General features: G+C 40.8%; 9 protein-coding genes and 1 pseudogene across 14 annotated transcripts in view; 4 read left to right on the top strand and 6 right to left on the bottom strand.

Moving 5' to 3' along the window:
• Window positions 1-19,632: 19,632 nt before the first annotated feature.
• On the bottom strand, window positions 19,633-20,736 carry LOC6035592 (vacuolar protein sorting-associated protein 28 homolog). Its single transcript, XM_001845691.2, has 2 exons — window positions 20,588-20,736; window positions 19,633-20,517 (listed from the first exon to the last, which is right to left on the bottom strand). Exon 2 carries the CDS (start codon window positions 20,468-20,470, stop codon window positions 19,838-19,840), a length of 633 nt encoding a protein of 210 aa, XP_001845743.1. The 5' UTR covers window positions 20,471-20,517; window positions 20,588-20,736; the 3' UTR covers window positions 19,633-19,837.
• A 13,845-nt stretch (window positions 20,737-34,581) lies between these two features.
• LOC6035591 lies at window positions 34,582-37,011 on the top strand. The gene is given in 4 exon segments (XM_001845690.2): window positions 34,582-34,847; window positions 34,912-35,244; window positions 35,247-35,481; window positions 35,545-37,011. Coding segments are annotated over 4 exon segments (2,139 nt in total). The 5' UTR covers window positions 34,582-34,715; the 3' UTR covers window positions 36,984-37,011.
• A 37-nt stretch (window positions 37,012-37,048) lies between these two features.
• On the bottom strand, window positions 37,049-52,736 carry LOC6035588 (UPF0389 protein CG9231). 4 transcript variants are annotated; one of them, XM_038260193.1, is made up of 4 exons: window positions 52,652-52,736; window positions 52,454-52,535; window positions 37,537-37,820; window positions 37,049-37,472 (listed from the first exon to the last, which is right to left on the bottom strand). In XM_038260193.1, exons 3-4 carry the CDS (start codon window positions 37,794-37,796, stop codon window positions 37,253-37,255), a joined length of 480 nt encoding a protein of 159 aa, XP_038116121.1. In that variant the 5' UTR covers window positions 37,797-37,820; window positions 52,454-52,535; window positions 52,652-52,736; the 3' UTR covers window positions 37,049-37,252. The 4 variants fall into 4 exon arrangements, with proteins under 4 accessions (XP_038116121.1, XP_038116118.1, XP_038116117.1 ...); XM_038260190.1 differs by having other exon boundaries at window positions 52,454-52,726; XM_038260189.1 differs by lacking the exons at window positions 52,454-52,535; window positions 52,652-52,736 and adding an exon at window positions 51,873-52,414.
• Window positions 52,737-59,833: 7,097 nt separating this feature from the next.
• LOC6035587 (E3 ubiquitin-protein ligase listerin) lies at window positions 59,834-84,878 on the top strand. 2 transcript variants are annotated; one of them, XM_038259878.1, is made up of 13 exons: window positions 59,834-60,068; window positions 60,362-60,957; window positions 61,023-62,358; window positions 68,265-69,347; window positions 69,409-69,678; window positions 69,736-69,962; window positions 70,022-70,205; window positions 70,261-70,444; window positions 70,504-70,586; window positions 70,647-71,117; window positions 71,185-71,299; window positions 83,990-84,393; window positions 84,456-84,878. In XM_038259878.1, exons 1-13 carry the CDS (start codon window positions 60,036-60,038, stop codon window positions 84,681-84,683), a joined length of 5,214 nt encoding a protein of 1,737 aa, XP_038115806.1. In that variant the 5' UTR covers window positions 59,834-60,035; the 3' UTR covers window positions 84,684-84,878. The 2 variants fall into 2 exon arrangements, with proteins under 2 accessions (XP_038115806.1, XP_038115807.1); XM_038259879.1 differs by lacking the exons at window positions 83,990-84,393; window positions 84,456-84,878 and adding an exon at window positions 72,192-72,574 and having other exon boundaries at window positions 71,185-71,382.
• A 2,316-nt stretch (window positions 84,879-87,194) lies between these two features.
• LOC119770327 (chymotrypsin-1-like) lies at window positions 87,195-89,095 on the bottom strand. The gene is made up of 2 exons (XM_038264995.1): window positions 88,331-89,095; window positions 87,195-87,594 (listed from the first exon to the last, which is right to left on the bottom strand). The coding sequence occupies exons 1-2, from the start codon at window positions 89,072-89,074 to the stop codon at window positions 87,442-87,444; spliced, it is 897 nt and encodes a 298-aa protein (XP_038120923.1). The 5' UTR covers window positions 89,075-89,095; the 3' UTR covers window positions 87,195-87,441.
• A 306-nt stretch (window positions 89,096-89,401) lies between these two features.
• Window positions 89,402-90,209, top strand: LOC6035589 (annotated as a pseudogene).
• Window positions 90,210-90,255: 46 nt separating this feature from the next.
• Window positions 90,256-91,379, bottom strand: LOC6035585 (transmembrane protein 177). The gene is made up of 2 exons (XM_001845685.2): window positions 91,141-91,379; window positions 90,256-91,080 (listed from the first exon to the last, which is right to left on the bottom strand). Exons 1-2 carry the CDS (start codon window positions 91,296-91,298, stop codon window positions 90,297-90,299), a joined length of 942 nt encoding a protein of 313 aa, XP_001845737.2. The 5' UTR covers window positions 91,299-91,379; the 3' UTR covers window positions 90,256-90,296.
• Window positions 91,380-97,091: 5,712 nt separating this feature from the next.
• On the top strand, window positions 97,092-98,928 carry LOC119769809. The gene is made up of 5 exons (XM_038263472.1): window positions 97,092-97,233; window positions 97,285-98,268; window positions 98,328-98,393; window positions 98,455-98,544; window positions 98,759-98,928. The coding sequence occupies exons 1-5, from the start codon at window positions 97,231-97,233 to the stop codon at window positions 98,822-98,824; spliced, it is 1,209 nt and encodes a 402-aa protein (XP_038119400.1). The 5' UTR covers window positions 97,092-97,230; the 3' UTR covers window positions 98,825-98,928.
• A 24,534-nt stretch (window positions 98,929-123,462) lies between these two features.
• LOC6035584 (sodium channel protein Nach) overlaps window positions 123,463-144,179 on the bottom strand; it is a 22,513-nt gene continuing 1,796 nt past the window's right edge. The window contains exons 2-10 of the mRNA XM_038261137.1: window positions 140,394-140,594; window positions 130,736-131,044; window positions 130,577-130,673; window positions 130,412-130,515; window positions 130,244-130,322; window positions 130,079-130,169; window positions 123,887-124,031; window positions 123,701-123,813; window positions 123,463-123,626 (exon numbers count right to left, since the gene is read on the bottom strand). Of these exons, the coding sequence (XP_038117065.1) occupies window positions 123,502-123,626; window positions 123,701-123,813; window positions 123,887-124,031; window positions 130,079-130,169; window positions 130,244-130,322; window positions 130,412-130,515; window positions 130,577-130,673; window positions 130,736-131,044; window positions 140,394-140,594 (1,264 nt within the window). The 3' untranslated portion in view covers window positions 123,463-123,501. The remainder of the gene's footprint in view (window positions 123,627-123,700; window positions 123,814-123,886; window positions 124,032-130,078; window positions 130,170-130,243; window positions 130,323-130,411; window positions 130,516-130,576; window positions 130,674-130,735; window positions 131,045-140,393; window positions 140,595-144,179) is intronic.
• Window positions 131,008-139,305, bottom strand: LOC119770794. Of its 2 annotated transcripts, XM_038266302.1 has the most exons (4): window positions 138,356-139,305; window positions 138,243-138,299; window positions 138,099-138,188; window positions 131,008-131,264 (listed from the first exon to the last, which is right to left on the bottom strand). In XM_038266302.1, the coding sequence occupies exons 1-4, from the start codon at window positions 139,028-139,030 to the stop codon at window positions 131,184-131,186; spliced, it is 903 nt and encodes a 300-aa protein (XP_038122230.1). In that variant the 5' UTR covers window positions 139,031-139,305; the 3' UTR covers window positions 131,008-131,183. The 2 variants fall into 2 exon arrangements, with proteins under 2 accessions (XP_038122230.1, XP_038122231.1); XM_038266303.1 differs by lacking the exon at window positions 138,243-138,299.

Genomic DNA, 144,179 nt, shown 5'->3' with positions numbered 1-144,179 from the left:
AATCATAACTCAGAACCATGATAAAACAAAAACATTACCCATTTTTGGATATGTTATGTAAAACAAACCATAGAAGAATATGATTCTGAGGGCTTCCTAGAACAATAAGCCGAAGTCGCCAGCTCAAATGTTATCATCCGAAACCAAATACTTCCCGGGATTTGCACCCATGAGCCCACACACCGTCACTTGAAGCTTGTCACGACATCACCCGAATTTAAAATTCATTGTCATTAGATTGTCAAGAGCCACTTGGCTCCGACTCATATCCTTTTTATCTCAACCTTCGAACAAATCAGCACAGGATGATTCTCTACCTCTACCTCAAAACAATCGAACAATAAGCCTGCATGCAAATATGACCTAAAAATGATCACACACAGCTGAACTTAGGTGCTGAAGTCTAGCATGCCTGCACTTCGACACTTGCGTGAGCAGTCATTTGACTTCTCGATTGGCTGGAAGGACAAGGTACCTGCATCTTGCAAAAAAAAACGCAACTTTAAGTCAGTTCGTGCGCAAACCGAAACCAGGTGGGTGATGTCATACCCGGGTCAACAGCTCCCTGGTGGAATGGACCCTCGTTGAGCTAGTTCTGGACGAAACTTTTCAAAATCAGCCTTCAGCTTTAGAACAAATTAGAAATCTCTTTAAAAAACACCCGTCACAACATGTTGTTGAAAAATTTAATTAAATTTCTATGAGAATCTTAACATGTACAAATTTTTGCTTATTCTTGGTACTAGCTGATCGCTGACGTCCCAGGGTTTGTTGGTGACTTTATAAGTGAATGCTGCGTATCGACTTATTTATGATCCCATTTCGAGTAAGCCGTTTAACGGGGTCGCTTGAAGTACAAACGCAACTGAACGAAGGGAGCAACAGAGAACTAATCCACTGGATATAGGGGAGTGCTACCAGTTCATGTGTTCGACAGATGTACGTTGTTCCAACAGTTCCAACAACTGACTCTTTTCCCTTTTTATATTATAACACCCGTTCTAATGCGGCTATTCGAGAGGTCGGTCTCTCCATGTTACATAACCGCGACTGACAACAACGGTGACACGTCCCTGGATCGTTCTATTGGAGCAACGCCCTTCGCAGGTCAGAAAGCATTCTCGGTCGCAGTCCAGGTGGTGCGTGAAACTGAGCTACAAGGCTTTACTTGATACCCTGTTGTTACGGATCAACAAGTGCTCCCATAGGAGGACAGCTATTTCTCAACAACGGCAAAATAAAGTTCCGAAAAATATCCTACCCAACAAAAACGCCCCCCATTCGGAAGTATTATTACACGTAAGAACGACACTAAATACCGTTAATGGAATTATGTGTTGCATGTGGTCACCACCGTTGACGCAATTCGGGCTTGGCAATCCGTGGTACTTATGCTACCATATTACGTCAGTTGTTTTCTTTGTTCACACATTGGTCAATTTGCCACGGTCTGAGAGTGTTTGGTTTCTGGGCTAAGAATAGCGTGCGGCCTACCACAAGAACCTTCCAAAATCCAATTTTACAGTTTTGCGTAAATGCTCCATTCATTCATGGTTATGGTGGCGAAATTCATTGAGAAAGCTTCGGTAAATCAATCGAACTCAAACATGGTAGCATGGTTCTCCATCGAAATAAGTGATGGAGACGCATGGTGCTTAGGGTGGTCCAAATCCGAGCTTTCTCGGGGTTACTCCCTGAAATCAAAGATTGACCCATCACTTGGCTAAATTCCAAATTTGAGCTCATTCTGACCACGGGAACACCTCCCTCTAATCGCTTAAAGTTTGTATGGGAAAAATCGTCAAAATGTATGGAGAAAAGCAACTGTTTCAGTTTTACCTGTAGAGGGCACAATATTTTTTTATTCTCAGATGTAGGGCCTTAATTAAATTTAGAACAACTTTCCCGAAGACACCATATTTTTAGGATTTTTTGCTAAAAAGTTATTAGCTTCTGAAAATGACCTTTTGCCCAAACTAATGGTGCTTTATGTTCAATAAATGTTTTCCAATTTTTCATTCAAAAAAATCACACACTATTTTTTATAAATGTTACGTATAACATTCTGAATAATCATTGAAACATATGTTCAGCTATGAGCTCTTTGAACCCGAGACCTACAAACCAGAAAAAAAGTTTTAAAATTTATTAAACTTCAAAAAATATTTGCAACGGCCTTAGCGATAAAAAGTCAAAGTAGTTTTTTCCTTAAATTCCTAATCACAACTTACAAATCTGAATCATCTGTATTATTCGTTTGAATAAAAAAAAGTTGTTTATGCAACATGTTGCAAAAAGAAGACTCGTCGTAGTTATCCAACTCGGTATACCTCGTTGGATAAATGTACGACTCGTGCTGAAAAAATCAAGTTTTGCAACGAGTTCCATACATCATTTTTTGCAATTCCAAAATGCACCCTTTGAGTGGAATTATAAGTAAAATGTGCATGTATTTCGTCAATTAACCGTTTAAATAAAAAAAAAATGTTGAAAAGTATAATTTTTAAAACAAGTGCCGGAAGGTTCAACTTTTCAGCATCCATTTTAGTGCTGAAAAGTAGGACTTTTCAGCATTTATTCTGAAAAGTGTTACTATTCGATTGTGTTATTTTTGGTTCAGAAAAGTAGGCTTTTTATCGTTCAAGAATGACATGAAAAATAAACAGTTTCTCGACGGAATTGCAAAATAGTAGTTTATGCAACAAGTTGCAAAAAGAGGATTTTTTCAGCACGAGTCGTACATTTATCCAACGAGGTTCACCGAGTTGGATAAATACGAAGAGTGCTGAAAAAATCAAGTTTTGCAACGAGTTCCATACAACATTTTTTGCAATTCCAAAAAACACACACTGAGTAAAATTTTTTTGTCAATAAATCGTTTAAATCAAAAAAATGTTGAAAAGTGTTACTTTTCGAAACAAGTGCTGAAAAATTCAACTTTTCAGCACCCATTTGAGTGCTGAAAAGTAGAACTTTTCAGCATTTATTTTGAAAAGTGTTGCTATTCGATTCTTTTATTTTTGGTACAGAAAAGTAGGCTATTTCGTCGTTCAAGAATGACAGGAAAAGTAAGTAGTTTCACGACGGAATTGCAAAAAAAATGTTTCGCCTCTCCTCTTATTCGCGGGCGTAGAAAGTTTGCAACACTACATTTTGAACTTTCAAAATTAAGGCTCGCCTGGGCGCCCGGTTTTATTATTTTATCCTGAACTTCAACTCCAAGAAGAAAAATAATAACAGTTTCTGATAAAAACAAGATTTGGTATTAAAGTTATATTATACTGAAAATGTTTAATAACACGCTAATAAGAGGAAATGTTATACATTTCAAAAACTCTCCTAATAACAAGATTTGTTATTCGTCTGTTATTCTGACTTAGAAATAAAATTACCATTAATCGCACAAATGGAAAAGTTTTTAAGTGTTCATAACAAAATCTGTTATTATTTTTTCTTTTGTTAAATATGTTTAGGTCTTTGATATAATCTTGTCCAATTTAGTCGGGGTCATTATTTTGGCCATGAAATGGGGTCCTTAAGCTAAAATTATTCGAAAAAGTTGAAAATTTGAAAGTTAATTTTTTTAGCATTTGATATACCCGCTGGGACTTTATTAAAATTACTAGAACTATAGAATAATTTTGACCAATTTAATCGTGGTCATTATTTTGGCCATGAAATGGGGACCTTGAACTGAAATTATTCTTAAAAGTTGAAATTTTGTAAGCTGATTTTTTTAATTATTTGATATATCCCTTAGGGGGTATACCAAATAATTAAAAAAAATCAACTAAAATTGGCTAGAACTATGGAATAATTTTGACCAATTGAATCGTGGTCATTTATTGAACCATAAAATGGGATCCTTAAGCTTAAATTAATCTGATAAAATAAACTTTTGAAAGTTGTTTTTTTTTTAAGTTTAGTTATATTCTCTAAGGGAATTGATTTATTTATTGAGAATTTTTGAAATGTGAATAACAAAAACTGTTATTATTTTCACAGAGCGAGGAAGTCGGAGCTGACATTGAAGTTCGAGCTGGAGTGAGACCTCAACTTTTAAGAATTTTAAGTTCACCGAGAAAGTACAGTAAAGCAAAATAATGTCAACTGTTATTTACATAATGGAGCAATTCTCTACGAAATCGGTATTTTTTCTTGAATTTTAATTTTTGTATTTTTTAATCCGACAGAAACTTTTTTGGTGCCTTCGGTATGCCCAAAGAAGCCATTTTACATCATTAGTTTGTCCATAAATTTTCCATACAAATTTGGCAGCTGGTCATACAAAAATGATGTATGAAAATTCAAAAATCTGTATCTTTTGAAGGAATTTTTTGATCGGTTTGGTGTCTTCGGAAAGTTGTAGGTATGGATACGGACTACACTGGAAAAAAATGATACACAGTAAAAAAAATAATTGGTGATTTTTTATTTAACTTTTTGTCACTAAAACTTGATTTGCAAAAAAAACACTATTTTTAATTTTTTTCTATTTTTTGATATGCTTAAGAGGACATCAAATGCCAACTTTTCAGAAATTTCCAGGTCGTGCAAAAAATCTTTGAGCGAGTTATAAATTTTTGAAACAATACTGATTTTTTTTTAAATCAAAAATTTTTCAACTTTATTTTTCGATGTAAAATCAAATTTGCAATCAAAAAGTACTCTAGTGAAATTTTGATAAAGTGCACCGTTTTCAAGTTAAATCCATTTTTAGGTGACTTTTTTGAAAATAGTCGCAGTTTTTCATTTTTTTAAATTAGTGCACATATTTGCCCACTTTTGCAAAATATATTTTTGAAAAGCTGAGAAAATTCTCTAAATTTTGTTTTTAGAACTTTGTTGATACGACCCTTAGTTGCTGAGATATTGCCATGCAAAGGTTTAAAAACAGGAAAATTGGTGTTTTCTAAGTCTCACCCAAACAACACACCATTTTGTAATGTCGATATCTCAGCAACTAATGGTCAGATTTTCAACGTTAAAATATGAAACATTCGTGAAATTTTTCGATCTTTTCAAAAAAAATATGTATTTTCAAAATTTTTAAACCAAGACTAACATTTTAGAAGGGCGTAATATTGAATCGATCAAAAAATTCCTTCAAAAGATACAGATTTTGGATTTTCATACATCATTTTTGTATGATCAGCTGCCAAATTTGTATGGAAAATTGTATGGACAATCTAATGATGCAAAATTGCTTCTTTGTGCATACTGAAGGCACCAAAAAAGTTTCAGTCGGATTAAAAAATACAAAAAAAAAATCGAATGACCGAAATCTGGGAGAACTGCTCAATAGGGGGATGGCGTCGCTATTTTTAGACCACATTTTCCACTTTTGCTCATCGAAACCGACTACTTTATCGACTTCATTTTGCTGGGCGAGATAGGACGCCGTCTATTTTTAGACGATGACTCAGCACTTTTACAGTCTTGCGCTTAAAAAAACCAGGTGGCAGCACGATGTAACGCCACGTCCCTATGGTGACAAGAAAAATTTAAATTTTGGAGAATCTCAAGAGATACCCCCTGGCTTGATTCTTTTGGCAAAATTAAGTAACTGAGCAACTCTTTACGAAATCGGCCGATTTCAACCATTTTTATTTTTTTTTTATTTGGCTCAAACTTTGTGGGGGCCTTCGCTATGACCAAAGAAGCTTTGTTGTGTCATTGGTTCACCCATACAAGTCTCCATACAATTTTGGCTGCTGTCCATACAAAAATGGTACGTAAATATTTTCAATCCTCATCATTCCGGTACGAGAATCGAACTCACGACCTCTGGATTGGAAATCCAGCACGCCGTTAGTCGAAACCCATCCCCTACCGGTCAGTATTCCCAGTGAGCAGATTTACTCTTTGAAGGGATCTGACTTTGCCGAGCCAGACAGGAATCGAACCCATCACCTTCCGCTTACAAGGCGAAACCCATAACCTCACGGCCCCGGAAGTTCGGCTCGGCAAAGTTGTAGGTATTGTTGAGGACTATTGAGAAAAAAATAGGTACACGGAAAAAAATTTCGGATTATTTTATCAACTTTTTTCACAAAAACTTAATTTCCCAAAATACATATTTTTTTTGATGTTCGAGATTGCCGAGCTCCCGTGGTCTAGTGGTACGGGTTTCGCTTTGTAAGCGGAAGGTCGATGGATTGAAACCCATCTGGCGAGACAAAAGGGGTAGGTGGCGGTCGAGAGGGGATTTCGGCTGCTGCGGGAATTGATTTGTCAAGTCCCAAGCCTCCCAAAACCCATCACATCCAATCTCTCGGACGATCTGTTGGCGACTGAGTCTGAGCGTTGAAGAACTCTGCAGCAATACACAGAGAAGAGCTTCAAATGCTACTTTCGACTCGGTCACATGCTCTCAGGCAAAATTCGAGCTGAAGATTGGACTATATGATCGGTAACGATCTCTAGATGGGTCAAAAATAAACGAGATTTCCCCTCAATCTAGCTCATCTCCACGTCTTCGGATCGGTCTCTCGTGCTCGTGTGGCATGGCATTGAGTGATTGGTTTGGGGAATGAGAGGGGGCAACTGCTCGAATAATTCGTCAAAAACTGTCTCGCTCAAACAATAGCGCTACGGAAGACGATCGTTCGGCAGGCTGTGTATAGCAGCAAAACAGAAAACCTGAGAACAGATCATACTACAATAGATACGCAAGTGTCGCAGTGGTCCGTGTCTGTTCACAGTAAAAAAAAATGTTCGAGATTTTTGATATGTTTTAGAGGACAAAACCCGCAACTTTTGAGCCATTGAGAAACATGGTCAAAAAATCTGCCGCCGAGTTATAATTTTTTGAAAAAATTGTGGTTTTTGGGAAAAATCGAAATTCGACGTGATTTTTTGAAGTAAAATTAAATTTCCAATCGAAAAGTACTGAACAGATTTTTTGATAAAGGACTCTGTTTTCAAGATTAAGCCACCGAAAGTTTGATGTTAGCGAAATATGTGTAGTTTTTTTATTTTTAAAAATAGTGACTATGAGTGACCATTTCTAAAAAAAAAAAATTTTTCAAAAAGTTCAGAAAATTTGCTATACAATTGTCTAAGAGACATTGAAGATTGGATCTCGGGTTGCTGAGATACAACCGCTTAAAGAAAAAGAAACACGAAAATTGAAGATTTCTGAGTCTCACCAAACCAACTTACCATTTTCTTATGTCGATATCTCAGCAACTAATAGTCCGATTTTCAATGTAACAACATGAAACATTCGTGAAATTTTGGAATCTCTTCGAAAAAAAACTAACATTTTAAAAGGGTCAAACATTGAATATTACGCCCATTTTAAATGCTAGTCTTGATTTAATTAGTTTGAGGCAAATAAAAAAATACAAATATATTCCACTTCCGGGTTTGGTAGAGAATTGCTCAACTGTAACGATTTTGAGCCAAATCGGTTAAGGTTTAGGGATCACTTTTGCTTGTTGAAGTTTGTATGGGAAAATTCGAAAAAATGTATGAGAAAATCATCGTTTCAGGCAGGTGGCGAAGTTCTCACCCGAAATTGTTCAAGTGTGAGATTCTTGTAGGAAATTCAATTTCATACAACTTTGTCGAAGGGTGCAAGAAGATTCGAGTTTATTATTCAACAATAGATAGCTTATATTTTTTGCTCACAGCTTAAATTCTTCCAATCTTAACCAATTTTTACTCAACCGATGTACAAAACTGGTTTGACATAGTTTTTTCTCGGTACCGGGGCCCCAAGACTGGTGTGCGTTTTGACTTTACTTTTGATTTTTGAATAACGTATGTTCGAACGCGTTGCAGCAACAACCTCACCAGCTGTGTAGCTCCTAGATAGCTGAGCGCGCGAAAAATGTCAATAACCGGATCTCCAAATGAAACATGTACGTTCTATCTACTAGAGGTTCAACTTTATAAGGTCCAACGCATGTTGTGACTTCGAAACACGCACCTATGTATGAAACGCCTATGGTTGGTATGTCAAAAGAGTAAAATGACAAATTTTTGATTACCTTTTGAAATACAAATATTTTGATTTTTTCTACTAAAAAAACAGAATTTTAAACTACCGGAAAATAAAATAATTTTGTTTACACAAATTAAACAGTAAATTTTATTATTTAAAATTACATCCCTTTACTTTACTAACATGCAATGCGGCAGAGAAGAGGAAAAAAAAGTACACATAAACTTGCACTGATTGACTCAGATGAGGAATTTCTCACAGTGAACCTTGTCACATTCCAAATTCAGCGCGCGCATGTATATGAATGAGCTTGTACTACCAGCAACGGTTCTCCTTGAGTCGACTCGTCTTTGTGAATTTGAGACAGAGACTGCGGGAGAGATGGATGCTGGGACCGACTGCAGTTAGGATGTATTTCGTGTCGTCGCAACCAGCTGCGTACTGCACTTGCACTTTTCCTCCTCTTGATGACGACGACGGTGGGGGGTTATTTTTGGAAGACGCGTATTAATTACATCTTACTCAAGGGTGGGACCTTGTCCCAATTTTGGGACGAGTTGCAAGTGAGATCTATGGATAGATATTTATTTGAAACAGCGAACTGATGTCACTTGACAATTTCACGCATAATAAGACTGAATTATGTACTAGTCAAATAGTTAATTTTTAAAAATCCATTTTAAATCCTGTACTCAGAGAAATAAGCTTTAGTCGATGATTTTATTTTTCATATGTTTTTATAACAAATATATTTTCAAAAGTAAACAACTGGTTTCACGGTTAACATTTTAAAAATATCGATTTAGAATGATACACCGCAGCAGCGCCTTCAACTAAATCCGGTGTCGTTTGCGGCCACAGGAACGAAACGGAAATTTCTGGCCCAACTCCAAGGATAACATAGACGTCTACGTGTCTACTCGGCAAGATCCCATCCGGCTGCCGTGAGAGTGCGCTTTTATTTATTTCCGCCCGACTGTCCTTAAATACAAATCAGTAGGTATTAAACCGGGTGGTCGCCGTCGGTGTCTCTGCTGCATAGCTGCATATATGCAAAACGATACTCATTGCGGTGCCTTCTTTGTAAATATATTGACGCGCTTTCTTATAAATGTGACAAAGTGGAAGTCGCGGGTTCAAATTGCAGTCGGTATAAAATGCCCACGCCAATCGAAGCGTAGATCGATTTCAATGCTAAAGGTGCGAATAAAGTCGCATCTTTTTTTATTGTAATGGGGATACCTGCCTCAACCAGAACCAAGTAGCTCGACGGATTGAAAGGTCTTTTAGATAATGTGATGGCATGGTTTGCCTTATAATTGATTGATTTACGCGTTTAATATATTCTTTTCGGATTTTTCTGGGCGACCAAAAAATCGTTGAAAATCGATTTTTCAATTAATTTTAGTTTTGAGCAATTCTTTAAGAAATTGATCGATCACATGAAATTTGGTGGTCAGCAAATGGCCACTATGGTGACAATAAAAACTCAACATTTTTGATAATCTCCAAAGATACCCTCTGGCTCGATTCTTTAGACAAAAATAAGTAACTGTGCCGGGTAATGGTTAGGGCCCCGATAGATCGTTGAAGTTTGTACGGGAATGTATGGGGGAAAACATCGCTTAAGGATTTTGGATGGGCTCTAGGGTGACAATAAAAAATAAATCAACATCTGGGATACCCTCTGGCTCGATTCCTTAGGCAAAAATAAGTATCTGTGTCAATTTTGAGCCAAATCGGTCAAAGTCGCTTATTCTAGTTGAAGTTTATATGGAGAAAATCGCAAAAATGTTAGCAGAAAAACATCGTTTCAGTATTTTTTTTTGCCAGGTGACGCGGGTCTCGCCCAAAATTGTCCAAGTGTGAGATTCTTGTAGGAAATTCAATTCCCTCCAACTTTGCCCAAGAGTACAAAACGATCCGAGTTGGTCCTGATTTTTTGGTGATTTTTTTTAGTAAAGTGTATTTTCTTATATATACTTTCTAAATACCTCTTATATACCTTCAAGTATATCAGCCGATTTATTTTCATTGCATTGCTAAAAACTCATCAGGATCAACTCGGATCTTCTCGCACCCTTTGAGAAAGTTGCAGGAAATTATATTTGAGCAATTCTCTGAGATTTCGGTCATTCGATTTTTTTTGTATTTTTTAATCCGGCTGAAACTTTTTTGGTGCCTTCGGTATGCCCAAAGAAGCCATTTTGCATCATTAGTTTGTCCATTTAATTTTCCATACAAATTTGGCAGCTGTCCATACAAAAATGATATGTGAAAATTCAAAAATCTGTATCTTTTGAAGGAATCTTTTGATCGATTTGGTGTCTTCGGCAAAGTTGTAGGTATGAATATGGACTACACTGAAAAAAATTATGCACGGTAAAAAAAATTGTTGATTTTTAATTTCACTTTTTGTCACTAAAACTTGATTTGCAAAAAAACACTATTTTTAATTTTTTTTTTATTTTTTGATATGTTTTAGAGAACATAAAATGCCAACTTTTCTGAAATTTCCAGAATGGGCAAAAAATCTTTGACCGAGTTATGATTTTTTGAATCAATACAGTCATCCCACATATTCGGAACACCCACAAATTCGGAACACTTTTGTCGTAATTTGTCAATAGAATGCAAAATGCAACTTTCCTGCCGACCCTGCTATTTTTAGGGCCTTTATTTGGACACTCTCTTGCTCTTTCACCAGTAAAAGTAATACTTTTTAAACAAAAACTGCATTTCCAGACTATTTTATCTAGAGCACCAAAACACTGCCTCCAAATTGCCTGTTCCATGATTGTGGGATGTTATTGTGTCTCCCACAATTATAGAACACCTGAATTCAACTGATATTTTCACAAAAATGTTAGTAGACCATTCATAAAACATAACTAAGCATGAGTTTTATTGGTTTCAGAGTGCAAAGTCATTATTTTGTAAAAAAATATGTACTCCTGGAGAGAAAAAAAGTTTGTTTACATCTTACGAAAAAAGTGTTCCGAATTTGTGGATTTCAAGGGTCAATGTTTTTCTTTGAAAACTTGATATAAAACGTAAAAATGTACAGCCGGTCTATACATCAATCGAAAGATCGCAAGAAAAGCTTTCAAATGAAGGTAAAAGCAAATCATTATGTTTAATTATCGATTTTATATGATTTGTTGAACATTGGCCGATCTATAAACTGTTCCGAATATGAGGGATGACTGTACTAATTGTTTCAAAAAATCGAAATATTGGTCGCAAAAATTTTTCAACTTCATTTTGCCTTCCTCACTGAGGTAAGGCTATAATCCTGCTCTAAAAATGAACTTTGTATAAAAACATCGTAGACCCACATGTACACATATCGACTCAAAATCGAAAACTGAACAAATGTCTGTGTGTATGTGTGTGTGTATGTGTGTGTGTATGTATGTATGTGACCAACAAACTAGCTCATGTTTCTCGGCACTGGCTGAACCGATTTGACCCGAACTTGTTGCATTCGACTTGGTTTAGGGTCCCATAGATCGAGTTTTATACAGATTGAAGTTTTAATAAGTAGTTCAAAAGTTGTGTATAAAAATGTGTTTTCACATATATCCGGATCTCACTAAAATGTATGTAAACTATGTCCGGATCCAATATCCGACCCATCGTTGGTTAGGTTATCAAAAGACCTTTCCAACGAGTCCAAAACATTGAAGATCTGGCAACCCTGTCTCGAGATATGGCCACTTGAGTGATATTTATGTACTTTTTTGAAGCCGGATCACACTTAAATGTATGTAAACTATGTCCGGATCCACCATCCGACCCATTGTTGGTTAGATTATCAAAAGACCTTTTCAACGAGTCCAAAACATTGAAGATCTGGCAACCCTGTCTCGAGATATGGCCACTAAAGTGATATTTATGTACTTTTTGAAGTCGGATCTCACTTAAATGTATGTAAACTATGTCCGGATCCACCATCCGACCCATTGTTGGTTAGGTTATCAAAAGACCTTTCCAACGAGTCCAAAATATTGAAGATCTGGCAACCCTGTCACGAGATATGGCCACTTAAGTGATATTTATGTACTTTTTTGAAGCCGGATCACACTTAAATGTATGTAAACTATGTCCGGATCCACCATCCGACCCATTGTTGGTTAGGTTATCAAAAGACCTTTCCAACGAGTCCAAAATATTGAAGATCTGGCAACCCTGTCACGAGATATGGCCACTTAAGTGATATTTATGTACTTTTTTGAAGCCGGATCACACTTAAATGTATGTAAACTATGTCCGGATCCACCATCCGACCCATTGTTGGTTAGGTTATCAAAAGACCTTTCCAACGAGCCCAAAACATTGAAGATCTGGCAACCCTGTCTCGAGATATGGCCACTTAAGTGATATTTATGTACTTTTTTGAAGTCGGATCTCACTTAAATGTATGTAAACTATGTCCGGATCCACCATCCGACCCATTGTTGGTTAGGTTATCAAAAGACCTTTCCAACGAGTCCAAAATATTGAAGATCTGGCAACCCTGTCACGAGATATGGCCACTTAAGTGACATTTATGTACTTTTTTTGTAGCCGGATCTCACTTAAATGTATGTAAACTATGTCCGGATCCACCATCCGACCCATTAGTGGTTAGGTTATCAAAAGACTTTTCCAACGAGTCCAAAACATTGAAGATCTGGCAACGCTGTCTCGAGATATGGCCACTTAAGTGACATTTATGTACTTTTTTTGTAGCCGGATCTCACTTAAATGTATGTAAACTATGTCCGGATCCACCATCCGACCCATTAGTGGTTAGGTTATCAAAAGACTTTTCCAACGAGTCCAAAACATTGAAAATCTGGCAACGCTGTCTCGAGATATGGCCACTTAAGTGATATTTATGTACTTTTTTGAAGTCGGATCTCACTTAAATGTATGTAAACTATGTCCGGATCCACCATCCGACCCATTGTTGGTTAGGTTATCAAAAGACCTTTCCAACGAGTCCAAAATATTGAAGATCTGGCAACCCTGTCACGAGATATGGCCACTTAAGTGATATTTATGTACTTTTTTGAAGTCGGATCTCACTTAAATGTATGTAAACTATGTCCGGATCCACCATCCGACCCATTGTTGGTTAGGTTATCAAAAGACCTTTCCAACGAGCCCAAAACATTGAAGATCTGGCAACCCTGTCTCGAGATATGGCCACTTAAGTGATATTTATGTACTTTTTTGAAGCCGGATCTCACTTAAATGTATGTAAACTATGTCCGGATCCACCATCCGACCCATTGTAGGTTAGGTTATCAAAAGACCTTTCCAACGAGTCCAAAATATTGAAGATCTGGCAACCCTGTCACGAGATATGGCCACTTAAGTGATATTTATGTACTTTTTTGAAGCCGGATCACACTTAAATGTATGTAAACTATGTCCGGATCCACCATCCGACCCATTGTTGGTTAGGTTATCAAAAGACCTTTCCAACGAGCCCAAAACATTGAAGATCTGGCAACCCTGTCTCGAGATATGGCCACTTAAGTGATATTTATGTACTTTTTTGAAGCCGGATCTCACTTAAATGTATGTAAACTATGTCCGGATCCACCATCCGACCCATTGTAGGTTAGGTTATCAAAAGACCTTTCCAACGAGCCCAAAACATTGAAGATCTGGCAACCCTGTCTCGAGATATGGCCACTTAAGTGATATTTATGTACTTTTTTGAAGTCGGATCTCACTTAAATGTATGTAAACTATGTCCGGATCCACCATCCGACCCATTAGTGGTTAGGTTATCAAAAGACTTTTCCAACGAGTCCAAAACATTGAAGATCTGGCAACGCTGTCTCGAGATATGGCCACTTAAGTGATATTTATGTACTTTTTTGAAGCCGGATCTCACTTAAATGTATGTAAACTATGTCCGGATCCACCATCCGACCCATTGTTGGTTAGGTTATCAAAAGACCTTTCCAACGAGTCCAAAACATTGAAGATCTGGCAACCCTGTCTCGAGATATGGCCACTTGAGTGATATTTATGTACTTTTTTGAAGCCGGATCTCACTTAAATGTATGTAAACTATGTCCGGATCCACCATCCGACCCATTGTTGGTTAGATTATCAAAAGACCTTTTCAACGAGTCCAAAACATTGAAGATCTGGCAACCCTGTCTCGAGATATGGCCACTAAAGTGATATTTATGTACTTTTTTGAAGTCGGATCTCACTTAAATGTATGTAAACTATGTCCGGATCCACCATCCGACCCATTGTTGGTTAGGTTATCAAAAGACCTTTCCAACGAGTCCAAAATATTGAAGATCTGGCAACCCTGTCACGAGATATGGCCACTTAAGTGATATTTATGTACTTTTTTGAAGCCGGATCACACTTAAATGTATGTAAACTATGTCCGGATCCACCATCCGACCCATTGTTGGTTAGGTTATCAAAAGACCTTTCCAACGAGTCCAAAATATTGAAGATCTGGCAACCCTGTCACGAGATATGGCCACTTAAGTGATATTTATGTACTTTTTTGAAGCCGGATCACACTTAAATGTATGTAAACTATGTCCGGATCCACCATCCGACCCATTGTTGGTTAGGTTATCAAAAGACCTTTCCAACGAGCCCAAAACATTGAAGATCTGGCAACCCTGTCTCGAGATATGGCCACTAAGTGATATTTATGTACTTTTTGAAGTCGGATCTCACTTAAATGTATGTAAACTATGTCCGGATCCACCATCCGACCCATTGTTGGTTAGGTTATCAAAGACCTTTCCAACGAGTCCAAAATATTGAAGATCTGGCAACCCTGTCACGAGATATGGCCACTTAAGTGACATTTATGTACTTTTTTTGTAGCCGGATCTCACTTAAATGTATGTAAACTATGTCCGGATCCACCATCCGACCCATTAGTGGTTAGGTTATCAAAAGACTTTTCCAACGAGTCCAAAACATTGAAGATCTGGCAACGCTGTCTCGAGATATGGCCACTTAAGTGACATTTATGTACTTTTTTTGTAGCCGGATCTCACTTAAATGTATGTAAACTATGTCCGGATCCACCATCCGACCCATTAGTGGTTAGGTTATCAAAAGACTTTTCCAACGAGCCCAAAACATTGAAGATCTGGCAACCCTGTCTCGAGATATGGCCACTTAAGTGATATTTATGTACTTTTTTGAAGTCGGATCTCACTTAAATGTATGTAAACTATGTCCGGATCCACCATCCGACCCATTAGTGGTTAGGTTATCAAAAGACTTTTCCAACGAGTCCAAAACATTGAAGATCTGGCAACGCTGTCTCGAGATATGGCCACTTAAGTGACATTTATGTACTTTTTTTGTAGCCGGATCTCACTTAAATGTATGTAAACTATGTCCGGATCCACCATCCGACCCATTGTTGGTTAGGTTATCAAAAGACCTTTCCAACGAGTCCAAAACATTGAAGATCTGGCAACCCTGTCTCGAGATATGGCCACTTGAGTGATATTTATGTACTTTTTTGAAGCCGGATCTCACTTAAATGTATGTAAACTATGTCCGGATCCACCATCCGACCCATTGTTGGTTAGATTATCAAAAGACCTTTTCAACGAGTCCAAAACATTGAAGATCTGGCAACCCTGTCTCGAGATATGGCCACTAAAGTGATATTTATGTACTTTTTTGAAGTCGGATCTCACTTAAATGTATGTAAACTATGTCCGGATCCACCATCCGACCCATTGTTGGTTAGGTTATCAAAAGACCTTTCCAACGAGTCCAAAATATTGAAGATCTGGCAACCCTGTCACGAGATATGGCCACTTAAGTGATATTTATGTACTTTTTTGAAGCCGGATCACACTTAAATGTATGTAAACTATGTCCGGATCCACCATCCGACCCATTGTTGGTTAGGTTATCAAAAGACCTTTCCAACGAGTCCAAAATATTGAAGATCTGGCAACCCTGTCACGAGATATGGCCACTTAAGTGATATTTATGTACTTTTTTGAAGCCGGATCACACTTAAATGTATGTAAACTATGTCCGGATCCACCATCCGACCCATTGTTGGTTAGGTTATCAAAAGACCTTTCCAACGAGCCCAAAACATTGAAGATCTGGCAACCCTGTCTCGAGATATGGCCACTTAAGTGATATTTATGTACTTTTTTGAAGTCGGATCTCACTTAAATGTATGTAAACTATGTCCGGATCCACCATCCGACCCATTGTTGGTTAGGTTATCAAAAGACCTTTCCAACGAGTCCAAAATATTGAAGATCTGGCAACCCTGTCACGAGATATGGCCACTTAAGTGACATTTATGTACTTTTTTTGTAGCCGGATCTCACTTAAATGTATGTAAACTATGTCCGGATCCACCATCCGACCCATTAGTGGTTAGGTTATCAAAAGACTTTTCCAACGAGTCCAAAACATTGAAGATCTGGCAACGCTGTCTCGAGATATGGCCACTTAAGTGACATTTATGTACTTTTTTTGTAGCCGGATCTCACTTAAATGTATGTAAACTATGTCCGGATCCACCATCCGACCCATTAGTGGTTAGGTTATCAAAAGACTTTTCCAACGAGTCCAAAACATTGAAGATCTGGCAACGCTGTCTCGAGATATGGCCACTTAAGTGATATTTATGAACTTTTTAGTTCCGGTTCAAAAAAAAATAGATGAAATTTTTGTACAATTCCATCATATCAGCCATTGTGGGTAATAAGTGAGGAAGGCTCCAACCACATAGGTGGATTAAGTTAGTTTTTCGATGTAAAATCGAATTTGCAATCAAAAAGTACTTTAGTGACTTTTTGATAAAGTGCTCCGTTTTCATGTTATAACCATTTTTTGGTAACTTTTTGAAAATAGTCGCAGTTTTTCATTTTTTTAAATTAGTGCCCATGTTTGCCCACATTTGAAAAAAATATTTTTGAAAAGCTGAGAAAATTCTCTATATTTTGCTTTATTGAACTTTGCTGATACGACCCATAGTTGCTGCAAAGGTTGAAAAACAGGAAAATTGATGTTTTCTAAGTCTCACCCCAACAAGCCACCATTTTCTAATGTCGATATCTCAGCAATTAATGGTCCAATTTACAATGTTAAAGTATGAAACATTTGTGAACTTTTCCGATCTTTTCGAAAAAAATATTTTCAAAAATTTTAAATCAAGACTAACATTTGAAACGGGCTTAATATTGAATGTTTGGCCCGTTTCAAATGTTAGGGGTGAGCAAATGAGCAAGGGGATATCTCTTGAAATTTTCCAAAATTATCATTTTTTCTTGTCACCCTAATGGGCCCCCAACGAAAAAAGAATGAAATTAGCCTTTTGATTAGCCCTTTTGTTTTTTGCTTGTAAAACTAAGTAATTCGAAATTTTGAGATGTTGGAGGGTGTTTTAGAATCATGAGGTCTGTTCGCTTTACATGATTCTGACGGAAACTCAGTTTGTTTACATTTTAGGGTTTCCCTCTTTTAATTAGTTGTTACTGAAATAATGCTGAAAAAACAACAGTGAGTCAAATTTTTGTCCGTACTTTTTCTTATGTAAAAGTACATAAAATTACACATTTATAGATCAATACATTGAAAAAAACTTATTCTTAAAAAACACAAAAATTGTTTACTGAAAAAAGGTGAAAAATTAGGTCAAATAATTGTCCGTACACCTAATAAAACTACGAAATCTAATCGATTTGAGTGAATGCTTTTAGTGAATTTTGTTGCTGTATCAGATCAGACAAGTACCTCCCAGTCACGACGTTCTAGCAGGACTCTAGCAGAGTTCTTACAGAGCTGGATATTCTTACAGCATTCTAGCAGAAATGTTCTACCGTTCTAGCAGGATTCTGACAGAATCAGCTCTGCTAGAATATTTCGTGACTGGGCTCAAGCTAGTTTGTTATTTTTTAACTTCTAAAAACTATTTAAGGGGACCATCCACAAACTACGTGGACACTCTGAGTCACTGTAATTCTAGGCAACCGCTACGTAGGTCATCCTTGTGGCCCTGTTGGTCATCACATCAAATCACAAATTTTGATCTTTTATAAACTATTGTTTTTTTAAGTTTTGAATCCCGAAACGCAGCGGAAAATGGAAATGGTCACTATTTTAAAAAAATAAAAAAAACTGCAAATATTTCGCTAAAATCAAACTTTCGGTAGCTATATCTTGAAAACGTAGCCCTTAATAAAAAAAATCTGTTAAGTACTTTTCGATAGCTAATTCAATTTTACACTTAAAAAATGAGTTCAATTTTTTTTTTGTGTGAAATTTCGATTTTTTTTCCAAAAATCACTGTTTTCAAAAAATCATAACTCGGCGGCAAATTTTTTGACCATACAGTAGTTGTTTGGTACGCGGTGTATGCACTTCGGAAGGAATCGGTCAAGGAAAATTTCAAATGGGCAGCAGCGGAAGCAAGCCAAAGAGGGTGAAGAAAAGCCCCTAGAAAACGATCTCTCTCCTTTGCTCTGCTGTTCGTAAAGCTGTTTCTTGACCCCTTTCCTTCCGATCTCCATACTAGCCTGTAACTGGGCTACTTTTTAACAGGGCGCTCGATAACTGGGCCGTAGCCCAGTTAAAAAGCAGACAAACGTCAAAAAACCAAAACAAAGCGAAATGACCGAGGGGTTAATGGATGCAAAAATGTTCAAAAAATGAAAAAAAAAATCAAAACTTTTATTTAATTTCAAGACACAATTTAAGGAATATGAAAAGTAAGCATTGTAAATAAGTTTGAGTAACTTTTATTTTTATATTTCATCTGGAAAATATTCTGCACCAGTGGTCCCTTCGTGATTTTTTGATCAGCCCAGTTAATGAGCAGTATTCGGTGACTGGGCTACGTTCTCAGCCCAGTTACCGAACAAGATCTGTACTTCTCTATGGCTCAAAAGTTGCGGTCTCGGTTGCGGTTCTGGTCCCCTAAAACAAATCAAAAAATCTCGAAAATCAAAAATACGTATTTTAGGAAATTAAGTTTTTGTAAAAAAAAAGTTAGCTTAAAAATCGGCATTTTTTCCGTAAACCTATTTTTTTCATAATAGTCCGCAACAATACCTACAACTTTGCCCAAGACACCAAATTGGGTACTAAAGCCCTATGTAAATTTTTATGTACAACTGTAAAAAACACGATTAAAAACCATTTCTGATCACTTTTTTTCATTTTAATGCAATTTTTTTTTTGACTAGACAACATTTTTTCGATGGATCAACTATGGTCCCCTTGGAACGAGCTGTCAAGTAGGAGCTTTTCTGTCAAGAAGGACCGCGAGGTTAATTTTTCGAAATTGATTTAAAAATCCATTTTAAACTCTTTGTGGTCGTACAAAGGGTCATTGTACTCAGAAAAATAAACTTTATAGGGGTAAGCAATAATATCAGCAATCTAAGCTTCATTTTAGGACCCAATTGATCAGAAAATTCCCTCAAAAGTTACAGCTGTTTGAATTTGTACGTACCATTTTTGTATGGCAGCTGCCAACATTGTATGGAGACTTGGATGGGTGAACCAATGACACAAAATAGCTTCTTTGGTCAGAGGGAAGGTCCCCACAAAGTTTGAGCCAAATCAGCCGATTTCGTAGAGAATTGCTCACCTTCTCTTAGGACAGTACAGGGCTAGGGATCGCTTTGCATTAAAAAAAAAACAACGGATACGACTTTCTTATCCGACAAACGATATATTTCTAGCACTGTAAAATATAATAGTTATAATATGTATCTATACGCGATTCCTTCAAAGTCCCAACTATAGTGTATCTCGATTTCCGTAAAACAATCTCTAGCATGGCAGCCCAGCGCAAAACAATTCCTCCAATCTCTCTATCTCTGTCTCTCGGTCCCGGTTCCGTTTCGCAATTTATGTCGAATGCAGCAAATTGTTAAACGCCGCGTACGACGATTCCAGATCAAACAGCAGCTGCCGCACCTGCGCCTCGGACAGCTCGTCCGAGACCTGCATCGAGTTGAGCGTTCCCAGCCACGTTCCGACCTTCTCCTTGCCCTCGAAGCTGTCCGGAATGAGCGACAGCCGGTTCATCGTGTCCAGCAGATCGCGCAACTCGGGCTGCAGCTCGTCCATCGCCCGAATGTCCAGCCGCAGTTTGTCCATCAGCGTGATGAACATGGACACGATGTCGGCGATGCACTTGCTCGTGTTGCCCTTGTCGTCCCGAATCGTGATGGGGCGATCTTCGCGAATTCGCTCCAGCGCGGCCGGGCAGTCCAGGCGGAACTTTTTGACGAACGTTTCGATCGACGGGTACTCGTCGCCCTGGACCAGCTTGAACGCGACCTTGTACTGGACGAGCAGCTTCGAGCAGGCGGCCGTGTACTCTTGCGGCGTCACGCAGTCCCGGATGTACGCCTTTTCCAGGTTCTGCAGCGTGGACATGAGCGCGAACAGATCCGCCATGTTGTCGTACTTTTCGCGCTCGCGGGCGTGCCGGTACAGCTTGACCTCCTCGTACAGCTCCGGGCGGTTTTCCTGCATTTTGGGGTGTCCCTTTGTGCTGGCGGGTCTCGTCTGGGAATTTGGTGCTGCGGGAGAGAGTTTTTGGGGTTTGATTGGATGAAAACACTTGCTTTTTGTTGATTTTCGAGTACTTACAGCTTATTATTCCAATGTATTTCGTAGGAAACCAAATCACTCTGTAATAACGATAAAAATCACAATTTTCAACAGAAATCCTAAAAATTCTCGTCTTGTTTACGATTTTCTTTCAGAGTGACTCATTCGCAATGTAATCCATTCTAAAGAGGTACGGCTATGTTGCTATAGCTGTATTAGTGAGAGCACGCATAGAAAAAAAATTTGCTCGGTTTTGTTACGAAATACAATTTTATACTGTATTTTCCTCCGTGCACTGGCAGAACAGAAAGGCTGTGACGTCATACCGTTTGTTTTGGTTGCCAAGTGCAAGGGAATTTTAGAAATTTTAGTTTTAAGCCGATTCAAAAGAACCTGTGCGGCGTAGAACCTGCCGGAACGTTTGGCCAGTTGGATGACAAGCTCAGCAAGAAGGTAAACACAATTGGTTGTTGATAGTAGGATAAATCAACTAAATACATCCAATTTATTTCAGCTGTGACAGCAAACTGGAATCCGGTCGTGTAGCTTGGACAAAAGCGTTTCGGTCCGGAAGAGCACGAAGCTGATAATTGATCAGATGGCGAAGGAAGTGGCCGTTGCCGTGAAGCAACCAGTTGCCAAACATTTGTGAGTTTTGTAGTTTTGAGCCGTTGAAGCCATTCGATATGATATGTCTGTCTGGGAACATTGATAGATGAAATGATGGTGAAACCGATCGTAGCTACTTCTTCCTGAACATTTCGATGCAACCCCAGCAGTAGCAACAGCAGCAGGTTCTACTATGTAATCAGCAGCACCTTCACGGCCGTGGTGCGCCCCTGCACGTGATGCACTTCGAGCAGTCGTAATACGGCGGCGTCTGGCCCATGAACAAGATGACCGGTGACGGCGGCCAGAAAATTCTGCTACCGCCGGAGGTGTTGTTCATTTATTGGTGGTGGTGGTGGACCCGTTTACCTGGCAACTGATGGCGTCGTCTTCGTCGGCGACGGTTCTGGGACTTGGGCTGTGAAAGTTAATGCTAATTCGAACATCCTACGCTACTACTCGTGTTACTACTGGCACTGCTTACGAGGTGTGGACTTTTTGCCCAAGGATTTGCGGCTGGACCACAACAGGGATGACTCGTAGAAGGCCGGCGAAGAGTTTAGTTCTTGTCGACCTGAAGTGCATCGACGAGGTGAAGGAAAGCATCCCGTTGCCAGTTTTGTTAGCCTCCGAGATCAATCGGGAGCGAACTCGTTGTAGGGCTACCGGCAGCAGTTGATGCCCTACTCGTTGCTTTCGAGGAATGGCCTCTGGCGATGGCTTGCGCGGTTCCGAGGCAGACTCGGTTCGCGTCAACTCGGTCTTGGTCATCGCTTTGAACTAAAAGTCCGCAACACAATACAAGTTCGTTTTCCGTGACATGGACAACATGCGCAAAGATTAGACTTTAAGCTGGAAGGCACAACAACAGCAGCAACAGAAACCAGCTCGGTGTTAAGCAGGATCCGCATCCTTTTCAATTTTACTACAAATGTTGGGAAAACGAAAATCGTTTTCAAACTAATCAACACAAAAAGAACCATCTTTTTTGTAATTGACTGCGTAACTAAACGTTTCACTTAAGTATCAGTTAAGATTCCCAATTCAAAAATAAATGAAATTATCGAATCTGATCTTTTAATCTTTTAAGTATTACAGAGAACCAGAGAATTAAATAAAATGTAAAATCTGAATCGTGGTTGATTATGTCGAAATCATTGCTTTTCGAAACTTACATCGTTTTGTAGAGATCTTCTCTCATCAGAACCTCTAGGACGTAGGTAGAATCATCCCTGAGGACACCAGTTCATTACAGATTATGAACACCTTGAATGAAAATCAATTTTCCTGTGCGGTATCGAAAACCATGAAAATCGATATCCACATTTCCCAAATTCGGAAGATTCCATAATGTGTTTCCCTGTCGGAACATCCCTGAGGGCTTCCGGTTATTCTGGATTATGGCCATTTTTGTTAAAATGTCATTTCTTGGTCTGTACTTTGTCAAATCTATACTAAAAACGCATTAATTATAAATAAAATATCATTTTTCATCAAATCCCCATACCGCCCTGTGGAAGCCAGAGCGGTATGACGTCATCACTAGAGGCATCGTGAATGTTGACACTTTTTCGCTTACTAACACTAGACCAATACGTTTTCAGCCGGACCTCTTAATATACGGACATTGCCGACGGCGAAGGTCAGTCAGCTGTCAAACTTTTTTGTTGTTTTCACGCAAAACGGACATTAGGTATAAATTCCTAATTTTTAGGTATAATCGAACCTGACTGCAATAAGTTATTTTATTACTAATCGGCTATTAGTAATAAAATTACTAATAGCGTTTTAGTACGAGAATTCCTATATTTTAGGTATAATTGTAGAACCAAAATACCTTAATTTTAGGTATTTTCTGGAAAAGTGAGGGGACCAAAATAACTTATATTTAGGTATAATCCAAGATGGCGGACCATTATTATTCCTAATTTCTAGGTATAAATACCTAAATTTGAGGTATTTTCTGGAAAAGTGAGAGATCCAAAATTACTGATATTCAGGTATAATCCAAGATGGCGGACCATTATTATTCCTAATTTCTAGGTATAAATACCTAAATTTGAGGTATTTTCTGGAAAAGTGAGGTATCCAAAATTACTGATATTTAGGTATAATCCAAGATGGCGGACCATTATTATTCCTAATTTTTAGGAATATATACCTAAATTTGAGGTATTTTCTGGAAAAGTGAGAGATCCAAAATTACTGATATTCAGGTATAATCCAAGATGGCGGACCATTATTATTCCTAATTTTAAGGAATATATACCTAAATTTGAGGTATTTTCAGAAAAAATGAGGGATCCAAAATTACTGATATTCAGGTATAATCAAAGATGGCGGACCATGATTATTCCAAATTTTTAGGTATAAAAATCTAAATTTGAGGTATTTTCTGGAAAAGTGAGGGATCAAAATTACTGATAATCAGGTATAATCAAAGATGGCGGACCATTTATTCCTTATTTCTAGGCATAAATACCTAAATTTGAGGTATTTTTTAAACGTGAGGATCGAAAATTACTTATACTTAAGAATAATCAAAGATCAAATTAGGTATTATCCAAGAGATATGCAGGCAGAAGAAAACAATGGTTTATATGATATTAATATTTTTATTTATATCAAACACAACTATTTCATAAATGTTCTCACCTAAAAATGAATATTAAAATTTAAATCATATTTTATTTTTTCAATGAATCTATATTTTTAATATTAAATTTATCTTTTTTATAAATATTTTGGTTTTTTATGTTTTAATTTTTTAATAGTAAAATATTTAAATAGTTAAATATTTTAATATTTAAATATTTAAATATTTAAATATTATAATATTTTAATATTTTAATATTTTAATATTTTAATATTTTAATATTTAAATATTTTAATATATTAATATTTTAATATTTTAATATTTTAATATTTTGATACTTTAATATTTTAATATGTCAATATTTTAATATTTTAATATTTTAATTTTTTTATATTTTAATATTTTAATATTTGAATATTTTAATATTTTAATATTTTAATATTTTAATATTGTAATATTTTAATATTTCAATATTTTAATATTTTAATATTTTAATATTTTAATATTTTAATATTTTAATATTTTAATATTTTAATATTTTAATATTTTAATATTTTAATATTTCAATATTTTAATATTTTAATATTTTAATATTTTAATATTTTAATATTTTAATATTTTAATATTTTAATATTTTAATATTTTAATATTTCAATATTTTAATATTTTAATATTTTAATATTTTAATATTTTAATATTTTAATATTTTAATATTTTAATATTTTAATATTTTAATATTTTAATATTTTAATATTTTAATATTTTAATATTTTAATATTTTAATATTTTAATATTTTAATATTTTAATATTTTAATATTTTAATATTTTAATATTTTAATATTTTAATATTTTAATATTTTAATATTTTAATATTTTAATATTTTAATATTTTAATATTTTAATAATTTAATATTTTAATATTTTAATATTTCAATATTTTAATATTTCAATATTTTAATATTTTAATATTTTAATATTTTAATATTTTAATATTTTAATATTTTAATACTTTAATATTTTAATATTTTAATATTTTAATATTTTAATATTTTAATATTTTAATATTTTAATATTTTAATATTTTAATATTTTAATATTTTAATATTTCAATATTTTGATATTTCAATATTTTAATTTTAAAATTAGGTATTTTCCAAGAGTTATGCAGGCAGAAGAAAAACAAAATTTTAAATGATATTAATATTTTTATTTACATAAAACACAACTTTTGCATAAATGTACGTACCTAAAATAAATATTTAATGATTTGAATATTTTAACATTATTATTTTGTATAATATTATATAATATATCTTTAATATTTCAATATTTATTTGTTTTAAATATCTTTTATTATTTTAATATTTTAATATTTTTACAACTTCAACATTTTAATCTTTAAATATTTGGAATTGTAGAATATAAGATTTTTTTGAGTTTTAAAATGTTTGAAATTAGAGATTTTAAAATTTTCTCTCTCTCCCTCTCTTTCTATTTTCTCGCTCTTCCTGTTCCCTGCTATCTCTCTCTCTTCCTTCCTCTCAATTCAACTTTTTCTCTTTCTCTCCTACCCTCTCTCCTTTCTTTCTCTCCCATATTTTCTCACCTCTCTCTTTCCCACCTTCTCTCTACCTCTCTACTCTCTCTCCTTCTCCTACTATCTCTCCCTCTCCTACTATCTCTCCCTCTCCTACTATCTCTCCTCTCCTACTATCTCTCCATCTCCTACTCTCTCTCCAACTATATCTCTTATCCCTCTCTTTCTTCATCTTTGCCCCTCTCACTCCCACTTTCTCTCTCTCTTACTTTCTATCTCTCTCTTCCTCTACCCTCATCCTATCTCTTTCCCATTTTCTTTCGCTCATCCCCAGCCTTCTCTCACAAACTCCCCTTTCTCTCCTTTTCTACTTTCTCTATCCCTTTCCCATTTTCGCTCTCTTTCATTCCCTCTTCTTCTTTCTTCTTTCCCATTTTTTCTCTCCCTCTCCTCTTCTCTCTCCCACTTTCTCTTTATTTCTCTCTTTCTCTTCGTCTACCCCCACCCATTTACTTTCAGTCTCTCATACACACGACACACACACATACACACACACACACACACACACACACACACACACACACACACACACGAACACTTTCACAAACGCATACATACACACACCCGCAACGTCCAACCAAATCACAAAAAGATAAAAATTGGTTCGTCAAACTCAAACTCGATACAATTTTTCATTCACACAATCGCCACGGTCGCACAATCCCCACGGTTGGGGTCCGTTTATACTTCCCCTTTCCAGCTCTTCCGCAAAAATCCGTGCCGAGATCCGTCCTCCAGAGCACGAGAGGGAAGTGGCGGCTTTTTTAATTCCGCCGGGAGTTGAAGGTTCCGTCCTCCTCCTCCTCCTCTTCCACAAGCACGCGAGCCACACTTCCTCTAATAAGGATGCTCCGGGTTCCGTTCTCCGTGCAGAACCGGAGAGCCACTTTTCTTCCTGCACAAAACTTACCTTGCCAAAGTTCCTAAGTTTTCAGCAGCACTGCGGAACACCAACTCACAGCCACGAAATTATTTTGTTTTGACTTGTCAAAACGTGAATCGCAATTTTAGAACTAAAAAAAATACTAAAATTTAGGAATTTTTAAGAAGTACTTCAGTGTTCTAAAAAAATCCTAAATTTTAGGAAGAAAAAAATACTAATTTTTAGGTATAATTTGACAAGCTAGAACATAAGTTCAAAAAATACTAAAAATTAGGAATTTATACCTAATGTCCGTTTTGCGTGTTGATGACGGCGAATGAGTCAATGTCCGTATATTAAGAGGTCCGGCTGAAAACGTATTGGTCTAGTGTTAGTAAGCGAAAAAGTGTCAACATTCACGATGCCTCTAGTGATGACGTCATACCGCTCTGGCTTCCACAGGGCGGTATGGGGATTTGATGAAAAATGATATTTTATTTATAATTAATGCGTTTTTAGTATAGATTTGACAAAGTACAGACCAAGAAATGACATTTTAACAAAAATGGCCATAATCCAGAATAACCGGAAGCCCTCAGGGATGTTCCGACAGAAACACATTATGGAATCTTCCGAATTTGGGAAATGTGGATATCGATTTTCATGGTTTTCGATACCGCACAGGAAAATTGATTTTCATTCAAGGTGTTCATAATCTGTAATGAACTGGTGTCCTCAGGGATGATTCTACCTACGTCCTAGAGGTTCTGATGAGAGAAGATCTCTACAAAACGATGTAAGTTTCGAAAAAGCAATGATTTCGACATAATCAACCACGATTCAGATTTTACATTTTATTTAATTCTCTGGTTCTCTGTAATACTTAAAAAGATTAAAAGATCAGATTCGATAATTTCATTTATTTTTGAATTGGGAATCTTAACTGATACTTAAGTGAAACGTTTAGTTACGCAGTCAATTACAAAAAAGATGGTTCTTTTTGTGTTGATTAGTTTGAAAACGATTTTCGTTTTCCCAACATTTGTAGTAAAATCACGGGTCCCCCACAGACCGTTATTATAAATAAAAAATTTCCACCCAAACCAATGATTGGACATGGTTCCTGGGACCATTCTACACCTCTGGGCCGAGTTTCAAAATATTTGCCGGCAGAAATTTCGAATACGGTCAGTTTTAGTGTTTCGAGTAGAAATTAAGGGGAAATCACATGTAAAATGCGTAGGAAAAGATCAAAGTTTCAATGTTTTAATTCCAAAACATTACTGGTCATGGTTTTAAATTCTATTAACATGTAGCAGAATGATATAAAAACGATTAACAGCACTGACTTGGCCGGATTAAGCCTAAGTTAAGTGACTTAAGTATATTATTTACAAGTTTACACCTTAATATTAAAAAAACCCCTACATTAAGGAATTTAAAGTCAAGGTTCACTAGATAGCACAAAAATAACTTAAAATGGGGTGACTTTGAGCCAAGGGGTGACATTGTGCCAAATTTTACGATTTTATAATAGCCAGATAGCTTAACACCAAGTTCGATAAGCTTGAATTGCAAAGTATAATCGTTGCAAATATTGTTCTTAGATTATGTCCTCTGACATAAAAAGTTCAATAAGTACGAAACACTAAAAAATAGATAAAATAGATAAAGCTTTAGTTTCATAAACCTTACCGTTTGACCCCGACAAGAGTTTTAGGACACAAGTCACATTGAAAACTTACATCGCCTATACATACTTGACTATATCGGGTTCGGTGTTAGAGTGTTAAACGTGGTTGCCTCTCACCCCAGTTTGGTTGGTAATGTTGTAGAGCGAACAATTTGATTTGATTTGATATTTAACTGTACTATTTTCATGTTTTCATAAGATATGCCAAGCTTGTTAAAAGATCGATTGTGTTTTTACATTGGGCAGAAGTAGGATTTGTTTTGATGAATACATTATTAGTGAACGTTCTTGATGATCAATAATATGTTTTATTGAATCCTAACTATGAGTGTATCAACATTATTTTATTCAATTATAAAAGTTATTTTATTTTATTTTTTTATTTTATGACGATAACTGCAATGTTGAAAAATAATTGGTTGGTTTGAAATATTAATCCTGTGGGAAGTTGTGCCATTAAACTTTTGCTAAGTATAGTCATTACTCAGGACCACAAAAATAGATGAGCTAAATGATAGCTGGAGTACTCTCCGGATTTCATTCGTAAGATTGAAATTTGTAAACGTTTTAAAACAAAAGAACAATTTTATTCTAATTGCTATGTCACAAACTAGCCACGTCACAAAATTTGTTTCCTAATATTTTGATTGATTTATTTAATTTCAGAAGGAATTGATTCAGAACTGAAAAACGTGAGCATAATTTTCAAATTTGGAGGATTCCAGGAGATTTTAAATTTATTTAATTAATTAAATTTTAAATCAACAGGCTTTATTCAAACAGAATAAGCAGATTTGCGTAGCAATATCATCAAATTGCTTTGTGGGAACATAAATAGACCAAATTAATCCGTCTACAAGTAAATAAATTAACACAAAATTCAAGCTTGTCAAAGAAATCTTTATGCATTTATTGGTACAATGTCACCCCTTGGCACAAAGTCACCCCATTTTAAGTTATTTTTGTGCTATCTAGTTTTCCTTGACTTTAAATTTCTTGATGTAGGAGTTTTTTTTAATATTAAGGTATAACCTTGTAAATAATATACTTAAGTCACTTAACTTCGGCTTAATCCGGCTAAGTCAGTGCTGTAAATCGTTTTTATATCATTCTGCTACATGTTAATAGAATTTAAAACCATGACCAGTAATGTTTTGGAGTTAAAATATTGAAACTTTGATCTTTTTCTACGCATTTTACATGTGATTTCCCCTTAATTTCTACACGAAACACTAAAACTGACCGTATTCAAAATTTCTGCCGGCAAATATTTTGAAACTCGGCCCAGAGGTGTAGAATGGTCCCAGGAACCATGTCCAATCATTGGTTTGGGTGGAAATTTTTTATTTATAATAACGGTCTGTGGGGGACCCGTGAAAATTGAAAAGGATGCGGATCCTGCTTAACACCGAGCTGGTTTCTGTTGCTGCTGTTGTTGTGCCTTCCAGCTTAAAGTCTAATCTTTGCGCATGTTGTCCATGTCACGGAAAACGAACTTGTATTGTGTTGCGGACTTTTAGTTCAAAGCGATGACCAAGACCGAGTTGACGCGAACCGAGTCTGCCTCGGAACCGCGCAAGCCATCGCCAGAGGCCATTCCTCGAAAGCAACGAGTAGGGCATCAACTGCTGCCGGTAGCCCTACAACGAGTTCGCTCCCGATTGATCTCGGAGGCTAACAAAACTGGCAACGGGATGCTTTCCTTCACCTCGTCGATGCACTTCAGGTCGACAAGAACTAAACTCTTCGCCGGCCTTCTACGAGTCATCCCTGTTGTGGTCCAGCCGCAAATCCTTGGGCAAAAGTCCACACCTCGTAAGCAGTGCCAGTAGTAACACGAGTAGTAGCGTAGGATGTTCGAATTAGCATTAACTTTCACAGCCCAAGTCCCAGAACCGTCGCCGACGAAGACGACGCCATCAGTTGCCAGGTAAACGGGTCCACCACCACCACCAATAAATGAACAACACCTCCGGCGGTAGCAGAATTTTCTGGCCGCCGTCACCGGTCATCTTGTTCATGGGCCAGACGCCGCCGTATTACGACTGCTCGAAGTGCATCACGTGCAGGGGCGCACCACGGCCGTGAAGGTGCTGCTGATTACATAGTAGAACCTGCTGCTGTTGCTACTGCTGGGGTTGCATCGAAATGTTCAGGAAGAAGTAGCTACGATCGGTTTCACCATCATTTCATCTATCAATGTTCCCAGACAGACATATCATATCGAATGGCTTCAACGGCTCAAAACTACAAAACTCACAAATGTTTGGCAACTGGTTGCTTCACGGCAACGGCCACTTCCTTCGCCATCTGATCAATTATCAGCTTCGTGCTCTTCCGGACCGAAACGCTTTTGTCCAAGCTACACGACCGGATTCCAGTTTGCTGTCACAGCTGAAATAAATTGGATGTATTTAGTTGATTTATCCTACTATCAACAACCAATTGTGTTTACCTTCTTGCTGAGCTTGTCATCCAACTGGCCAAACGTTCCGGCAGGTTCTACGCCGCACAGGTTCTTTTGAATCGGCTTAAAACTAAAAATTTCTAAAATTCCCTTGCACTTGGCAACCAAAACAAACGGTATGACGTCACAGCCTTTCTGTTCTGCCAGTGCACGGAGGAAAATACAGTATAAAATTGTATTTCGTAACAAAACCGAGCAAATTTTTTTTCTATGCGTGCTCTCACTAATACAGCTATAGCAACATAGCCGTACCTCTTTAGAATGGATTACATTGATTCGAACAATCATTCTAGTACACGCTTACCAAATAAAACCAAAAAAATGGTAATTATCATGATTTTTCGAGTTCAACTCGGATAACACTTTTTTTGGTAAAGTGGGTCGAACTGGCAAAATCATGATTTTCATGATTTGCCGAGTTCGAGCGTGGGGAAATATTTCACTGGATCAAATCTGTTCGGATGTTGCCTATTTTCGGGCCCTTTCTGGTTTTTCTTGAGGGATTGGAATTGAAATAATTTTAATTATAAACTAAAATAAAATCACAACGGTATAATTATTTATTAATGTGTAAAATAGTACAACAATAACAACAAAAACCTTTTTTTCATTAAATGGTGCTTCGAGAAAATTTAGGTCGCTTCAAATGTCCCCGGCATCGCAGTCAAGCCGAGAAGTCTCCCAGCAATCCTTCAAGTTCCTTCTCACGCAGGTGTCGGAGCGAGTGCCCTCGGCCAGCACTTGCTCGAGACGGTTCGAGCGTTCGATCCGCTCGCAATCCGTTACGACCTGGTTCACGATGACGGTGCGGCTCGTTCCGTTGAACATGTCCAGCTTGCAGCCGAGCTGTGGGGGGTTGAAAATTTTAGGTTTTGTTTTGTGAATGTTTATGTTTATGACTCACCCCAAAGCACGCTCCCGGCGGTCGCTTCAACCACTTGGGCGGTCGCTTCAGATCTTCAGATGGGCTGCGGCTGTCCTGCGAACGGGTGAACCGGCTCGTGCTCGATGCTGTCCACTCCGGGGAACGAATCGGCTATTTTGTTCACCGTCTGCACCTGGGCGTGCGCTCCGCCGTTGATCAAATAAACGGTTACGTTGCCGTCAAAGCTGGAACCAGCGATGAGCGCCGGGTTGCGCGGACACCAGGCCACGTCAAAGTTCCACTGGTTTTGATGGTCGCGAGCTCGGAAAGGATTTCCCCGTTTTGCTCTTCGGAGTGATGTTGTTGTCTTTGCCGCAGGAAGCGACCAGGGCGAAATCCTTCGGGCACCAGGTCAGACCGAGGACATCACGCTGGTGGATGTGGAAGGTTGTGTTGCAGTCGCGTAGCGGAGATCCCACAGTTGAACGGAGGGAGCTTGATCTTCCTCGCTAGCTACCCACAACTGGGTGGCCACTTCCGGGTGCCACTGGACGGCGCGCGCCAACGGATCCGCGATTGGGTGTCGGTCAGTTTGATGATGGTATTATTCTTGCGGAGATCCCAGATGACACAACGCGAGCTGAAGACGGAGGCCAGGATATGCTGGACCTGTCGGTTCCACGCGATACTCTGAACATCCTCAAACGGTTGCGCCTTCGTTCCTGAGCTCATCGGCGCCGCCGTGATGTTCAGATCCCAGATGAAGATTTTCGACTCCGACGCTCCCGAGGCCAACAGTTTATTGTGGTACGGATTGTAGTCCATACTGCGCACCGCTCCGTTGTGTTTGTCCCCCCGGCCAACAGCTTCAAAGCGCTGTAAACCTGGATGACGTCACCTTCGCAACTACCGACGATGACCCCGTTCGGGTTCGTGGCCGTACCAAAATCCAGCGGACTCCACACGACCTTAAGGAATCGGTGCGCACTCGTCTGACTTCCCACCAGCTTCAGATCTGAGCTCACCCTGGATGATCTTCGAGTTGAACTTGTTGCACGCGATGTTCTCATCTGGCCACAGCGATCCACGGTCTTCAGCGAAAAGCGAACGCGTTGCGTTGCGAGTGGGTGATCATCACGGAAGTTTTGGTTTGCAGGTGTGGCACCGAGTGGAAATAGATGATCGGGGTGCAGGAGGTTGTTTAGGGTGAGCCAGCGGTTCGTGTTGACTTGTTGAAGGTTGAGGTGTCGCCCAGGATGTTGTCGAGATTGTGTGCGGTAGCTAAATTAGCGTCCAGATGTTTTTTTCCGAGATTCCGGGATTGTCCGAGTTGGCCTAAAAAAAAGAAGATTAGTTACAGATAAGCTTAATCAAGAATAAGATTTACCAGTTCAAGGGTGGTCGAGTCCAGAACGCGTACTTGGTAGGGAGTCCGGAACCGGGAACGCGTACTTGGTAGGGACGAGGGATCCATCGCAGTTGGTGATAAAAATAATACGAAAGGACGGGCGGTTCAGCGTCGCACACCTGTGATGCTGCGATGTTGTCGTTTCGGCCAGTCCAGCCCAAGGCACATCCATGCTGGAATCGAAAAGATCTTCGGAAAGTGAGGTCTTGCAGAGTATTCGTATTTTTCTGAAAAATCCTATAAAAAAAAGTCAAACTTAGTTTAAACCATAAAATCCATCCAACGCCTATCCGATAGCTCTTCCCATCTTTGCCGAAACCTGTCCATCGGTGGAAAGAATTCTCTTGCTAAACCGGCGGACGGATTCCTCTTGCATCCTTATCCAGTAATCCGTCCACCGGTGGACCGAACCTTTCGCCAACATTGGAAGGCAATCCGTCCACCGGTGGACGGATTCCTCTTGCAAAACTTTGTGTCGTAATCCGTCCACCGGTGGACCCAACCTTTCGCCATTATTGGAAGGCAATCCGTCCACCGGCGGACAGATTCCTCTTGCGTCCTTGTCCAATAATCCGTCCACCGGTGGACCGAACTTTTTCGCCAACATTCGCCAACGTCGTTTCGGCCAGTCCAGCCCAAGGCACATCCATGCTGGAATCGAAAAGATCTTCGGAAAGTGAGGTCTTGCAGAGTATTCGTATTTTTCTGAAAAATCCTATAAAAAAAGTCAAACTTAGTTTAAACCATAAAAATCCATCCAACGCCTATCCGATAGCTCTTCCCATCTTTGCCGAAACCTGTCCATCGGTGGAAAGAATTCTCTTGCTAAACCGGCGGACAGATTCCTCTTGCGTCCTTGTCCAATAATCCGTCCACCGGTGGACCGAACTTTTCGCCATTATTGAAGGCAATCCGTCCACCGGTGGACGGATTCCTCTGCAAAACTTTGTGCCGTAATCCGTCCACCGGTGGACCGAACCTTTTCGCCAACATTGAAGGCAATCCGTCCACCGGTGGACGGATTCCTCTTGCAAAACTTTGTACCGTAATCCGTCCACCGGTGGACCGAACCTTTTCGCCATTATTGGCAGGCAATCCGTCCACCGGTGGACGGATTCCTCTTGCAAAACTTTGTGCCGTAATCCGTCCACCGGTGGACCCAACCTTTCGCCATTATTGGCAGGCAATCCGTTCCCCGAAGGACGGATTCCTTTGTAAAAGACTGACATCGCTTGACGACAATCCGTTCCCCGAGGACGGAACATTGTTAAGAAATCCGTCACCGGTGGACCGAATCTTTGCTGACTCTTGAGGCAATCCGTCTCCCGTCCTTTTGCAAAAGGCTGTCAAAAAATCCGTCCACTGGTAGAACGAGGCTTTTGCCAACTCATGCAGACAGTCCGTCCACCGGGGGACGGAACATTGGCACGAAATCCGGCAACCGGTGGACCGAATCTATTGCCAACTCTTGCAGAAAATCTGTCCACCGGGACGGACGAAATTGTTCAGAAAAAGGCCACCGCTGGACCTAATCCTTTTGCAAACGTTGGCAAGTAATCCATCCAACGGTGGACCATTTTTTTAATAACCTACTCCGTTCTTATTACCTAAATCCAATCCGGAACTCCGGAACACAACAACAACTGTCTGCAACAAATGACAACACTTCGAATGAAACGTTTCAATTTTTTTCCTAAAATATCGCTAAGTCCAAAATCACACTTTTGGGAGTTCGCTTAACTGAACTTGTTTTTTGGTGATTTTTACCATTTTACGAGTTCGCAAAATCGCACTTTTTTCAGTTCGCTTAAGCGAACTGTCAAAAGTGTGATTTCTGAACTCCCAAAAGTGCGATTTTCAGTAACCGTGTACTGCATCGCGACGCGATGATGTAAATCGAAAATTCCCGGGAGCCGATCCCCGTTTTCACGCTCACGCATTTTGACATGTTTACGTTTTTCACGCGTGTTTTCATTCGAGTTCAGCACGTTTTCTTCGCGACGAGTCGCTTGTTGGATGGATATTATCGTATTTTAGTGGTAATTCGGTGATAAATTAAGCCAAAAAGGATGGCGAAAATGCTAGCGTTCTACAGTTTGTGCCCGATCAACGATGTGGCCGAGTTTTTGGGTCTTTCGCGCGACGTGAACGCCGGCTGCGCCATCAACACCCTCGGCCGGAACATTGTCCAGGTGGTGAAGGTGGGAATTTGAGCGTTGGTAAAGGGTGGTGTGGGACGTCGCTTCATCGTTTGCTTTCTTCCAGTTGAGCAACCAGAAGCTGCAGCACAGCTGGACCTCGCTCGAGCGGCTCTCCAGCAAGGTGGTGTACGACTTCCGCTCTGGGCGGTACGTCGGTGTGTTTGGCGGCCGGTACGTGCGCTGCTGGCCCGCGGACCAGGCCGACATCAACAAGGTGAAGAAGGTCAAGTTTTACCGCACCATCGCGCAGCTGTACGCGGTCGCCACCGGGCAGGTGCTGGTGCTGTACGACGACGGGAGCTGCGAATCGCTGGAGAGTGCCGTGGACACGCGCAACGAGGACCGCAAGGCGCCGGAGCAGATCGAGCGCGGCGTGCCGGTCGTGGATGCGGCGCGGGAGAGAGCATCGTGGACGTGTGTACGGTGGCGCTGGACAGCGGCCGGCTGGTGCTGGGGTACTTTGTGCGGGACGGCGAGAGTGGGGCGATGACGTTGCACTATTGTCTGCTGGCGGAGGAGAGTTTGAAGCCGCTGCGTTTCCGGAAGGTTAGGCTGGAGAGGGCCGAGCAGAAGGTGCACCTGGTGGGGCAGAGCTTGGTGGAGGGCGGAGGGAGCGTTTCGTTGATTACGATTTGTGAGTATTGAATTAGGAAATGTTGTTTCAGCGATTGAGTAATTTTGGTTGTTCAACTTTCAGGGTCCGACAAGCGCATCTTCACCAAGACCCTAACCTTCGACTCGGACGGCTCGTCCGGCGACGACCACTCGATCGGCAACTTTATCTCGATCCTGAACATGATCAACACGTCGCAACCGCTCTCGATGGTGGGCATCAGCCGGGATTATATCGCGATCTACGCGAACAATCTGAACCAGGACGGCGCTTCGTTGCTGCTGTACAACGTGCAGTTCAAGGTGGTGCAGGCGAAGCAGTTCTTCAAGGTGTTCTTCAGCAATTCGCGCTTCTGGCTGGTGGAGAACCATCTGCTGTTGGCGTTCGGGCAGACGCTGGCCGTGGTGCCGTACAAGATCAGCAAGGAGCAGCTGTCGGATATGGTGGGGACGCAGAGGGGTGCGGAGGTGCGGAACTACGTGGACAACGAGAGCATCAACGAGGATTGCGACTTTAACGAGGGTTATGGCTTTGTTGGGGATTTGGAGGATGTTAGTGAGGGTGAGGAGAGTGAAGGGGAAGATGAGGGTCCGGAAGTAGTCTACAAGCTGTTTGAAAGTGTCGGGCGATTCGAGGAGACGCTGCAGGAGGCGTACAAGAGCGATTTGATGGTTGAGACGGTCCGGGATGAGGGTTTGCCGGAGGACGTGATCTCGATGCGGTTGATGTCGAACGTTGATTGTTCGGTTGGACCGTTGCTGTTCAGTGAGTCGTTTGAGTTGTTGGCCAGCGAGCTGGAGAAGCACGGCTTTTGTGAGATGGAGATAACGGAGAAGATTATTCCGTTGATGATCCAGGCTGGCGCCTCGCTTGACATTGGAAAGTGTCTCAAGCGGTACAGCACCGTGTCCGAGCGGAGCTTGGTGTCCGCGCTGAAGTACGCCCTTGGCTGTCAGAAGAAGAAGACGCCTCCGAAGGCGGCGATCCCGGATGTCGAGCAATTGTTAGAGAAGGTTTCCGGCAGCAAGCTTCCAAAAGTGTCTGAAGAGCAACCAACCTCGTTCATCCTGGAAGACCAATCCCCCCAGCCCGTCGTCGACCTGCTCAACATCATCCTTTCCTGCAGCGTCCACCGCACGCTGATCCTACCCCTGCTCCGCAAAGAAATCGACCTCAACTCAGTGCTCGCCCTGCTCGACCATCTGCTCTTCCTGCTAACCGACCCGGTCGCCATCCTCGCGGAAACTCCCGCCAACGCCGACACCTTCGACAGCGACGAACAGGTCATCGCGTGGGCCACCCTGCTCATCGACTCGCACTACCAGCAGATCGTTCTTTCGCGGGACGCCGAGGTGAAGCGCCGGCTGCTGGTTTGGGCCGCCGTGGTGAAACGCCACGCGGAAGCATTGGACGAGCTAAAGGCCCTTGCGCCGACGATTCAGCGACTGGTCGCGGGGAAGCACAACCAGGGCGGAAGTCAGCAGAATCGATGGTACAGCGTTGAAACGGTGCAGTTGTATTGAGGGTCTCGGAATAAAGATGCCATCTTTAGCTGTGAGATTACGTTACGATCCGAAAACTCCACTTTCATAAATTTCAGAATATATATTTTGAGTTCGACACAAACAGCTAAAATATCATCAATATCTATTACTCTTCCGTTTCGTTTCAACAGCCTTTGGCTTCGCTGCTCGCGCAGCTACGAGCTGTGAGAATTTCACGTTTCAAGTGATTAATTAAAGCCATCCTCAAAACAATGGCCACAAAAACAAAACTCCAAAAAACACAACCCCTAATTCTTCGCGGAAGCCGCGGCGGCCGCGTCCTCCTGCTTCGCCTTCTCGTTGTACTCCTTGTGCCAGTCCAGGTTCATCTTCTGCACCGTTTCGCCGCGCTCCTGGGCGCGCTTGCCGCTCATGATCATTATGACACACCCGATCGCGGTCGCCAGCATCATGTAGTTGGCGATCTTGATGCGCACCTGGTTGCGACACCGCTCCATCACGTCCTGGCTGAAAAACCGACAAAACTCGTTAGAATCATCAGACCAGCTCAACACTCAAACCGCAAACTCACTTGATCAGTGGCGGAATATCGTCGGTGGATTTGTACTTTTTCGTAAACACCAGCAGTCGCTTCTCAAAGTTGTTGGGGGCGTGCGTGCGCGCCCCAATGTTGGCCGCAGAACCGGAAGCCGCCGCCGGACTCTTTGGGGGTGCCTCCTTCGACGGTTCAACCGAGCTGCTGGCTCGGCTTTGGAGGAGTCCCGTGCCGCCGGCTCTCAGCTGACGACCGGCGACACGTGCCAAACTGCATGATGTGCTGATGAAACTCATTGCTTTCCGGGGAGCCGCCTTCGTCTACGTGACCCGCGAGAGATAGAGTGAAGGGGAAAAAAAGTGGAACAAGTTGAATTAGTTTAGTTTGTTTGGTAGAATGGCGACGCAAAGAGGAACATGCAACATAAATGAGCCGTACCGGCTGACCGGACTAGAGACACGATGATGATGCTCGGAAATGCACGTACGCATCAACGCTTGAATGACTGTGACGTCATGGTTGTTTACTATGAGAAAAGGTGGTGTTCATTAACATCTGGTTGGATCGAACATTAAAAGCATAAGAGCAATTCTCTGAGATTTCGGTCGTTCGATTTTTTTGTATTTTTTAATCCGGCTCAAACTTTGTTGGTGCCTTCGGTATGCCCAAAGAAGCCATTTTGCATTATTAGTTTGTCCATATAATTTTCCATACAAATTCGGCAGCTGTCCATACAAAAATGATACATGAAAATTCAAAAATCTGTATCTTTTGATGTAATTTTTTGATCGATTTGGTGTCTTGGGCAAAGTTGTAGGTATGGATAAGGACTACAACGAAAAAAAAAAAAAATACACGGTAAAAAAATGGTGATTTTTAATTTAACTTTTTGTTATAAAACATGATTTGCAAAAAACACAATTTTTATTGTTTTTATTTATTCATATGTTTAGGGACAAAAAATGCCAATTTTTCAGAAATGTCCAGGTTCGCAATTCGCAATTCGCAATTTTCAGTGTAAGAACGGGCCTTGACCGATCTTATGCACTTGGTTCCCGACGAACACGCACTGCCCTTACACCTACATCTCACCCTTGCTCTGAGTCAGTACGAGCAGCACGCTAGAACACGCTTTGAGTGTTCGTGCCAGGCATGCACACCTTCTTTTCCGGTTACGCATTTTAACTCGGCCGGGGGTGGTACATTAAGTAGGGTTTGATGTAAGTATAAGCGCCTAACCATTTATAGTGTGCCTATCTACTTTTATTAAAGCAAAAACTGTTTTATTTTAGTTTGAATTCAAAAACTAATTGTTATTTACTGTGTACTGTTTTCTCCTGAAATCTTCCCTATTGTTGAGTCGTGTTTATCTGTTGCTATTTCTTTTGTCGCGGTGTTTTGTTACAATATTTTGGTCCTAAGCATTTTATAAAAGTTTTTCAAAAGTACAATAGTAATATTTGCGTTAATCCTTTAATCATTTCATAAATTGAGTCAGGGCTCGAACCTCACTTGCTTAAGAAAAAGGTGATGTTTCAAAACAATGGACAGTGAAAGAAATATACTATGTAAAGAATCAATAGTAAAAGAAAGATAGTAATTTATGAAGAAGATAAAGAAATTAACAATAGTTAATGAAAAGAGATAACAAACAAGCTTAGATTATTGTTATGATGGGCAATTTACATGGAAGATGAGAAATTATTGAAATAGATAAATAAAGAAAAGGCACATGATAAACAAAATTGACATCGCTGCCAAATTAAGGGAAAGCAGACAGTTTGTTGCAGCAGCATCAATTAGTAAAATAAAGTGGAAAAGCGTTGAGAAATAAGAGAATCAAATAAGTAAAATCGAAATCAAATGGAGGATAGTAAACAGAAGCTGCGTTAGAGAATCAGTGAAACAAAATTAACAGAATATAGATGATAGATAAAAACGGAAAGAAGAGAAACCCCGTTGTGTGATGTTTCAGGTACATCCACAGCAGTTGACTCAACATACTGCGAATCAAAACAATACCGTCTACAATCACAAATTACTTCCCTTTCCCACATTGTCGCGCCCCTTTCTTCTAGCCGTCTCGACTCTGACCCTCGCTGGTCAAAGGTTTACGATCCGTTTCCACAGGCCACCAGCTAGGTCATCATGAAAACCAAGCCAACGTGGAGGTAAGAAAATAGGACACTTGCAAGGAACCAGAGCTATACTGTCCTGATCAAGAAAGATCTAACAGGACTACGGACGTAGTCAGTGACGCTCCTTCCAGGATGTTCCTCGCCTGAGCGTCAACTGAAGGGATATCATCAGAATCATTCGCACTTGGCCTGCAATTTTTCAGAAATGTCCAGGTTGTGCCAAAAATCTTTGACCGAGTTATGAATTTTTGAATCAATACTGATTTTTAAAAAAATCGAAACATTGATCGCAAAAATTTTTCAACTTCATTTTTCGATTTAAAATCGAATTTGCAATCAAAAAGTACTCTAGTGGTATTTTGATAAAGTGCACCGTTTTCAAGTTAAAGTCATTTTTTTACAACTAGCGCCCATGTTTGCCCACTTTTGAAAAAAAAAAATTCAATATTACGCCCTTTTGAAATGTAAATCTTGATTTAAAAAAAGGAGAATGGCCAAATTTGTATGGGAGCTGGTCCAGGGATGTACACGAACAAAGCCAGCTTTTTTAGAAAGATCTCGCCGAGACATGAAAAAAAGTTTTCTTGACCAGCTCTGTAAACCCCGGGGTTCAAAAGTTACAAGCTGTTGAAGTTTGAGCATTTGGGGTAAAAACGTACAAAAAATCGAATTTTTGCTATTTCTAAAATCATTTATAAAATCTTTATTTTGTTATGGATTTCGATCATCTTGACTTCATTCGAAGCGTATCAGAAAAAACTATGAGTTCTGATATGTCTTAGCATAAATGAAACATGACTTCTCTTGTTTCGATCCGTTTGAACCGTTTGTGCAAGAGGCATACCATTGAAAAAAGTCAAAACATCACGATTTTGAAACCGGATTCTATCCAGACTGCTTCAGTGAGTATGGAAGGCTACAGTGCAGTGTTGTAACAACTTATTGGGATGTTCTGAGTCATTCGAGAACCCCTTGGAGTTAATACCGGCGAGTCTACCGCCGTAACAAGCAAGAGGTTGCCGGTTTTTGACCGCGGATCATACCCGCATAGCTTCAGTAAGTTTGGTAGACTACTTTGCTAATGTGTTGTAGTTTCCGGAGTCATCCAAAGACTCCCTGGAGTTAAGATCTGTGGGTCTGTTACCGTGACAAGCAAGATGTCGCAGCTCAGTGAGCAATCCTCTAAAAGTTCAAAAAACTTCCTATAAATTTGTCTAAAAACATTGAGAAAATTATATTTTGCAATCCCGCTGGAGAAACGAAACGGCCTACTTTTAACTACCAAAAATAACAGATTTGAAAATCAATCAATGCTGAAAAGTTGAACTTTTGAACACTTGTATCCAGCGATGGAATAATCATCATCAAAAGAAAATCTTTGGATATTCATCAAGAGAAAAAATCCGAAGAGAACATGGCTCTCCTCTCTCGCGCACGAAAGATCGGTAAAAAGAATCTAAAAAAAACATCATCTTGATTATTCGGCGGAACATCTTTTTCACTACTACACTTGCAAGTGTAACCACAGACAAACAGACATGAAAGTTCGAACAAATTTTAGATCAAAACGTGGGACCAGTTCAAATTTGAATTTTGTATGCTCACTAGCGACATCTATAGGCGATTCCCAAAATCTCCCCTTCCTAAATGACAGTAGGGCATGTTTATTAGCGTGGTTCACGTTTCTATGAAAAAGACAAAAGTTGTTATTTTTTCTTGCATCAACCGGAATTTCGTTCTTTCATGTCCCCAGAAGCACTCCTGAAAATTTGAGCCTATTTGGTAAGGTCTAGGAGCTCCAGTTTTAATTTGAAATTTATATGGGATTTTGATTTATTTTCCATGGGAAACTATCTTTTTTTACATTGTATTAGGAATTTTTTTTATAAATCGATGAAATGACTTGATTTTTATAGTAGGAGATAGGTTTTGAACTGGGGAACAACTTTGTAGAACATACAAACATGCTAGGAAGTGACCCTTTAAAGATACAGATACTTTTAGATGGTGGCTTTTGAAGGGGCTTTACTGTGTGGGGTGAAACGGGGTAGCTGGCGTAAGTTCAAGATATCTTTGGTATTTAATCGATGGTGCTTTGACTTTTTTCTAGTCATATTTACAAAGTTATTTTTAGAACATTTATTTATAGACAAGCATGGGCTACGGTTTTGGCCAGCAGTGTTTTGTGAGTTTTCCACGATAGCAAAATCTTTTCCTTGGACAATCTGGCCACCGGTGTTGTTCCAGGTTATCAAATGGATGATGAGACAGTTCGGACACCGGCACTGTTCCGGGGTGGCGGTTTGCTGTTTGTCAAATATGTTTTACAAGAATTGGTGGACAGTTTCGACACCGGCATTGTTCCGGGTTGGCGGTTGGCGGGTTATCAAAGACTGTTCTTGTTAGGGGATCGACACAGTTGTCTGTCGATCAGTTAAGAAGTTTGAGGTGGACCAGGTGAAGAGCACGAGGCCATACAGAAATAATCAGCACGTCGCAAATCCCGACAACATCCAACGAGTACTTCGGGAAGGTCAAAGCGGAGAACAACGAGAACCTCGCCCTGTATGAAGCGCCGAGAACGACGTTTCTGAACACCGCCAGCTGCATCGGACGCACGACGTAGGTGAAGGTATTTAGGAACAAGCTATACCCTGTCTCAGGTGAGCAAGAGCGTTCAGACGCACACGGAGACACACCGGCTATGCACCCTAGGACGACTCCGATCTAGATCTAGCCCGTTTCACCCCACACAGTAAAGACCCTTCAAAAGCCACCATCTAAAAGTATCTGTATCTTTAAAGGGTCACTTCCTAGCATGTTGGTATGTTCTACAGAGTTGTTCCCCAGTTCAAAACCTATCTCCTACTATAAGAATCAAGTCATTTCATCGATTTATAAAAAAAAATTCCTAATACAATGTAAAAAAAGATAGTTTCCCATGGAAAATAAATTAAAATCCCATATAAATTTCAAATTAAAACTGGAGCTCCTAGACCTTACCAAATGGGCTCAAATTTTCAGGAGTGCTTCTTGGGACATAAAAGAACGAAATTCCGGTTGATGCAAGAAAAAATAACAACTTTTGTCTTTTTCATAGAAACGTGAACCACGCTAATGTTTATGTGTGTGAAAAAGACAAACCAAACCAAAACATTGAAATTGAATTGTTGCCGACTACAAGACAAATGTTACCCTTCCGACGGAATGTCCGCTTGCCGTTACTCGAACGCCCAAGGCGGCTGCAAAGTCAGCGTCTTCTTTTTCTAGATGGTGGAGAGCGGACATTTGCTCAACGAAACATGCTTCATTTTGGGGACAACAGCGGTGACGACCGTCCCCAGCCGCGGTGCTTCGGATGTTGTCCAAATCATCGAAAAAGGAGACGTGAAAAAACTGCACTCGGTGCGGCAGCCGGTTCTGTTATGTTGGGGCATGTTAGCTATCGGTTCTACATGTTTTGAAAAGGGGCGATGACGCCAATGGCATCGGTTCACCTGCACAACCTTTGCGGTGGAAGGGCGTTTAAGATTCTTAATTTTGGCACCCGTCAGCACCGGTGCCAACTGCTACACCTGGCAAGAAGGCTAAGATTTCCGCGTGTAAAAACACCACAGGGCTACCGTTTTGAAGCGGCTCAAATAGCCGGACGGAACCACATCAAAGCTCTGCCTGTTGGACTGCAACACATACAGATTTATCCGACGGGAGCGGCCCAGAAATGCGTTTTTTGGACGTAATCTTCAAAAGAAATTCTATTTCAGATAAAATAAACACACGTGTTGTGGCGGCAATCAAAACAAGATGAATATGAAAGCTGTCATTTGCTACTCAACACAAAAGCGCCTCTAGCGGCGAATCCGACCGAAAAGTAGAAACCATGCTTTCTGATTTTTGAAAAAAGTCCGTTACACTTTTGGGACAAGCTGGTGACCTGGACTTTCATGTCTGTTTGTCTGTGGTGTAACGTCACACGTCGAAAAATGACCTGTCACATTTTGTAGATGGGCAATGTGTGTAAACAAAGTGAAATAAATATATTTGAGTGGTGCTGACAAGGAAATTCACAAAAAAATCATCAGCAGATTGATTTTCTTGGAGAATTTCGGGAGCGATTTTCTTTTACGTGATTTGCCTCCTCGCTCTTTCGCGGGTGAAGAAAGTTCGCAAGCGACATTGATTTTTTCACGAGTATTCCATCCCTGCTTGTATCGAAAAGTAACATTTTTCAATATTGTTTTGTTTTGAACGGTGAATTTACTATACTTTTTCAGCACTCTTCGTATGTATCTAACTCGGTGAACCTCGTTGGATAAATATACGACTCGCATAAACTACTATTTTAAAATCTCAACATCTTTTTGCCTCCCAAACCCAGACTCCTTGGTTTCAAAAATTAGGGAATTTGGTGGGCTACAAGCCTACGGTACTTTTTGGCCAATTCCAGTTTTTCAGTGAATATTTTTGGAAAACGCTGTAACGCTGAAAGATTCATCCAAATCTCGGCACTACGAAAAAAAACCTGTGAAACAGTCTATAAAAAAACACATTCATAAAGCAACTTTTGCAAATTGCGTAAGAGCCTTCACAGTGGATTCAAATGTGATTCATTGGATATACGAAACGTGTATGCCAAATTTAAGCCAAACAAAAACACAAAATCATTTAATTTTTTGTTTACTTAATTTAATTTCACGATTTTCTTTAAAAGCTGAATATCTGGAAAAAATATTTTTGAAACTTCGTTGTAAAACAACTTACTTTTCAGGTTGTGAACTGACGAAATAGTCCGCTTTTCATCGCCCAAAACACGACATGTAAAAAGTTCAAGTTACTTTTTGAGCGCAAAAAAAAAAACAAATCATATATTGTTGATTTAGCTCGTAGCTGGATTTTCTGACATCTTGTCACGGTCATTGGAAACGGTCGTGGATAGACCTAGGGGTTCCCTGTTGAAGTGAAAAAGTTCAAATTATTGAAAAATTATGGATTAATTTTGGTTTTTAATCACTTCTCCGACATCAGGAATAATTGCTTGAACATGCTCGCAATTTGATTATTCGGTCGGAAAATATTATTATTCATGATAAAACATTCATTTTAATCACATGATCCCTAATCACATGACCCCTAATTCTGGCTCGATGCCGCCATCATGCGACCGCGTGCTCCGTTTGTTTGTCAACAAAGCTGCAGCTGGATGGTGAGACGAAGTGAGGGGGGAGAGATTTTGACATTTTTATGCCCGCATCTGGCCCGCCGCCTATTTCGTCGGTCGTTGAGCCGACGGTCGTTTCCAGCGACCGAGTCCAGTTAGGAACTGATCGTACAATACAAAAGGGTGTTTTCGAAGAGGCAAAAAATGTATGGAACTCGTCGCATAAAGTACACGCTTACCAGGGGAACTCAAATTTGAGTGGATCCAAGCAAAACGGCGCAAACCGTAGTCATACAAATTTGACATCGAGTACCCGAACTTAATTTTAACATCGTGGAGCCGATGTCAAATTTGACATGCGCTGGGTACCGGAAAAATCCTCCGGGAAAGCAGAAAAACGGTTCCGGGGGACGGATATCGGTTCGGAATGATAGTTAAAAGGGAATTGTCTTTCTGGGTTAGTTTTTAGTTAATTTAATTAAAAAAAATCTAATTAAATTATCATTTTCAATATTCATTTCAGCACTTGGTGAAACGGTTCCAGCGACTACGGGTGGACGAGAACTAGCGAGTGACACTTGCCAGCGGCCGGATGACGATGCTCTTGTCGAGCGGATCGCCGGGGACGATCCGCCAGTGGTGATAGACATCGAACGAATCGCTGGAGGGGATGAATGCTTTGATGGTGTAGAGGGGGGAATCGCAGATAGGTGTGTCCTGGGTGACGTGGCCACGTCGCCGGCGAGGACGGTGTACACGAAGGAAACGCAAGCGGCAGGGGCTTCCACTTCAACGAAGAGATACGGTTCCATGAGGCAGGGTGTGGCCATGACAAAGGCAGAGTAGGCGATTCAGCGGGTAGTTGACCATCGATGGAGCGGTTCCTAGGCGATGACGACGGGATTTGAACTTTACGTTCCGGATGGCTTCAATGCAGAGTGGTCCTTCGCGCGTGCCCCACTAGAAGCCTTGAATGATGGAATCTTTGACGGCGCCGAGCAGGGTTTTGTCCACTCAACGTTAGGGCTGGTGTTGCTTTGGGAGAGGTTGAGTGGAAGATCATTCCACGGCGGGGAAGGCGTAATTTGTTTGTCTCCGCCAGGGTTCTTATAAAGGTATTCCTGATCCGGGCGCCGCCTCAATGGCAAAGCTCAGATCGTTGCGGAACTCGTGGGAGCGTGCACATTCCATCAGCTCCTCTTCGGCGTCGACAGTCGAGATCGAACCGTATCTGCAATCCGCAAACGGGGCAGTGGACATTTTCGAGCCATGAATCAGCTTTGGAGCCGGCGGCTTGGTTAACGGTTCGAACGCGTTTGTGGAACTCGCTATGAAGATGGCCGTCGGTGGCCTGGATTAAGTAAAAGTAGTCGGAAGTTTCGCAGTGCAGCGTCTGCGCTCTGCTAAAAGTTGCTGTCCTGCAGCGGTTGACCGACGTCGGCAGTTAGAGTTGGCTCTGGCGATTCCGTGATCGGTTCGGCTTGCTCGTCCAACGGAGCAGCTGGTTCCGACGAGGATTACGTAATCTTCTTACTCGCTACCTTCTCCCTACGCTCTTTAAGTTGCTCGAGGGCTTGCTGGACAAAAATGTTCTCCGGGCAGTCCATTCCGTTGACGAGTTCTTGCTGTTAGCGATCGACGATGCTGTTAATTCCGACCGAATCGGCAACGAGCTGGTGAGGATACTGTTGCCTGCCGGCCTTTGGGATCGTACAGCTTAGATGTCGGTGGACCATCGGCGGTATCGTCCGAGGTCAGCACGAGTGTTATCGAGGCTGGAAAGTAACGTACTCTCCGTTCAAGGTTCTTCTGGAAGTCTTCCTGTTGCTTTTGGTTCTGAAAGACCTCGAAGTTCATGTACGCATAGAGATATCACACCTTGTACACGTTTGGGTCGTGCTTGATGGCACTCAAAGTTTAACTGGTCGCACTCGCGCTTACGCGCATGTGCTTGGTGTACGCGAAGCTAATGTGTAGCTCACTGTGCTGAATACGCGTCGGGAAAATTTGAAGGGATCGTACCGCAGTAGCACCACCAGAGCGCAGCGATCTTGAGCCACAGACGTCGAGTACCGAGTGGATTCGCCGCCGATCTTCGACGAGCAGTTGACCTGGACGCACACCTCCGGCCGTCGCTGTGAGTTCCATATCGAGCAGGTCACGCGTCGTCTGCGCCAACTCGAACTCGCCGTGGTGAACTGCGAGACTCGTCCTGTATAACGACCTGTCCTGCGTGTCTTCGTGGATCAACTTGACAAACTCGTGCAGTCCTGCCGAATCGCGCAAGCCTTTGCTGCCGAGCACCTCGCCACTGTCGTATACTCGTACATTTGCAGAGCAGCTTCTTAAAACTTTTCCTACAAATAAAATTAAATAAAAATTAAAAGTTAGTGCAAATAACAAAATTCACATTTTCTTAGGTTGTGCTGGAAAGGGGTCCCGACAAGGGTCCCGAATAGATCGATCTAAATCCGCATGATCTGGTAACATCCGTCAAAAAATATCAAAATGGAACGCTGGTCCGCTTTTCAACGAAATTGCCTTTACCGCGAAAAAGTATGACGGCAGCCGCAGCGGTTCTCGTTCGAGGCGTACCAATTCCGCAAGCACTTTCCTTCTTAACCAAAGAATTTCGCTGCTTCTCAACCATTTTCATGCGTCCATCCTGCTCGTGCCTCCAAACAATTTGTCCAGTCTCTTCAAAAACATAAAAAAAACATCGTCCGAAGGGTAAACGCGATTACGGAATGTGTTGCAGTTGGATCAGTACAGCTGCCCATTGCCACGAAGCTCGTTCTAGAGGTAGCCTTCAGCGATATCTTAGCTAACGGTGTAGCGAGTCGAAGGCACGCTCTAGCTGGTACGGGATTTTCGGCCACTTGTACTGTAATGTCCATGTGCCGAGCTCGACGTCCTAAGCAAGGAGGTAATATGGCGTAGCTGAGCTGGAGTTCGGCAAGTGTAAGCTCGGATACTAGCTTCCATTCTGCATGCGGCGTATCGAATCTCCGAAGATCATTGAGCCTCCTACGGCTGCTGCCTGACTTTGCACAGGAAGGTGTTATCGTTCAGGTTCAGCAAACGGTTCCTCCGCCACCAAACGCGCATGGCTCCACCAGCTGGAAAGCCTTTAGCGAGCCCATCTCCTGCTAGTCCTAACTCACTCGCTTCTTACACCGTAACCTGCAACCGAAGATCCATCATGTAACGCTCCTTCTCCGGACACATGTCTCCGCTGTTATCACCGACTTCACCCCAAACAGATGCGACCTTCGATTCAGGTTCCTGCTGGTGCTGCTGCAACCTGGTGGAAGTTTCGACGTCGCTGGAAAGTGATCCGTTTTTTCAGAAATGATTCAATTTCTGTAAAGATACAAGAAATTAACTTCAAACAATCATCTGAAGGCCTCAAACTTACATTGCTTGCTACTCTGCTGGTGCTACCGAACACGCTAATTGTTCGGTCTTCTTGCTGTACGGTTTACGCGGGATACGCGATCCATCAAACGTATACGAGCGGTGAAGGTGGAGGAGAAGATCCGGGAGATGCTGGAGCAGCCCAAGCTGGTCAAATTCTTGAAGATGGTGATGCTCTTGCCCAAGAAGCGTCTTCAGGCCAGTTCGGCCAAGATTGAATTCGGCGCAGTGCCGGGAATGTGGACCGGGGAATGAAAACACCGACGAAGGTTGCGCCGGTTCCGGCTCCGGTGGCCGGTCCCAGCGTGAGCGAAATGTCCATGGACCAGATCATAGCGAAGCTTAGCCGGAGCGCGAAATTAACTGAAGACTTCGCTGAACAAGCTGCAGAGTGGGTTCGACAAACTCAGGACGACAAGGACATGATGGAGAATGTACGGCTGGAGACCAGGAAGAAGTCGGTCCCCGCCGAGCCCGGGGACGGTGGCTAGGAATTTGGAGAAGTTCCAGACACTGGAGGTGGAGGTGCCGGTGGGTTGAATAATAACTTATCAGTTTGCAGATAAGCTAACTGAAGAGAACAAAATGCAACAATGCATTCAACCATGCGAAACAGCAGAGGCGACTCGTCCACCTGTTCAACCTGTTCATTGAACAGGTAGCCGATTTCAAGCGGATATTTTTTTTATTTAAGTACCACGGTGCTTTTTAAACCAGCAGCATACAATAATTGTTTATTACAATTTGTTTGAATATACGTTAACAAAATCAACGCCCTATGTTCAGCAGCGCTGCATGCACCGAAAAAGCTTTGGCCCGCCACCCTTTACTCTTTACCTCTCTTTACAACCCACCAATACTAAAGCGAGCCAGCCTAGCGGGCCACGCGCAAATGCTCGTCGCGTTCAACACCGACCCTGAACGTCGGGGAAAAATCTCCATACAGAAAAAATTCAACACATGTAAAGAGCTTCCTATTCATACGCAGAGGCAGTATCGATGTGTTGGTAAATCAGGTTCAATCTGAGAGCTTGAACTGACAGCATTTTTGGGAGAGAGCGAAATGCCACCCCCAGGCCCCAGCCGACTTAGCTCGCTCAGCTCTCCAGGGAGCTGCATGCAAAAGGTAAACAAGCCAGCGCATTGACAGCACGTTGAGAGCATGAATAAATGAGAGAGCGCGAGAGCACCACAGATATTGCTCTATATTTGGCGCACTTTTAGGCATCAGGCTGTTTTGCGCAGACTGGTGATGGCTTGTTTTAAAACTGGAATGTTCAACTGCGCGCGTTGAACCTCTTCGATCTTCTTGGTTACTAGTGGATTCTTGCTCTACTGGAAAGTGATGTAATATTAAGTTAAGATAGTGTGATTGATAGATTGAATTGAAACAATTGAAACAAAAAAGTACTGTGCTTTTTACAGTATCGAGACACATGAGAAGAATTATGACTGAGATTCAACCATGATCGTTATTTTATTTTTCGGGTGGTTCTATTTAACCCTTTCAGGCCTGAATTTTCAAAAAAATATTTTTTTAGGTGATGATGGGAAAATGGTCCTTACGAAAATTATAGGCTACTTTTGAAAATTTTGATTTTTGGGTCATATATGACCCATCAGGCCGGAAAGGGTTAAAGCGGATGCAGTCCTAAAAAAAGTTTAAGATTTGATGCCATTAAATGCTCCAAAAACGACTGTGTTTATTCAGACTGTAGTCCCTGTTCACTCTAGTTGAATATATTATTATCATATATTGTAGCATGAATTTGTTCTGAAAACTTTTTTTCACTGATGCTAAAAACAAATATTTTAATTATTTCGAATTCATGTCAATATAGTTTTGTTTTTAACATCAAAAGCCCTTCAATTCAATTCTCTAAAAATTTGACAAAGGATCAAAAGCGATACGAGCTGGTTCTAAAAGTATAGAGTAAAATGTCAATTTATTTTTAAATAGTAACCAAGTAAGCTCAATATTAGTTGGGCTTAAAAATCCCAACAAACATTTTTTTGTTTAGGATGTGGTATTTTTCTAACATCCTGATGAATAGTTTTAAAATTCAGTATAATTTTCAATAACTTCCCTTGAGTTTCGATAAGGATTTCAGAGCGATTGCTCTATTTTTCCACATTCCCCGCGCTAATGATTAAGTCTTAAAATACATTTTAACGAGATAAAAGTCTTAATCATAATTTTAATTAATTATTTGCATAAATAGAAAATTATAATAGTGTAAAAATAATAAAACGTAAAAATAAATGCCATTGGAAAGAAAAAAGCTGTAAAAACATTTTTTTACATTGAACAGGTACTTCATTGGGGCACGAGTCGCCTCTGCGAAACAGTTGAGATAAGAATCTTATCTTAACTCTTAAGCAAACAGCCCTTCAAATCAAAAACTAAACTAACATTGTTCACTTTTCTTCTTCCTTTTTAAACCCACAGAAACCGTTCGTTTCGCTTACCAAAATGCTGCGCCGCACCCCGACCAAGGCCAACCACAGCTCTCTAATGTCCCCGCAGAAATCGGCCCTCACGCTGAAGCGCCTGGCCACGTTGATGAGCCCCATCAAGCCGCCCTCGAAAGTGGTGACGACCATCCCGACCAAGGTCCCGGCTTACCAGCGGTTCCAAACGCTGGCGGATTCGGGCCTTCCGGCGCTGTAGCTGTTGTACAAGTACCGTTATCTGGGCGAGCTGTTCAAGTGCATTGACACCGTCTGCGCCATGTTCCACAACCGGAAGAAGCAGATCACGTTCCGGAAGCTGAAGCCGCCGGTTCAGCGGATGGCGCGGAAGAACTTTTACGAGAACCGTTTGGCGCAAAATAATACGTTCAACAGACTGTTGTTGGCCAAGGCTAAAGATGCCCACGAAACGATCTTGCTAGCACTGGATCTTCCGATGAGAATCGTAAAGGAAAAGCCGACTTGTTGGACTCCTCAAATGCCACTTTCCCTGCCTCCGAACTTTGAGCGATTATTTTCGGCCAAGGACGTCCTCTCGACGGGACGAAACCCGTTTAACTTCCGCATCCAGCATCTATTCCAGCCCTTCGTCCCTCACCACTTCCTCCTTCTCATCTGCCCAATAAATCTCGAAACGCACCTCCCGGTACAGGAATTACAAATTTTCCGCGGACAAACTGGAACCAACCAACGGGAACCGTACTCCGGGGACACCTCCCATCATCGGATCGCCGTTAACCATGTTCACTCGACCCGCCGACCTGGATATTCCGGTGCGATTGTAAGAACCTCCTCGCAGTCCATAAAACGGTTCTCCGGCGTTCCCGTTCGGTGACCGGTCTCGGCATCCTCTCACGTCCTCTCCTTTGCCCCGTGGCTGAGAAATTTTAACATAAAACATGATGATATTGTCAAAATATTGCTACGAAACTTACCAAAACGTCCACTCTGTAAAACGCTAAGTCCTAAACTGACACTTTCAAGATCCATCAAAGTCATCGAGCAAAATGAAGTTCGGTTAAGTGATCTCAAATTTGCTAAATAAAATCAAAACAAACTCATCTCAAAATTGAGATCGATGAACCGAACTTCATTTTGATTGAACGAACTTAAAAATTGAGTTCCCCCAGTAAGCGTGTACTGTTTTAACCAAATGATACAACTAGCGGAATTTTTAAATTACCTACCATATTCTTATTAGTTTTAAGTTCAAAAATCGTAATGTTTCGTCATCCCAGCATTGCACCTTCTTACGCTGATAAGAAAGCGAAGTTCCGTGAGTGAGTGACATCGTCTAAGGCATTTAATCACACACTTTTCTTTTGGGAATCACACGTGTCGCGATCCAACAAGAAATAAGGATCAAAACAAACTGAGGAGAAGCTTGCAACTTCAAGCGTTAATTTGGAGACCAACAAAAAAAACTTGCCAGTCATCGTTACTGCTCGTTTTATTTTTTTCTTAAAGGGGTTTTGCTTTAAGATGGCTTTATGAAGTTAGCATAAATGATTTATGCTTATCATTCTGAGAATTGTAACCGGTATAATTAGAACTTCTGTACTAACTATACTGTGTTATAGGTATGCCAATGGTCTATTAATAGATAAGAATTTCATAAAACATGGTAGCAAAATCTATCTAAAATTAAGTATCCAAGTTTAAGTAGAAGGTCTTTATGGTTTTCTCTAGCTTACAAATAATTTGTAAGCAATATAATAAAGTAAAGCAATGCATTTTTAGTAATATTACTACGCGTTCAAAAACAACCCTGATAAACAGAGGATTACACAACAGGATCACTGGTCGGCTTTCAAACGTTGCACTAATTTTTTTTCGTTCAGCACCCTAGACTGAAATGATAATCACAAATATTTAACTAAATTTCGGTCACTTCTTTCTCCGGAGCTTCGCGAGCGCGTAATAAACCCGGCAAGATGCGGTTGCAATCGTTTTATACCGAACCGACCTCCAAATGGCTCTGGGCGGAAAAATCTCACAAACAGAATAATCCTCCGTGATCAAGATCACGATGACAGATGATAAAAAAAATAAAAACATATGATGCACCAGTGGCGTGGAAAAAAGGGGGTGCTTTGATGTTTTTTTTCCGGGAATTTATAGGAGGTACTAGAACGAATCATAGAGAATTACAGTGAAATTTTATTAATTCGATACCCGCAGATAAATAAGGCATGTTTACTTTTTAGTTTGTACCCCGTCGATGGTGGATCAAAAGAAATATGTGGCACAAAACATGGGAGATTTTTGACATAGGACTATGTCTTTACTTACTATATTGGGGGGCCAGTTCAGAAATTCGATCCAAAGCGTCACTTTTAAGCGTTAAAAAAGGGGACATTTTGAACGCTTATATCTTTTTTCCCTGTGAATCAATCCAGATGGTTGGACCACCAATCGAAAGAAGAAGACTTCAGCTATTGTTTAACTACATAGATAGTCTGACTAAACATAGTTAAAGCACTTAAAACATGCAATCAAAATGAGTAATTTTTCAGTACAAATCGGACAGATGACCAATCAGAGCGAGCGTATGCATTCGAGACCGCGCCCCTTTTGTGCCGTTCTCCGGCTGTGCCGCTATTTAAGCAGAAAATTTCGCAAAAGCAAGTCACTTTGAAACGAGCACTCGAACTGTGCACGTCGGGCCGGCGCGGAGCAGCAGCAGCAGCGGCCAATAGAAGAAGAGGACCAGCAACCAGAAGGAAGAACCACCGGCAGCAGAAGGAGGAAATTCGAGCGAAGCGGACGGCGTGGAAGTCGCTATGATGCGGCGGTTCTCATGAAAAATGGCCAATTCGACAGTGGTGGCAAAACCTGGAGTGGCCGGTGGCCTCAAAGAAGGTTCCCCGGGGCCTGGGGGACATTTACAGAAACATACGAGTTGTGGCAATATGGGTATCAAAATTCATGGTTTTGATACTGAACATAATAATGGCCATTTCGACAGTAGTGGCCACAACCTGGAGTGGCCGGTGCCCTCAAAGAAGGTTCCCCCGGGGCCTGGGGGGACATTTACAGAAACATACGAGTTGTGGCAATATGGGTATCAAAATTCATGGTTTTTGATACTGAACATAATAATGGCCATTTTGACAGTAGTGGCCACAACCTGGAGTGGCCGGTGCCCTCAAAGAAGGTTCCTCCGGGGCCTGGGGGGACATTTACAGAAACATACGAGTTGTGGCAATATGGGTATCAAAATTCATGGTTTTTTATACTGAACATAATAATGGCCATTTCGACAGTAGTGGCCACAACCTGGAGTGGCCGGTGCCCTCAAAGAAGGTTCCCGGGGCCTGGGGGACATTTACAGAAACATACGAGTTGTGGCAATATGGGTATCAAAATTCATGGTTTTTATACTGAACATAATAATGGCCATTTCGACAGTAGTGGCCACAACCTGGAGTGGCCGGTGCCCTCAAAGAAGGTTCCCCCGGGGCTGGGGGGACATTTACAGAAACATACGAGTTGTGGCAATATGGGTATCCAAATTCATGGTTTTTGATACTGAACATAATAATGGCCATTTTGACAGTAGTGGCCACAACCTGGAGTGGCCGGTGCCCTCAAAGAAGGTTCCTCCGGGGCCTGGGGGGACATTTACAGAAACATACGAGTTGTGGCAATATGGGTATCAAAATTCATGGTTTTTGATACTGAACATAATAATGGCCATTTTGACAGTAGTGGCCACAACCTGGAGTGGCCGGTGCCCTCAAAGAAGGTTCCTCCGGGGCCTGGGGGGACATTTACAGAAACATACGAGTTGTGGCAATATGGGTATCAAAATTCATGGTTTTTGATACTGAACATAATAATGGCCATTTTGACAGTAGTGGCCACAACCTGGAGTGGCCGGTGCCCTCAAAGAAGGTTCCTCCGGGGCCTGGGGGGACATTTACAGAAACATACGAGTTGTGGCAATATGGGTATCAAAATTCATGGTTTTTGATACTGAACATAATAATGGCCATTTCGACAGTAGTGGCCACAACCTGGAGTGGCCGGTGCCCTCAAAGAAGGTTCCTCCGGGGCCTGGGGGGACATTTACAGAAACATACGAGTTGTGGCAATATGGGTATCAAAATTCATGGTTTTTGATACTGAACATAATAATGGCCATTTTGACAGTAGTGGCCACAACCTGGAGTGGCCGGTGCCCTCAAAGAAGGTTCCTCCGGGGCCTGGGGGGACATTTACAGAAACATACGAGTTGTGGCAATATGGGTATCAAAATTCATGGTTTTTGATACTGAACATAATAATGGCCATTTTGACAGTAGTGGCCACAACCTGGAGTGGCCGGTGTCCTCAAAGAAGGTTCCTCCGGGGCCTGGGGGGACATTTACAGAAACATACGAGTTGTGGCAATATGGGTATCAAAATTCATGGTTTTTGATACTGAACATAATAATGGCCATTTTGACAGTAGTGGCCACAACCTGGAGTGGCCGGTGCCCTCAAAGAAGGTTCCTCCGGGGCCTGGGGGGACATTTACAGAAACATACGAGTTGTGGCAATATGGGTATCAAAATTCATGGTTTTTTATACTGAACATAATAATGGCCATTTCGACAGTAGTGGCCACAACCTGGAGTGGCCGGTGCCCTCAAAGAAGGTTCCCCCGGGGCCTGGGGGGACATTTACAGAAACATACGAGTTGTGGCAATATGGGTATCAAAATTCATGGTTTTTGATACTGAACATAATAATGGCCATTTTGACAGTAGTGGCCACAACCTGGAGTGGCCGGTGCCCTCAAAGAAGGTTCCCCCGGGGCCTGGGGGGACATTTACAGAAACATACGAGTTGTGGCAATATGGGTATCAAAATTCATGGTTTTTTATACTGAACATAATAATGGCCATTTCGACAGTAGTGGCCACAACCTGGAGTGGCCGGTGCCCTCAAAGAAGGTTCCCCCGGGGCCTGGGGGGACATTTACAGAAACATACGAGTTGTGGCAATATGGGTATCAAAATTCATGGTTTTTTATACTGAACATAATAATGGCCATTTCGACAGTAGTGGCCACAACTTGGAGTGGCCGGTGCCCTCAAAGAAGGTTCCCCCGGGGCCTGGGGGGACATTTACAGAAACATACGAGTTGTGGCAATATGGGTATCAAAATTCATGGTTTTTGATACTGAACATAATAATGGCCATTTTGACAGTAGTGGCCACAACCTGGAGTGGCCGGTGCCCTCAAAGAAGGTTCCTCCGGGGCCTGGGGGGACATTTACAGAAACATACGAGTTGTGGCAATATGGGTATCAAAATTCATGGTTTTTGATACTGAACATAATAATGGCCATTTCGACAGTAGTGGCCACAACCTGGAGTGGCCGGTGCCCTCAAAGAAGGTTCCTCCGGGGCCTGGGGGGACATTTACAGAAACATACGAGTTGTGGCAATATGGGTATCAAAATTCATGGTTTTTGATACTGAACATAATAATGGCCATTTCGACAGTAGTGGCCACAACCTGGAGTGGCCGGTGCCCTCAAAGAAGGTTCCTCCGGGGCCTGGGGGGACATTTACAGAAACATACGAGTTGTGGCAATATGGGTATCAAAATTCATGGTTTTTGATACTGAACATAATAATGGCCATTTCGACAGTAGTGGCCACAACCTGGAGTGGCCGGTGCCCTCAAAGAAGGTTCCCCGGGGCCTGGGGGACATTTACAGAAACATACGAGTTGTGGCAATATGGGTATCAAAATTCATGGTTTTTGATACTGAACATAATAATGGCCATTTCGACAGTAGTGGCCACAACCTGGAGTGGCCGGTGCCCTCAAAGAAGGTTCCTCCGGGGCCTGGGGGGACATTTACAGAAACATACGAGTTGTGGCAATATGGGTATCAAAATTCATGGTTTTGATACTGAACATAATAATGGCCATTTCGACAGTAGTGGCCACAACCTGGAGTGGCCGGTGCCCTCAAAGAAGGTTCCCCGGGGCCTGGGGGACATTTACAGAAACATACGAGTTGTGGCAATATGGGTATCAAAATTCATGGTTTTTTATACTGAACATAATAATGGCCATTTCGACAGTAGTGGCCACAACTTGGAGTGGCCGGTGCCCTCAAAGAAGGTTCCCCCGGGGCCTGGGGGGACATTTACAGAAACATACGAGTTGTGGCAATATGGGTATCAAAATTCATGGTTTTTGATACTGAACATAATAATGGCCATTTCCTGGAGTGGCCGGTGCCCTTAAAGCAGGTTCCCCCGGGGCCCGGAGGACTTTTTACAGAACCATACGAGTTGAGGCATATTGTTATCAAAATTCATGGTTTTTGATACTGTACATGAAAATTGACATTCCGACAGTAGTGGCCACAACCTTGAGTGACCGGTGATCTCAAAGAAGGTTTCCCCGGGGCCCGGAGGGTCTTTAACACAACCATACGAGTTGTGGCAATATGGATATCAAAATTCATGGTTTTTGATACTGAACATGAAAATTGACATTTCGACCGTAGTGGCCACAACCTGGAGTTGCCGGTGCCCTCATAGAAGGTTCACCTTGGGAGAACATTTATGACAATTTTGCCGACAAATCTGAAATATGAAACAAAATAAAATAATCTTATTTCAGATTTCACTAGCAATCCAAAAACACATTCAAATTGTTTGGTCCTATGTCTTTCGGTTATGTCTCTGACATACCATCTTGAACTTTTTTTTTATGGAGAAGAGGAGAGATGTGTGGAGTGATACACCCTGTTGCGGTGTAAGTGAGCGCACTCCATTGGATCGAGTCGAATAGGCCCCTCGTACGATGGACTTGACGCAGCCATGCACTGACAGTGCATGGACGCAGCCATCGAACGGTTCGGTGACAGCTGACAAAGCAAGTCTAGATCGCGTCCTCTTTCTTCGTGCGACGCTCGGCCGGATTGGATGCAGGACTGCACCGGTTTCCTCGGCAGACGATTCCCGGTACGGATCTGGGATCACACATGGAGAACGAATCCTTTCGAAGCTGGAGTTCGAGCCACCACCACAAATAGCAACAACAACGCTGCCAGGTGAGCAACAACGAAAATTTTGCGCGAATTTGCCAGACGCGATCAACATGTGTCGGTCGTGTGCTGTTGTGGACAGTCGGCCTCCGCGCAGTTCGGCAAATTAGTTGTTATGGATTGGAGAAACGGTTCAAGTCCATCGATGTCCGGTCGGGGTCGCGCAAACACCAGAAGTCCTCTTCGGTTCAACAGCGCCAACGCGGTTCGGCACATCGAAGCAGCGAACGTGGAGTCTAGGACGGCCCCCGGAGCACCCAAAGATCGGTGGTACGGTGCTTCCAAAGTTTGTTTTGTCTAGAACTTCAGCAACACCCTCGCGATCCATTGCTTACTGAGTGGATGTGCACGTGTACTGGTGCCACGTGGATCTTCACCAGGAAGATGCCTGGCGTTGGTAGATCGTACCACCTCAATTGAAGAGGGGGGATGTTGTGGCGACTGGAATTGGGTCCTAAAATTAAGCTTATGGCCTATCTACAATCACTTAACTTAGAAAATTTCACTTAGCTTAGGAGTTTGAATCAATAGAAATGAATCTGATCTTCTACAATGAAAAGGAATAAAATTAGAAACTTGACGTATGGTTTGGAAAATTTCAAAATCTACGGTAAGTTGACGTTTCCATATCAAAGGTAAACAAACAACTGCATAGCAACGTATATCAGCCCAGCAAATTTTCTAAGTTGATTGTGGATGACGGCCGTAAGTTGTCTACATTTTCTAAGTTTTACTGTACTTAACTATTCTAAGCTAAGTGATTGTAGATAGGCCATTAGATTGCTGATATTATTGTTTACAGCGATAAAACTTATTTTTCTGAGTAAAATGACCCTTTGTACGACCACAAAGAGTTTAAAATGGATTTTTAAATCAATTTTGAAAAATTAATCTCGCGGTCCTTCTTGACAGAAAAGCTCCTACTTGATAGCTCGTTCCAAGGGGACCATAGTTAATCCATCGAAAAAATGTTGTCTTGTCAAAAAAAAATTTTGCATTAAAATGAAAAAAAGTGATCAGAAATGGGTTTTAATCGTGTTTTTTAACGTTGTACATAAAAATTGACATAGGGCTTTAGTACCCAATTGCGGCCCCTTTCTAGGTCTACTCCGCTGGACTCGCACTTGGTAGCTTTGAGCTTCCACCTTGCGACTGTCAACACAGCGCGTCAAGGGAAACCAGAGTTGTCATTGTTGTTGTAAATAAATGTTATTCTTGTTTTGTAGTCAGAAGAACAACTCGTGTTTTTATTTGTTGGACGAAAGGTCCTTTTAATTTGTTTATTGTTACACCCCCACGACCTGCAACTACACTGAAAACCCAACCATGGTAGTTGCTACCATATTGTAGGGTTAAATTGAGAACACGCACCGACGTATTTTTGCTGAAAACATTCCGTGCTTGCATTGACTGATTAACGCAGTCAGTTTTACTATGTCGAGAGCGGTATGGTAATTTTAACCCTCGATTATGGAGAGAATGATATTGATTTCGTATTAGCTACCATGCAATTTTGTGGAAGCATGGTACATTTTACCATATTTGCGTTTACCTTCACCAAAAAGCCACAGTTAATTTAATAAGCAGCATTTTTAGCAAATTTTCTTAAAACTACCATGGTCGGGCCTTCAGTGTACACCACCCTGCGGGTGTCGTCCGGGGGTCGTAAAAGTAAGTGTAAGCGCTGTGTAAAGAGGGCGAGAGGTTGTCAAACTAAAAAGTGACCCCTTTCGTTTGACAACAATTGGTGTCAAACCAACGGTGTTTCAGTGTAACCTCAAACAACACAAATTCCAATCGTTATATTCCCTGTGTTCATAAATACTTCTAAAACTCGGTATCTTATGCCAAGATGCTCTTCGCATTTCTGAATGTAGATGGTGCTAGTGAACGCTGGCTTTAAAAATTTGAATTCTTTTATTTTGTTGCTGGTGACGTCCGTGATCTGTGTTCTGTAAATTTATACTGCCATTCTAGTACTGCACTTCTTCCCGGGAAAAAATCGTCAGCACCTGTCAGTATCTGTCATCATCGTCATCGACTTTTGTGTTCGTCGTCATTATGGCTTTCTTTTCTCACCATCAGTTCCAGTTTGACGTTTGCACGGGCAGGTGGCGAATCGCGAGTGATCCGCGCTGTTCTTCGTTTCGATAATTTTTTCTTTTTGATTTTTTCTCGTGCGCGTTTTTCTCCGGATTATTTTGTCCAGTCCAGTTCCTGCCAACGGAACCCTGAACCTCCAGCGCGGTCATCATCAAGACAGAAGCAAGCTCGTGTTTATTTTTCGCGATGGGTGGAAAACGCACTAAAAATAACACCAAGGTGGGTGATAGAAAGGGGGGTTGGGTGGGGTTGTTTGGGGGATTTTTTTTTGTTGATTTGGGAGGGCCCGTCCATCGGAACGGAATAAAATCGATTTGTGGTTATTGCCAAGGTGTTTATGCACCATGAATCGGGTGGCGGAATCTCTCTGCGCCAGTGTTACGACATGCACACCCGGTTATCTTGCCCCTGGTGAAGAGTTTGTTGACGTGGGGTGAATAAAACAATGCCTCTCCTGCTTTATCGATTTCGCAATGTTGTTTCTAACACCTTTCTCCCTCTGTTCCTTCCAGCCCTCGAGCAGTGGCCGGAGTGCGGAAATGTTGGGCAGCACCGTTCCGACGCTGTTTGGGTTCACGACGCTGGACAGCAGCAAGATGCCGGTCGTGCCGAGCTTTGTCCAGATTGAAACCCACGGCGGCGAGGACATCGACCCGAACCTGGACGACACGTTTCAGATCGTGCTGAAGAAGATGCTCAAAAAGGACCCCACCACGAAGACGAAAGCTCTGCAGGAATTTACCGAGCTGATCGGCAAGTCCGAGCTGGACGTCGTCAAAGCGGTTCTCCCGTTCTGGCCGCGCTTGTACGGGAATCTGTCCACGGACGTGGAGCACCGGGTGCGTGAAACGGCCCAGCAGGCACAGGCGGCGGTCGTCGCGAAGGCAGGCAAAAACATCGCGCCGTATCTGAAGCAGCTGGCGCCGGCCTGGATTTCGGCCCAGTACGACACGTACGCTCCGGCGGCCAGTTTGGCGAGCCAGTCGTTTGGTAGTGCGTTCCCGCCCAGCAAGCTGCGCGAAGTGTTTGTGTTTTGTGAGGCGGAAATTCTGGATTATTACACGAGGAATTTGACGGTGCACACGGCGATCACGCTCAGCAATCCGAAGTATGCTGGGGAAAGACAACGAAGAAAACAAAACTAAAACTATCTCAATCTCTTACCCCATTTAGATCCAACACCCCGGAAGAGTGCGAAAACAAGTACCAGCGCGTGCTGATCGCCAGCCTGCGCGGGTACGCCCTCTATCTGAGCAAGGTCCCCGAGGAACAGCTGCACAAATCGGTCGACAAAAACGGGACCCTGCTGGACAACGGCAAATTTTGGTCCTACCACAAGCACAAAACTCCGGCCATTCGGTCCGCGTGGTTCGAGGTCGTGTCGGCGTTGCTTCAGCACGCGCCATTTCTGGTGGAGAAACACCGTGCCCAGATCGTGAGCAGTGCGTTCCAGTTTATGGACGAGACGGATCCGACGGTGGTGACGCACGTTTGGAGTTCGATCGTGCTGGTGCAGACGCAGATTCCGGACTGGAGTGAGCACCTGAACTTTGACAAGGCGGTCTTTCCGAAGCTGTGGAAGGTCCTGAAGAGCGGGGCGAGTGGGAATGCGGCGTGCGTTTTTCCGCACATGTTGCCACTGGTTTCGAAGTTTACGCGGCAAGTGCTCGGAGAGCGGACGGACAAATTCCACACGCTGTTCTTCGAAAGCATCAACGAGGGGTTGAAGGCGGTTCACTCGAGCCGGACAGACATTTCGGCCATCTCGCAGGCGTACTACGAAGTGTTTCAGTACGTCGTAATTCAAACGGTGAAAGACGGCCAACTCACGGCGGAGCAAATCAACGAATTTTGCGAACGAATGCTCGAGGACCACCTGATCAAAGTCATTCAGTGGTGTATAACGACGGAGACCTCCTCGGGACGGTACATTTTCGGCAATATCGCGACCCTCCTCGACTATTGGTGTCAGTACAGTGCCAGCATTAAAATCTATGAACAACTCTTAGCTAAATTTTGGAACCGGCTCTTCGAAATCGTCGAGCAGAGCATCGCCGTCGCCTCAGACGTCCAACAAATAACGACCTCCCACGTGGAGCTGATCCAGAACCTCAAACGCACCTCGCACAAACGCGTCAAGTTCAACAGCGGCTCGGCCGAGCGACACGACGAACCCGACGCTAACTCGCACCACGCGCTTCGCTTCGAAGACCAACTCCACACGCTGGTCTACAAAATCTGCCGTCTGTACGTCGAGCGCATCACCCTCACCCGTGACCAGGCGTACGTTCTCAACCTGGAGAACCTCGTGCGGCAGTTCCAGTGCGTCGAACTGTTCCAATTCCTGACCGGTCCAGCCCAACCCATCACCTCTCTCTTCGACACCTTTGCCGGCATCTGGCTCGGCGACTCGCGCCTCCAGTCGGAGTACATCGTCGAGGTGGTGCTCATTTTGTACAAATACCTCGCCGAACAGGAGCGTGTTGCCCTTTTGAACCGGTGGATACAGGTAAGTGGCACGTCAATCAAAGGCGGACTAAAAGGTCGGCGAAAGGTTGCCGTGGTGCGGCGTTTCGTCCTTGTTTGGAATTTATCGACCTCCGTGACGGGTCGTAAATTGCCGGCCGGTAGCGTGCAATTGATTCGGGGGGAATCGCGAATTTAGCATAGCAATAAATGTGGGTTGTCATTCGTTGTCTATCGATGGGGTATCATTCAGTGCTAGGGTGGTATGAAATACTGTTTTTCTTTTTCTAATAAAATTGTGATTCAACAGACAGTCAGCTGCGGCAATTGCAATAATCGATTTCACATTTAGCAGAAAAACGTGGACGTGGATTCAACAATATTGCATCAGGATGAGCGACAAGAGTTGCTCCATAAAATTCATTGAAATTTTTGAAATTATCAATTTCTTTTCCCATGAGCATGTTTTTGTGGCGTCATATTTTCGTTTTCAAATTCATATTTTAAATATAAACTTTATTAAAATTACACGTGGGTGTACAGATTAGAAAGATGATCGCCTAGCGCTCACATGTATTTCAAGACGTTTTTTTCTGGGTCAACTTTGGTTGTGTTTTTCCCTAAATACTCTATTTTTTATGCAGTAATTTTTGTATCGAGCTGTCAAATCGAAACATGGAGTTAAACTTTCTGTGCAGTTGCTGTGAAGTGCCAGCATCAAAATCTAGGCTTTTCTAAAAGTTTAACTCCTTATTGGACGCACACACTCTTACTTTTAATTTCTCGATTGTCCCAGATTTTTTTTTAAATTTATATGATGATGGTAAAAAATGTAAAAAATGTGATAAACAAGCGAAAACCAGAAAGTAAAAAGGTAATGAATGACAGGATAAATGCAAATTAAATTATGAAAAATGAAACAAGAAAAACCTCAAACCCCTTCTCTTGTTTGAGGTTTTTCGTAAAACAAAATATGCTCAAAATGAACTCCTGGCTACAGGAAAAATAAAGAATTCTAGAAAAAATATTTGGGCATTAGAGGGTTAATTTTCATTTGAAAATGTTTTGCTTTGAACTTTTGATAGAATTAATCAAAATTCATTTAAAAAAATAAAAATGTACATTTTGACAAATTTTTAAAAGTGCTTTTAAAGGTACAACGAGATCGATCCGATATTTCACCCTGGAGATGGAGCCACACGTTGCCGTCGTTTCAGGGCTTTTTGCAAAGATGGTTTCCGATGTTGATATATATCACACATTTATTTTATATTTATATACTTGTGTTGATAGAAATCACAACTTTTATACTATGTAAAATTGCAAGATATTGATTTTTTTTTTATTTGCATCTCAATATTCTTGTTTATAAAATCTGGTAGGAACAGGTTTAAATCTCTTTGATACATCGTTAGCTTAGGTAGAAATTCATAAAGCAAAGCAACGCTTACGCACAACAGTAAGAGAGGTCTCTTCTAGGTATTGTGGGATTATAGGGGAAATATACCCATTTTAATCACTCTAAGCCGTTCGACCAATTCTCATCACTTTTGTAGTTTTTCGCTATTGAATCAACATTTTCAGATGTATCAACAAAGAAGAGTTGCTTGCTCACTTTTATTAGATCTATTTATTACTTTGGATCAGTCAACAACACTTTATGAAAGCTGTAATTCATGATCAAAGTGCTGTTAGGCCGATAATAGAAATAGGCTGAGAAAGGGTATAGTTCCCCTATTAAATAATTTAATTTTTTCTCATCTTAATGATGTTAGGTTAGAATCTGGTATTTTAATAAATAAGTTTTTTGCAAGGCACTCAGAATAGCTAATTTTTTTGTAGCTTTAGATTGTTTAATAATTCCAGGCCGACAGTTCTGTGTAAACGAGTTAAGTGATGCTATCAGAATCTCTGATTACAATTTAAGTGATATACTAACCATTCGGAATTGTCAAAACATCTATAGAGTCTCGAGCAATCAATAATGAAATGATATCGGACAAAATTCGTTAATCTGTTGAACTAACGGTTCTCGGATTATGGTTGTATCGACCATTGTTGCGAATCGAGGATTTACTGGAGTTCGACGATCAAATGGAGCCTAACATTTCAAAGGGACATAAGGGTTTTGTGAACAGGAGTTCATCTCTTTCACCACGGGATTGAAACTCGTCTGAAAAACCTGTATCATTTTCTCATTCGAAACAGTGGCGCCACGTGGCGGTAGCTGCCCTGTTTATTACACTGTGAAATTTTCCATGGCCAATCCAAGGAACCAGAAGGTGACAACTGAAATGTCCGTCCAAAAGGGGTGCTGCAAAAAAACTTATTATTTTTAACAAATTTTCGAGCAAATCAGCAACGAATTACAAGTTTGACAGTTGAACTACACTTAAAAGTTGGTTTTGTTATTTGTTTTTGCAAAACCGCATATTTTTAACGAAAGTGCCAAAAATTTTCGTATTCACCTTTTGCCTCTTGGTGGCGCTATGTGTTAGTATGTGTGTGGTCGATGTTTGCGGACGTGCACGCAGAACACAGAACAGTGAGAACTAGCGAAAATGCCTCACTTTCTTCGCCATATTATCTCTGGAACGAAAAATATTCCTTTCTGTCGATAAGTGATTCTTATGTAAAATTGGACGGGGAATATGATGGTGAGGTCAAATTTAAAAAATAAATAGGGATGTTTTGAGATACGGCCATTTAAAGTTTTCAATTGCACAATACAGGTAGAAAACATATTTTAATCTAAATTTTGATCGCGGAAACGGATTCTACGTCCAATTTCCTTCAAAATTGAGTCTAAGACCGACCCTCTAAGATTTGTGGTTCCAGAGTTATCGTCGTTTGGAGATAGGGGTTTCGCTCAAAAATCGCCAAAGAGTCGATTTTTTGGGAGGGTACAAAAATGGAGGGGATGGTCCGATTTGGATGAAATTCGGGATTTTTGCATGTTTTGATAGTCTCAACAGCTCTGCCAAATTTGAGCAGAATCGGAGATGGTAATTTTCAAATTTGCATTTTTTCTTGCACACTTCAGGTGGAATGACCCAAGAGCAAAATAAAAATAGGAGAAGGTGGTAGCTGAGAATGAAGAGAAGAGAAACCCCGTTGTGCGATGTTTCAGGTACATCCACAGCAGTTGACTCAACATACTGCGAATCAAAACAATACCGTCTACAATCACAAATTACTTCCCTTTCCCACATTGTCGCGCCCCTTTCTTTTAGCCGTCTCGACTCTGACCCGCGGTGGTCAAAGGTTTACGATCCGTTTCCACAGGCCACCAGCTAGGTCATCATGAAAACCAAGCCAACGTGGAGGTAAGAAAATAGGACACTCGCAAGGAACCAGAGCTATACTGTTCTGATCAAGATAATTCGGATGATCTAACAGAACTACGGATGTAGTTAGTTACGCTCCTTCCAGGATGTTCCTTACGTGGACGTCAACCGAAGCGCACGCAACAAGGTCAGTGCCATTGCATGCTCTTAGATATCAATCATTGGCCTGCAATTTGTAAAGTATGAACTGTTCATTTATGTTTATTGGTTTTGGAAGCGGCAAGTCAGGTTTAGAAACAAGGTAAAGGAATGTTTGGCTTTGCAATTAAAATTTCGGGAATTTGAGATTCAAGTTACTTTAAGACAGTTTAGTTTAGGTTGTTGATTCAAGTTAGTTAGTTTTCCGTAAATGAATAATTAGACTTAAATGATCAGTCGAACTGGTCGGAGTGTACTATTTCATTAGCAGATCTGCTTCTAGTTGTAATGTACGCAGTGGTGTCACGGTTCGCTCACTCGAATCGTGGCTCAAACGATACGTCATGACGTTCAAGTGTGGTTCGCTCATGATTGCGAACCAAGCATGAGCGAACCACGATCCGAACGCCTGCCGTGGTTCGCATGAACCCTTACTCTCTCATCGCGAATGAGAGTGAGAGGGACCATCAATGAGCGGTTCGCAAGAAGAGCTAAAAAACAGCACTCAGAGAAAAACATTTCATGATTTTGACAACAGAAGGCTACGGCAGACGGCTTAAGTGACTATGGAGGGCTACAGAGCATGGCTGCAACAACTCATTGGGATGTCCTGGGTCTTCCAATGACTCCCTGAAATTATTATCGGTGGGTCCACCGCCGTAACAAGCAAGAGGTCTGCGGTTCATACCCGCATAGCTCCAATGAGTATGGTAGATTTTTTTTATATTATGTTGTTATGTCCTGGGTCTACAGAGGACTCTCTGGTTCCTTGGGGACCATCCACAAACGTGGACACTTTTTTGGAAATCTCACCCCCCCTCCTCCCCATCGTGGATAATTTCCATTCAAATTAAATCTTTTTTCTATGGCACGTGGTTAAGCCCCCCCCCACCTAAGGTGTCTACGTAGTTTATGGATGGTCCCTTGATAACTTTATCGTTAACAAATTTGAACAATTTTGTGGGAGTGAAGAATAAAAACAAATATGTTTTTCTATCAGTGCTTACATTCTCCGTTGGCGAACCGTTCGTTGAACGCTCTCTTTAATCCGTTCAGAGCGGGGGGATGGCAACCCTATTCCGACCAAAGCAAACTGACAACAGTCGACATTAGCACGGTTGTCAAATGAGAGCCCACAACAAAAGCACTAGCTGTCAAATGGTAGCCCATAACAAATCATTGTTTGGGTTTTTTATTTTCAAATTTCCCGCAATTCAATCGATAAATACCTGAAAAAAACACGTGAATTGTGTTGCTGATGGCAAATTCTATCATATCCTTGGAGATTCCATCCCAATATTGGCTGAAAATTCATATCGAAAAATGTGATTTTTCTGTTTACCTTTTTTTGCTTTTTTTCTTTTGGTCGACCAAACAGTGCGCCCGTACACTGTGAATTGGCATTACACACTTTTCAGTTTGGTTTTACACATTTGCATGGGACTTTTGAGTTTAACCAGGATAACACACTTCGTGTTACCAAAGTAATATGAATAATGCTGATTCTGAGTGTTTGTTATCTGAACTTCCAAGATGGCGGCTTCTTCGCTACCCCCTGGTTCAGAGCGAAGCGGGAAGCGAGCAGAGAAATGATGATCGAAATTTTGGTTCGCGAACCGTTCAAACCCGCCGCTCTGAGCGTTCGATAAGCGCTCACCCGATAGGTTCGTCGATTGAGTGGTTATGATAGGCTCATAAGCGAACCGTGACACCACTGACGACAAGACTACTGACGGACGCGACAGGACGGGGCCCAGAAAAAAGTCCTCAAGATTTATATTCCCTAGACAAGTTAGTTTTCATCTTTTGTTGTCCAGTATTTTTTTTTTTCAATTTCCTTTAAATTTGAAATACATCATAGGTTTCCTTTGTATAAATCTGCGATTAGTTACATTTTCTTATTTAATTAACTCATAATTTAATTTCTCCGGAAGTTTTTACTTTGGATCATAATTTCAGATTTCCTTTATTCAGTGTTAAACTTAGATTACCGTAACTGCTCAAGTCATCCAAGTTCTTACTACTCACATCTACACTAATTTTCTATCACCTTCCCCCTCCCGATCCCCTATATCTTCCGGTGGTGTTCATTTTGTATGCAATACTAGTTCGGCCACTACCCTTTTTTCCACAAGAAACCGGACTTGGACTGACTTGAGGCCGCGTCCCCCACCTTGCTCCGTAAAACGAAAACGAAAACGAACGAGATCGATCCGATATTTCAGGAATTAATAAATATAAAAATTAAACATTCCTCAATTTTTGTTAGTTAAAAAAATATATCAGGATTGACAAACATATATTTTTTCGAGAAAAAAAAACTTTTTGCTGTACCGTACTCGTTGCTAGTGGCCACCGGCATAACCACCTTTCCACCCTCGCTCTATATTGCAAAAGTTCATCGACTTCGATTTGCTTCATTCCACAGTTCACTAACCACCACAAACCTTTCTTTCTCTTTCAGCTCGCCAACAAAACGGTCCGCTCGTGGTTGATCCTTCGCGCGCTCAGTCACCCGCTCTGCCAGGACGCCAACCTTACGCAGTTCCTGACGCTGCCGGAGGTTAGCGACAACCTGATCGAGTGCGCCCGGGCCGTAACGCGCGGGGACACCAAGGAGAACTTGATTCTGCTGCACAAGTGCTTCCTCATCTCGGACAGCGGCGACGTGCTGATCGATCCCGGAACCTGCCGGCGGATCGTGGAAACGCTGGCGGCTCCACTGGGGGAGGACGGGGCGGTTGAGCTGAAGGACACCTGCTCGAGCTTTCTGGCGCAGATTATGCCGGTGATTTGTGGGGACGGCCGCCAACGGGAACTTCAGCGGGTGATGTTTGCCCTGCTGTTCAAGTTTAGCGCGGAGAACGGGGTTAGTGAGTACCTTTCGGAGGACACGCTGTGGGAGGTGACGACGGCCTGGCAGGACGCGCTGTCGAGCGAGGATTTGACGCTGGATGGGGGGTTGGTTGAGGACTGCACGCGAATTGTGGACAAGGAATTGACGGCGTTCTCGGAGGGTTGTTTTGGGGTGGAAGCGTTTGAGAAGCTTGCGGAGATTTGTGCCAAGTTGGCCATGTGCTCGACGGAAGCATTGAAGAGGGACGAAGTGGCGCGTTGTGCACAGATTGACGTGGTGTTTAGGGCGTTGATGGATGTTGGGAGGTTGGAGGTGGGTGGGGCGAGGAGTGTGCTGGAGAAGTTGGCCGTTTACATTGACTTGATGAGTGGGGCGATCATCACGAAGAGTGCGGAGTACAGCACGAACCTGTCGGCGGAATCGTTCACGAAGAACGCGAGGCTTGCGATGGTTCGGGAACTGTTCTGTCTGATGGTCATGTACAAGCTAAGTTGTAATCCGAAGAAGCGACCGTCAGCTAGGGAGGACGACGAGAGCCGGATGGATCACGACGGGGAAGACGAGGACGATGGCTACGGGGAGGACGACGAAAACTTCCTTCACTGCTGGTCGGAATTGATGTACGAACGGGTCTTATCTGTGCTGTACACGATCGCGATCGGTGATACGATGCTCTACAGCACTAACGATGTGAGTTGGTTGAGCAAAGAAGTTACCTACCGAACTTATACAATTCTATTCTAACTTATAGTTGGACGAAACAGTCGAAACGCTGATTCTGGCTCTGCAGGAGAAGACGTCATCGATGATGAAGCTTCTACCAGTATCAATTTTGGACAAAATCAAAGAACGTCTATTCCGCCTAGCCAACGATCACGGACTGCTCTGGGCAAAGGCGCTCACGGCTCTCCTCCAAACCAAGCAATACTCGGACCCGGAAGCTGGCGCCGTTCTGCTCTACGAGGACGCCTCGACGGTGGTCAACAGCGATGAGTTGATCAGCTACATCAACATCCTGCAGGTATTGCTTGCTTAACGTAGTAGAAAATCTTGACCTAACCACTTTCAATTCCTCTAGATCCTGTCCCGCAAGATGGCACCAAAGTGCCTTCCGATTCGGCCCAACCTGTTCGAGAACTACTTTGACATTCTGGTGAAGTTGGCGGCCACGCGCAGCCTGATTGGGAATCACTTCTCGTCCAGCTTCAACGAGATCGGCGACAAGAAGATCATCGGCAACACGTTGATTGTGCTGCACGAGATCATCAGCAAGCAGAACGCCAGCAAGTGTTTGCTGTACAACTGGTAGGCCTCCCAAGTAGCTGCAATGACGCAGATTGTGATAACCCTACTTCAATTCACAGTGATCTTTCGGCGGTTGAGACTGGCCGCCTCTACCTGGACACGGAGCTGGCGAACGTGCTGGCGGACGTGATGCGCCACTTCCCGACCGAGCTGGACCTCGCCAAGTGGGACTTTGTGCGGATCGCGCTCAGCTCGTGGACGTTGACCGTGTCCAAGAACCACCAGAACTTCCGCGCGAACAATGTTGGTGTTTCTACGATTTTTTGAGCTAAGAAAATTTACGAGTTTTCGTTTGCAGATCTCCATCTTTGTTGCGTCAATCTACCGGCTGTTCAGCGCGGTGACAAAGTTCTTCACGGACGAAAAGATCAAAAGCTCAACGGAGATGCTCACGAACGTGATCGAAGAGTGGGACAACGTGTTCGCCAAGGATGTCAACTTGGTTCTGCTGAAGGCGTACATCAACATCGTTAAGGATATTGGTTTGTTGACTGCTCGAAAAGTTGAGTTTTAAAATTTCACGAATCTTCACTTTATTTAGACCGCTCGCAAAAATCGGACGAGTACTTCCTGGACGCCATCAGTCCGCACATCGATTCCATCGACATGAACTACGTTCTCAAGGTAGGCTCAAAATCAAAATCCATAACTCAAAATCAACTCAAACCTGCTCCCACCCCCCAGGCCAACAAGGTCGACTCCAAGACGTCCCTCGACGATCTGATCACGTTTGCGCTCGCCAACGTCAACCACTGGAACGCCGCCGTCCGCGTGTCCGCAGCCGTCATCATCCACAAGCTGTCGGCCGGACTGATCCAGCGTGACCTGGAGCAGCTGCTGCGGCGGCACGAGCAGGCCGAGCAGCAGCAAAAGAGCTCCGAGGAGCTGGACGACACGTGGCACCTGCTGCACCGGTTCAAGGCCAAGCTGGACGAGTTCCAGACGCCGTTCGGGGACTTTGTGGGCGATTTCAACTACAAAATCGCCGACTCGACGGCCGACGCGCCCGATGGGGCGGAGCGGAAGGTGCTGGGCCGCGACCGGACGCTGGCCTATCTGCTGCTGTGGGATTGCATACTGGGAATCTGTGCCAAATCACCGTCGGAGCTGCGATCGATTTACGCGTCGTGGATCACGAGGAACCACTACGAGCAGGTCTGTTGTGGGGGATGAGCGGTTCGCGCTGGCTGAGTTGAAACGCTAAAGTCGAAATTCTTCGCAGATTTTGTTGCCAGCCTTGTTCAAGTTGATGCCCCCGGAAATATTGAAGAATCCGGATTCCGGGGCAATTTACGGGCCGACTTTGTTTGCCAGCCTAGAATTGAGCCAAATCAAAAGTAAGTACAACACTGTGCCATATGTTTGTGTTGGATACGTTGGCGGACGATGTTGATGAGTTGCTGTAAGACCTCGAATGTACATTAGCCCGGGTCAAAAAAATTAAAATTGCTCAAATCAAAAAGTATATGAGATTGCCCGAAAGAGTACTCAAAATGGGGCCTACAACCCAAATTTCAGCCCATTTGGTTGAAAATTGGCTTGCCTTGAGCAGGAACAAGTTTAAATGGGAATTAACCCGTAAAACTTGAGCAATTGGGTACATTGCTCTGTACAAGTCTGTCGTTGAAATTTAACGACTTTTGCATACCATGGGGTCCAAGGGGATGGTCTGGGAAACAACAGGGATAAATCAAAGCACGCTAAGAAGGCTGCCTCGATCAGAGGACGCCACATGTCAATCAGCCACCACGTGGCAGGAGGGTTTCTCCAATTTTGGCTTTAAAAGAGGTTCTGTCAATATTATAACATTTTATTTAGTCAGATATTTGTGCAAAAACACTTTATAAGCGTCAAATATCGTTTTATACTCCAATTTCCACATACCCTCTTGCCACGTGGTGGCTGATTGACATGTGGCGTCCTCTGATCGAGGCAGCCTTCTTAGCGTGCTTTGATTTATCCCTGTTGTTTCCCAGACCATCCCCTTGGACCCCATGGTATGCAAAAGTCGTTAAATTTCAACGACAGACTTGTACAGAGCAATGTACCCAATTGCTCAAGTTTTACGGGTTAATTCCCATTTAAACTTGTTCCTGCTCAAGGCAAGCCAATTTTCAACCAAATGGGCTGAAATTTGGGTTGTAGGCCCCATTTTGAGTACTCTTTCGGGCAATCTCATATACTTTTTGATTTGAGCAATTTTAATTTTTTTGACCCAGGCTAATGTACATATTATCAATGGGGGAAGTTAAGGATGTCATTAAGAAGCTGAAAAACAACAAAGCTGCAGGAAATTATGGTTTCGGTGAGGCGTCCTGCTTGCACCTCATAATCAGAAAAGCAACTGGAGGGTTAGATTGTGAGAACTGTCGTGCGATTACAATACTCAATGCGGCCTACAAAGTATTCTCCCAGATCGTCTTAAGCCGCCTGTCGTCTTTAGCAGAAGATTTTCGTGGTGATTATTGTAATTAGTCGATATGTTGTAGATTGATATCATTCGATCGTAAATTCTCGCTCTACCTACTATCGACAAATTACGATTGACGATTGAGAAAATCTCGAAAAGTGATTGAAGCTTTCAAGAATTCAAAGCTTTAAAAAATAAAATACAAACATCGAAGAAATTTAATTATAAATTTTAGAATCAGCAGATTAAAAAATCAAAAATAAAAAAAAATCATTAGTTCCAAAAATCCAAATAATATAAAATTGCAAAACATAGACTTCAAAATTTAAAGATTGAAAAATAAAAATAAAAAAAGGAATAATTTAAAAATTCATAAATATCAAAAACTTCAAAAAATCCAAATTCAAGAAATTCAAAATTAAACTTTTAATTCTTTTATGTAATTTCCACAATTTTGTACTTCCAAATCTTTAAAAATACCAGTATTCATTTTTTTTAAATGTACAGAATAAAAATTTAAAACATAAAAAAATTAAGAATTCAAGCATAACAAATTGGAAAATATTAGAGTTCATGAATAAAAAAATAAATAAAAAAAAACTAATCAAAAATTCTAACATTCAAACTAATTGAATTTAAGCTACAAGAAAACATAAAAATCCAAGAAAAGGCAAATTTAAATTTTTTGCATGAAAAAAAAAACGAAAAAAAAACGGATTAAAAAACTATAAAAATGATCAAGAGTTCCGAAAATACAAAACAATATAAAATTCCAAAATACCAAAACTCATATTTTTTTAATTTAAGAATTGATAAAATCAAAAGTTAAAATATCAAACATTCTATTTTTTGGGTTAAAAAATGGGTAAAATTATCAAAATCTCATAAAAATAAAATAATAAAACGTTACTTAATCCACCTTTAGGTGGTTGGCGCCTTCCTCACATTTAAAGGGTGCTATCCAAAATGCAAAAAGTGCGTAAATAACACTTAAGAGCGAGTTTTTCACCGATGTGAAACAGGTCGTATCGAGGTGCTCCGATTCGGATGAAACTTTCAGGGTTTGTTTGTCTATACATGAGATGAACTCATGCCAAATATGAGCCCTCTACGACAAAGGGAAGTGGGGTAAAACGGGCATTGAAGTTTGAGGTCCAAAACACATGAAAAATCTTAAAATTGCTCGCATTTCCGTAAAACTTCATCAATTTCAACTCTCTTAGATGCATTCGAATGGTCTTTTGAAGCACTTCAAAATGTGCCACAGACATCCAGGATTGGTTTGACTTTTTCTCATAGCTTTTGCAAATTACTGCAAATTACTGTTAAAGAGTGGTGCGGTGCCTGTGTGGACGCTCAGTCCTGTTTTTTCGTGTTATTTTCCGTCTCTTTTATGTCGCTGTTCGAGTGCATGGGGTGATTGGTCATTATAAAAAAATAATGGCATCAGTGGTGCGGTGCCTGTGTGGACGCTCAGTCCTGTTTTTTCGTGTTATTTTCCGTCTCTTTTATGTCGATGTTCGAGTGCATGGGGTGATTGGTCATTATAATTAAATAATAGCATCAGTGGTGCGGTGACTGTGTGGACGCTCAGTCCTGTTTTTTCGTGTTATTTTCCGTCTCTTTTATGTCGCTGTTCGAGTGCATGGGGTGATTGGTCATTATAAATAAATAATGGCATCAGTAGTGCGGTGCCTGTGTTGACGCTCAGTCCTGTTTTTTCGTGTTATTTTCCGTCTCTTTTATGTCGCTGTTCGAGTGCATGGGGTGATTGGTCATTATAAAAAAATAATGGCATCAGTGGTGCGGTGCCTGTGTTGACGCTCAGTCCTGTTTTTTCGTGTTATTTTCCGTCTCTTTTATGTCGCTGTTCGAGTGCATGGGGTGATTGGTCATTATAAATAAATAATGGCATCAGTAGTGCGGTGCCTGTGTTGACGCTCAGTCCTGTTTTTTCGTGTTATTTTCCGTCTCTTTTATGTCGCTGTTCGAGTGCATGGGGTGATTGGTCATTATAAAAAAATAATGGCATCAGTGGTGCGGTGCCTGTGTGGACGCTCAGTCCTGTTTTTTCGTGTTATTTTCCGTCTCTTTTATGTCGATGTTCGAGTGCATGGGGTGATTGGTCATTATAATTAAATAATGGCATCAGTGGTGCGGTGCCTGTGTTGACGCTCAGTCCTGTTTTTTCGTGTTATTTTCCGTCTCTTTTATGTCGCTGTTCGAGTGCATGGGGTGATTGGTCATTATAAATAAATAATGGCATCAGTAGTGCAGTGCCTGTGTTGACGCTCAGTCCTGTTTTTCGTGTTATTTTCCGTCTCTTTTATGTCGCTGTTCGAGTGCATGGGGTGATTGGTCATTATAAAAAAATAATGGCATCAGTGGTGCGGTGCCTGTGTGGACGCTCAGTCCTGTTTTTTCGTGTTATTTTCCGTCTCTTTTATGTCGATGTTCGAGTGCATGGGGTGATTGGTCATTATAATTAAATAATAGCATCAGTGGTGCGGTGACTGTGTGGACGCTCAGTCCTGTTTTTTCGTGTTATTTTCCGTCTCTTTTATGTCGATGTTCGAGTGCATGGGGTGATTGGTCATTATAAATAAATAATGGCATCAGTAGTGCGGTGCCTGTGTTGACGCTCAGTCCTGTTTTTTCGTGTTATTTTCCGTCTCTTTTATGTCGCTGTTCGAGTGCATGGGGTGATTGGTCATTATAAATAAATAATGGCATCAGTAGTGCGGTGCCTGTGTTGACGCTCAGTCCTGTTTTTTCGTGTTATTTTCCGTCTCTTTTATGTCGCTGTTCGAGTGCATGGGGTGATTGGTCATTATAATTAAATAATAGCATCAGTGGTGCGGTGACTGTGTGGACGCTCAGTCCTGTTTTTTCGTGTTATTTTCCGTCTCTTTTATGTCGATGTTCGAGTGCATGGGGTGATTGGTCATTATAAATAAATAATGGCATCAGTAGTGCGGTGCCTGTGTTGACGCTCAGTCCTGTTTTTCGTGTTATTTTCCGTCTCTTTTATGTCGCTGTTCGAGTGCATGGGGTGATTGGTCATTATAATTAAATAATGGCATCAGTGGTGCGGTGCCTGTGTGGACGCTCAGTCCTGTTTTTTCGTGTTATTTTCCGTCTCTTTTATGTCGATGTTCGAGTGCATGGGGTGATTGGTCATTATAATTAAATAATAGCATCAGTGGTGCGGTGACTGTGTGGACGCTCAGTCCTGTTTTTTCGTGTTATTTTCCGTCTCTTTTATGTCGATGTTCGAGTGCATGGGGTGATTGGTCATTATAAATAAATAATGGCATCAGTAGTGCGGTGCCTGTGTTGACGCTCAGTCCTGTTTTTTCGTGTTATTTTCCGTCTCTTTTATGTCGCTGTTCGAGTGCATGGGGTGATTGGTCATTATAATTAAATAATGGCATCAGTAGTGCGGTGCCTGTGTTGACGCTCAGTCCTGTTTTTTCGTGTTATTTTCCGTCTCTTTTATGTCGCTGTTCGAGTGCATGGGGTGATTGGTCATTATAAATAAATAATGGCATCAGTAGTGCGGTGCCTGTGTTGACGCTCAGTCCTGTTTTTTCGTGTTATTTTCCGTCTCTTTTATGTCGCTGTTCGAGTGCATGGGGTGATTGGTCATTATAAAAAAATAATGGCATCAGTGGTGCGGTGCCTGTGTGGACGCTCAGTCCTGTTTTTTCGTGTTATTTTCCGTCTCTTTTATGTCGATGTTCGAGTGCATGGGGTGATTGGTCATTTGAAATTAAATAATGGCATCAGTGGTGCGGTGCCTGTGTGGACGCGCAGTCCTGTTTTTTCGTGTTATTTTCCATCTCTTTTGTGTCGCTATTTGTGTACATGGGGTGATTGGATTTCTTCTGATTTGTGTTGTTTTCATCTCTTTTGTGTCGTTGTTTGTGTGCATGGGGTGATTGGTCTTCTTCTTCCTCTTCTTCTTTTTTCTTTATTTTTAGTTCGCGCGTTCGTTGGCCAATGAGTTTATTTTTGTTCTCTTTACATAGTTTTCGATAGAAACGATCCGAATTCTTTTTTTTCGAGACAAGCAAGTCGTATTGCTGGATTAAGTCCTTTCTATATCATCGATGATCGGAAGGCACGCCGACGAATATGTTTTAAGGCTTATGATATAAAATCATTTTAATGAATAAAGCCCTTCTTACATCACCGTTGATCGGAAGGCACGCCGACGAAGAATTTCTGGAATCGAATTAATACTATATTTAAAATTCTAGATAGCTATCTTTCGGATTCGATTGTGAGTAGCGGGACTTCGCGGTTACTATGCAACGTATTTTTTGGAGTCTTCTTATATTTTAAATTTATAAGTCCTTCTTTTATCATCGTTGATAGGAAGGCACGCCGCCGGTTAAGTTCGTTTAAGTTATTGTTTTAATTTCATTACAATCGGTTACGTGGTGTCCTGTTTTCTTTTCGTTTATATTCGTTGATCGTAATAATTTATTCCAACTGGCAGCTTTAGTATTAACTCATCTACTATTTTTGACATTTGCTCGCGTTATCTTAATTGTACCAACAGTAAAAATATACTGATAAGTCCAGCCCATAGCACTACTGCTCGGCTGGCACGCGTTCGATAAAAAAAAACTTTTTAAATGATCAATTATCTATCTTTCCGCAGCCGGCTGCCTAAGATTTAAAATTTTCAACCGATAAACAAAATGCTCATGGTCACATCACTGCCACTCGTGAATCCTGACCTCATACCCATCTACTAACCCCTCAAAACTCATGTGATACTTTGTCGGAGAAGCAGTCGATTGGGCGGTCTCTATCACTCAAGTATCGGACTAACATTCCCATCCACTTCCCCGTGACCCTACCACTGGTCGTGGCCGGCGCCGGTATTGATCAGCATGATAGGGGCCTTTGAGAAGTTGCGAAGCGAGGAAAGATAGCACCCACTTATCTTCCACGGCTCGTGGATGTAACTTCTGGAGGTCCTGGTCAATAACGGAGTAGCAACTGCGGGTGGGCACCTATGCTTATGCTTATGCTTAGCTTTTGCAAATTACTGTTAAAAATGGATTTTTTTAAAACCTTAATAACTTTTGCCAACAGCCTCCAACTACCATACTCCCATAGGTCAAAAGTTAGGGAATTTCATGGACTATAAGCCTACGGTATTAACTTTTTGGCCAATCGCAGTTTTTCTCATAGTTTTACGATTTTTCTAGAACAAACATTTTACAACGTTAGTTTTTGCCCTGTAGGCCGCCATAGTGGCACTTTTTGGTCTCAATTTTGTCATATTCGGAATCCTCAGAAAATTTTACATTAGATTGAGGTGTTGGAATTTTGAATTTGATTGGAAAAAATGCCATTTAGAATTAATAAAAATATTATTTAGAATTTTGTCGCATTAAGGGTAACACAAGTTTTCGCCTACTTGATACAGCATTTGACGTATTGATCATAGGGTAAATAAGATCTATTTCTTTTTTCAAAAATGTTTTATTTAATTATTTTTTAAATCAATATTACAACTCCGATACTTCTAACTTACGTGAAATTGTCCGAGGATTCCGAATATGACAAAATTGAGACCAAAAAGTGCCGTCTTCTTGGTCTACAGGGCAAAAACTAACGTTGTAAAATGTTTGTTCTAGAAAAATCGTAAAACTATGAGAAAAACTGCGATTGGCCAAAAAGTTAATACCGTAGGCTTATAGTCCATGAAATTCCCTAACTTTTGACCGATGGGAGTATGGGGGTTGGAGGCTGTTGACAAATGTTATTAAGGTTTTAAAAAAATCCATTTTTAACAGTAATTTGCAAAAGCTATGAGAAAAAGTCAAACCAATCCTGGATGTCTATGGCACATTTTGAAGTGCTTCAAAAGACCATTCGAATGCATCTAAGAGAGTTGAAATTGATGAAGTTTTACGGAAATGCGAGCAATTTTAAGATTTTTCATGTGTTTTGGACCTCAAACTTCAATGCCCGTTTTAACCCACTTCCCTTTGTCGTAGAGGGCTCATATTTGACATGAGTTCATCTCATGTATAGACAAACAAACCCTGAAAGTTTCATCCGAATCGGAGCACCTCGATACGAGCTCTAGAACAAACCGAGCAGAATCTACAAATACTGCCTCTTAAGTGCTTATAACTTTTGATAGGGTTGTCAGATCTTCAATGTTTTGGACGCGTTGGAAAGGTCTTCTGAATACCTATCCAACGAAAGGTCGCATGAGAGATCCGGACAGCATTTTCATCAAAATATCTGAGATCCGGCCTCGAAAAAGTGCTTAAAAAACACTTAAGTGCTTATAACTTTTGATAGGGTTGTCAGATCTTCAATGTTTTGGACGCGTTGGAAAGGTCTTTTGAATACCTATCCAACGAAAGGTCGCATGAGAGATCCGGACAGCATTTTCATCAAAATATCTGAGATCCGGCCTCGAAAAAGTGCTTAATCTTCAATGTTTTGGACGCGTTGGAAAGGTCTTCTGAATACCTATTCAACGATAGGTCGCATGAGAGATCCGGACAGCATTTTCATCAAAATATCTGAGATCCGGCCTCGAAAAAGTGCTTAAAACACTTAAGTGCTTATAACTTTTGATAGGGTTGTCAGATCTTCAATGTTTTGGACGCGTTGGAAAGGTCTTTTGAATACCTATCCAACGAAAGGTCGCATGAGAGATCCGGACAGCATTTTCATCAAAATATCTGAGATCCGGCCTCGAAAAAGTGCTTAATCTTCAATGTTTTGGACGCGTTGGAAAGGTCTTCTGAATACCTATTCAACGATAGGTCGCATGAGAGATCCGGACAGCATTTTCATCAAAATATCTGAGATCCGGCCTCGAAAAAGTGCTTAAAACACTTAAGTGCTTATAACTTTTGATAGGGTTGTCAGATCTTCAATGTTTTGGACGCGTTGGAAAGGTCTTCTGAATACCTATCCAACGAAAGGTCGCATGAGAGATCCGGACAGCATTTTCATCAAAATATCTGAGATCCGGCCTCGAAAAAGTGCTTAATCTTCAATGTTTTGGACGCGTTGGAAAGGTCTTCTGAATACCTATTCAACGAAAGGTCGCATGAGAGATCCGGACAGCATTTTCATCAAAATATCTGAGATCCGGCCTCGAAAAAGTGCTTAAAAAACACTTAAGTGCTTATAACTTTTGATAGGGTTGTCAGATCTTCAATGTTTTGGACGCGTTGGAAAGGTCTTTTGAATACCTATCCAACGAAAGGTCGCATGAGAGATCCGGACAGCATTTTCATCAAAATATCTGAGATCCGGCCTCGAAAAAGTGCTTAATCTTCAATGTTTTGGACGCGTTGGAAAGGTCTTCTGAATACCTATTCAACGATAGGTCGCATGAGAGATCCGGACAGCATTTTCATCAAAATATCTGAGATCCGGCCTCGAAAAAGTGCTTAAAACACTTAAGTGCTTATAACTTTTGATAGGGTTGTCAGATCTTCAATGTTTTGGACGCGTTGGAAAGGTCTTCTGAATACCTATTCAACGAAAGGTCGCATGAGAGATCCGGACAGCATTTTCATCAAAATATCTGAGATCCGGCCTCGAAAAAGTGCTTAAAAACACTTAAGTGCTTATAACTTTTGATAGGGTTGTCAGATCTTCAATGTTTTGGACGCGTTGGAAAGGTCTTCAGAATACCTATCCAACGAAAGGTCGCATGAGAGATCCGGACAGCATTTTCATCAAAATATCTGAGATCCGGCCTCGAAAAAGTGCTTAAAAAACACTTAAGTGCTTATAACTTTTGATAGGGTTGTCAGATCTTCAATGTTTTGGACGCGTTGGAAAGGTCTTTTGAATACCTATCCAACGATAGGTCGCATGAGAGATCCGGACAGCATTTTCATCAAAATATCTGAGATCCGGCCTCGAAAAAGTACTTAAAAAACACTTAAGTGCTTATAACTTTTGATAGGGTTGTCAGATCTTCAATGTTTTGGACGCGTTGGAAAGGTCTTTTGAATACCTATCCAACGATAGGTCACATGAGAGATCCGGACAGCATTTTCATCAAAATATCTGAGATCCGGCCTCGAAAAAGTGCTTAAAAAACACTTAAGTGCTTATAACTTTTGATAGGGTTGTCAGATCTTCAATGTTTTGGACGCGTTGGAAAGGTTTTTTGAATACCTTTCTGAAAATGTATAGCATGGCGGGTTTTCTTACAAAAACCACCCTTTTTACAATCTTTCGGACTTTTCCTAAAATCGTTTTTTTAGCATAACTTTTGAAGTACTTAACTAAACTGCATAATTTTTAATAGCGACTTATGGGACCTCAAGACGGATCGAATGACGCCAAAACGGACAAAATCGGTTCAGCCAATGTCGAGATAATCGAGTGACAATGTTTTGATCAACATCCCACCACACACACAGACATTTGCTCAGAATTTGATTCTGAGTCGATAGGTATACATGAAGGGGTCTAGGAGGTCTAATTGAGAAGTTCATTTTTCGAGTGATTTTATAGCCTTTCCTCAGTAACGTGAGGAAGGCAAAAAATATAAAAAAGATCAAAGAATTTGTTTTTTTAACATTTGAAGTTTTTTTTCATTTCAAGAATTCTAAAGTTCAAAAAATTAATAAAAATCAAAGAATTTTAAAATACTTACGTGAATACTTAAAAAAAACATTCAAAAATTCTAAAAATAGATTTTTTTTTAATTTTGAAACTAAAAAAAGAGTTTCAAAAATCCAAAAATATAGAATTCCAAAATTTAAAAATTCATTAATTTTAAAGTTTAAGAATCAAAAAATCCGAGGAATTTTAAATTTAATATTTGTTACATTCACAAATTATAAGGTTATTTTCTGATTTCTAAATTTTCAAATTTTCATAATTTCAGATTTCTTATTTTATAAACTTTTTTTTTAAGTTTTATAAATTATTTTTATTTTCAAAATTCGAGCTTTTTTTCATAAAATTCTTTTTATAGGGTCCTTCTCGGTACTGAGACTTGGTTATGACAGGTTGGGTTGTAGAGGGTTAAAATGGTTATTTTTTTATTTTTGATTTATTTCCATCAAATAAAGCCAGAGAGTTGAATGTAACAATTTCTAATATGTATTTAAAAAAAAATTAAAAGTCAAAGGTAAAAAAAACTTTTATTTTTTTCAAAAAGTTCTTAAAGAGTGAAACTTTACATTTTTTAAATATTTCTAGATATTGAAAAAAGTGAAAACATTTTTAAAGTTAGAAAAAAATCAGAATTCCGTAAATTAAAAGAAAAATACTCAAATATTTAAGCCAGATTTTTATTTTTTGAATTTCTGGAATTTGTTTTTCAATATTTAAAAAGTTTGATTTTTTTCAATAAACTTGAAATTTTTAAAAAGGTTAAAGTTTCACTCTTTGAGAACTTTAAAAAAAATAATTTCACTTTTTATTTATTTTTTTCACTTTTAACTTTTTGAGATTTTTGAGTTTTTTGAAATTGCTACATTCGACTCTCTGGCTGTCGATCTTCTCTATATCAATGTTGCTCCATTTGTCAATTAATTTTTCAGTCCCTTCAAAAGCATGCTTTTTTCGTTCTATTATTTGATACCTCCCGCTCTCGACGATCCCTTCAATATCTACACAGAGAGAGTCCACTGTATTACACATTTCGATATTAATTTCTCTGTCCACGCTCGAGATTTCTCGAAAGTTAAATTTGGATCGTAAAAGTGTCGCGTCTATCAAGCCCCCAAGCACTCCACCTATCCAACGACTTTAAAACCGCGTACAAAATTTGATTTAATCGTATTGGAGTTGGAGTGTTGCAAATCACACACGAATTTTCGAGGCTCTTGCATTGCTTCTTCTACTGCAAGACGATTATACTGTACAAAAGCTTCGCATTCTCAGTGTTTCGTGATAAGGAAAAAAACTCAAGTGTCAACACACAATTTTGTGTTCCAAACTTCATTACTTCTTATCCTTCGCTTCTCCGCCAACTCCCTCCGATTTCGCTTCCGACTCGCTGGCAACGGGCAAAAAGTTCACCTTCGAGCCCTTGTCCCGCATCGTCCGCGTCGTCTCCTGACTCTCCGCCTTCATCACCATCTGCGAAACGCTCCGTCCTCCATTGCCATCGCGGGATGCCGTCGTCGATACCGTACCTATGCTGCCACACTCGGCCTGAGTAATGGCCGCCACCAAGCAAATATCCACAATCGCCATCGCAATCGATAGCGTTTCAGCGGCGGCCGCCGCTTCCCTAGCCGGTCTCGGATCCTCAAAAATGCTGGACGCAGCCGACAAGCGTCTCGCTGTGTCTTCCGGTCGCTCGAAGGTCATCCCGCAGGACTGCATGATTCGGCACATCCACGCGGCCATTTTGTCGGCCATTTCGCAGTAGTGTTGGTCCAGCAGGTTTGGACCGTCCCGTCGGGGAATCTGCACGCCAATCAGGCCGCAGATCTTGGCCAGAATGACATCGGAAGCTAGTGCTTGGTCACCCTCGAGCTTCGCGGGTTCTCCTTCCAGGAAGTAGCTTCTGGTCTTGCGATGGATTGTCTTCATCATCTCGCGCAGATATTCCAGCTCGAGTCGGACGATTCGGTTCTTTAGCGTTTGTTCCTGACGTTGGCGGAAGCGGTTCCAGCGTTTTTCGTCGCGACGTTGCTGACGCGCAAACTGGTGGGACTCCTGCAGGGTGAGGAAGTCCCGGGCGTGCAGCCGTTCGTTCATGCGCTGGATCTGCTGCTTCTGGAGGTACTTGCCATGGCGGTTAATGGTGTCCTTGATGTAGTATGCCCGGGGTTGGGCAAGAACCTTGATGTGGTTTGTTGCTGGTGGAATTGGTACTTGAACGAGGCGCGCGTATTGCGGAATTGGCTAGTAGAAATTTGGATGTTAGCTTTATAGAAAGTCCGGAAAACCACTGAACTCACCTTTTCCTTCGGCATCGCCAGCAGCTTGATGTGCTCCTCCGGACGGAGCAGTTCCCGCTCGATCACGATGGTTTCGTTGTGGTGACAGCCGGGGAATTTCGGCGTCTCAGGGAACACGATTTTGGTGACCTTCGGATCAACATCCTTTTTCTTCTTGCGGCTACGTTCGCGTTGGGTTTTTCGCTGTCTGAGCTTAAGCTCTCGGGCACCTCGCTTGAGCTCCGCTTCCAGTGACGGTGGTTCTTCGGGGAACAGGTCCGGGTAGAGGACCACGGAGGTGGCTCTTTCAAGAATCACTTCGGGCGGCTTTTCTGCGACCACTTCCGTGGATTTCGTTTCCTTCGATTTATCGGCTTCTGCTTCTTTGGGCTTTTTGGGATCCCCTTCCTTGGACTTATCCGGAACTAATTCCTTGGATTTATCGGAAACCGCTTCCTTGGACTTGTCAGGAACTACTTCTGGAGTTTTCTTGGAATCCACAGTCTTTGATTTCTCGGAACCTACTTCTTTGGCCTTTTCGGCAACCGAAGGCTTTGGTTTTTCCTGGACCACATTTTTAGATTTCTCGGGTACTCCCTTCTGACTAGGATTTGGAACACTTTTCGACATGTTGAACAAATGACAAACAACTCGTAACTGAGCACAGCCTGCTGATCTAACGTCATTCGCCTTTCTGTTCGCCGCAGGTCCCACGTTGAAGCCCGAGCGGTACGCGTGTCATCTGTACACCCAATCGCTGCGCTTCCTGCCGGCCGTGGTCCGGAGGTGGTGGAACGGGCTTAACCACCGGCACGCGGCCATCGTCGGCAAGGTCACCAGCAACTGCGTGTCCGGCCTGCTGTGCCAGGACGAGTTCCAGTCGCTGGTCGACAAAAAGGACCGCCAGGACAACATGCAGATCAAGGTGCACGCGGCCGCCCGACAGGTCACCGCCGTGTACGCGATCGACGAGGCCAAGATCGAGCTGCACATCACGTTGCCGAACAACTTTCCGCTTGGGGCGGTTACCGTCGAGGATGGGAAGCAAATCGGTGGACGGTTGCAGTCGCGGCAGGTCGTCATGCAGCTGTCGATCTTCTTGACGCATCAGGTAAGATGATCTTTACGTACTTTAACAGTCATTTTTTCTAAATTCCATCCTGAAATCAACAGAACGGCTCCATCTGGGACGGGCTCTCGCTGTGGAAGCGCAACCTGGACCGCAAGTTCGAGGGCGTCGAGGAGTGCTACGTGTGCTACAGCGTCATCCACCAGGACACCTGCCAGCTGCCGAAGCTGTCGTGCAAAACGTGCAAGAAGAAGTTCCACGGCCCGTGTCTGTACCGGTGGTTCAGCACGAGCAACAAGTCGACCTGTCCGATTTGTAGAAATATTTTCTAATGTAAGGTATGTAGTGTTTTTCCCCCCTTTTCTCTCCACTCTTTCTCCATGCGAGGCATCGTTCCAAACCAAGTTGCAAGCTCTGAACACAACGCAAAACTTAACGAAAACTTTGTAGACCCGTTGGTTTTTTTCTAGTAGAGTTTCAAATTAAAGATCTTGCGCAAGATGTAGTTGCTCGGCAGAAGCTGTGGATAGCGGATTGTAGTTATTTTGAAAGAACGTCCCTTAGGATAATAGGTCAGACCCGTCGACGTTCCACCCGAGTTACGGTCTTATGGGATGGGTTTCTTCAATATAGGGTGGAACCCCCGGATTGACTGTGAAATCAATTCCGGATTCAGAAGATTTTGTGCGTCACATTTCAGACAAATCGAAATTTGAACCATTCGATTTTAAATTTATTTAGCAAATTTTTATTGAACTTTCAACGTTGCCAAAATAGCTTTAATTTAAAATATTCAATGATTCATTATGTGTGTGTGTGTGTGCAACCAACCAAACGGGACCACGCGGTCGCTTCTTACAAATTGAGTTGTTTCCATGTATTTTTAGATCTACATTCTATACATGCAAATAACTCGCATAGGCATTTGGAAGGTGTTAGCTCTGCCGAGCTTCGGTGACCCATTTCTACGCTGGCTAGCCGAGCGCGAGGTACTTCAGCTTTATCGACAAGCCCCGCCCTAAAGAACGTTTGGACCAATAGGATTCAAACGTTATTTAGAACTTCCGAACCCTTGTCAAATGGATAAGGACCCAGCGCGTATATAGTTGATAGTAACAGTATTCCTAATTCCAGTCATACCTCACCAAGTCGCGAAAGCATAGTGGTTAGCATTTTTGCTTACCAATCCAAAGGACGGGGGATCGAACTCCGACTCGAGCGACTTTGATTTTTCGTTCATGTTCAGAGTTTCAAGATTTATATTTCCTATACTTTCTCGTTGGGAGCAGATGGGAATCGAACCCAGGATCATTCGCTTACAAAGCGAACACCGTGACCAGTCAGCCACGGCCGCTCCTCATATTCAATGATTCATTATGTTTGCAAAACGCAAATCTAGAGTTTTTTTAAAGGTTCTATAAACATATGAAAGAAAATAGTTTATAGAACCTTTAAAAAAAACTTTAGAAATGTTCTTCGACAACGACTTTTTGAACTCAGATAAAAGTTAAGTTGAAAAACGTGTTTGTCTTTAAATCTATTCGATTGCTTAGACCGTATCCTAGATCTTATACCATTCCAAAGCCCGTCAAACTCCAAGGGAAACATATGTAAGGACACCGTGGAGATTTTCCTTGATCCCCTTAAAAAAGTGGAGCATAAACACTGGGAAGTGTACCATCTTCCAAATCCCTTTGCTTGCACTGGTGCGCCGTGCAGATGAGAGCGGCCGGCAATTGATGGCTGTCATCGTGTTGAATTTTTAATTCATAGAAAGCCCTGAGCTAGATAAATCTTCACACACATGACGAAATCCAGTCTGCAAACCGCATTTATTCACCGTCTCCAAGCAAAGCGAAGCAAGATCGTCAAGTTATGCGAATCTATTGTCTGTGTGTAAAATTGTGTTTTGTTAAATACGTTGTAGGAAAGCGAATAAAACATTCCGATGTTGAGTGCGTTTGAAACCCTTAGAAGATTTTATTGTACATAACCTATAATCCATATGGTGGAATGCATTCTAGGGATGAGTGATCCCCCGGTGGTTGGTCACTTTTTCGTTTGAAACTATTTAGTTTCTACTTTGTTGGTTTGACATAGTCAAACTTAAAAGAGACGAACTGTCATTTTTACACGGCGATCACAGACAGTATCAAAACAAACGCTGGGAAGTGTGTGTGAGCTCCGTGTAAAGAGGGTGTAAAACTAAAAAGAGATCTCGTTCATTTGACAACAATGTTTGTCAAACCATTGGGATTTCAGTGTACTTATAGTTTACGTCGGTGTTTGGAAAGCGCTAGTTTAGAAACAAATTTCAAGCATTTAAAAAAAAAAATAGAATTTTGTAAAAGATTAATTTAGGAGCGAGTGACTAAGGTTTTGAGTGGTAGATTTTCCCATACTGTCACTAGCGTGCCCAGATCCTCAAGGAAGGTGGGGCAACAATATGAGCGTTTTGAAAATTTCGTCGTTTATGGACACCCCCTTGGCAATTTTAGAACAAATTTCTGAGGATGGTGGGGCAACTGCCCCATGTTGCCCCACCCTGTGCACTCTAGTGTACTGTACCAGTTTCCAGATGATTCATCCAGCTTGATCGTATACTGCGTTAGCGACGCGAATGTGTTCACAGACTGACTGATGAAAAATCGGAGATTAAGAACATGAGTTTCAGAAGTCTATTTTTTTTAAAAAAAAGCGCGTTGTGGTGCAATAACTAACCACGACAGATAGTGTCAGGGCATTCGTGGTAATACAATATCTTATCCTAGAGGGTCTCAAGCCTTCGGACACCTAGTTTCGAATAGGAATCTCGCAATCGAGAACGCCAAGGCAATGCTGTAGAGCGAATAATTTGATTTGATTAGATCCTAGAGGTTCCCGGAGCATCAAAACATCTCAGCATGTTAATAAATAACAAGAAAATGGCTAAGCGTAATCTAACAAAATGCTTTCTCTAGGATTTCTTCGAAAGATTGGCTGCGCTAGGTTATGATTAGACTAGTTTGGATTAAATCTAGCGCTTATGTAATTTAACCGATTTTTTTTCTGTGTATACTTCGTTTATTCATAATTGTAATCATTCATCATTTACACCGAATTCTCGGCGATGTTGGTTCGGATCCACTCGTGGTAGTACGACACTCGAGCGTACGCGTCCGGATATCCCTTGGCACAGGGAACTCCAAAGTTCACAACTCCAATCACCTTTCCGTCATGGGTCAACGGACCACCAGAGTCACCCTATTGAGAGAGAAGAACTTCATCAATTCTCTTCGCAAACGATTATGCAATAAATACTTAACGTCATGATTCGAAATCCGGACACTTAGCAGCATATCATTTTTGTTATAGCTGGCAAAAAATCATGCAATAAGTAGGAAATGTAGAAATATCATAAGGATGTAGAATAAACAGACAATTTCAAGAAAATACATGCAAAATATGTCTTTTCAAACATTTTTCATCAGAATTTTAAAATTAAAATGACTTGTTGTGCTTCGAATCCCGGACACTGATAAAAGCTGATTCGAAATCCGGACACTTTTGCTTCGAATTCCGGACACTCGATTTTACTTATGAATCGCACAAATTTGGACTGAAATGTTATTGAATGGCATTCTTTAGGTCTCAAATAAGCTGTTAACATCAAAACAATCGATAGTTTATATAAAAATTTGCTAGAATTTAAGAAAATCAAAACCATAAATTTCTGCTGTGCCTTCTCGGTGCTTCGAACGCCTATGAAATATTTCAAGCGAAATGTTTCGCATTTTTGGTAAACTTATAATTTTATTGTATTTAATTGTTTTGGCATTAACTACAGCGTTCAAACAAACTTTAAATGAAAGTTGATGTTGGAATTCATCAAATGACACAGTTTTGACATTCATAATTCGAACTTATATCCAAATAATTGATGAAACAAGATGAAGTGTCCGGGTTTCGAAGCGTCCGGGAATTCGAATCATGACGTTACATTGCATGCTCCCTCGCCGGTCTTGGTCAGCGTACAAATATGTCCGATATCCACGTTACCAGCTCCGGGCGATCTTCGCTTGCACTCGTCGTTGCTGATCGAGTTGAGGTCGATCGTCTGCAGCTTGGTCGGAACAGGTCCACCCGCCGAGGTACGTCCCCATCCGGTAAGCGTAACGTGCTCGTCCTGGCCAACGGTCTTCTCGGAGTAGCCGATCGCCTTAACGGTGTCCGAAAACTGCAACTTGGACTTGAGCCGGATCAGAGCGATGTCGTTGTGGAACTGAGGTCGGTTGTAGCGGTTGTGCTTGATGAACTTGTCCGACTCATGCAGTTGTCCGCCCTCCTTGAGACTGTTGGTACCGACCAGGACGTTCAACTGGCCTGGGGTTTGGCCGTCGACGCAGTGGGCTGCGGTGAGGATCCAGCGGTCGGCGATGATGGAACCACCGCAGTAGTGACCGAATCCTTTGAGTTGGAGCGACACCTGATGAGGGACGGAACCGCTAGCGGCTTCGTGACCTCCGACGATACGGTTTACGTAGTTGTCGTCAAGTTGAATCACTTCACGACCAAGCGCTGACACTGACAGAAGCAGCATCGAAGCTACAAAACGAACTGATTTAGCGGTCATTTTGGAATACAACTCTGAATCTCTGTTGAAAGCGTGAAGCTGACTGATACAATTCGCTGGGAATCTTGCACGTTTTATAGTGAAACGAATTGTACCAATTACATGAAGCATGCTTCCGTAAACAAAGACTTTTGAAGTGGTAGACTTCAACCTGACCTACATCAATTTTACAAACTTTGTATTAGGATTCAGTGCATCACTCCAAGTGTTTGTATCCTTGATGTAGGTCAGTTTTAAGATAGCTCAATCCTTAGATTACTAGTAAGTAAAAATCTACCACTTCAAAATAAGTCTTCGACTAATCTAACGGCCATTGTATACGGAAGCATGCTTCAAGTACTTGGTACAATTCGTTTCACTATAAAACGTGCAAGATTCTCAGCGAATTGTATCAGTCAGCTTCACGCTTTCAACAGAGATTCAGAGTTGTATTCCAAAATGACCGCTAAATCAGTTCTGCTTCTGTCAGTGTCAGCGCTTGGTCGTGAAGTGATTCAACTTGACGACAACTACGTAAACCGTATCGTCGGAGGTCACGAAGCCGCTAGCGGTTCCGTCCTCATCAGGTGTCGCTCCAACTCAAAGGATTCGGTCACTACTGCGGTGGTTCCATCATCGCCGACCGCTGGATCCTCACCGCAGCCCACTGCGTCGACGGCCAAACCCCAGGCCAGTTGAACGTCCTGGTCGGTACCAACAGGACAACTGCATGAGTCGGACAAGTTCATCAAGCACAACCGCTACAACCGACCTCAGTTCCACAACGACATCGCTGATCCGGCTCAAGTCCAAGTTGCAGTTTTCGGACACCGTTAAGGCGATCGGCTACTCCGAGAAGACCGTTGGCCAGGACGAGCACGTTACGCTTACCGGATGGGGACGTGGGGCGGTGGACCTGTTCCGACCAAGCTGCAGACGATCGACCTCAACTCGATCAGCAACGACGAGTGCAAGCGAAGATCGCCCGGAGCTGGTAACGTGGATATCGGACATATTTGTACGCTGACCAAGACCGGCGAGGGAGCATGCAATGTAAGTATTTATTGCATAATCGTTTGCGAAGTGAATTGATGAAGTTCTTCTCTCTCAATAGGGTGACTCTGGTGGTCCGTTGACCCATGACGGAAAGGTGATTGGAGTTGTGAACTTTGGAGTTCCCTGTGCCAAGGGATATCCGGACGCGTACGCTCGAGTGTCGTACTACCACGAGTGGATCCGAACCAACATCGCCGAGAACGCTGTGTAAATTACATTTTTTGGTAACTCAAATTCATAATAAAGGAAATAAAGTTATTTTAAATAACCAAGCATGTTTTATTACATCTCAACACATCTAACTTTTCTGTGCATTATCGACAAACTCTTGGTAACCCGTCACGAAGAAATCTTTGCGCACTGTTAACGGGGCCGCCTTCTGTCGGATCATGTAGTTGACGTTACCCTTGGCGGTGTAATAGTCGTCGCCGGTCAGCTTACGGATGGCGACATTCTTCTTCAGAATCTTGTCGTAAAACCGCACTCCGGCATCCACCACTTCCGGTCCCAGCTTTGCCAGCTCTTTGTCCACACTCGTGTCGAAGTAGATCTCGCTCATGTCCGTCGAAAAGGAGTAGATTCCGTACCCGAGAAAGCCGCAGATGAAGTACAGCATGCACCGGAGCGAGAACGGCCTCACGTAAAAGTTACACCTCTGATTCACCAACGACGCCACGCTGTACGTGAAGACCCACGAAACGGTAGGAATCATCGATTGGATCAACCTCTTGTGCGAGTTCAGAGTGAGAATTTCGCGTGCCATCCCGAACACCTGTTCGTCTTCCGACACAACCAAGCAATCCTCCAGCAGCTTTCCACCCTCCGAGTTCCAGTCGATCTTGTTGCCCCGGATAATGACGTCCTCCTTCTCGATGTCCGCCACACTGTCGTACTCGTAGTTTGTCGGAACCCCAACCAACGCTCCGAACCGAGACTTCATCGAACCGGCGTTGAACACGTCAAAGCCAAACACCGCAAATGGCTTAACGAACTTCTTCTCGAACACCGACAGGTCCACCAGCTGAACGGCACGCTCGAAGCGCTTCTGAATCTTCTCGGACAGCTCACGTTCCTGGCCATGTCTACAAAGTAAACCTCAAGTTAACCACAGACCGTACTCCCAAAAACTCAATCACACTCACTTGTACGCCTGGACAAACTCCTTGAAGTAGCTGATTCCGACCGTGTGGGGCATGTAATGACCGGCGAACAGTCCCACGGCGAGGGTTGTCGAGCCGTAGAACATCCACTGGCGGCCGGCTTCAGTGACGAAGAACGCGAACCGGCTGGATCGGCCCATCTTTTTTGGGATTTGTAATCGAAAACTGGATCAGCTGCGCTGATGAGATGTGATTACCGCATACAATAACAAACCGGCGATAGTGGTTCGTTTTGACAGTTGGATGTTTTTGTCGAGAGAAGACGCTTTTTTTATGGCGTTTGATTTTATGGCAGACGTGGCTGGAGAGCACTTGAACAGGCAGTTTATTCTGCTTGTCTGTGCTAGCCATGATCTTTCAGGCTGCTTCTGAATCCTCTTTTAGTAATAAAGATTTTTCTTAAAAACCCAAAAACAAAAATAAAATATTTCTTATTTAAAAGAAAAAATCTAAAATCGCATAACGTCATGATTCGAATTCCCGGACGCTTCGAAACCCGGACACTTCATCTTGTTTCATCAATTATTTGGATATAAGTTCGAATTATGAATGTCAAAACTGTGTCATTTGATGAATTCCAACATCAACTTTCATTTAAAGTTTGTTTGAACGCTGTAGTTAATGCCAAAACAATTAAATACAATAAAATTATAAGTTTACCAAAAATGCGAAACATTTCGCTTGAAATATTTCATAGGCGTTCGAAGCACCGAGAAGGCACAGCAGAAATTTATGGTTTTGATTTTCTTAAATTCTAGCAAATTTTTATATAAACTATCGATTGTTTTGATGTTAACAGCTTATTTGAGACCTAAAGAATGCCATTCAATAACATTTCAGTCCAAATTTGTGCGATTCATAAGTAAAATCGAGTGTCCGGAATTCGAAGCAAAAGTGTCCGGATTTCGAATCAGCTTTTATCAGTGTCCGGGATTCGAAGCACAACAAGTCATTTTAATTTTAAAATTCTGATGAAAAATGTTTGAAAAGACATATTTTGCATGTATTTTCTTGAAATTGTCTGTTTATTCTACATCCTTATGATATTTCTACATTTCCTACTTATTGCATGATTTTTTGCCAGCTATAACAAAAATGATATGCTGCTAAGTGTCCGGATTTCGAATCATGACGTTACTTTCTGCATTATCTTGACGAACCTCGTTGGTGGATTGGTAAACATTCACCTTGCTTAAACTGATCCCGAAATACATACATTTTCACGTTATATAAACTTAATTCCATTTTCTAACAGTTCCACTAAAACGGACATCAAACTGAGTTTATTGTGAGAGTGAATATCATCATCATCAAGATATCTAAATGCCGAATCAAGAGCAATGTGGCCATGGAAAAGTCATCCGTGCTCAAAGTTCATGTACTGTTTTTTAAGCGACTGCCTAGTTCCACTCTTTCAGGTTTATTGAAGATAGCTCTCAGTCGCATGATCGACGAAATCACAAAACAGTAGCTTACCGCAGCAGCTGGATGTCGCCACCGTGGCCGGAACGAAACTACAACTGAGGCAGCGAACGGGACGGCCTGTGACAATCTTCCTGAGGATTAAACGCTGCTGTCGGCCGCCGAGAGATCAGAACGCGCTAGCTCGGTTCCGGAATGTAATGTCAATATAAACACGTTGAACACATAAAAATATTGTTTCAAAATTAAATTTACGCATATAACTTTGCTACTTTGGACGTCGCAAGTGTGTAGTCCTTGATCCTCCTTCCGACCTACAGAGGTTGATGCCCAGGGCGGAATGTAGAGTCGTTGCTAACTGGGCCGGGATACCTGCGAAAGGAACGGCCAAAGACGATCTTTCCTCTGAGATGATGCGATCGTGTGCCTAGATCGGATCGTGCAGTCTATGACAGAAACGTTAATACATGGTATCAAAAGAAACGAATTTAACGCAATCCGGATTTATGATCACAAAGTTATGAAGTCGAAACAATGATACAGTCTAAACTCGATTCTCCAAAATACTAGGAAAAAAAAACTTTCGACAATCGATTATTCATCGGTTTTCATCGGATGACAATAAAGCCTACTCGGTTTTAGGTTAGAAGCTCCCGTGATCTGTTTAAATTTTTGCACTTGTGTCTCATTGAGAAAGAGTGTGCGTGTGCGCGCTCGTCACGTCACGCTGAAAGCCTGAATTCCTAACCTAAAATCCGTTCATCTGTTCGATTTAGCGTCAGATTCGAGGAAAAGGATTTGTTTTCATCACCAATGCCGGTTATTCGAGGGCGCCTCACGCAGGACAAAAGCCGGGGAATTTTCGAAGGAGGTCATCCTTCATAAGCGAAGCAGAACAATCCGAGTCTCTGAATGTTTGTTAGTCGGGAGTTCAAAAACGGCACGTAAAATGCAATTGGTCTTTGCGGATAACCCCGAAGAACTTGGTGCTAAACACTCTTGCAGGAAGGCAAAAAAGGAGGTTAAAAAACATATTTATGAAATCGAAAGTGAAAAATTAAGTTTTTTCTTCAAAAACGGTAGTTTTAGATAAAAAACGATACTTAATCCACCCTTAGGTGGTTGGCGCCTTCCTCAAATGAGGATAGGAGAAAGGGAAGGTGGGAAAGGGATAATATGGATATATCATTTGATCAATAGAATATTTTTATAAAATAAGGGAATAAAATCGTCTATCAAATAATGATAGATAAAATGGATAGATCTCACCAAATCAAGATTCAACACTTCCAGCAGGGACAAGAAGTTGAAATCAGGGTTTTGATATTCCACTGACACTACCTGAACCGCTACCACAATTAAAATTATGCATTAACTCCGGTTTAAACATGAAATCGAACGTTTTTAAATTCCAAAAATATGATAGCGGAAAAAAAATCGTTCGTGCACGCTCCCAGATTACTTCGATCTCTATAGCATGACGGGTTTTCTTACAAAAACCACCCTTTTTAAAATCTTCCGGGCTTTTGTTAAAATCGTTTTTTTAGCATAACTTTTGAAGTACTTCACTAAACTGCATAATTTTTAATAGCGACTTATGGGACCCCAAGACGGATCGAATGACGCCAAAACGGACAAAATCGGTTCAGCCAATGTCGAGATAATCGAGTGACAATTTTTTGATCAACATCCCACCACACACACAGACATTTGATCAGAATTTGATTCTGAGTCGATAGGTATACATGAAGGTGGATCCACGAGGTCTAATTGAAAAGCTAATTTTCGAGTGATTTTATAGCCTTTCCTCAGTAACGTGACGAAGGCAAAAAACGTTCCTTAATCCATCCACCATTACAAAGTAATAATGAAAATAAGTTTATGAAATATATATACCTACCTGATATATACTGATATATATACCTGATACAGACATTTCCAGAAAACATGCAGACTCTCATTTGGAGCAACGTGGCCCGTAAACAAAAACACCCGGCCTTTTGAGGTTATGCAAAAAATCACCCTTTTTTGAAGATACAAAAATCTTTTTCTTAGCATAACTTTTTAAATACTTTACTAAAACAGAATAAATTTTCAAAGGGTGTTATGGGACCTCAAAACGAATCGAATAAGGCTGACCCGGCCAAAATCGGTTCAGCCAGTTCTGAGAAAATCGCGTGGAGTTTTATTTATCTCTACACACAACCTTTACTTTACTTTTTATATTTAAGAAGTTCAATTTTCGAGTGATTTTATAGCCTTGCCTCAGTGAGGTGAGGAAGGCAGAACTCACTACCAAGACGACCACATTTATGTTAACACTCTCAAAAAAATGAAAAACGGAAAATGAACTACAGACCAACGCAGAAAAGTGAGCTAGTGCGCGTGTGGTCGTTTTTCGACTATCCGAAGTTTTGATTATCCAATATATTGAGAAAATTGCATGTAAAGTTATCAAATGCGTAAAATACATTTAAGTTTGATTCTAATAGAAAATGTAATGAAGCCAATTTCCTTTAAAAATAGCTGTCAATTTTTGCTCTATCATTTTTTTTTTCGAGCTATGGCCATTTTGTTTTTTGAAAAAATGACGAAAATCACAAAACATTGGGGCGGTGCCAAAAAAGAAGGGGTGGTCCAATTTAGTTCAAAATCGGGATTCTTACATGTTTTGATAGTATCAATAGCTCCACCTAATATGAGATTGATCAGAAAAAGTCGATTTCGAATTTGTACTTTTTTTATGTACAGTTGAGGCGAAATGACTCATGCAAAAACAGCAAGCTGAGAAAAACGCATTTCTGGAGTTTTATTTTTAAAAGGTCCAATAAACCATATTTCCAATTTTTGATTTTTGGGGTTGTCCCATATATAAGGCTACGTGTTAAGGTTCGCAAAAAAAAACTGGATTTAATCCTGATTTCTAGAACAATGTAGTGGATATTGCAGACTCTGGAAAGCGCACATGATTTCGATCCAAACTGCATCAATAACACAAAAACGATGAAAATGCATATGGGACATTTATGCGATCAGGGGCAGTAAATCACTTAAGAGTTGCTTAGGGTCATACTTAAGCTCGACAATCAAAAATAAGACAATACCAAAAAATCGTGATTTGATTATCCGAAGAATCGTAGTGAAATTTTACCAAGGCCATCGGATAATTCAGTTAGGACTTTATAAGCTAATTTCTCATAAAAAAAAATCAAATGGTTTCATAAATTGCACAGCACAATGGTAAAATTATAACTTATTTGATTCCCTTAAATTAAAAAATAGATTATTTCTCGGGTTAGTTTTCAAAAGGTCGTAAGCGCCAGTTGTCCAAAATTGAGTTTTTGGCACGGTTGCACTCTTCTAACGCACTACTAATGATCTACTCGAGCAGAATTTCCTAAAAAATAAATTTAAGCAAAAATATCGCCCGCATATAAAAGGTCGAATGTGCTTTTCATACGGAGAAATCACATACGTCCTTGGTGATGCAAGGTCGTAAGTACTGATAATTTCAAAAATGTACTTACGCTCATAGAAAAAGGACGTAAGTTCAGTTTTAATTGCTTTATGATTATGCGCACATGAGTTTTTACGAAAAAAGATGAATATTTGTTATCCCGTTAAAAACATTGCGCTGATTATATGACTTAAAGGATGCGCGAAGAATATTTTCCAATTTGCCAGCCAGCAAAACCCAGCTTCAGTCATTTATTCCGGAAGAGACTGCTAGCTTCCCCCAAAATCATCATTTTGTGTGGCAGCTTAAACCCACACAAAATCAAGTTGCATAATCTGTTCAGGAACAAGCGATAATGACCGCATCCATCTTATCACGCATAAACGCCCTCTCAAAACTCAATTCTTCAAGGTCCTATAGACCACTGAAGAAAAGATAAACAAATCAGTGGTAATTCGTCATTTTGTTCGTGCTCTCAGCTAGCGTATGAGCCAACGCGAGAGAGGGAGAATAAAATCTGTCAGTTGGACCTTTCTCCCCTGCGATGTTTTCTCCCAATCTCCTCCAAAAACACAAAACATCGACTGCCCTCTTTGCGGGGGGTGTTGAAACGATGTTCAAAATAATAATGTTTGATTTAAATGTGGTTTAGTCATAAAATAAATAAATTTTGCCAATGGTCGTATTGTCATCCTTACAAAAAAAAAAAAAAAAAAGTCCCAAGTACAGGGACGTATGAAACAATTTGCTCATGTAAATGGTCGAATCAACCTGGTGTGGTAAAACAAGGCTAAACACACATTAATTGTTAATTTTAATTCACTTGATATGGCAACCATAGCTAAAAGTCAAAGCAATGATTTTGACTAAAAATATGCCCTTGAAACCCACTTACATATTAATAAGAATTAAAATAATGGTCGAAAACTTGTTCATCGGTTTTCCCCACTTGAGGGGTTTGGCTTTTACGACGTTTTGAAAACTAACCCGAGATTTATTTGCGGTTGAACATCACAATTCAAAGCCATGCGATGACCATGGGTATTATTATGCTTATAATAATTGCTAATGTTCATGTTTGCATTCTTATCATCAACTTAGATCATGAAAACTGCTGGCTGCTATAGCCACTATCCCGAGTCAGGGAGCAATCAAACGGTCAGAGGAATTTACAGTAGTAACTGAAAACTACCATGGTGAGAACTGTTAGTGATATAAAGAAATTCAGTAATAAAACTTATCCACAGGCACCACAAATGAGTGATTTCCCAATCGTGAAGGTGGCTCCCAGCTCCAACAAGGAGCATGGCAGGACTGTCCTAAAAAGATCGCTTCGTCCGTTGCTCACCATTTCCCAGCTCGCAAGTGCTGCCCCATTTCACATCAAGGCTCTCGATCCGGATTCGAATTATGGAAGAGTGAAAATATTTGCCATTGGTACGATGCAGTTGCTTTGGGGCGCAATGTTACTGTTCGCCGGATTCGTAGCCGTTTCGTACAAGAAGCAGTGGCGTTTGCAGCAGTCCAACATGCCGTTCTTCACGTACATCCTGTACAATGTGGATTTGTACTTGGGATTGGCAAACAGTTTGATGATTTTCGTTGTTTGTCAGCGGCAACGGGGTGGATATGACGAAATAGTAACCACGATGGAGAAGCTTTCGGCGGATCAATCAAGCGTCGAGAAGGATTCCACTCGGCTACGTAACATGTTCAGCAAGCTACTGCTAATTGCTGTGGTTCATCTAGTTCTGCTGGGAACGTTTGAATTTATTCACACTGGGGAGCTGACGAAATTATCAACCACTTTGGCGGCTCAGTTTGTTCCGAACGTCGTTCAAGTGTTCTCCCTGATGCAGTATGCGTACGTGTTAATGTTCATTTACCTGCATTACAAGGCCATCAACGGTGCCCTGGTCGCGATGGCCGAAGTCTTCAAGTCGGACCTGACGAGCTGCAGCAACTCGTTGAACGCGCTCAAGCAACAGCACCACCAACTGCATCTGCTGGCGTTCAGAGTTAACGAGCTTTACGGAATGTTGATTGTTATGTCAGCTATTTCGGTCCTCGTCGGGACGAGCATCACCTGTCTCGAGGTGTACCAGTTTACCAAAAATACCGAACTGTTCCGCGAGTGGGGCATTCATGCAGTTTTGGGCGTGCTGTGGGGTGGACTGTACATTGGTCGGATTGTTTTGATACTTTATCCTAACCATTTGGTGGAGAATGAGGTTAGGAAAAGCGAATCTGCAGCATTTTCTTAGCGCATTAAACTGTTTATTTTTTGTAGCGAGACTTTACGGGGTTGCTGCTGCAGAATTTCCCCTCCATGGAAGATGAACAGTACATGATAGAAGTAACTGCAAGCCGATTACTAAAACACCAGTCATGTAGTACATATATATTTATTATTTTAGTTGACTGTTTTCTCTCGGCTGATACTCCACCAAAAAGGGTCATTTCTCGTATGTGGGCTAACGTATCTAAACTTGAATCTAATGGCAGAGGTAATTTGACAATAAGGGAGCGTTCTTTTATTACGTAACGCAGTAGGGAGGGGGTCGGAGGCTGTGTTACGCTCCATACAAAATTTTTAAAATTTGTATGGAAATTTTGTTACGAGGGGGGGGGGGAGGGGGTCTAAAAGTCCGATTTTTCGCGTTACGTAATAAAAGAACGCTCCCTAAGTGCTGTTTGATATTTAAACACATTTTTTTCCAGATGCTTGGAGCTCTCACAACATATTTGGTGATTTTGATTCAGTTCGATCAATCAACACAGTATTAAACCAAAAATATGAGCTTGATAAAGCAGCTTGAAATTTCGAGTTTATGCAAAATAAAGAGAATTACAGAAGCAATCATTAGGGGAGAGTGGGGAGACTTGATCCCCGGGGACACTTGATCCCAAGCCTGTATCTCGTCAGCATGTGGGTAAAACAATTAGCTTTGTTCCAGAAAGTTGTGCGAAATTAACTAAAACTCATTGTAGAAATCAAAGAAAAAAAATAAAAAATATTTGGATACACACATTTTTCTAAAAAGTGCTGCAAAAAACTTCCAAGAGATCTTTTTTCTTTGTTTTGATAAGAATAGAAAACACTCAAAAATAATTCAAAAAAATATTTTGTATACCTGAATTGTTTGATAAACATATCAACTCCAAAACCCTTACGCATTTGACGTTAAATTTACCGTCATACTATTTTTACAATCAATTGTTTAAAAAAGTGCGTTTAGGGAGACTTGATCCCTGCATTTTTAACATTCACTGGAATCATCCTCAAGATTAAATAATTGGGCTGGGTTTTCGTACATAGTTTCCTTTAGTATAGTTGTACATAACTTACTGTAGTTTGAACCATTTTTCAAATGTTTTGTATACAAAAATTACCAGCTTTTGTAAACATGCTCAATTTTGGTCTAAAAAAGAAAATTTTAAGTTTTAAATATTTTGCATGCTAAACTTGTGATATTTTGAACACAAACGTACAGGTTAAATGTGAAATTGCTGTAACTTATAGAAAATTAAAAGTTTGGATGAATAAAAAACATTTTGCTTAAGATTTCTTCAAAATGTTGAAAGGGGGATTAAATTACCCCCAACATTTTGAAAATGCCGGTTTAAAATAGTTTTTTAAAACGCTTGGCATGATTCGAAGAGTTTATCTGATGAAAAACCCTTATCAGCCAAACATAGTTGAATGTTTAAGCTTTCGATTCATGTAAAAAGATCATAGTTTTGGGAGTAATTGACAGAGATATGTGCGATACAAAAAAAGGGGATCAAGTCTCCCCACTCTCCCCTACGCGCTTCAAAAGAAACTGTAAATTAATTATCTATAATTTAAAGCACAAATGCTCCGGATAATTTCATTACTGTCAAGTGTAGAGTAGGAATAGGATAATGTATGGTACAGTAGGGTGCCCAGAAAAAATGACCTCCTGCTCCACAAGCGGAAAACGAATTTTTGGGTTATTTCAAGCATCTGTGAAAATTTCGAGCGAAATCGGATGAGATTAACCCATTGATACCCGAGTCTAAAGTTGATGAAAAAAATGTTTTGCCTTCCTCCCTTACTGAGGAAAGGCTATAAAATCACTCGAAAAAAGAACTTCCTAATTCGACCTCGTAGACCCACTATCACGTATACCTATCGACTCAGAATCAAATTCTGAACAAATGTCTGTTCGTGTGTCTGGATGTGAGTCCGTGCACCGAAAAATATGCACACGATTATCTCCGGACTGGCTGAACCGATTTGAACCGTTTTGGTCTCATTCGATCCGTCTTGGGGTCCCGTAAGACCCTAGTTAATATTATGAAGTTTAGAAAATTGGTAATCAAAAGACCTTTCCAAAGAGGCCAAAAACTTGAAGATATAACAACCCTATCAAAAGTTATGAGCACTTAAGTGTAATTTATTCACTAGTTTGAAGCCGGATCTCAGATATTTCGATGGATACGATGTCCGGCTTAATCATGCGAGCTATCGTTGGATGCGTAATCTTAATACAGATTCAACGAGTCCAAAAAATTACATATCTGACAACCCTATCGAGTAATGAGTATATCTGGAGTTTTTTTTTTAAAAGGTCCAATAAACCAAATTTTCAGTTTTTTGCTTTTTGGGTGTTTTTTAATACCCCTGACTCAAGGCGGTTGTAGAGCATTAAATTTTCATTAAGAATCTCACTTTTGAGAATATTTGGATGAATGTAACGCACCCTGCAGACCAAACCCTGGGGGGTGAATAGAGAGGCTAAAAAGCGGAAACGTTTTGAACTGTCAAAGTGGAACCATTTTACTGTTTGCCAAAAGCAGAAAGTTTGTTATCATTGGGGAAATTACTGTAAAAACAATATTTGGTTTGTTCATTTTCTTTTCTTTTAATATTTTCATTATATTTGTTAACTTACGAACATTTTGTGATTATTCTTGAAATTTTCAGTAACATTACCAGAAAAACCGTCGTCGAGCCATTTTTCCTTCAATGAACCCAGACTAATTCCCTTTTCAGTGCCTTTCCGGAGATCGTCTTCATCAGTTGATTCCGCTCGAATGGTAGGCGCGATTCCCTTTTTCTAGTCCAAATGTTATTTTTCCAAACGGTTTTCTACTGGGCTTCCGGGAGTTCTTGCTTACATTTTGTTCGAAACTGACTTCGCAAAACTGCACCCATTTCTGACGCAGTTCTTTGCCTCCCGAAATCTTGAAAAAAAAAATCGCACAGCAAATTTCAAAATAAACTATTCAAGTGCAAGGGAAAAGTCACGCTTGTGCTTGAACCACTTTCTACCTTTTTAATGTAAACAAAGTGGGATTATTCGAAAATCACGTTACGCATCCTCTCTTTTCATCACCCAGACCAAACCGTAAGAAAATTGGGTTTACCATACATTTTTTCGATTTTTCCCGTACAAAATTTACCTTCGAGTATCAATGGGTAAGTGTTGACCGATTTTGGGCCCAAAGTCCCAAATTCAGCTTGTGGAGCGAGGTTTTGAGAAAAAGTCTCATATTCTGGGCATCCTAATGATACAGTCATCCCTCAGTTTACAGATCGGCCAATGTTCAAAAAATCATAACAAATGTATAATTGAACTTAATTATTCGTATTTACCTTCATTTGAAAGCTTTTCTTGCGATCTTTCGAATACTGTATCGAACAACTGCAAATTTTTACTTTTACATATATCAAGTTTTTGAAGAAAAACTATTACCCTTGAAAAACACAAACTCGGAACACTTTTTTCTTACGGATGTAAACAAACTTTGTTTCTCTCCATGAGTACATAATTTTACAAAATAATAGCATAACACCTGAAACCAACAAAATTCAAGCTTAGATATATGGTTTATGAATGGTCTGATAACTTTTTTTGTGAAAATATAAGTTAAATTCAAGTGTTCCAGAATCGTGGGAGGCTTAATAACATCCCACAGTTATGGAACAAGCAATTTGAAGGCAGTGTTTTGGTGCTCTAAATGAAATAGTCTTGAAATGCAGTTTTTTGTTCTAAAAAGTACTAAAAAGTACTATTTCACCATTAAGTAAAATAACAAGAGAATGTCCAAAAAGGTCCTAAAAATAGTAGGGTCGACAGAAAAGATGCATTTGGCATGTTATTGACAAATTATTACAAAAGTGTTCCGAATTTGTGGGATGACTGTACTAGAATTATGAAAACAGTAATATGATCAACTTTCACTTTAAACATTTTGGATATGATTTTGTAAATTTTTAGAGTACATTTTCAATATTTTTGAGAGTTTGCTGCTCGATTAAAGCTCCAAATTAACTGTTCAGGCTATAAACTTACCAGCATCAGCTCCGCCGCCTCGAGTAAGCATTCAAATTTTTGCCATTTACTGGCCAACAAGATCAAATTTAATGTTCTTTTGATCAACATTTCTATTTTAAGGTACCTTTTCTTATCATTTTGATTGCACACACATTCACGTTTTCACAGTGCGTAAAATATGAAATTGCTTCCAACTGCCGGCAACATGTTCATTTGAACATGGTTAAGCCACTCATTCGAAAAATAATCCCGAAACATGTAATTAATTACCATGTGCTATACAAAAAAAAAACAAACGTCCAGAGTCACTTAACGTTTACCTATTCTAATCAAAGGCTGACGAAACCCGAGCGAGAAGCGTAGGCAGATAAAGACCACCAACAGCGCGTGTAAGACTGAGCCAGTGATGTCAGGAAATGTTGCTTTACGTTAGTGTTTGCTTAAAATTTCGTCACAAAAGGCATCACTTGGTAGACACAAAAGAGCGCCTTAAGAAAAACAAAATATGTACCCGGGCAGACGGTAATAACAAAATTAATAATATTTCAATAACAAATCCTGTTAAAATAACAGAAAGTGAAATAATAACACAGTTCAACTTCAAGAAGGAAAAATAATAACAGTTTCTGATAAAATAACAAAATTTGGTATTGAAGTGATATTATATTGAAAATGTTTAATAACACGCTAATAAGAGGAAATGTTACACATTTCAAAAACTCTCCTAATAACAAAATTTGTTATTCGTTCGGTACACTGACTTAGAAATAAAATTACCATAAATCGCACAAATGGAAAAGTTTCTAAGTGTCCATAACACAATCTGTTATTATTTTTTTTTTTGTTAAATATTTTTAGATCTATGGGATAATTTTGTCTAATTTCGTCGGGGTCATTATTTTGGCCATGAAATGGGGTCCTTAAGCTGAAATTATTCTGAAAAGTTGAAATTTTGGAAGTTGATTTTTTTTAATTATTTAATATACTCCCTAAGGGACTTTGCTAAAATTGGCTAGAACTATGGGATAATTTTGACCAATTTCGTTAGGGGCATTATTTTGGCCATGACATGGGGTCCTTAAGCTAAAATTATTCTAAAATGTTGAAATTTTGGAAGTTGATTTTTTTAATTATTTGATATACCCCCTAGACTGGCTCGTCGTTATATGGGAAATTTTCAAATTAATCAAATCAACCCAGAACAAAGTTTTTTCGGTCCCTTTTGGGTCCCCAAACAACCCCCCAAAATTTGGGAGCGATTGGTTCAGCCCACACTTTGCGCAAAGCGATTCAATTTTGTATGGGATTTAGTATGGGAAAACCAACTTTTTTGTATTTTGATTTTTATAATTTTCAGGTTTCACTGAATTTTAAAACCAATATCGTAGGAGTGTAGCCCTGATCGTCCTCTAAAACTTTCCCGAAGAAAGTATGGTCGTATCTCTCTTCTGAAAAAAAGATATAGCGTTTTCAAAAGTTCGTTTCGAAAATATGTTGCGAAAATTATATTTCCTGACAACACTGGCAGTACATTTACGTAATATGAGAACGACATTTATTTTTAACTCGTTTCAAGTGCATCCTAGGTAAATGGTGTCTTCTGAAAAGTTGTTGTGTATACACAGGGCTATCTTTTAAAAATATTGACGTACAGGGTGACACCACTACAGGGTGTCAACCCAACCCTAACTTTTTCTGTTGGTCATTTAGAGGACTGGTGTATTCGGCAAAGTTGTTGAGAAAGTTATTTAACGTAACTTTTTATCATTAGGGGAACAGGGTGACACCACTACAGGGTGTCAACTCAATCCTAACTTTTTCTGTTGGCTATTTGGAGCATTGATGTGTTCGGCAAAGTTGGAGAAACAATTATTTTATGTGACCCCCAACAATGAGTGACGTGGTGACACCACAACAGGAGGGAGGGGGAGGTTACTCAACACAACAAATTCTCAAAATGGTCTTTTAAAATATTGATTTTTGCAGCAAAAGTGCATAGATATTAATTTAATTTTTTCCAAGCTACATAAATTTATTTCGATGTTTTAGCTTAACTCGTGTTCCGTCATAAGCCCAAGCTGAACCTCCTTCCATCAAAAAATTTCCCTGGTTTTGGATTTCCTGGGAAACGGGAAACATAAATTTAATTCCCGGCATTTCCCGGGACCCAGGTTATTTTTTAAATTGCCATAAAACTATTTTTTAGTACATATGTTTTTAAACCTTAAAATCATAGAATAAGTTTGTTGTCATAAACTGGTGAGAGTCTAGACTACAATCTTAAAGGGGAAAGCAGTTGGTATTTTTAATGTACTTTGTTATGCTTTAGATTTTGAATCAACTGCAATTCTTTATAAAATGTGTTTCAGATGAAATAAGTAAATAAAAGCTTATACAAAATATGTACCGTAAACTGGGGTGACTTCGATAGCCCGGGGTGACTTTGATAGGTTTTTCAAATACCCGTCAAATTAATATCTAAACATTTTTGAGTATTCTAAGTATGTAAGCATTAAGGGATAGCTTATTATCGAACATATATGCAAAAATGTGACTGTTACATTGGATGTATCAAAATTAGTGGCCAAATCAAATTTCTATCAATGTCACCCCGGGCAATCAAAGTCACCCCAGTTTACGGTATTTTATAAGGTATGAGAAAAAGAAAAAAAGAAACAATGAAAATTACATCCAATCATTGTTACATTTTTGATAAGTTTAGAATTTTGGTTTTTTTAAACTTAAATTTTTAATATTATCGTTTATCTTCATTTAAGTTCGCCTTATGGTGCAAATCAGAACTTCAATAAAAGTTGGAATAGTAGATTTAACAGCATTATTTGGTGTACTAGTTTTTTTGTGTTGTTGTTATGTTTAATTTTAACCAAATCAATCAGATATCTAAACACTGTGCAAAAATGTGGATTCAACATTTTTCCCAAAACAATACATTTGTCCCAATTCACAGAAGATGATTGCACCGAAAAAAATGGTAAACTATGCAAAAAAATTTGAATTAAAATAACATTAACTAACGTAAATTATAACCATACATTTTAACAATTCATGAAAATACATAGAAAATAAACATTTTTAAATTTGTACTCTAAGATTTCTACAATTTTCCATAAAAAGTAAAATTCACGCTGTCTCAATAACATTTTGAACGCTATAAAAAACTAATCAATTACTCAGTAATCAACTGTTCCACTATTTTCACAACAAAATCTGAATTTCCTGACCAAAATATGTATTTTTTCAATTTCCGGAAAACCGGAACAAAATATAAAATTTCCCGAGATTCGGGAATTCCCAGTTTTTTCAAAATTTCTCGGTCATTCTGTCCCGGGAAATCTCTGGATGGACGCACTAGCTGATTAATTCAAAGTGAGGAGCAGAGTTTACTGGTATTAAATGGATTTAGTAAGTCAACTTAGGAGAAAATTATCTGATAATTGAGCATAATTATCCCAAAATTTAGTGAAGTTTGATGAAACTTGTTTGAATGGATTTGATTTAAAAGTAAGCCTAATCTCAAAATGAAATTAGATCAAATGAAACAAAAATGATGCAAAGAAAGGTATAAATTTGTCAATTCAACATTAGACCGATTCTTAGCGAAGCTACACTAAAGAGTCACTTTATTCAATTTTTAATACGATTTTTTAAATTAAAAAATCAATTTTTATTATGATTTAAAAATTGCTATGTTCTTTAAATACGTTTTCTTACCTCAAACACCAAAAATATTGACCAAATAAGGACTGCAAGGCATTGAATGGGAGATGAGTTTTTTCATAAATCTGCTCCTTTCGTTGTCCCGACTCGCAAAGAAATGGCTGGCAAAAACTCAAATTTCAACTAATTCGTTCAGTTCATGGAGCATAAGATTTGTTTTTTAATTTTTGATAATGTGTAGAAGAGCAAAATAAAAATAATATATGCTGGCAAAACTGTGGCGATTATCTTGGAGTGCCTTTTAAAATTCCAGTTTTACGATGTTGTCCCGTCACGCTACTTTTTTTATTCAGGGGAAATTTTCCGCCAACTCACACAGCAGTTGCCCCGACCACTCTTCGATTTGCGTGAAACTTTGTACTAGGGGGTAACTTTTGTCCCTGACCACGAATCCGAGGTCCATTTTTTTATATCTCGTGGCGGAGGGACGGTACGACCCCTTTCATTTTTGAACATAGTCTGCTCTACAACTTTATAGAACATTGTTACACTCTAAAAAATAACCCTGCAAAGTTAGAAAAAACACGAATTTTTAAAATGCTAATTTTTGTTCTAAATGAAAAAAATGAAAAAATGACCCTTCGAAAAGTACATTAAAATTCCCCCTTTAAATGACATGTTCCAAAAAAAATTACAGTTGAATAACGGAAAATGGCAGAGTTTTTAATACGTTTTTAGTGTTTTTTTCGATGAATAATACGTTTTTTTTTCGGAATTCTGAGTACGCTATCAAATCGGGCGAACAATTTTACATGAAAGTCTCTTTGACACCAAATTTCTATCTCATCACCGTTTCAGGCTGCAAATTATTGAAAAACACCACTTTTTTTTTTTTTTTTTATTTTGCACCTACAGCCAATACACTGAAACAAACTTTGTTTGCTTAGGGGCGAAACTGCGGGGAACCCACACGACTTTTAAAACTGAATGGAATTTTTGGGATGTTTGGAAAGAGATCCAATGTCACCCACACTGATTTTATCATAACAAGTAGTTTGAAAACATGTTCGGATTACTCTTTCAAAACAAGGAGATAAATCAATGGAATCAATTCAAACATTTTGTATAATTCTATTTTATTCAATATTGCAGAGTTGTTTAGCCGAAAAAAATTTATGATTTGAAATACACATGAAACAAGTTGTATTAAAATGTTCCAAACTCAATGAATAACTCGTGAAGGATTCTAGCAAATTTTTCATGAATATTTTTATTTTAATTTAGCTTTAAAAGTTTGTAGAACATTATGACATTTTTATTGGAAATAAAAAAAAATCAAAGTTTTTCATTCATATTCCGTTTAAAATTGCCTTCGAAAATCAGGAGCTTGTTAATTTTTCAAAATGATTCCAAATGTTTGATGTATTTATAAGTTTCAACAGTTTAAACACTGCAAAATCCTTTTATATTCGATTACATATTTGAGCAAATTTTAAAACCTTTTGGAAATAGTGATTTTTTTTACTTTCAAACTATACAATTTGTTTTCCACAGCAAAATTTTTGGTATGTTTGTAAATATTTGAAAAATAGGCTTGATATATTAAATTTGTAGATATTCCCCTAATGTTTGTTTTACCTAGGCAATGATCAATGGAGAGCAAAAAACAAATTAAAGAATTCAAGCCAAACTTTAAAAAAATTCAATTTGTTATAACTTTTTATTTAGCTTAAGGCTCTGAAAAGCATCATTCCCGATCGGCCGTTTGGAGGCCATGTTTGTTTTTGAAAAACATTCAAATCTTGAGTCAGAATGTTTCAATCAAAAAATGGTTTTCTTTGTGTTTTTTGTGCATTTTACATATAGTGATAATTTTTTCATATCAATTTACTATTTCTGGACCCTGAATTCAAAACCATCATTGACAGTCATTGCTCCAAAAGTGAAAGACACCATTTTCCACCATAATATGACTAGAACTATGGGAAATTTTTTGAGTAATTTTATCAAGGACATTATTCCGGCCATAAAATAAATTACAAACAGATTATTTGATTTTTGATATCCCGACCAAGGTAACCAATAAATTTTTCGAAAATTTTCTGATTGCGTGTAGCGAATTATATTTTTTTATATTGCTAGAACTTTACTTAAGGGTACTTTTAAACTTAAGTAAAGTTATTGATGTATTTTTCAAGATCACTATTTTGACTATTTTAAGTATTGTTTTATTTTTTATAACAGTTAATTACCATTGCCAATAAATTTATCTCGCCAATACCAAGTTGAGCTATCGAGAATATTTTTGTCCTCTGTTATTGAATTTTCTTGAACATTTTTTAGAAAGCAGAATGAGCTTTTTTTTAAACAAATCTTTGTTTTTTATGTTATTAAATTATTATCGAAGAGTATTGTAGCGTACATTTTTCCCGACTGTATTGTACTTTCAAGAATCATTGCCAACTTTGAGCTAGGAATATCAGTTTTATTGATTAAACATCTTTTTTATAAAATCATTTCAATTATGGCTCCCTCGATTTGCATAAAGGAATATCAAAAGAATTAAATTTAATCCACGTTTTTTCCTCTCAATCATATTCAATTAATCATTCGATCATAATTTAAGTAATTCTGAGCACAATTAACAAACTGATTAACATAAAATTCACACATTAAAATTTTAGAGGTTGTTGAGGTACTCTATTTGAAAATATTATTCTCTAGGGATAGGATAATTTAACAAAAATTACAGGTTTGAATAAATTCAAAACAGCTACATTTTACAAATGTGTAAACAAATAAGTTTCCTTGATAATATAATATGTTTGAAAATAAAATAAATCGTTTAGATTTTTAATAACAATGCTTTTTACACTGTACAATAAAGAAATGCGCCATTAGAAAAAAATATATTAAAACTCGGTTAGCAATGTTTGCCAAGTTAAAAGCACACTTAGAACTGGGATTTTTAACTGGCAAAACAACGTCATACATAAAAACATAAAAAAAATAAAACCTTTTTTAACAATTGTCAAAATTGCACTCAAGATTATGTTCGATTCCAATACTTGAATTTAACAAATACGTCTGATTTGTTATGCTTATGATAGATTGGAGATTAGAAGCCATGTTGATTACAGACACATGTATTTTTAAAACATATATCTGGAAACTGTCTGAAGTCATTGGAAATTAGATCATTAGCTCGACCCGGTTATGAAATGACCCCCGGTTGCCGTGTAATTCCTTAACCGAATGTCATGAAATAAGCTTCTTTGGACTTTTGCTGCAGAAATCAATATTTTAAAAGACCATTTTGAGAATTTGTTGTGTTGAGTAACCTCCCCCTCCCTCCTGTTGTGGTGTCACCACGTCACTCATTGTTGGGGGTCACATAAAATAATTGTTTCTCCAACTTTGCCGAACACATCAATGCTCCAAATAGCCAACAGAAAAAGTTAGGATTGAGTTGACACCTGTAGTGGTGTCACCCTGTTCCCTAATGATAAAAGTTACGTTAAATAACTTTCTCAACAACTTTGCCGAATACACCAGTCCTCTAAATGACCAACAGAAAAAGTTAGGGTTGGGTTGACACCCTGTAGTGGTGTCACCCTGTACGTCAATATTTTTAAAAGATAGCCCTGTGTATACACAACAACTTTTCAGAAGACACCATTTACCTAGGATGCACTTGAAACGAGTTAAAAATAAATGTCGTTCTCATATTACGTAAATGTACTGCCAGTGTTGTCAGGAAATATAATTTTCGCAACATATTTTCGAAACGAACTTTTGAAAACGCTATATCTTTTTTCAGAAGAGAGATACGACCATACTTTCTTCGGGAAAGTTTTAGAGGACGATCAGGGCTACACTCCTACGATATTGGTTTTAAAATTCAGTGAAACCTGAAAATTATAAAAATCAAAATACAAAAAAGTTGGTTTTCCCATACTAAATCCCATACAAAATTGAATCGCTTTGCGCAAAGTGTGGGCTGAACCAATCGCTCCCAAATTTTGGGGGGTTGTTCAGGGACCCAAAAGGGACCGAAAAAACTTTGTTCTGAAAAATCGATCATGTCGAGCCATCCTAATACCCCCTAAGGGACTTTGCTAAAATTTGTTAGAACTATGGGATAATTTTGACCAATTTCGGCTGGATCATTATTTTGGCCATGAAATATGGGGTCCTTAAGCTAAAATTATTCTGAAAAGTTGAAAGTTTGAAAGTTATTTTTTTTAATTATTTGATAAACCCCCTAAGGGATTTTACTAAAATTGGCTAGAACTATGAAATAATTTTGACCAATTTCATCGGGGTCATTTATTTCATCATGAAATGGGGTTTCAAGCTAAAATTAATCCGATAAAATTAACTTTTTAGAGTTCATTTTTTTTAAATTTTGTTATGTTCCCTAACGGAATTGATTTATTTATTGAGAATTTTTGAAGTGTGAATAACAAAAACTGTTATTATTTTCACAGAGCGAGAAAGTCGGAGCTGACGTTGAAGTTCGAGTTGGAGTGAGACCTCGGAGACTGCATCGGATTCAGCAAATTTTAAGCAACTTTTACTTGGAGTCGGAATCTGTGAAGTCGGGTATTTTTGGAGAGCTGAAGTCGTCGTTGACGTCATATCCTGCATCCAGAGTCGGAGTTGTCTTCAAAGTATGGATTCAAAGTCGCTTGGAGGTACCCGACTCTGCAGCCCTGACTAGTACAGTGAAGTTATGGCAACTGCAGATTTATTTGCAAATTACAAATAAACCAAAACAATAACTTTTTTTTGACAAAGGACTTTGTCTTAAAGCTCTATCTGCGGTGTCAATGCAAAATTTTTCGAAAATGTAGCGTTACCGTCGCAAGCCCTCGGCGTGACATTCTGTTTCTGTTGCGTAGATGCCGTGAAAACTATTTAAGCTAAAAGTTAGCCTCTGGAGGATTTAGTGTCCATCAGACTTTCATCAAAGACGGACCTTACGTTGGGAATTTTATTGCTCACACACACACACGCAGGTGGTGCACGAACTTGAGAGGGGGTCCAAGAAGTTATTGACGGTAGCCAGAACGGTCACCGGAATACCGAAATTATTGGGAACAATTTGGTAGGATATCGGTCACACCCGGAGTGGCCAGTGCCCTGTGGGAAGGTTCTACCGGGAGGACATTTACGGAACCATACAAATTTGGGCAATATGGGTATCAAAATTCATGGTTTTTGATACTGGTAATGAAAATGACCATTTTGGCAGGATTGGCCACACCCGGAGTGGCCATTGCCCTGAGGGAAGGTTCTACCGGGAGGACATTTACGGAACCATACAAATTTGGGCAATATGGGTATCAAAATTCATGGTTTTGATACTGGTAATGAAAATGACCATTTTGGCAGGATTGGCCACACCCGGAGTGGCCATTGCCCTGAGGAAGGTTCTACCGGGAGGACATTTACGGAACCATACAAATTTGGGCAATATGGGTATCAAAATTCATGGTTTTTGATACTGGTAATGAAAATGACCATTTTGGCAGGATTGGCCACACCCGGAGTGGCCATTGCCCTGAGGGAAGGTTCTACCGGGAGGACATTTACGGAACCATACAAATTTGAGCAATATGGGTATCAAAATTCATGGTTTTTGATACTGGTGATGAAAATGGCCATTTTGGCAGAATTGGCCACACCCGGAGTGGCCAGTGCCCTGAGGGAAGGTTCTACCGGGAGGACATTTATCAAAATTCATGGTTTTTGATACTGGTGATGAAAATGGCCATTTTGGCAGGATCGGCCACACCCGGAGTGGCCAGTGCCCTCGGGAAGGTTCTACCGGGGGGAAATTAAGCGAACCATACGACTTAGGGCAATATGGGTATCAAAATTCATGGTTTTTGAAACTTGTGATGAAAATTGCCATTATGACTGGATTGGCCACACCCGGAGTGGCCAGTGCCCTCGGGAAGGTTCTACCGGGGGGGACATTAATCGAATCATACGACTTGGGGCAATATGGGTAGGGACCATCCATAAACCACGTGGACACTTTAGGTGGGGGGGGGGGATGGTTATGGCGATTGTCCACGATCCATACAAATTTCTTTTTTTGTATGGACAATTGTCCACGAGGGGAGGGGGTTTAAAGATTCCCAAAAATGTGTCCACGTGGTTTATGGATGGTCCCGTATCGAAATTAATGGTTTTTGAAACCAGTAATGAAAATGGCAATTTTGACCGAATTGGTAACACCCGGAGTGGCCAGTGCCCTCGGGAAGGTTCTACCGGGGGGACATTAATCGAACCATACGACTTGGGGCAATATAGGTATCAAAATTCATGGTTTTTGAAACTGATAATGAAAATGGCCATTTTGACTGGATTGACCACACTCGGAGTGGCCAGTGCCCTCGGGAAGGTTCTACCGGGGGGAATTAATCTAACCATACGACTTGGGGCAATATGGGTATCAAAATTCATGGCTTTTGAAACTTGTAATGAAAATGGCCATTTTGGGGCATTTTCATAAATGTCCCCACGGTAGAACCTTCCCGAGGGCACTGACCACTCCGAGTGTGGTCAATCCAGTCAAAATGGCCATTTTCATTACCAGTTTCAATAACCATGAATTTTGATACCCATATTGCCCCAAGTCGTATGGTTCGAATATCCCCCCGGTACTTTCCGGGTGTGCCAATCCAGTCAAAATGGCAATTTTCATTATCAGTTTCAAAACCATGGATTTGATACCTATATTGCCCAAGTCGTATGGTTCGATTGTCCCCGGTAGAACCTTCCCGAGGGCACTGGCCACTCCGGGTGTGGCAATCCTGTCAAAATGCCCATTTTCATTACCAGTTTCAATAACCATGAATTTTGATACCCATATTGCCCCAAGTCGTATGGTTCGAATAATGTCCCCCGGTAGAACCTTCGAGGGCACTGGCCACTCCGGTGTGGCCAATCCTGTCAAAATGCCCATTTTCATTATCAGTTTCAAAAACCATGAATTTTGATACCTATATTGCCCAAGTCGTATGGTTCGATTAATGTCCCCCGGTAGAACCTTCCCCGGGCACTGGCCACTCGGGTGTGGCCAATATCCTATAAATGTGGTCCCAATCATTGTCCCAAATCATTCCGTCCGGTGACCGTCCTTACAATCTTCATAAGAACAGAATTCCTCCCAATTTAGTGCACAAACTGTGTCTTTCAATGTGTGCGTGTGTGTGTGAGCAATAAAATTACCACCGTGGATCCGCTTTTGTCGAAACCTCGTAAGGCACTGAATTTTTCTGAGGCTATCTGTTAGCTTAAATAGTTCGCATGAAATGTGGCAACAGTGGTGCAAATTTTGCATCCTCTCCTGTTTTCGTGGTACTGTCACGCGAGAATGTTGCACCACTGTTGCCACATTTCATGCGAACTATTTAAGCTAACAGATAGCCTCAGAAAAATTCAGTGCCTTACGAGGTTTCGACAAAAGCGGATCCACGGTGGTAATTTTATTGCTCACACACACACACGCACACATTGAAAGACACAGTTTGTGCACTAAATTGGGAGGAATTCTGTTCTTATGAAGATTGTAAGGACGGTCACCGGACCAGAATGATTTGGGACAATGGGCTTGGGACCACATTTATAGGATATTGGCCACACCCGGAGTGGCCAGTGCCCTGGGAAGGTTCTACCGGGGGGACATTAATCGAACCATACGACTTGGGGCAATATGGGTATCAAAATTCATGGTTTTTGAAACTGATAATGAAAATGGCAATTTTGACTGAATTGGCCACACCCGGAGTGGCCAGTGCCCTCGGGAAGGTTCTACCGGGGGGACATTAATCGAACCATACGACTTAGGGCAATATGGGTATCAAAATTCATGGTTTTTGAAACTGATAATGAAAATGGGCATTTTGACTGGATTGGCCACACCCGGAGTGGCCAGTGCCCTGGGGAAGGTTCTACCGGGGGGACATTATTCGAACCATACGACTTGGGGCAATATGGGTATCAAAATTCATGGTTATTGAAACTGATAATGAAAATGGGCATTTTGACAGGATTGGCCACACCCGGAGTGGCCAGTGCCCTCGGGAAGGTTCTACCGGGGGGACATTAATCGAACCATACGACTTGGGGCAATATGGGTATCAAAATTCATGGTTTTTGAAACTGATAATGAAAATGGCAATTTTGACTGAATTGGCCACACCCGGAGTGGCCAGTGCCCTCGGGAAGGTTCTACCGGGGGGACATTAATCGAACCATACGACTTAGGGCAATATGGGTATCAAAATCCATGGTTTTGAAACTGATAATGAAAATGGCCATTTTGACTGGATTGGCCACACCCGGAGTGGCCAGTGCCCTCGGGAAGGTTCTACCGGGGGGACATTAATCGAACCATACGACTTGGGGCAATATAGGTATCAAAATCCATGGTTTTTGAAACTGATAATGAAAATGGCCATTTTGACTGGATTGGCCACACCCGGAGTGGCCAGTGCCCTGGGGAAGGTTCTACCGGGGGGACATTATTCGAACCATACGACTTGGGGCAATATGGGTATCAAAATTCATGGTTATTGAAACTGATAATGAAAATGGGCATTTTGACAGGATTGGCCACACCCGGAGTGGCCAGTGCCCTCGGGAAGGTTCTACCGGGGGGACATTAATCGAACCATACGACTTGGGGCAATATGGGTATCAAAATTCATGGTTTTTGAAACTGATAATGAAAATGGCAATTTTGACTGAATTGGCCACACCCGGAGTGCCCAGTGCCCTCGGGAAGGTTCTACCGGGGGGACATTAATCGAACCATACGACTTAGGGCAATATGGGTATCAAAATTCATGGTTTTTGAAACTGATAATGAAAATGGGCATTTTGACTGGATTGGCCACACCCGGAGTGGCCAGTGCCCTCGGGAAGGTTCTACCGGGGGGACATTAATCGAACCATACGACTTGGGGCAATATAGGTATCAAAATCCATGGTTTTGAAACTGATAATGAAAATGGCCATTTTGACTGGATTGGCCACACCCGGAGTGGCCAGTGCCCTCGGGAAGGTTCTACCGGGGGGACATTATTCGAACCATACGACTTGGGGCAATATGGGTATCAAAATTCATGGTTATTGAAACTGATAATGAAAATGGGCATTTTGACAGGATTGGCCACACCCGGAGTGGCCAGTGCCCTCGGGAAGGTTCTACCGGGGGGACATTAATCGAACCATACGACTTGGGGCAATATAGGTATCAAAATCCATGGTTTTTGAAACTGATAATGAAAATGGGCATTTTGACAGGATTGGCCACACCCGGAGTGGCCAGTGCCCTCGGGAAGGTTCTACCGTGGGGACATTAATCGAACCATACGACTTAGGGCAATATGGGTATCAAAATTCATGGTTTTGAAACTGATAATGAAAATGGCCATTTTGACCGGATTGGCCACACCCGGAGTGGCCAGTGCCCTCGGGAAGGTTCTACCGTGGGGACATTAATCGAACCATACGACTTAGGGCAATATGGGTATCAAAATGCATGGTTTTTGAAACTGATAATGAAAATGGGCATTTTGACAGGATTGGCCACACCCGGAGTGGCCAGTGCCCTCGGGAAGGTTCTACCGGGGGACATTAATCGAACCATACGACTTGGGGCAATATAGGTATCAAAATTCATGGTTTTTGAAACTGATAATGAAAATGGGCATTTTGACAGGATTGGCCACACCCGGAGTGGCCAGTGCCCTCGGGAAGGTTCTACCGGGGGGACATTAATCGAACCATACGACTTAGGGCAATATGGGTATCAAAATTCATGGTTTTTGAAACTGATAATGAAAATGGCCATTTTGACCGGATTGGCCACACCCGGAGTGGCCAGTGCCCTCGGGAAGGTTCTACCGGGGGACATTATTCGAACCATACGACTTGGGGCAATATGGGTATCAAAATTCATGGTTTTGAAACTGATAATGAAAATGGGCATTTTGACAGGATTGGCCACACCCGGAGTGGCCAGTGCCCTCGGGAAGGTTCTACCGGGGGGACATTAATCGAACCATACGACTTGGGGCAATATAGGTATCAAAATTCATGGTTTTTGAAACTGATAATGAAAATGGGCATTTTGACAGGATTGGCCACACCCGGAGTGGCCAGTGCCCTCGGGAAGGTTCTACCGTGGGGACATTAATCGAACCATACGACTTAGGGCAATATGGGTATCAAAATTCATGGTTTTTGAAACTGATAATGAAAATGGCCATTTTGACCGGATTGGCCACACCCGGAGTGGCCAGTGCCCTCGGGAAGGTTCTACCGGGGGACATTAATCGAACCATACGACTTGGGGCAATATGGGTATCAAAATTCATGGTTTTTGAAACTGATAATGAAAATGGGCATTTTGACAGGATTGGCCACACCCGGAGTGGCCAGTGCCCTCGGGAAGGTTCTACCGGGGGGACATTAATCGAACCATACGACTTGGGGCAATATAGGTATCAAAATCCATGGTTTTGAAACTGATAATGAAAATGGCCATTTTGACTGGATTGGCCACACCCGGAGTGGCCAGTGCCCTCGGGAAGGTTCTACCGGGGGGACATTAATCGAACCATACGACTTGGGGCAATATGGGTATCAAAATTCATGGTTTTTGAAACTGATAATGAAAATGGCCATTTTGACCGGATTGGCCACACCCGGAGTGGCCAGTGCCCTCGGGAAGGTTCTACCGGGGGGACATTAATCGAACCATACGACTTGGGGCAATATAGGTATCAAAATCCATGGTTTTGAAACTGATAATGAAAATGGCCATTTTGACTGGATTGGCCACACCCGGAGTGGCCAGTGCCCTGGGGAAGGTTCTACCGGGGGGACATTAATCGAACCATACGACTTGGGGCAATATGGGTATCAAAATTCATGGTTTTTGAAACTGATAATGAAAATGGCAATTTTGACTGAATTGGCCACACCCGGAGTGCCCAGTGCCCTCGGGAAGGTTCTACCGGGGGGACATTAATCGAACCATACGACTTAGGGCAATATGGGTATCAAAATTCATGGTTTTTGAAACTGATAATGAAAATGGGCATTTTGACTGGATTGGCCACACCCGGAGTGGCCAGTGCCCTCGGGAAGGTTCTACCGGGGGGACATTAATCGAACCATACGACTTGGGGCAATATAGGTATCAAAATCCATGGTTTTGAAACTGATAATGAAAATGGCCATTTTGACTGGATTGGCCACACCCGGAGTGGCCAGTGCCCTCGGGAAGGTTCTACCGGGGGGACATTATTCGAACCATACGACTTGGGGCAATATGGGTATCAAAATTCATGGTTATTGAAACTGATAATGAAAATGGGCATTTTGACAGGATTGGCCACACCCGGTGGCCAGTGCCCTCGGGAAGGTTCTACCGGGGGGACATTAATCGAACCATACGACTTGGGGCAATATAGGTATCAAAATCCATGGTTTTTGAAACTGATAATGAAAATGGGCATTTTGACAGGATTGGCCACACCCGGAGTGGCCAGTGCCCTCGGGAAGGTTCTACCGTGGGGACATTAATCGAACCATACGACTTAGGGCAATATGGGTATCAAAATTCATGGTTTTTGAAACTGATAATGAAAATGGCCATTTTGACCGGATTGGCCACACCCGGAGTGGCCAGTGCCCTCGGGAAGGTTCTACCGTGGGGACATTAATCGAACCATACGACTTAGGGCAATATGGGTATCAAAATGCATGGTTTTTGAAACTGATAATGAAAATGGGCATTTTGACAGGATTGGCCACACCCGGAGTGGCCAGTGCCCTCGGGAAGGTTCTACCGGGGGGACATTAATCGAACCATACGACTTGGGGCAATATAGGTATCAAAATTCATGGTTTTTGAAACTGATAATGAAAATGGGCATTTTGACAGGATTGGCCACACCCGGAGTGGCCAGTGCCCTCGGGAAGGTTCTACCGGGGGGACATTAATCGAACCATACGACTTAGGGCAATATGGGTATCAAAATTCATGGTTTTTGAAACTGATAATGAAAATGGCCATTTTGACCGGATTGGCCACACCCGGAGTGGCCAGTGCCCTCGGGAAGGTTCTACCGGGGGGACATTATTCGAACCATACGACTTGGGGCAATATGGGTATCAAAATTCATGGTTTTTGAAACTGATAATGAAAATGGGCATTTTGACAGGATTGGCCACACCCGGAGTGGCCAGTGCCCTCGGGAAGGTTCTACCGGGGGGACATTAATCGAACCATACGACTTGGGGCAATATAGGTATCAAAATTCATGGTTTTTGAAACTGATAATGAAAATGGGCATTTTGACAGGATTGGCCACACCCGGAGTGGCCAGTGCCCTCGGGAAGGTTCTACCGTGGGGACATTAATCGAACCATACGACTTAGGGCAATATGGGTATCAAAATTCATGGTTTTTGAAACTGATAATGAAAATGGCCATTTTGACCGGATTGGCCACACCCGGAGTGGCCAGTGCCCTCGGGAAGGTTCTACCGGGGGGACATTAATCGAACCATACGACTTGGGGCAATATGGGTATCAAAATTCATGGTTTTTGAAACTGATAATGAAAATGGGCATTTTGACAGGATTGGCCACACCCGGAGTGGCCAGTGCCCTCGGGAAGGTTCTACCGGGGGGACATTAATCGAACCATACGACTTGGGGCAATATAGGTATCAAAATCCATGGTTTTGAAACTGATAATGAAAATGGCCATTTTGACTGGATTGGCCACACCCGGAGTGGCCAGTGCCCTCGGGAAGGTTCTACCGGGGGGACATTAATCGAACCATACGACTTGGGGCAATATAGGTATCAAAATTCATGGTTTTTGAAACTGATAATGAAAATGGGCATTTTGACAGGATTGGCCACACCCGGAGTGGCCAGTGCCCTCGGGAAGGTTCTACCGTGGGGACATTAATCGAACCATACGACTTAGGGCAATATGGGTATCAAAATTCATGGTTTTTGAAACTGATAATGAAAATGGGCATTTTGACAGGATTGGCCACACCCGGAGTGGCCAGTGCCCTCGGGAAGGTTCTACCGTGGGGACATTAATCGAACCATACGACTTAGGGCAATATGGGTATCAAAATTCATGGTTTTTGAAACTGATAATGAAAATGGCAATTTTGACCGGATTGGCCACACCCGGAGTGGCCAGTGCCCTCGGGAAGGTTCTACCGGGGGGACATTATTCGAACCATACGACTTGGGGCAATATGGGTATCAAAATTCATGGTTTTTGAAACTGATAATGAAAATGGGCATTTTGACAGGATTGGCCACACCCGGAGTGGCCAGTGCCCTCGGGAAGGTTCTACCGGGGGGACATTAATCGAACCATACGACTTGGGGCAATATAGGTATCAAAATCCATGGTTTTGAAACTGATAATGAAAATGGCCATTTTGACTGGATTGGCCACACCCGGAGTGGCCAGTGCCCTCGGGAAGGTTCTACCGGGGGGACATTAATCGAACCATACGACTTGGGGCAATATAGGTATCAAAATTCATGGTTTTTGAAACTGATAATGAAAATGGGCATTTTGACAGGATTGGCCACACCCGGAGTGGCCAGTGCCCTCGGGAAGGTTCTACCGTGGGGACATTAATCGAACCATACGACTTAGGGCAATATGGGTATCAAAATTCATGGTTTTTGAAACTGATAATGAAAATGGCCCGGAGTGGCCAGTGCCCTCGGGAAGGTTCTACCGGGGGGACATTAATCGAACCATACGACTTAGGGCAATATGGGTATCAAAATTCATGGTTTTTGAAACTGATAATGAAAATGGCCATTTTGACCGGATTGGCCACACCCGGAGTGGCCAGTGCCCTCGGGAAGGTTCTACCGGGGGGACATTATTCGAACCATACGACTTGGGGCAATATGGGTATCAAAATTCATGGTTTTTGAAACTGATAATGAAAATGGGCATTTTGACAGGATTGGCCACACCCGGAGTGGCCAGTGCCCTCGGGAAGGTTCTACCGGGGGGACATTAATCGAACCATACGACTTGGGGCAATATAGGTATCAAAATTCATGGTTTTTGAAACTGATAATGAAAATGGGCATTTTGACAGGATTGGCCACACCCGGAGTGGCCAGTGCCCTCGGGAAGGTTCTACCGTGGGGACATTAATCGAACCATACGACTTAGGGCAATGTGGGTATCAAAATTCATGGTTTTTGAAACTGATAATGAAAATGGCCATTTTGACCGGATTGGCCACACCCGGAGTGGCCAGTGCCCTCGGGAAGGTTCTACCGGGGGGACATTAATCGAACCATACGACTTGGGGCAATATGGGTATCAAAATTCATGGTTTTTGAAACTGATAATGAAAATGGGCATTTTGACAGGATTGGCCACACCCGGAGTGGCCAGTGCCCTCGGGAAGGTTCTACCGGGGGGACATTAATCGAACCATACGACTTGGGGCAATATAGGTATCAAAATCCATGGTTTTGAAACTGATAATGAAAATGGCCATTTTGACTGGATTGGCCACACCCGGAGTGGCCAGTGCCCTCGGGAAGGTTCTACCGGGGGGACATTAATCGAACCATACGACTTGGGGCAATATAGGTATCAAAATTCATGGTTTTTGAAACTGATAATGAAAATGGGCATTTTGACAGGATTGGCCACACCCGGAGTGGCCAGTGCCCTCGGGAAGGTTCTACCGTGGGGACATTAATCGAACCATACGACTTAGGGCAATATGGGTATCAAAATTCATGGTTTTTGAAACTGATAATGAAAATGGGCATTTTGACAGGATTGGCCACACCCGGAGTGGCCAGTGCCCTCGGGAAGGTTCTACCGTGGGGACATTAATCGAACCATACGACTTAGGGCAATATGGGTATCAAAATTCATGGTTTTTGAAACTGATAATGAAAATGGCCATTTTGACCGGATTGGCCACACCCGGAGTGGCCAGTGCCCTCGGGAAGGTTCTACCGGGGGGACATTATTCGAACCATACGACTTGGGGCAATATGGGTATCAAAATTCATGGTTTTTGAAACTGATAATGAAAATGGGCATTTTGACAGGATTGGCCACACCCGGAGTGGCCAGTGCCCTCGGGAAGGTTCTACCGGGGGGACATTAATCGAACCATACGACTTGGGGCAATATAGGTATCAAAATCCATGGTTTTGAAACTGATAATGAAAATGGCCATTTTGACTGGATTGGCCACACCCGGAGTGGCCAGTGCCCTCGGGAAGGTTCTACCGGGGGGACATTAATCGAACCATACGACTTGGGGCAATATAGGTATCAAAATTCATGGTTTTTGAAACTGATAATGAAAATGGGCATTTTGACAGGATTGGCCACACCCGGAGTGGCCAGTGCCCTCGGGAAGGTTCTACCGTGGGGACATTAATCGAACCATACGACTTAGGGCAATATGGGTATCAAAATTCATGGTTTTTGAAACTGATAATGAAAATGGCCATTTTGACCGGATTGGCCACACCCGGAGTGGCCAGTGCCCTCGGGAAGGTTCTACCGGGGGGACATTATTCGAACCATACGACTTGGGGCAATATGGGTATCAAAATTCATGGTTATTGAAACTGATAATGAAAATGGGCATTTTGACAGGATTGGCCACACCCGGAGTGGCCAGTGCCCTCGGGAAGGTTCTACCGGGGGGACATTAATCGAACCATACGACTTGGGGCAATATAGGTATCAAAATTCATGGTTTTTGAAACTGATAATGAAAATGGGCATTTTGACAGGATTGGCCACACCCGGAGTGGCCAGTGCCCTCGGGAAGGTTCTACCGTGGGGACATTAATCGAACCATACGACTTAGGGCAATATGGGTATCAAAATTCATGGTTTTTGAAACTGATAATGAAAATGGGCATTTTGACCGGATTGGCCACACCCGGAGTGGCCAGTGCCCTCGGGAAGGTTCTACCGTGGGGACATTAATCGAACCATACGACTTAGGGCAATATGGGTATCAAAATTCATGGTTTTTTAAACTGGTAATGAAAATGGGCATTTTGACAGGATTGGCCACACCCGGAGTGGCCAGTGCCCTCGGGAAGGTTCTACCGGGGGACATTAATCGAACCATACGACTTGGGGCAATATGGGTATCAAAATTCATGGTTTTTGAAACTGATAATGAAAATGGCCATTTTGACTGGATTGGCCACACCTGGAGTGGCCAGTGCCCTCGGGAAGGTTCTACCGTGGGGACATTAATCGAACCATACGACTTAGGGCAATATGGGTATCAAAATTCATGGTTTTTTAAACTGGTAATGAAAATGGCCATTTTGACTGGATTGGCCACACCCGGAGTGGCCAGTGCCCTCGGGAAGGTTCTACCGGGGGGCATTAATCGTACCATACGACTTGGGGCAATATGGGTATCAAAATTCATGATTTTTGAAACTGGTAATGAAAATGGCCATTTTGACCGGATTGGCCATACCCGGAGTGGCAATTGCCCTCGGGAAGGTTCTACCAGGGGGACATTAATCGAACTATTCGACTTGGGGCAATATGGGTACCAAAATTCATGGTTTTGATACTGGACATGAAAATTACCATTTTGATTGGACATTTTCCGAACCATACTTGTTTTGGCAATTTATTTCCACAGAGGTGCCAAAGATTGAAAACATTTTATAGGAATAAATTATTTAGGATTAAATACATAGGCAATGTTTAAAAATATAAAATAAAATAGAATATTTTTAGGAGTTTTGTACAAAGTTCTTTGTCATATTGGTCATGTAGAACATAACCACCTGCACCTTTTTGTTATGGAGACATACCAGTTCAATAACATTTTTTGTTATTATGCTGCTCCACCTCTCCGCACAAAATAACAAATCTTGTTATTCCTTCATGATTCCTTCTGTGTTATTGGTTTGTTATTGCAATAACAACATAATAACGGTTTAAGTTATTCTTCGAACAATTCTTTGTTATTGATTTTTGTTATTTTAACAACTAATCCGATCATCCCAATGACATATTTCGATCTTCTCACAATATCAAAAACTGACCTTCCCAAGTTATTTCCGTCTGCTCGGGTAAGCCAAAAATAGAAATTGCGTGGGCTCCAGTGTATTCTCATCAGACCAGAATACACTTGGGAAATATTTTTGTAAGATGCTGAAAGGAATTACGAACAACTTTTAGTAAAAGTAAAATTAGCAGAAATGTTCACAAACAGCTGCTCTACTCGTTTTTGTACTTGGTTTTAGTAAATTTCAAGTAACACTACAGATTTCAGCATAATTTAGACAAGACTGCTTGGTAGGTTGGGAATGGGTTTATTTGTCCTATCACACAATACTAACATTTTTCGCATGCTAAAAAGAAGTTGTTTATGCCCTTGTTTGAAACCATCGGTGTATTTTGTCCATAACTTCATGTAGCATAAAATCGAACAGTTCTGCCAGCGTAAATACGTTCTTTCCAATAAAAAGTGCAAAGCCTCCACCAAACGAAACTGAAAAGAAAACACAGAATCCCGATTAAATGTGGTTCCTCAACCGCCTCAAGACTTAAAGACGCGCAACTTACCCAATAAATCTTCAAAGCTGAACAGCACATCTCGGAGCAGTCGCGTTTTGGGCTGCAGAATCTCCCACCGCACGGATGTCCTCTGTTTGAACGGAATGCCACCCTCGGCTCTCCTGTGAAGTATGGAAGTATGTTTGTGTTTCGATTCAATCGGTTCGTTTTGGTAGCCTGAAGAGCCATACTCACCACTGGTTTTGGGTCGTCCCAACCAGGATGTAGACAATTTCTGTGCACGGCTTCAGGCACCGACAGGACAGCTTCTCGTCGTACCAACGCCCGGAAGGTTGCTCCGCTAGGCAAAGCAGGCCGGCCACGGTGCACGTGGGTCCATCTGGTGGCGCGGAATTTGCGTGAAAAAGTGTACTCAGTTGATTAACCCGTATAGGCCTGGGTGAAATTGGAATCACTAAAATGGCCATAACTCAGCGAAAACTCAACCAATTTGCATACTTCTTTATTAGTTGGACTCGTTAGAATGTCTATTTTCCGAAAATGACCCGCAGAACCCGGAAATGTTCCGGTGGCCGGAGATATTCCGGTGGGTCACTGGGTCAAACAGGGTCAAAAATGGCCATTTTGGGTCCCGCACTATTTTGTTAATAGAAATCTAGGAAAAAACACATTTTTCATGTTACGATCTTTGTTCTACCAACAGACAATACTGACCATTGATTTTGCACCATCGGGGATGTTCCGGATTGAGCGGGCAGGTTCCCTACCCCGGGGGAACCGGTCAAGGGACGGTCAGAAATAAAACTATTTCAATCATGGCAATATGGGTGTCAAAGTTCATCATTTTCAAAATCAAGCTCATCTATGATCCCCAAAACCACCTTTGGACCGATCTGGCCACTTTAGAACCGGTTCCCGGTACTCCGGTGAAACCCGGAATAATGCAAATTACGGGATTATTTCTGAATAATTTTTGGCAGGGCAATATGGATGTCAAAGTTCATCAGTTTCAAAATCAAGCTCATCCATGATCCCCAGAACCCCTTTTGGATCGATCTGGCCACTTTGGGACCGGTTCCCGGTACTCCGGTGAAACCCGGAATAAGGCAAATTACGAGATTATTTCTGAACAATTTTTGACTGTGCAATATGGGTGTCAAAGTTCATCATTTTCAAAATCAAGCTCATCCATGATCCCCAGAACCACTTTTGGATCGATCTGGCCACTTTGGAACCGGTTCCCGGTACTCCGGTGGAACCCGGAATATGGCAATTTACGGGATTATTTCTGAATAATTTTTGGCAGGGCAATATGGATGTCAAAGTTCATCATTTTCAAAATCAAGCTCATCCATGATCCCCAAAACCACCTTTGGACCGATCTGGCCACTTTGGGACCGGTTCCCGGTACTCCGGTGGAACCCGGAATATGGCAAATTACGGGATTATTTCTGAACAATTTTTGACTGGGCAATATGGATGTCAAAGTTCATCATTTTCAAATTCAAGCTCATCTATGATCCCCAAAACCATCTTTGGATCGATCTGGCCACTTTGGAACCGGTTCCCGGTACTCCGGTGAAACCCGGAATAAGGCAAATTACGGGATTATTTCTGAACAATTTTTGACTGGGCAATATGGGTGTCAGAGTTAATCATTTTCAAAATTTAGCTCATCCATGATCCCCAGAACCACTTTTGGATCGATCTGGCCACTTTGGGACCGGTTCCCGGTACTCCGGTGGAACCCGGAATAATGCAAATTACGGGATTATTTCTGAACAATTTTTGACTGGGCAATATGGATGTCAAAGTTCATCATTTTCAAAATCAAGCTCATATATGATCCCCAAAACCACCTTTGGACCGATCTGGCCACTTTGGGACCGGTTCCCGGTACTCCGGTGAAACCCGGAATATAGCAAATTACGGGATTATTTCTGAACAATTTTTGACAGGGCAATATGGATGTCAAAGTTCATCATTTTCAAAATCAAGCTCATCTATGATCCCCAAAACCACCTTTGGACCGATCTGGCCACTTTGGAACCGGTTCCCGGTACTCCGGTGAAACCCGGAATAAGGCAAATTACGGGATTATTTCTGAACAATTTTTGACTGGGCAATATGGGTGTCAGAGTTAATCATTTTCAAAATTTAGCTCATCCATGATCCCCAGAACCACTTTTGGATCGATCTGGCCACTTTGGGACCGGTTCCCGGTACTCCGGTGGAACCCGGAATATGGCAAATTACGGGATTATTTCTGAACAATTTTTGACTGGGCAATATGGATGTCAAAGTTCATCATTTTCAAATTCAAGCTCATCTATGATCCCCAAAACCATCTTTGGATCGATCTGGCCACTTTGGAACCGGTTCCCGGTACTCCGGTGAAACCCGGAATAAGGCAAATTACGGGATTATTTCTGAACAATTTTTGACTGGGCAATATGGGTGTCAGAGTTAATCATTTTCAAAATTTAGCTCATCCATGATCCCCAGAACCACTTTTGGATCGATCTGGCCACTTTGGGACCGGTTCCCGGTACTCCGGTGGAACCCGGAATAATGCAAATTACGGGATTATTTCTGAACAATTTTTGACTGGGCAATATGGATGTCAAAGTTCATCATTTTCAAAATCAAGCTCATATATGATCCCCAAAACCACCTTTGGACCGATCTGGCCACTTTGGGACCGGTTCCCGGTACTCCGGTGAAACCCGGAATATAGCAAATTACGGGATTATTTCTGAACAATTTTTGACAGGGCAATATGGATGTCAAAGTTCATCATTTTCAAAATCAAGCTCATCTATGATCCCCAAAACCACCTTTGGACCGATCTGGCCACTTTGGAACCGGTTCCCGGTACTCCGGTGAAACCCGGAATAAGGCAAATTACGGGATTATTTCTGAACAATTTTTGACTGGGCAATATGGATGTCAAAGTTCATCATTTTCAAAATTTAGCTCATCCATGATCCCCAGAACCACTTTTGGATCGATCTGGCCACTTTGGGACCGGTTCCCGGTACTCCGGTGAAACCCGGAATAAGGCAAATTACGGGATTATTTCTGAACAATTTTTGACTGGGCAATATGGGTGTCAAAGTTAATCATTTTCAAAATTTAGCTCATCTATGATCCCCAAAACCACCTTTGGACCGATCTGGCCACTTTGGGACCGGTTCCCGGTACTCCGGTGAAACCCGGAATAAGGCAAATTACGGGATTATTTCTGAACAATTTTTGACTGGGCAATATGGGTGTCAAAGTTCACCATTTTCAAAACTTAGCTCATCCATGATCCCCAGAACCACTTTTGTATCGATCTGGCCACTTTGGGACCGGTTCCCGGTACTCCGGTGAAACCCGGAATAAGGCAAATTACGGGATTATTTCTGAACAATTTTTGACTGGGCAATATGGGTGTCAAAGTTCATCATTTTCAAAATTTAGCTCATCCATGATCCCCAAAACCACCTTTGGACCGATCTGGCCACTTTGGGACCGGTTCCCGGTACTCCGGTGAAACCCGGAATAAGGCAAATTACGGGATTATTTCTGAACAATTTTTGACTGGGCAATATGGGTGTCAAAGTTCATCATTTTCAAAATCAAGCTCATCCATGATCCCCAGAACCACTTTTGGATCGATCTGGCCACTTTGGAACCGGTTCCCGGTACTCCGGTGAAACCCGGAATAAGGCAAATTACGGGATTATTTCTGAACAATTTTTGACAGGGCAATATGGATGTCAAAGTTCATCATTTTCAAAATCAAGCTCATCTATGATCCCCAAAACCACCTTTGGACCGATCTGGCCACTTTGGAACCGGTTCCCGGTACTCCGGTGAAACCCGGAATAAGGCAAAGTACGGGATTATTTCTGAAAATTTTGACTGGGCAATATGGGTGTCAGAGTTAATCATTTTCAAAATTTAGCTCATCCATGATCCCCAGAACCACTTTTGGATCGATCTGGCCACTTTGGGACCGGTTCCCGGTACTCCGGTGGAACTCGGAATATGGCAAATTACGGGATTATTTCTGAACAATTTTTGACTGGGCAATATGGATGTCAAAGTTCATCATTTTCAAAATCAAGCTCATCTATGATCCCCAAAACCACCTTTGGACCGATCTGGCCACTTTGGGACCGGTTTCCGGTACTCCGGTGAAACCGGAATAAGGCAAATTACGGGATTATTTCTGAACAATTTTTGACTGGGCAATATGGGTGTCAAAGTTCACCATTTTCAAAACTTAGCTCATCCATGATCCCAGAACCACTTTTGTATCGATCTGGCCACTTTGGGACCGGTTCCCGGTACTCCGGTGGAACCCGGAATATAGCAAATTACGGTATTATTGCTGAACAATTTTTGGCTGGGCAATATGGATGTCAAAGTTCATCATTTTCAAAATCAAGCTCATCTATGATCCCCAAAACCACCTTTGGACCGATCTGGCCACTTTGGGATCGGTTCCCGGTACTCCGGTGGAACTTGGAATAAGGAAAATTACGGGATTATTTCTGAATAATTTTTGACAGGGCAATATGGATGTCAATGTTCATCATTTTCATAATTTAGCCATATTCCGGGTTCCACCGTAGTACCGGGAACCAGTCCCAAAGTGGCCTGATTGGTCCAAAAATGGTTTTGGTGATCATGGATGAGCTTTGTTTTGAAAATGATGAACTTTGACATCAATATTGCCCTGTCAAAAATTATTCAGAAATAATCCCGTAATTTGCCATATTCCGGGTTCTACCTGAGTACCGGGAACCGATCCCAAAGTGGCCAGGATCATGGATGAGATAAATTTTGAAAATTGTGAACTTTGACACCCATATTGCCCAGTCAAAAATTGTTCAGAAATAATCCCGTAATTTGCCTTATTCCGGTTTCACCGAGTACCGGGAACCGGTTCTAAAGTGGCCAGATCGGTCCAAAGGTGGTTTTGGGGATCATAGATGAGCTTTGTTTTGAAAATGATGAACTTTGACACCCATATTGCCTGTGAAAATTATTCAGAAATAATCCCGTAAATTGCCATATTCCGGGTTCCACCTGAGTACCGGGAACCGGTCCCAAAGTGGCCAGATTGGTCCAAAAGTGGTTTTTGTGATCATGGATGAGCTTTGTTTTGAAAATGATGAACTTTGACATCAATATTGGCCAGTCAAAATTATTCAGAAATAATCCCGTAATTTGCCATATTCCGGTTCTACCTGAGTACCGGGAACCGGTCCCAAAGTGGCCAGATCGATCCAAAAGTGGTTCTGAGGATCATGGATGAGCTTTGTTTTGAAAATGGTGAACTTTGACACCCATATTGCCCAGTCAAAATTGTTCAGAAATAATCCCGTAATTTGCCTTATTCCGGGTTCCACCGAGTACCGGGAACCGGTCCCAAAGTGGCCAGATCGGTCCAAAGGTGGTTTTGGGGATCATAGATGAGCTTTGTTTTGAAAATGATGAACTTTTACACCCATATTGCTTGTGAAAAATTATTCAGAAATAATCCCGTAAATTGGCATATTCCGGGTTCCACCGGAGTACCGGGAACCGGTTCCAAAGTGGCCAGATCGATCCAAAAGTGGTTCTGGGGATCATGGATGAGCTTGATTTTGAAAATGATGAACTTTGACACCCATATTGCCCAGTCAAAAATTGTTCAGAAATAATCTCGTAATTTGCCTTATTCCGGTTTCACCGAGTACCGGGAACCGGTCCCAAAGTGGCCAGATCGATCCAAAAGGGTTCTGGGGATCATGGATGAGCTTGATTTTGAAACTGATGAACTTTGACATCCATATTGCCCTGCCAAAATTATTCAGAAATAATCCCGTAATTTGCATTATTCCGGTTTCACGAGTACCGGGAACCGGTTCTAAAGTGGCCAGATCGGTCCAAAGGTGGTTTTGGGGATCATAGATGAGCTTGATTTTGAAAATGATGAACTTTGACACCCATATTGCCATGATTGAAATAGTTTTATTTCTGACCGTCCCTTGACCGGTTCCCCGGGTAGGGAACCTGCCCGCTCAATCCGGAACATCCCCGGTGGTGCAAAATCAATGGTCAGTATTGTCTGTTGGTAGAACAAAGATCGTAACATGAAAAATGTGTTTTTTCCTAGATTTCTATTAACAAAATAGTGCGGGACCCAAAATGGCCATTTTGACCCTGTTTGACCCAGTGACCCACCGGAATATCTCCGGCCACCGGAACATTTCCGGGTTCTGCGGGTCATTTTCGGAAAATAGACATTCTAACGAGTCCAACTAATAAAGAAGTATGCAAATTGGTTGAGTTTTCGCTGAGTTATGGCCATTTTAGTGATTCCAATTTCACCCAGGCCTATACGGGTTAAGTTTACGCGTGAATGGGTTTGCTGAGAGTGGAACTGACCTACGAAGGGATAAAAGTGAGGCTTGCAATGGCACAGTTCCAGCGCTTTGGCCGCCCGGCAACGCATGACGCACAGATTGTAGCTGTAAAACTGGATGCGGGTGGAAGAGTTTAGGACTAATTAAGAGAGGAATTTGGGCACATTATACGGTTGATTTTACTTGCCTCCAAGCCGTGGTGGCGCTCGTCGTTGAAGATACAATTGCGTTGCTTTACTGTGAGGTCCCGCAACCGGTTGCTGGCGCTGAATAGGAATAGTGGAAAAAATGTAGCAACTTCTTCCGAAATTCCCGAAATATTTTATTTTTGCATGAGAACAAAGAAACAACTTACACAGTTTCTTGGACTTCGTACGATACTACAACTTCTTCGGAGGTTCCCATCATCGTGAAGGGAGTATCACTTGTTACAAGCTCGGTTGGAGAATGGATGATGAACTGTTGATGATAAAAAAATGATTTCTTTTAAATTATGACAACTTTTAATTGAAACTCTTACCGAAATAGTCGACTCGTAAGTGTCGATTTTCATGTAGCACTGGTTTTTGGTGTAAGCGCAAGTCGCGGACTTTTGGTTGACCGTTTTTTCCGACGAACTGTGTGAAGTGAAACACGGATTTAAGGTTGAACTTATTCAAATATTAATATGGAGCAATACCCCGTCAAATTGGTGACTTGCAGCGTGCTGGCAAGTGGTGCGTTGAGTGCGTAGCAGATGCCACGTTCCGTTATAATTTGTCTAATTGGCAGTCCATTGTACTCGGGATCGAAACTGTTCACATCCGTGTCGTACTCCGGATGGGCGGCACCAATCAGCTGCAGGATATCCACGGAGTCCAGAAGGTGGCGCTGGTGTGCGAAGCGAGTCAGGGCGCTGAAGTCTGGTGCGGTCGTGGAGACTAGCGCTTCGGCCAGTTCCAACAGGTCGTTGATGTGGGTTTGGTTGGTTTGGAGAGATAAGTTATTTCTGCAAGTGAAAGTGAAAACTTTAGAATTTGTTGTTTTATATTAATTAAGATAAATTGTAGTAAAAATAACAAAGCAAAGGGCTGATATGCTTCCTTTATTCTAATTAATCGTATTTAGTTGGTGGTGTAACATCAATCTTAATCAATCTGCAATATTCGGTATCCTCCGTTATCGTACTGAATCATCAGAACGACGAATGTAGTCAATGCGCCAGTGATCTGGAACAAACGGATTGTTAAAAGATTAAGAAACTCAGAAAAAAAACTGAACATTCGTTCAAATAATGTCGAGAATAATAATTTGGACATTTAGGTCAAATGATGCAGTTAGCCAAACTGACCACTTTACCACCTTCAACACCTAAACATCCAATCCCTCCTTTTTCTCGAGCTTAGGAGTTTAGTTGTAAATCAATGTACCGTCATCTGGGGTGAATCGGGACTACAGTCTGAATAGGGACAGCAGTGTTTAGAGCACTTAAAGGTTTTAAATTTGGTAATGGAGGTACACATTTTTTTTGTTGGTCTGAGTCTGTTCTATCCGAAACCAACCAGAAAAATCAAAATACTGCTGTCTAACTTGGTTAAAACTGCTGTCCCAATTCGCCCCATGTGTAATGTTGAAAAAACTTTTTCAATTTATTAAAAAATAAGTAGGTAAGTTAGTAAGTAAGTAAGTAAGTAAGTAAGTAAGTAAGTAAGTAAGTAAGTAAGTAAGTAAGTAAGTAAGCAAGTAAGTAAGTAAGTAAGTAAGTAAGTAAGTAAGTAAGTAAGTAAGTAAGTAAGTAAGTAAGTAAGTAAGTAAGTAAGTAGGTAAGAGTAAGTAAGTGAGTAAGTGCAGCAGTGGGTAAGTAAGTGCAAGTAAGTAAGGTAAAGTAGTAAGTAAGTAAGTAAAGGTAAGTGAGTAAGTAAGTAAGTAAGTAAGTAAGGCGTAAGTGCGTAAGTAAGTGAAGTAAGTAAGTAAGGTAAAGTGCGGCAAGGCAAAAGCAAGTAAGTGGGTAAAGGTAAGTAAGTAAGTAAGTAGGTAAGTGAAGTAAGTAGGTAAGTAAGTAAACAAGTAAGTAAGTAAAGTAAGTAAGTAAGTAAGTAAGTAAGTAAGTAAGTAAGTAAGTAAGTAAGTAAGTAAGTAAGTAAGTAAGTAAGTAAGTAAGTAAGTAAGTAAGTAAGTAAGTAAGTAAGTAATTACTTTTTTAAGTAAGTAAGTAAGTAAGTAAGTAAGTAAGTAAGTAAGTAAGTGTAAGTACAGAGCCGTACCTTGGGTCCACGGCGCCCTTGGCGAAGCATCAATTTGGCGCCCCTCCCAAATTTACTAGAAATTTGAAATTGAGGTTAATTTTCAATGATTGCTTCAATGAGTTTTGATTTAATAATTGCAATTGGAGACCTTAATATGGTTAAATTCAGAAACGAAACTAAAAACGAAACTATTGGCACTACGCCCCCCGGGGCATGGCCTTCCTCTAACGTGGGATTTCTGCTCCAGCGCCTCTGACGAGACAGGAGAAACCGGCACCGACGTTTTACTTCACCATCCGATAGAAGCTCAGTGGATAAGGCGGGAATCGAACCCGCGTCTCATAGCATCATCGGGATCGGCAGCCGAAGCCGCTACCCCTGCGCCACGAGACCCACTCCCCACATTCAGAAACACAGTTATTTATTAATTTTTATGTTTAATTTTTAAATAATATTAGACAGGTTGATTTGAAAATTCATTGTGGGAATTGCGTTGGCTGAATCTTTCTCAGATTTCATAACACGAAAATGAAAGCTAGGTTTTGTTTTTTATTAATTTATTTTTCAGATAAAAGCACAGAATTGAACTATAAATGTTGCTTTAATTTGTTGGCAAATTTGATATTTTTTTCTTAGCCTGTATAAATCTGATCTAGTATTAAATTTATTGTATAAGCAAAGAACTTTACCGGATTCGTAAAATAATTAGTTGATTTGGCTTTGGATTTCATTTGGTGCAATTAGAAAAAAGAAAAAAATCTTTCTTCAAAATAAAAAAATAATTAGTTGATGCCCGTGTCCCCTTTTGTTTTATCTAGATAGGAATCCCAGCAAGCTTAGTACAAAAGAGCAAACCGGCATCGAAGTATATTTTTTCAACATGCAGCGGCAGAACCATATTTCGTCAAAATCAATTAAAGATCATTCAAAATCCAGCGCAATTCATGATGAAACTTATTTTAATATTTGGGCAAAAATATCATGATAAGAAATTTTTATTCATTTTAAGTGATTCGCCCATACGAGGCTTGAGAATATTTATCATAATTTTATATTTATAATTATATTTTGCATTGATTTTTTTGATCGGTATATTTTTAATTCGTGATATTAAATTTTATGTTTCAGAAAATTATTTTTAAGCAAAGCTATATCAATGTTTTCAAACCTTAAAAAAAAATATTTTTTTTGTTTTTAACTGAAAAAAAAGTTTGAATCGTTTCTCATTACCAAAGCTTTTTAGACGATTAAAAAAGTAAACAACACCGGTTAAGCTAAAACTGAAAAAGTGATGTTTAGATCATTTTGTGTGCTCTAAAAAATATTTTTTTTCTTGAAAAAATAATGTTGGTCTTATTAGTGAAAATTTAAAGCAGTTTTCCTACTTCAAAACACTAGTATTTTGAAAAAAGCGTAGGCAAATTTCAATGGACGAATTTGCATTTAAAAGCGGTGTATGCACTTCGGAAGGAATCGGTCAAGAAAAATTTCAAATGGGCAGCAGCGGCAGCGAAAGCAAGCCAGAGAGGGAGTATAAGAGCCCAAAAAAAAAACGCTCCCTTTCCTTTGTTCTGCTGTTCGTAAAACTGGGGGGGGCGACATAAACTTTGAAAAATATTTGCAACGGCCTAAAATGTAAAAATAATTCCAATTTCAAAGAAGCTCGAAATATGACCATCATTTTTGGCTGATTGTGATTTACATCCAAATTAAAATAACATATAGTTGTAAATTTTTGTAGTCTGGAAGGTATTACTTTAACTTCTTTATACAATGTTCCAAACTTTAATGCTGTATTCATTTTGAGAAGCTCTTTTAGAACTCCTTGAACTTTCTGCCACTTGAGCGCCCCTTCTTTGATAAAAAATAAATTTTCAAAAACACTTCGGTAGAAATATTCATATAATTGATTTTAACGCACCCAAATCATATTTTTATATTTTAAACCAAATTATCTAGTTATTTATAGTTCTACTTTATAATTTGGCACCCATTCTGTTGCAAATACCTAATGAGAATGTTATAACTGACATGAAAATTTTGTACTATCATCGATTTCGGCGCCCCCCAAGGGCTGGCGCCCTTGGCGGTCGCCAACTGCGCCAACCCCTAGGTACGGCGCTGTGTAAGTAAATAGTGATTTTTGGAAAAAATCAAAGTTTCATGCAAAAACAAGTTTGACATTATTTTTTAATGCAAAATTGAATTTGCAATCGAAAAGTACTTTACAGATTTTTTGATAAAGGGCTCCGTTTTCAAGATATAGCTACCGAAAGTTTGGTTTTAGCGAAATATTTGCAGTATGTCAATTTAAAAAAAAAGACCATGAGTGACAATTTCTAAAAATATTTTTTTTGGAAAAGTTCAGACAATTTTCTATAAAATTGTCTAAGAGACATTGAAGACTGGACCTCTGGTTGCTGAGATACAGCGGCTTAAAGAAAAATAAACACGAAAATAGAAGTTTTCTTAATTTCCACCCAAACAGCCCACCATTTTCTAATGACGATATCTCAGCAATTAATGATCCGATTTTTATTGTTAATACATGAAACATTCGTGAAATTTTCCGATCTTTTTGAAAAAAATATTTTGAAAATTTTTAAATCAAGACTAACATTTTAAAAGGGCCAGACATTGAATATTACGCCCATTTAAAATGCTAGTCTCGATTTAAAAAATTTCAAAATATTTTTTTCGAAAAGATCGAAAAATTTCACGAATGTTTCATGTATTAACATTGAAAATCGGACCATTAGTTGCTGAGATATCGTCATTAGAAAATGGTGTGTTTTTGCCTTCCTCACTTTACTGAGAAAAGGCTATAAAATCACTCGAAAATCGAACTTTTTAGTTAGATCTCCTAGACCTACCTTCATTTGTACATATCGACTCAGAATCACCAGCTGAGCAAATGTCTGTGTGTTTGGCTGTATGTAGACATGCGTACCAAATCAATGTCACTGGAATATCTTGTCACAGGCTCAACCGATTTTGGCCGGAATGGTTTTAATCGATCCGTCTTAACGTTCCCTAAGTTGCTATTTAAATTCATGCAGTTTTATCATGTATTTAAAAAGTTATGTTAAAAAAAAAACTGTTTCACATTAAATTAAAATTATGGTAAAAAGGGTGGTTTTTTCTTGGAACCCTCACATGTTATATATTTTTAGAAAGCATATGAGAAGACCTTTCTTGTGGATTAAGAATTTTCAAGATCTGACTTAACTATCTAAAATTACAAGCAGTTTAAAAAATGGTCTGAATTTACATAACCTCAAATGGTCCCGTCTGATCGCCACGTAAAAAGCCTTGTAGAGGGATGCCATTTTCCTGAAAGGCGGTGTCTGTATAATCTTGACAAAAAGTCTGTAGGAAGTCATTTTTTACTCGTCACTTATTTTTATTAGGACCTCTTAGGTGCTGCGATCAGGTTAGGGGAGATCCATAAACCATGTGGACACTTTAGGGGATTGTAATCACTCTATAAATGAGAGGAAGGCACCAACCACCTAAAGGTGGATTAAGCAACGTTTTTTGGTGAGATTTTGAAAACTTTCGTGTTTCTTTTTCTTAAAGTGGCTCTATCTCAGCAACCCGAGGTCCAATCTTCGATGTCTCTTAGACAATTTTACAGCAAATTTTCTGAACTATTCAAAAAAAATATATTTTTAGCAGAGTTCGGAAAACCACTCACACTCACAAATCGAGTAGGCTTCCTCACAGCAAACACTCTCGATACTCACCGTGAGTGTGAGGGCTGAGTAAATTTACTCATATTTGAGTAAAATGAGGGCGTGAGTAGGCCGTTTCCAACCATTTGTTATTTACAGAATCAATGACCACATCAATCAAAAATCAAGTATCTTCATCAATCGGTTGTACATTCGAGGTAGCGTCAACGTCTACAAATCCGAAGGTTCTGTGTTGGTGTGCTATAAATTTATATTTTTTTGGCATCAGTCTGGATTTTTTTTTAATTGCTTCAAAAGAAACCTTGGAATGTCAAAGTCCAGCGGTCGGTGGGGGATTATTTACATAATTTTAAGATCGGTGGTCGGTTGATTCCGTTGTAGATTGACTTACCGCAGGGTAAATCGGAGGCCGCACTGCCGAGGGGCAGCTTCTGCAAGTGGATGTTGGCAGCCATACCAAAAGGATATGGACTTGTTGCTGTGGGTAATGGTCACTACCGGCCTTCGATAACTGTGTACGGATGAATGACCGTGTTGCTGACGTAACTGGCCACCCCCGGTCGTTGACAGTTGTACCAATATTTCTTGCCTAAGAACCAGGACACGCCGGTGGAACATCAGCAGCCGCCGGTGGCCCAAGCCTAAAGCTGTTCAAACTTTGCACTGGATCGGCTTTTTTTTATTTTCAGTGAACCTCTAAGCCAGAGCCACCGGCGGCTACTGCAACTTGTTCGGCATGTCCCGATTCTGAAGCAAAACACATTTGTACAACTTTCAGCAACACGGCCATTCACTGCTGGTAAAGCTGTTAAAATCCACCCGCAGAGGCATCCCCCGTCTAAACAACCTTCGATCTATCAATCGGTAGGACAAAACTCGCTGAAAAAAAAAAAAACAGATATAAATCAGGATTTGAACCACTGTGATAAAAAAACTTCTAATTGATAACACTGCGCCTCTACCATCGGGACTACTTTTCCGCTGTTGAATGAGCAAGAAATTCACCAATGTAGAGTTTGACATCTCAAAATTTGTTTTCTAAAATAGCCCTCGTGAGCGCTCAAAGCCCTCTTTGTGAGTAAATGAGGAAGGCCCTCACACTCACCGGGAGTGATGAGTAATTTACTCGCAGGTAACTTAGTTTTTCCTCATGGTTGAGTAACTTGTGAGTGAGTTTCCGAACTCTGATTTTTAGAAATGGTCACTCATGGTCACTATTTTTAAAAATTGAAAAACCGTAAATATTTCGCTAAAATCAAACTTTCGGTGGCTATATCTTGAAAACGGAGCCCTTTATCAAAAAATCTGTAAAGTACTTTTCGATTGCAAATTCAATTTTGCATTAAAAAATAATGTCAAACTTGTTTTTGCATGAAACTTCGATTTTTTCCAAAAATCACTATTTTTTCAAAAAATCATAACTCGGCGGCAGATTTTTTGACCATGTTTCTCTATGGCTCAAAAGCTGCGGATTTTTGTCCCCTAAAACATATCAAAAAATCTCGAAAATAAAAAAATACGTAATTTGGGAAATTGAGTTTTAGTGAAAAAAGTTGATTAAAAAATCTGCAATTTTTTTTCCGTGTGCCTATTTTTTCTCAAAAGTCCTCAACAATACCTACAACTTTGCCGAAGACACCTAGTTGATCAGAAAATTCGCTCAAAAGTTACAGCTGTTTGAATATTTACATACCATTTTTGTATGGACAGCAGCCAAAATTGTATGGAGACTTGCATGGATGAACCAATCATACAAAATAGTTTATTTGGTCATAGGGAAGGCCCCCACAAAGTTTGAGCCAAATGAAAAAATACAAATAAAATCCATTTCCGGTTTTGGTAGAGAATTGCTTTGTATGACTCAATCTCACCGCCCAGACCCAATGTCACCCCTGATGACGGTAAGTAATTAAGTAAGTAGGCAAGTAAGTAAGTAAGTAAGTGTATTTTTAGACCAGAGATCGAAAAAACTCAACTTGAATTGTAAAATTATTGACAGCAGAATAACTATATTAATTTGTAAACCATATTCTATCATAGCTTTTGTTTCTTGAACTTGAAAATAAAGCTTTGAAATTGTTTTTTTGCAGCAAAAAGTTATACCAAAGCAACCCACACTTACTGGAACGAGAATCGTCCTATCAAGTTGTATCATTCCACCTGAAAAAAGATGTCCTTTTCCTATAAGTATGAGATCCGAAAATTTTACCATCTGAAAGATTTGAAATTAGTAAAAGAAAGCAAACATACAATACATTTCAATTACAAGCTTCATAAACGGCGCACGATCAAGTTGACAAAGATTTAGGCCTATTATGTTCATCTAATAAAATGTTAACTTTAGAACAAACATCACACTAAAAACTACAAGATACTTACCTCATACTTTACCATATCGTTCGGAAGGAGAAAAAGCATTGCTTGAGAAAATTGCATTGTGATCCATATCATTGTGTACAGAAAGTACAATCCATCCTGGTACGAAATTCGACTGCGTCGACTGAACTGGTAAGCTTCCAGCAACTGAACGCTGGTTACACAAATCATTGATATAACTGCACTCAGGAACAAGTATCCAAACACTTTGCTTATGTCGTACACTAGGTAGTTTATGGTAACAATTTTCCGATGCAGCATTGCAAGCAAACGTAAGTTTGGTCCAATTGCACTTTGATTGAAGGTTATGCTTTTCACTGCGTCATTGGCACACTTTAAAACTTCTCGGATCAAACTTACTAAAAAGTTGTACTGGGTTAAGGCGATTACGAGGACCCAATGTGGTAGAATGTACGCTCCAGCTGATATCAAGCTATCGATGGGCGTTGCAGTGCTACTAAAATCACAGAATGTAGCTACGAGAAACAGGACCGTTGTTACGCTGACGATTGCCTTATGTTGTCGGGCCGGACTTTGATAGATCAAATCTCCTCCAAAAGGCTTCAAGTCAGAGGTGAGATCAAGAGTTCTGTTCCAAAATTCCTCGTACTTAGCGGATAGATACCGACATCCAAAAAATATCAACGAAAGGTTCATCAGAGACGTGACCATCTCCATATTGTACAAGATAAAAGTAAACACCGGGAGATCCTTTCTCAGCAGAACCTTAGTAATTCGCACCGCACAGAACCAATGGGCAAAGTACAGAAGTGATACCCAAACCGCGAGCAGCACTTTGAAGCATCCTTCCCTAATTTTGTTTCGATTTGGAGGTGCTACCGAGTAAGGGCTTTCACTCAAATATGGTGCTGAGCCGAATAATTGAGCCACCCGGAACACGAAACGGAAGGACTGTTCCAGCTCGGTTTGGTGGCTTTGGTTGTCCGCGTAGTTTACAGAGTACATTTTGAAAAATTACTGGCAGGGTAGCAGTGTCGAACCATCTGAAATCGTGGGAAAACTCAACGAATATTTGCTTATCAAACCTACATGGTCTGAAGCGTGACGTTGAATGATTTATGAACTGCACTTTAAACTGAGGATCAAAATTTCAGGTACCAAATACACAATGCCTTGCTTGACACTTTATAAAATAATTTAAAAATTGATTGGCTTCAAAAAAAGAAAATACCAAGCAATCTGTCGAGAACAGAAATAAATTGTAGTTGATAGGAAATTCGATAGAAACAGAAGTACAGAAGTTAATTAATTCAAAAAAGTTCAGTTATTGTTTTCCAACCTAGACCCACCATCACGTTCACAAATTGACTGAAAAACAAATTTGGAGCATTGCCCTGAAATTTGAGTTTGGTTATGGTAGTTCTGACTATCAATAAAGAAGGAACAAAACATGTGTCTATAAAGTACGCAGTTTGATTTCTGATGATTCGATACTCGCATATTTTATAACTGTTCACTCAACGAATTAAGTTTCATGAGTACGAGTTTTGGTTGGTATCATTTTAGGGTGTAGTAAAATTTTCCCCGCACATTACATTTTAAACGTTCAGGCATCATCTTTAGTTCAACGAAGTGAATGCTTCATCAGTACAGGTGCAGATGCATTTTTAATACGCGTTGCTATTAATATTTCATACGAGTATGCATTCCTATCAGCGCATCCTTCTGCAAACCATGTTCCAGTGAACTGGGGGTGCATCGTTGACAGATTTTCCCCTTTGCTGGGAAGCACGATAAACTTTACACTGCACTGTAGAGTTACTGTTCTCATAGAATATGCATAATTGCTGGCGGTGTTCGTGGAAACGGATAATTTCAATATGGTTTTGAAGTGAGGATTACTTCATGCGTATCAAACAAAAAGTTGTGTGCTGAACGAAATACATGGAAGTGAGCTCGTCCTGAATGTCAACGATTTACATTTTGTAATACTTACGCTATTTAAATTCAAATGAAAATCAAACATCAAAGAACATCGATGAAACCGCTGTCATCCCCATAGTCGGAATTAATGACTCACCTCACGATGTAGTCGCGGGCCCTGCCCAGATCGAACCGGTTGTGGAAGCAAACTGTTGCCGCTGGCATCGTGCCAACCCACTCGCGGTAGTTTTTGTCCAGCTGAATGACGGTCGGGCTCGCCTGGAACCGGACCCACTGGGAGCGACCCACGAAGAACGCCCCGTACACGGCGAACCCGATCAGGAACACCCACAGGACTCTGAAAAGCGTACAGATATGAGTGTGAATTTGAGCGGGGAAAAAAAGGATTCCGCTTTCGAATGAAGTGCGCCATTGCAAACAAGTTGGGAAATTTGTACAACTGAAAGCACAACGGAAAAGAACGCGGATGTGTTAAATATTTATTATCGCGGACTTTCTTTAATATAAAACAATGTACACTTGTTCCGTTGTACTTCAACTCTGCTCGTCCAAGGACGAGCTCACCTTTATTAAGTATTTCCATGTCGGTAGATCAACTACCTCCCTAGTATTATAATTGACTACCTATCGACTTAACTTCATTTAACCTCCTAGATTTAGTCATTGCGTTTACCTGTTGACGTACATAAGTATTATTGTCTTATATCGCCAAACAGAGATGGTAAATATGGGAAAAAGGGCGTGTTGTGGTTCAGGCCACAACAGATGAAATTGATATTTGCTGCCAAAAGACATAAGGGTCATTTCACCACTCGAAACACAGTGAACTCTCTCGTTGTCGATATTGAAAGGAACGTCGAAAGCGGGAGATATTAAATTATAGAACGATAAATCAAAGCATGCTACATGAAGGGACGGACAAATCTATTGACAGTTGGGGCAATATTGACATGAAGAAGATCGACAGCCAGAGAGTCGACTGTAACGTCATGATTCGAATTCCCGGACGCTTCGAAACCCGGACACTTCAACTTGTTTTATCAATTATTTGGATATAAGTTCGCATTATGAATGTAAAAACTGTGTTATTTGATGAATTCTAACATCAACTTTCATTTAAAGTTTGTTTGAACGCTGTAGTTAATGCCAAAACAATTAAATAAAATAAAATTATAAGTTTACCAAAAATGCGAAACATTTCAACGGAAATATTTCATAGGCGTCCGAAGCACCGGGAAGGCAAAGCAGAAATTTATGTTTTTGATTTCCTTAAATTCTAGCAAATTTTTATATAAACTATCGATTGTTTTGATGTTAACAGCTTATTTGTGACCTAAAGAATGCCATTCACTAACATTTCAGTCCAAATTTGTGAGATTCATAAACAAAATCGAGTGTCCGGAATTCGAAGCAAAAGTGTCCGGATTTCGAATCAGCTTTTAACAGTGTCGGGATTCGAAGCACAACAAGTCATTTGAAATTTTCAAATTCTGATGAAAAATTGTTAGAAAAGACATATTTTGCATGCATTCTCTTAAAACTGACTGTTTATACTAAATCCTGATGATATTTCTACATTTCCAACTCATTACATGATTTTTTGCCAGCTATAACAAAAATAATATGGTACTAAGTGTCCGGATTTCGAATCATGACGTTATACTTGAGCTGTCCTGGGCGACTCTAACCTACATGTTTAACTTATATCTGACCTCTAATAAATGCTTCTGATCCAAATTTACCAGTTTTCTAGCTATCTTTGAAGTTACCCCAAAACTTGACAAAAACTTTAAATAAAATTTGTACCAGCCTTAGAAAATTCCATCTAAGAAACATTGAAGATTGGGAAAAAAAGAAACAGGAAAATTGAAGTTTTTTAAGTCTTATCCAAAAAAACTTCCATTTTTTAATGTCGATATCTCAGCAACAAATGGTCCGATTTTCAATGTTAAAACATGCATTATTCGTAATAATTCCGTTCATTTCGAAAACAATTTTTTTTGTATCAATAGTAATATTTCAAAAGGGTGTAATATTGAATGTTTGGCCCTCGAAACAATATGTTGGGAAATTGAATTTTTGTAAAAAAAAGTTAATTAAGTAATCGGTAATTTTTTTCCGTGTACCTATTGTTTCTGAATATTCCTCAACAATAGGGGAGAGTAGGGAGACTTGATCCCAAGCATGTATCTCGTCAGCATGTGGGTAAAACAATTAGCTTTGTTCTAGAAAGTTGTGCGAAATTTACTAAAACTCATTGTAGAAAACAAAGAAAAAAATTAAAAAATGTTCAGATTGAGTTACTAACATATTTCTAAAAAGTGATGCAAGAAACTTCCAAGAGATCTTTTGTCTTTGTTTTAATAAGTATAGAAAACACTCAAAAATTATTCAAAAAATTATTTTTTATGCATGAATTGTTTGAAAAACATACCAACGCCAAAACCCTTACGCATTTGACGTTAAATTTATCGTCATACTATTTTTACAATCAATTGTTTAAAAAAGTGCGTTTAGGGAGACTTGATCCCTGCATTTTTACAGTCACTGGAATCAGCCTCAAGATTAAATAATTGGGCTGGGTTTTCGTACATAGTTTCCTTTAGTATAGTTGTACATAACTTACAGCAGTTTGAACCATTTTTCAAAAGTTTTGTAAACAAAAATTACCAGCTTTTGTAAACATGCTCAATTTTGATCAAAAAATAGTAGTTTATGCAACAAGTTGCAAAAAGAGGATTTTTTCAGCACGAGTCGTACATTTATCTAACGAGGTTTACCGAGTTAGATAAATACGACGAGTGATGAAAATCAAGTTCCATACAACGTTTTTTGCAATTCCGAAAAACACCCTTTGGACAGAATTATAGGACAAATGTCCATGCATTGAGTCAATGAATCGTTCAAATCAAAAAAATGTTGAAAAGTATAACTTTTCCTAACAAGTGCTGAAAAGTTAAACTTTTCAGCATCCATTTCAGTGCTGAAAAGTAGAACTTTTCAGCATTTGTTTTGAAATGGGTTACTATTCGATTCTGTTATTTTTGGTACAGAAAAGTAGGCTGTTTCGTCGTTCAAGAATGACAGGAAAAGTAAGTAGTTTCACGACGGAATTGCAAAAAGAAAATTTTAAGTTTTAAAATATTTTGCATGCTAAACTTGTCATATTTTGAACATAAACGTAGGGGAGTTTGGGGTAAAATGGACAGGAGGGGGTAATTTGGACACCCCTTTAAAAATCACGTTTTCTTCGGATATAAAGTGAAACCGGCAATTTAAGTGATAAGGCTAGTACTAGTAATGGCCTAGGAGTATGGACAAACCAAAAAAGTTGGAATAGGTTAAGTAGTTGTGGTGTAATATGTAAAAGTTTCCAAAGGCCGGTTGCCACTACCTTAAATTCTAATTTTTGAGGGTTGGGAAATAAAGTTTTGCAGGGATTATATGGCAAAAAAGTGGGCAATTTTTGTTTAAGGGGGTTGCTTGGACGATGTCTGAGATATGTACGTATCCATTTTTATCATCAAAAATTGCAATTTTTGATGGAACATGCTATGGGGGTAATTTGGACATACCTGAAAGTCTATCTGTCAGGCAACAAAAAAGTAACTCTCATGGTTGGATGAGTTTTAAAGCGATTTAGGTAGATAAATTTAGAGGGATTTAATATGTCAAATCAATCAAAAAGGAATGTGAGCAATGAGAACTTTCATAAAACCCCTATTTTTTAATTAAGATAAATTTATTCCAATATTCGAATTGATGAAAATCTGATTACTGTACATTTGGCATTCAACAAGACTCTAATGTTGATTGCTTTTAATTAATTTCTTTGACATTTCTAATTTCAATGCTGGTTTACAATAATATTTAAATTTGAAGGGCTGCATTATGTTAAATTTAAAAAAATATGATATTTTCA

This window comes from Culex quinquefasciatus, chromosome 3 (genome assembly GCF_015732765.1).
Source record: "Culex quinquefasciatus strain JHB chromosome 3, VPISU_Cqui_1.0_pri_paternal, whole genome shotgun sequence".
NCBI classification, from domain to species: Eukaryota; Metazoa; Arthropoda; class Insecta; order Diptera; family Culicidae; genus Culex; species Culex quinquefasciatus.
The sequence above is the reverse complement of the archived record's forward strand: the minus strand, read 5'-3'. Positions and strand labels throughout refer to the sequence as shown.

Excerpts from the sequence above, each read along its gene's own strand:
- LOC119769809 (XM_038263472.1), top strand. Across the intron at positions 98,394-98,454 it reads ATGAACAGTACATGATAGAA|TTGACTGTTTTCTCTCGGCT; the intron begins GTAACTGCAAGC and ends TTATTATTTTAG. Across the intron at positions 98,545-98,758 it reads ACTTGAATCTAATGGCAGAG|ATGCTTGGAGCTCTCACAAC; the intron begins GTAATTTGACAA and ends ATTTTTTTCCAG.
- LOC119770794 (XM_038266302.1), bottom strand. The coding sequence starts at position 139,030 with ATGGAGATGGTCACGTCTCTGATGAACCTTTCGTTGATATTTTTTGGA. Across the intron at positions 138,300-138,355 it reads ACGATATGGTAAAGTATGAG|ATGAACATAATAGGCCTAAA; the intron begins GTAAGTATCTTG and ends ACATTTTATTAG. Across the intron at positions 131,265-138,098 it reads ATAGGACGATTCTCGTTCCA|ATCACTGGCGCATTGACTAC; the intron begins GTAAGTGTGGGT and ends CGTTTGTTCCAG.
- LOC119770327 (XM_038264995.1), bottom strand. The coding sequence starts at position 89,074 with ATGCTTCATGTAATTGGTACAATTCGTTTCACTATAAAACGTGCAAGA. Across the intron at positions 87,595-88,330 it reads CCGGCGAGGGAGCATGCAAT|GGTGACTCTGGTGGTCCGTT; the intron begins GTAACGTCATGA and ends CTCTCTCAATAG.
- LOC6035592 (XM_001845691.2), bottom strand. The coding sequence starts at position 20,470 with ATGCAGGAAAACCGCCCGGAGCTGTACGAGGAGGTCAAGCTGTACCGG.
- LOC6035587 (XM_038259878.1), top strand. The coding sequence starts at position 60,036 with ATGGGTGGAAAACGCACTAAAAATAACACCAAG. Across the intron at positions 69,348-69,408 it reads TGCTCTACAGCACTAACGAT|TTGGACGAAACAGTCGAAAC; the intron begins GTGAGTTGGTTG and ends TCTAACTTATAG. Across the intron at positions 70,587-70,646 it reads ACATGAACTACGTTCTCAAG|GCCAACAAGGTCGACTCCAA; the intron begins GTAGGCTCAAAA and ends CCCACCCCCCAG.
- LOC6035588 (XM_038260189.1), bottom strand. Across the intron at positions 37,473-37,536 it reads GATATTCCGCCACTGATCAA|CCAGGACGTGATGGAGCGGT; the intron begins GTGAGTTTGCGG and ends TCGGTTTTTCAG.
- LOC6035585 (XM_001845685.2), bottom strand. The coding sequence starts at position 91,298 with ATGGGCCGATCCAGCCGGTTCGCGTTCTTCGTCACTGAAGCCGGCCGC. Across the intron at positions 91,081-91,140 it reads GAGTTTGTCCAGGCGTACAA|ACATGGCCAGGAACGTGAGC; the intron begins GTGAGTGTGATT and ends TTTACTTTGTAG.